Source organism: Eurosta solidaginis, chromosome 4 (assembly GCF_040869045.1).
Source record: "Eurosta solidaginis isolate ZX-2024a chromosome 4, ASM4086904v1, whole genome shotgun sequence".
NCBI classification, from domain to species: domain Eukaryota; kingdom Metazoa; phylum Arthropoda; class Insecta; order Diptera; family Tephritidae; genus Eurosta; species Eurosta solidaginis.
The window spans coordinates 25,599,560-25,702,765 of record NC_090322.1 but is presented as its reverse complement, the minus strand read 5'-3'; the positions used below and the strand labels follow the sequence as shown (position 1 = coordinate 25,702,765).

The following is a 103,206-nucleotide window of genomic DNA, read 5'->3' as shown; positions in this document are numbered from 1 at the left end:
TAATAATTTTGTAAATTATTGTCAACTACAAATCATTTCGGTAATGGAATATCACAAAAGTAGGATACTGTATTAACTGAGAAATTGGTTAATGGATCTACTAAACGTTAATGTTTAATGTCTATAAGAAGACCATATTTACAAAGAAAATCAGCGCCAATTATTGGCTTGGCTATATCCGCAATCAAAAATGTAAAGGGAAATTCACGTCTTAAACCCAAATTTACGTTTAAAAGCCTTTTCCTGTAAGTGGCAATTGTTGAGCCATTAGCTGCAGTGAGAATTATGTCTGAACGTTTCGTATGAGGAAATTTAGACACGGGTAATACAGAAATTTCTGCTCCACTATCAATTAAAAAATTTTGTTTGTTTTCTCTACTATCTGCAACAACGGAATAATTTAGTTTGTTGAATCTTTGTTTTTGTTATAAGAACAAGGTTGTTCACAATTTCTAGCATTATTTCCAAATTTGTAGTGAAATCTATACAACCAATTTGGATTATTACGCGAGTTAGAGCGATGCCTAAAAGAATTTCTAAAATTATTCCTAGAATTAGAACGCGACCTAAGTTTATTCCTATACACTTCTGTTTTAATTCCTGCTAACTCCAAAGAAAGTTTCTGAAAACTTTCACACATTAAAGAAGTGGTTTTAACTAGATTTTCAATAACAGAATTTTGAGCTTTTGTATCTGATATTGTATTTACTGAGAAAACTTCTTTTTTATTCATAACTTCAAAAATGTTATCCGCTAATTTTACTAATTCATTAATATTATTAGAACTTGAGCTAACCAAAATTGCATTTAAATTTTTGGGAAGTTTTCTCAACCAAATTCTCTTTAAAAAATTTTCACTAAAATTTGAACCGAATAACAAAATTAATGAGCGATAAAGGTCAGAGGGTTTGCGATCACCCATTTCTGAATCATTTAAAATTTTGTCTAGTTTTGAATTTTCACTAAGAGAATGTCTCTCTATCAAAACTCTTTAAAGTTCACTAAACTTGTTAGTAAGGGGAGGATTTTGAATAAAATCAAAAATTGTTAGTATTACTTCTTGTGGAAGTGCTGTTATGTGTTCGTATTTGGTATTCTCTTGTGTAATATTTTTGGTGCTAAATTGTGTTTCAGCATGTATAAACAATGCTTCTGGACAACTAGTCCAAAATTGTGGAAGTTTAACTGAAACTGTCGAAATTTCATTTAGATTTATGTTTTCATATGGATTTATTATTTGTTGTTGAGAAGTGTCATTTGGTAAATCTATTAAAGAGTCATTTAAATTGTTAGTAAATGTAGATGTTTGTGTATTGTGTTGTGGTGAATGAAACATGTTGAATTATACAAAAAGAGAGTTCACAAACAAAACGGTAAAATAAACTAGTATTTATGTTATGAATTTCGAAAAATAGATAATAATTTAAAGAGAGAGTTTACAATTAATTAGAAAAATATCTATATATTAGTATAAGTACGTACATAAAATGAAAACATATATGTATACAAAATAAATATAACTGTTCATCGAGTGTCGTTGCTAAAATACTTGCTGCGAATTATGTTTATGCAATGGCTTTTTGTTGCTCAATTAACGAAGTCAAATATGACAGTTGTATTATGGCAATGGCTTTGTTGAGGGGGTAGATGTATGTGCGTCCTTTAATCGCTCAAAATTCTTTTTCTAAAATTGTAATCGTCGTAATGGTAGTATAAAATGAAGAAAATATGCGAGATTGATCGATGTTTGTTTCAATATTCAGAACAATTTTGACCAATAAGCATGAATAAAATGAAGACGTTAATTATAGTTGAATAATAAATGAAGTCTTCTTGCAATAACATAGCTTTTAAATAACAACCAACAGCAAAAGTTGATCGATGCTATTCCACATTGATAATTCAACACAATACTATTCAAATAATTATGAACTTCATAACAAGGACGAAAAATTTAAACTGGTGACGAATTCCAAGACAATAAACACCGACTTGAGGACTTCCACAACAACAGCAGGAATGTAGTGTTTAGAATTGTTAATAATATTGATTTATATTGGTATTATAAATGTTGTTAAAATATGAATTTTTAATGCTGCTTATATTTTGCACAAAACTATTCAATATAAATTTTTAAAGTTTTTTCATTTGCCTGATTTTAGGCGCACTTATCAATTATATTAATTTTTTAAAACACTATTCCAGGTGTACAATCAAGATCGCCATATGTGGTTAAAGACAACCACATATAAAAGTTTAATTATAAACAATCTTTATTATTTAAAATAACGATTACAAAAACGCGAACATATTTTTATTTTCAAATTTCTTATCTCACTGAAAATTTTTGAAATATGTAAATCAAAAATGAAAATAAAATAATTGAATAAACTAATAAACTGAAATTACAAAGTATGTAAAGTTAAAAGTAAAACTTATAATATATATATTAAAACGAACCCTACAATAAACAGCTGGTTGATAGCAGTAATGAAGTGTAATTAATCAAAAATAAATTATATATATTTTATTTCCGTGAAAATACTGTGGTATGGAATTTTACCTTGGAGTCCAGTTAGAGAACTACAAGTGGGTAATTAAATTTTTTCAACTTAAGTAATAGCATTTTTTGCTTTATAAAAAATTCCCTCTTTTGCTGAGTACACTATGATTCTCGAGTTTAGCCATTGTTTCGAAAGAACTCTTGAGATTTTAGCAGTATGACTATAGTTATCAACATGAGCTCTAATGGTAGGTACTCAAGCCCAAATGCTTGTTGGGTATATTCGACACCATTTCGAACGAACGCAAACAACTGATAGGTTAACTAGAGTTTAACACTGCAGGATTGTCCGCTTAAGCTCAGCTTAAACTTCAGTTAAAGTTGACTAAAAAACTGCAAAATAAGTTTAAGCGTAGTTTAACTGACAAACTGAGTTGAACTTGTACTGCAAAACCGGGGCTTAGAAACCACTTCTTAGAATTGAGTGCAACTTTCACTTTTGCATCAGCCGAAGTCTAACATACAGTTTAGGATAAGTTTTAAACCCCTAGGAGCCTAGGGTCTTGAGACCCAATATATGAGCCCAGGTATCTTCTAAATGTGTTTATAAAATATTGGATGCCAAATGACAGCTTCTGATTCGGGCTTTAACAAAAAAGTAAATTTTCAGGATTTATGTTTGTATGTAGGTATCAAGCGAAAGGTACTACCAAAATATGTTTATTTTTTTTATTTTATTCTTTATGAAATATCAACCCTATATGTGGACCAAGGACAACTCTTAAATGAGAATTTAGGCATCGAGCGAAGGATCAGAGCAACGGCTTTTTATCGGGCTCTTTTTAGTGCAATATCCTACATACTGTGACGAATATTAGTAACACTAAGTGATACTCACATCACTAATCTGATACTAAGTAAATAAAGTCACAACAACAAAAGCAAGCTGCCACACTTGTATGTACGTAAACAAATTAATCATCATGTACACACATACATACAAGCAGCAGAGGCAAACGCATGTCATCATCAGCTATTACTTCGCTCACGTATACACACGCATATGGTTACACACTAAAAATACACGCGCGTATGGCTAGTGACCAGGTAGAGGATTCCAGAAGAAGAAACGTCTAGACATTTGGGCAGAGAGTATAAAAGCAGCAGAAGCTGAGTAGTCCGTAATCAGTTTGATTTAAGCACGCTATTGGTTGTGAAGTATAAGTCTTATTGTGATGTACTATCAAAGTAGTTTAATAAAGACCATTTAGCATTATTGAATATTGGAGTTATTTATTCAACCATTTAGCGATACGAACGTTAGTAGAAGGTGTGTTATGGTTACGCATTTTCTATGGGAGCAGCAAGGAAGGCAGTCGGCATGATCTTGTGGTGCACAGTGGCTAGTCATGTCGGCTGGGTTGGGTTCTTGCCAACCTTACTGTCCTGCGCCATAAACAGAAAAAAGTTCTTATCATGCCTATTCAAAAAACTCAGCTGTCAAATTCGAAAAAAAACTGACAGAAGCGCAGACCGTTAAACATTCAAAATTTAAATTCAAAAAAAAAATAACCGCAAATAAAAATTTACCGAACCGGACATGGCCGGTTACCAACACTGAAAATCAAAATAAACAAGTAAGGAAGGCTAAGTTCGGGTGTAACCGAACATTACAAGACAAAGTAAGGGAAAATCACCATGTTGTAAACAGAACCTAGGGTAACCCTGGAATGTGTTTGCATGACATGTGTATCAAATGGAAGGTATTAAAGAGTATTTTAAGAGGAAGTGGGCCATAGTTCTATAGATGGACGCCATTAAGGGATATCGCCATAAAGGTGGACCAGGCCTGACTCTAGAATTTGTTTGTACAATATGGGTATCAAATGAAATGTGTTAATAATAATTTTAAAAGGGAGTGGGCCTAAGTTCTATAGGTGGACGCCTTTTCGAGATATCACCATAAAGGTGGACCAGGGGTGACTCTAGAATTGGTTTGTACGATATGAGTATCAAGTGAAAGGTGTTAATGAGTATATTAAGAGGGCGTGGGCCTTAGTTCTATATGTGGACGCCTTTTCGAGATATCGCCATAAAGGTGCAGCAGAGGTGACTCTAGAATTTGTTTGTACTATATGGGTATCAAATGAAAGGTGTTAATGAGTATTTTAAAAGGGAGTGGGCCTTAGTTCTATAGGTGGACGCCTTTTCGGAATATCGTTATAAAAGTGGACCAGGGTTGACTCTAGAATGCGCTTGTACAATATGGGTATCAAACGAAAGGTGTAAATAAGTGTTTTAAAAGGGAGTGGGCCTTAGTTCTATGGCTGGACGCCTTTTCGGGATATCGCCATAAACGTGGACCAGGGGTGACTATAGAATTTATTTTGTACGATATGTGTATCAAATGAAAGGTATTAATGAGTATTTTAAAAGGGCGTGGGCCTAAGTTCTATAGATGGACGCCTTTTCGAGATATCGCCATAAAGATGGACCACGGGTGACTCTAGAATTGGTTTGTACGATATGAGTATCAAGTGAAAGGTGTTAATGAGTATCTTAAGAGGCGTGGGCCTTAGTTCTATATGTGAACGCCTTTTCGAGATATCGCCATAAAGGTGGACCAGAGGTGACTCTAGAATTCGTTTGTACTATATGGGTATCAAATGAAAGGTGTTAAAGAGTATTTTAAAAGGGATTGGGCCTTAGTTCTATAGGTGGACGCCTTTTCGGAATATCGTTATAAAAGTGGACCAGGGTTGACTCTAGAATGCGCTTGTATAATATGGGTATCAAACGAAAGGTGTTAATAAGTGTTTTAAAAGGGAGTGGGCCTTAGTTCTATGGGTGGACGCCTTTTCGGGATATGGCCATAAACGTGGACCAGGGGTGACTCTAGAATTTATTTTGTACGATATGTGTATCAAATGAAAGGTATTAATGAGTATTTTAAAAGGGCGTAGGCCTAAGTTTTACAGATGGACGCCTTTTCGAGATATCGCCATAAAGATGGACCAGAGGTGACTCTAGAATTTGTTTCTACTATATGGGTATCAAATGAAAGGTGTTAATGGGTATTTTAAAAGGGAGTGGGCCTTAGTTCTATAGGTGAACGCCTTTTCGGAATATCGTTATAAAAGTGGACAACGTTTGACTCTAGAATGCGCTTGTACAATATGGGTATCAAACGAAAGGTGTTAATGAGTATTTTAAAAGGGAGTAAGCCTTAGTTCTATGGGTGGACGCCTTTTCGGGATATCGCCATAAACGTGGACCAGGGGCGACTCTAGAATGCGTTTGTACAATATGGGTATCAAATGAAAGGTGTTAATGAGTATTTTAAAAGGGCGTAGGCCTTAGTTCTATAGGTGGATGCCTTTTCGAGATATCGCCATAGAGGTGGGCTAGGGGTGACTCTAGAATTTTTTTGTACAATATGGGTATCAAATGAAAGGTGTTAATGAGTATTTTAAAAGGGAGTGGGCCTTAGTTCTATATGTGGACGCCTTTTCGAGATATCGCCATAAACGTGGACCAGGGGTGACTCTAGAATGTGTTTGTACGATATGGGTATCAAATTAAAGGTATTAATGAGGGTTTTAAAAGGGAGTGGCCCTTAGTTGTATATGTGAAGGCGTTTTCGAGATATCGACCAAAATGTGGACCAGGGTGATCCAGACCGTCATCGGTCGGGTATCGCTAATTTATTTATATATGTAATACCACGAACAGTATTCCTTCCAAGATTCCAAGGGCTTTTGATTTCGCCCTGCAAAACTTTTTCATTTTCTTCTACTTAATATGGTAGGTGTCACACCCATTTTACCAAGTTTTTTTTCTAAAGTTATATTTTGCGTCAATATACCAATACAATTACCATGTTTCATCCCTTTTTTCATAGTTGGTATATAATTATGGCATTTTTTTCATTTTTCGTAATTTTCGATATCGAAAAAGTGGGCGTGGCCATAGTCGGATTTTGGGCCATTTTTTACACCAATACAAAGTGAATTCAGATAAGTATGTGAACTTAGTTTAGTAAAGATATATCGATTTTTGCTCAAGTTTTCGTGTTAACGGCCGGGCGGAAGGACAGACGGTCGACTGTATATAAAAACTGGGCGTGGCTTCAACCGATTTCGCCCTTTCTCACAGAAAACAGTTATCGTCCTAGAATCTAAGCCTCTACCAAATTTCACAAGGGTTGGTAATTTTTTGTTCGACTTATGGCATTAAAAGTATCCTAGACAAATTAAATGAAAAAGGGCGGAGCCACGCCCATTTTGAAATTTTCTTTTATTTTTGTATTTTGTTGCACCATATCATTACTGGAGTTGAATGTTGACATAATTTACTTATATATGGTAAAGATATTAACTTTTCTTTTAAAATTTGAATTAAAAAAATTTTTTTTTTAAAAGTGGGAGTGGTCGTTCTCCGATTTTGCTAATTTTTATTAAGCAGACATATAGTAATAAGAGTAACGTTCCTGCCAAATTTCATCATGATATCTTCAACGACTGCCAAATTACAGCTTGCAAAACTTCTAAATTACCTTCTTTTAAAAGTGGGCGGTGCCACGCCCATTGTCCAAAATTTTACTAGTTTTCTATTCTGCGTCATAATTTCAACTCACCTACCAAGTTTCATCGCTTAATCCGTATTTGGTAATGAATTATCGCACTTTTTCAATTTTTCGAAATTTTCGATATCGAAAAAGTGGGCGTGGTTATTGTCCGATATCGTTCATTTTAAATAGCGATCTGAGATGAGTGCCCAGGAACCTACATACTAAATTTCATCAACATACCTCAAAATTTACTCAAGTTATCGTGTTAACGGACAGACGGACGGACGGACGGACATGGCTCAATCGAATTTTTTTCGATACTGATGATTTTGATATATGGAAGTCTATATCTATCTCGATTCTTTTATACCTGTACAACCAACCGTTATCCAATCAAAGTTAATATACTCTGTGAGCTCTGCTCAACTGAGTATAAAAAAAAATGCTGAAAAGTAAGGGAAAGAAGAAAGTAAACAAAAAGGCCGAATATAACTTTGGGGCGCCGCGGGTGTTTTGCGACAACCGGTGCATAGCCCACCCTCAAAATCCATGGCCAACGACGCACCTAAAATTTCGGTGGCCCCTTATCTAAATTCCCTACGTGCCTGCTAAATCAACAAGACGGTCAGCATTCCCATTTTATATAACATTTATATAGTTAAAAAAAGGACTTTAAATGGAACAAAATTGCCAACTTACGCATAAGTTTTGGCGGTAATTGTGCTCGGGAACATTACATATACATATGTAATTAGGTGGTAGGCTAGCTAAATACTTATCGTCATTTTTTCTTATCGTCATTTTAGAAAAAAGTTTTTTTTTTTTTTTTGTTTTCACCAATGACATTATAAGTTAATGCTTTTTGATGTCGTGATTCTTTTTATACTCAGTTGAGCAGAGCTCAGAGAGTATATTAACTTTGATTGGATAACGGTTGGTTGTACAGGTATAAAGGAATCGAGATAGATATAGACTTCCATATATCAAAATCATCAGTATCGAAAAAAAATTCGATTGAGCCATGTCCGTCCGTCCGTTAACACGATAACTTGAGTAAATTTCGAGGTAGCTTGATGAAATTTGGTATGTAGGTTCCTGGGCACTCATCTCAGATCGCTATTTAAAATGAACGATATCGGACTATAACCACGCCCACTTTTTCGATATCAAAAATTTCGAGAAATGGAAAAAGTGCGATAATTCCTTACCAAGGATGGATAAACCGATGAAACTTGGTAGGTGAGTTGAGGTTATGACGCAGAATAGAAAACTAGTAAAATTTTGGACAATGGGCTTGGCACCGCCCACTTTTAAAAGAAGGTAATTTAGAAGTTTTGCAAGCTGTAATTTGGTAGTCGTTGAAGTCATCATGATGAAATTTGGCAGGAGCGTTACTCTTATTACTATATGTATGGTCACTAAAAATTAGCAAAATCGGAGAACGACCACGCCCACTTTTTAAAACAAAATTTTTTTTAAGTCAAATTTTAAAAGAAAAGTTAATATCTTTACAGTATATAAGTACATTATGTCAACATCCAACTCCGGTAATGATATGGTGCAACAAAATATAAAAATAAAAGAAATTTTCAAAATGGGCGTGGCTCCGCCCTTTTTCATTTAATTTGTCTAGCCTTCCTTGTGAAATTTGGTAGAGGCTTAGACTCGAGGACGATAACTGTTTTCTGTGAAAAAGGGCGAAATCGGTTGAAGCCACGCCCAGTTTTTATACACAGTCGACCGTCTGTCCTTCCGCTCGGCCGTTAACACGATAACTTGAGCAAAAATTGATATATCTTTACTAAACTTAGTTCACGTACTTATTTGAACTCACTTTATATTGGTGTAAAAAATGGCCGAAATCCGACTATGACCACGCCCACTTTTTCGATATCGAAAATTAATAAAAATGAAAAAAATGCCATAATAATATACCAAATACGAAAAAAGGGACGAAACATGGTAATTGGATTGGTCTATTGCGCAAAATATAACTTTAGAAAAAAACTTTGTAAAATGGGTGTGACACCTACCATATTAAGTAGAAGAAAATGAAAAAGTTTTGCAGGGCGAAATGAAAAGCCCTTGGAATCTTGGAAGGATAACTGTTCGTGGTATTACATATATAAATAAATTAGCGCTACCCGGCAGATGATGTTCTGGGTCACCCTGGTCCACATTTTGGTCGATATCTCGAAAACGCCTTCACATATACAACTACCACCACTCCCTTTTGAAACGCCCATTAATACCTTTAATTTGATACCCATATCGTACAAACACATTATAGAGTCACCCCTGGTCCACCTTTATGGCGATATCTCAAAAAGACGTCCACCTATGGAACTAAGGCCCAAACCCTTTTAAAATACTCATTATCACCTTTCGTTTGATACCCATATCGTACAAACAAATTCTAGAGTCCCCCCTGGTCCACCTTTATGGCGATATTTCGAAAAGGCGTCCACCTATAGAACTAAGGCCCACTCCCTTTTAAAATACTTATTAACACCTTTAATTTGATACCCATATCGCACAAACAAATTCTAGAGTCAGCCCTGGTCCACATTTATGGCGATATCTCGAAAAGGCGTCCACCCATAGCACTAAGGCCCACTCCGTTTTAAAATACTCATCAACACCTTTCGTTTGATACCCATATTGTAAAAACGCATTCTAGAGTCACCCTTGGCCCACGTTTATGGCGATATCTCGAAAAGGCGTCCACCTATAGAACTAAGGCCCACGCCCTTTTAAAATACTCATTAACACCTTTTATTTGATACCCATATCGTACAAACAAATTCTAAAGTCACCCCTGGTCCACCTTTATGGCGCTATCTCGAAAAGGCGTCCACCTATAGAACTAAGACCTACTCCCTTTTAAAATACTCATTAACACCTTTCATTTGATACCCATATCGTACAAAAAAATTCTAGAGTCACCCCGGGTCCACCTTTATGGCGATATCTCGAAAAGGCGTCCACCTATAGAACTAAGGCCCACTCCCTTTTAAAATACTCATTAACACTTTTCATTTGATATCCATATTGTACAAACGCATTCTAGAGTCACCCATGGTCCACCTTTATGGCGCTATCTCGAAAAGGCGTCCACCTATAGAACTATGGCCCACGCCCTTTTAAAATACTCATTAGCACCTTTTATTTGATACCCATATTTTACAAACGCATTCTAGAGTCACCCCTGGTCCACGTTTATGGCGATATCCTGAAAAGGCGTCCACCCATAGAACTAAGGCCCATTCCCTTTTAAAATACTTATTAACACATTTCGTTTGATACCCATATCGTACAAACAATTTCTAGAGTCACCCCTGGTCCACCTTTATGGCGATATCTCGAAATGGCGTCCACCTATAGAACTAAGGCCCACGCCCTTTTAAAATACTCATTAACACCTTTTATTTGATACCCATATCGTACAAACAAATTCTAGAGTCACCCCTGGTCCACCTTTATGGCGATATCTCGAAAAGGCGTCCACCTATAGAACTAAGACCTACTCCCTTTTAAAATCCTCATTAACACCTTTCATTTGATACCCATATCGTACAAACAAATTCTAGAGTCACCCCTGGTCCACCTTTATGGCGATATCTCGAAAAGGCGTCCACCCATAGAACTAAGGCCCACTCCCTTTTAAAATATTCATTAACACCTTTCGTTTGATACCCATATTGTACAAACGCATTCTAGAGTCACCCCTGGTCCACGTTTATGGCGATATCTCTAAAAGGCGTCCACCCATAGAACTAAGACCCACTCCCTTTTAAAATACTCATTAACACCTTTCTTTTGATACCCATATCGTACAAACAAATTCTAGAGTCACCCCTGGTCCACCTTTATGGCGATATCTCGAAAAGGCGTCCATCTATAGGACTTAGGCCCACCCCCTTTTAAAATACTCATTAACACCTTTCATTTGATACCCATATCGTACAAACAAATTCTATAGTCACCCCTGGTCCACCTTTATGGGGATATCTCGAAAAGGCGTCCTCCTATAGAACTTAGGCCCACTCCCTTTTAAAATACTCATTAACACTTTCATCTGATACCCATATCGCACAAACAAATTCTAGAGTCACCCCTGGTGCACCTTTATGGCGATATCTCGAAAAGGCGTCCACCTATAGAACTTAGGCCCACTCCCTTTTAAAATACTCATTAACACCTTTCATTTGATACCCATATCGTACAAACAAATTCGAGAGTCACCCCTGGTCCCCCTTTATGGCGGTATCTCGAAAAGGCGTCCACCTATAGAACTAAGGCCCCTTTTAAAATACTCATTAACACTTTCATCTGATACCCATATCGCACAAACAAATTCTAGAGTCACCCCTGGTGCACCTTTATGGCGATATGTCGAAAAGGCGTCCACCTATAGAACTAAGGCCCACGCCCTTTTAAAATACTCATTAACACCTTTTATTTGATACCCATATCGTATAAACAAATTCTAAAGTCACCCCTGGTCCACCTTTATGGCGCTATCTCGAAAAGGCGTCCACCTATAGAACTAAGACCTACTCCCTTTTAAAATCCTCATTAACACCTTTCATTTGATACCCATATCGTACAAACAAATTCTAGAGTCACCCCTGGTCCACCTTTATGGCGATATCTCGAAAAGGCGTCCACCTATAGAACTAAGGCCCACGCCCTTTTAAAATACTCATTAACACCTTTTATTTGATACCCATATCGTATAAACAAATTCTAAAGTCACCCCTGGTCCACCTTTATGGCGCTATCTCGAAAAGGCGTCCACCTATAGAACTAAGACCTACTCCCTTTTAAAATCCTCATTAACACCTTTCATTTGATACCCATATCGTACAAACAAATTCTAGAGTCAGCCCTGGTCCACCGTTATGGCGATATCCCTAAATGGCGTCCATCTATAGAACTATGGCCCACTCCCTCTTAAAATACTCTTTAATACCTTCCATTTGATACACATGTCATACAAACACATTCCAGGGTTACCCTAGGTTCATTTTACTACGAGGTGATTTTCCCTTATCCGTCCGTCCGTCCGTCCGTCCGTCCGTTAACACGATAACTTGAGTAAATTTCGAGGTAGCTTGATGAAATTTGGTATGTAGGTTCCTGGGCACTCATCTCAGATCGCTATTTAAAATGAACGATATCGGACTATAACCACGCCCACTTTTTCGATATCGAAAATTTCGAGAAATGGAGAAAGTGCGATAATTCATTACCAAGTACGGATAAACCGATGAAACTTGGTAGGAGAGTTGAGGTTATGACGCAAAATAGAAAACTTGTAAAATTTTGGATAATGGGCGTGGCACCGCCCACTTTTAACAGAAGGTAATTTAGAAGTTTTGCAAGCTGTAATTTGGTAGCCGTTGAAGTCATCATGATGAAATTTGACTCTTATTACTGTATGTATGGTCAATAAAAATTAGCAAAATCGGAGAACGACCACGCCCACTTTTTAAAAAAAAATTTTTTTTAAGTCAAATTTTAAAAGAAAAGATAATATCTTTACAGTATATAAGTACATTATGTCAACATTCAACTCCGGTAATGATATGGTGCAACAAAATATAAAAATAAAAGAAATTTTCAAAATGGGCGTGGCTCCGCCCTTTTTCATTTAATTTGCCTAGGATACTTTTAATGCCATATGTCGAACAAAACATTACCAATCCTTGTGAAATTTGGTAGAGGCTTAGACTCTAGGATGATAACTGTTTTCTGTGAAAAAGGGCGAAATCGGTTGAAGCCACGCCCAGTTTTTATACACAGTCGGCCGTCTGTCCTTCCGCTCGGTCGTTAACACGATAACTTGAGCAAAAATCGATATATCTTTACTAAACTCAGTTCACGTACTTATTTGAACTCGCTTTATATTGGTGTAAAAAATGGCCGAAATCCGACTATGACCACGCCCACTTTTTCGATATCGAAAATTTATAAAAATGAAAAAAATGCCATAATAATATACCAAATACGAAAAAAGGGACGAAACATGGTAATTGGATTGGTCTATTGACGCAAAATATAACTTTAGAAAAAAACTTTGTAAAATGGGTGTGACACCTACCATATTAAGTAGAAGAAAATGAAAAAGTTTTGCAGGGCGAAATGAAAAGCCCTTGGAATCTTGGAAGGATAACTGTTCGTGGTATTACATATATAAATAAATTAGCGCTACCCGACAGATGATGTCCTGGGTCACCCTGGTCCACATTTTGGTCGATATCTCGAAAACGCCTTCACATATACAACTACCACCACTCCCTTTCAAAACCCTCATCAATACCTTGAATTTGATACCCATATCGTACAAACACATTATAGAGTCACCCCTGGTCCACCTTTATGGCGATATCTCGAAAAGGCGTCCACCTATGGAACTAAGGCCCAAACCCTTTTAAAATACTCATTATCACCTTTCGTTTGATACCCATATCGTACAAACAAATTCTAGAGTCACCCCTGGTCCACCTTTATGGCGATATTTCGAAAAGGCGTCCACCTATAGAACTAAGGCCCACTCCCTTTTAAAATACTCATTAACACCTATCGTTTGATACCCATATCGTACAAAAAAATTCTAAAGTCACCCTTGGTCCACCTTTATGGCGATATTTCGAAAAGGCGTCCACCAATGGAACTAAGGCCCAAACCCTTTTAAAATACTCATTATCACCTTTCATTTGATACCCATATCGCACAAACAAATTCTAGAGTCAGCCCTGGTCCACATTTATGGTGATATCCCGAAAAGGCGTCCACCCATAGAACTAAGGCCCACTCCGTTTTAAAATACTCATCAACACCTTTCGTTTGATACCCATATTGTAAAAACGCATTCTAGAGTCACTCTTGGCCCACGTTTATGGCGATATCTCGAAAAGGCGTCCACCTATAGAACTAAGGCCCACTCCCTTTTAAAATACTCATTAACACCTTTCGTTTGATACCCATATCGTACAAAAAAATTCTGAAGTCACCCCTGGTCCACCTTTATGGCGATATCTCGAAAAGGCGTCCACCTATGGAACTAAGGCCCAAACCCTTTTAAAATAATCATTATCACCTTTCATTTGATACCCATATCGCACAAACAAATTCTAGAGTCAGCCCTGGTCCACATTTATGGCGATATCTCGAAAAGGCGTCCACCCATAGAACTAAGGCCCACTCCGTTTTAAAATACTCATCAACACCTTTCGTTTGATACCCATATTGTAAAAACACATTCTAGAGTCACCCTTGGCCCACGTTTATGGCGATATCTTGAAAAGGCGTCCACTTGTAGATTTAAGGCCCACTCCGTTTTAAAATACTTATTAACACCTTTCATTTGATACCCATATCGTACAAAAAAATTCTAGAGTCACCCCTGGTCCACCTTTATGGCAATATCTCGAAAAGGCGTCCACCTATAGAACTAAGGCCCACTCCCTTTTAAAATACTCATTAACACTTTTCATTTGATATTCATATTGTACAAACGCATTCTAGAGTCACCCCTGGTCTCCGTTTATGTTGATATCCCGAAAAGGTGGCCACGAATAGAACAAAGGCCCATTCCCTTTTAAAATACTTATTAACACATTTCGTTTGATACCCATATTGTACAAAAGCATTCTAGAGACACCCCTGGTCCACCTTTATGGCAATATCTCGAAAAGGCGTCCACCTATAGAACTATGGCCCACACCCTTTTAAAATACTCATTAACACCTCTCATTTGATACCCATATTGTACAAACGCATTCTAGAGTCACCCCTGGTCCACGTTTATGGCGATATCCCGAAAAGGCGTCCACCCATAGAACTAAGGCCCATTCCCTTTTAAAATACTTATTAACACCTTTCGTTTGATACCCATATTGTACAAAAGCATTCTAGAGTCAACCCTGGTCCACCTTTATAACGATATTCCGAAAAGGCGTCCACCTATAGAACTGAGGCCCACTCCCTTTTAAAATACTTATTAACACTTCTCGTTTGATACCCATATCGTACAAACAATTTTTAGAGTCACCCCTGGTCCACCTTTATGGCGATATCTCGAAAAGGCGTCCACCTATAGAACTAAGGCCCACGCCCTTTTAAAATACTCATTAACACCTTTTTTTTGATACCCATATCGTACAAACAAATTCTAAAGTCACCCCTGGTCCACCTTTATGGCGCTATCTCGAAAAGGCGTCCACCTATAGAACTAAGACCAACTCCCTTTTAAAATACTCATTAACACCTTTCATTTGATACCCATATCGTACAAACAAATTCTAGAGTCACCCCTGGTCCACCTTTATGGCGATATCTCGAAAAGGCGTCCACCCATAGAACTAAGGCCCACTACCTTTTAAAATATTCATTAACACCTTTCGTTTTATACCCATATTGTACAAACGCATTCTAGAGTCACCCCTGGTCCACGTTTATGGCGATATCTCTAAAAGGCGTCCACCCATAGAACTAAGACCCACTCCCTTTTAAAATACTCATTAACACCTTTCATTTGATACCCATATCGTACAAACAAATAGTACATATTATTTTATGTACGGGCATACTTATGAAACTTGTGTTGTGAAATATGAAAAACTAGGAGCGCTTTAAGAGAACACTATTTTTGTTGATACGTTGCAAACATGTTCCAGGCAAATAAGGTCCGGTTTTTCAGTTTCATCAATTGAATTTTACTGCTCATCATAGTTTAAGGGCTAATTAAACTTCTAAACCCTAACGCCACAGTTGTAACCATACCTATATCCATAACCATTTCCAATGTGATCGATTAATGGTGCATTAACCTAAAAATCGTGAAAATTTCATAAAAATGAAGAAAACGCAAAAACTTACAAAAAAATTCCACAAAAAATAAGTCTCTTAGTCATAGCGTATCGAAAACAATGAATAAAATCTACAAAAATTATTAAATTTACCAACTCAAATATTGTTAGGTTATGGATATGGCGAGAAACCAAAAACCAGTTGATTGGCTATGGTATGGTTATGGCGTTAGCGTTATGGTATGGCACCATTAATTGATTACATTGATTTGCATAAGGTAGGTTCGATCAGCTGTTTTATCTGGTAATGGTTTTATGGTTATAAGTCACCATTAGCTGGCCCTTTAAGTGGCCAAATTGAATTTTATATTTTTATTCGATGTTAAAAGTAAGGGAGTCTTGCACGGGCCCTGTGTATCCCCTTTTGCATTGGCGTTAGGTGGTACTTATATGCTGAAAAAAAAACAGTTTCTGTAATGGCTTTCGTTGTAAGGTATTTATTTTTCATCTGCTATTTCAAGGCGGGTGAAAATGTTACCCTCTTCTGACCGTTGAAAATACATTCTTACCGTTTCAGATAGCGTAAATGTTGACTTTTTTATTTACTTCACCTGGTGTTTCCATCAGCTCGCGATCATAAGGCCATAACCATTGTGGACAAACCAAGTGTGATATGTTATCCGTCTACTAATTTTTCGCGGCTTGGCAGCATTTTAACAGGATGTTCAATATGGCGGCAGACACGGCCGGCCATCTTCAGCGGGTGATAGAAAGATATACATGATGAGACCACGATAGTCACTTTAAAAATCAAGTGATCGGTTGTATTTGTAATTTTAACGTCTATATCTAAAATATCGCACTTGTCTTATCCACAATGACCATAACGTCCTATCAAAAGCAAAAACAAAACATTTGGTTCAAAATAATGCATTATTGCTTTAATATTATTTATTTATGTACATACACATGGCTTGGCGGTGTCATTGTTTAGTAGCACTTGCGTTAACTCACTCTGATTCAAATATTTATACAAATTCTTTTTTTTTTGGTAATTTTGAATTTGTGTATAGAAGACGTTTAGCAGCGGGTGCTCAGAGTACATTTTTAAGTAAACATAAAAACAGTTAAATATATATTTAAGCACATACCTATGTTAATATTTATTTATTATAAAAAATAAAAAACGTGAACAAAACATGTCATGACTATAGTTCACTATAGTTATTTATAATTTTATGTTGTCATGTGCATGTGTACAAAAACAATAACAAATTAACTTCAAACCATAATAAATAGCTAGTTGATTAGAAAAAGAGTGCTAGACAGCAATGATCCAAGCGCTGATAAAGGTGGTGTACAAAAAAAAACAATTGATTTGAAAAACATTTGTACTGTAACAGTATAAAGTATAATCCAAGGAATACTAAGGTTGCTGTTAAGCCACTACTCAAATGGTGTATTTGTTCTAACTCACCCTAAACACGCCATTTGAGTAGTGGCCTAATAGGATTCCTAAAAAGCGGATTAACGATGGGACCTTGTGAATAATACGAAAGTGCTTTTGCTGATCTCTAGCCTGTTTTTTGTATCCTTCCGTATGGATTTTTATGTTTGTATTAGAGGTTTACGCCGGTCATTTAATCGGTGGCGGCGGCGTAGGCTCTATTATATACCGGTGGCGGCGGCGTGTCCGGCACACCGACAAAGTGATCGGCGTAAACCTCTGAAATGAATGGCTGGACTTCAGAGTATCACATTGTCCACAACTAATGAATATGAAAACATACTGCTGATGTCAATGGTATGTTTGACGATCTGGAACAACATCATTAACTTGCGGATGAGTATCTGGGAGGCTTGTAAAGCGAAAATTTAAAAAAAATAATATTTGGAAAAGTTTTGTTTATATGTATTTAAGGAAATCGACGTTTCGGCCATTTCGGAAAGATCCGCGGTTTTTGCCTCTCGCGGATCGTTCAGAAAATTTTCTGGCAGGGAGAGGGAGAAATACTTAAAATGATAACACTTTTGTAGCGTAGTTTCACTGAAGGAGATGTTCTGGGCTAACTATAATACCCGTCGTCGGCACGATTTCTTTAAATCATTTTTGGCTCCTTCTTGGTTACGCACAAAGGCGACTTACGGTTGCTATTGATGGTCTATTAAAAGTCATGACTCTCGTGGCACAGGTTTAACGATTAGCATCAATGCTGGCTTATTGTTGATCGCACCAAAGGGCGCCTTCAATTTTTTCGGCTGCTTCTAAGAGCTACAATTCCCGACGTGCGAACAGTAGCAATCCCGACCACCAGTCGCTACCACGCATCCTGGCCCTTATACAATATGCCAGCACAGAAGCTATAGGAGTGCGACTTCGAACTCATACCTAGAAGCTCTAGGTGTAGCTCCGAAGACTTTCTGACGGATGTTTTTGTCGTGCTATGCTTCCGAGCTACACCAAAAAAACACCTCGAAACATTAGGAAGTAACTATTCTGCCAAGAATGCTGCCCTCGACATCATAAGCAGTCTAAGTGGAAATCATTGCGTAACTCATGGGTGAAAATCGTATAATAATAATAATAATAATAATAATAATAATAAACCCAACGGATTAATACCCTCCAAAGCCCGCCCAACCGACACGAGGGGCGCATCCGCATGACGCACGGATTTGTTTTTGTTTTTGCCGAGTTGTTGATAGGCGGAGGTTTGTTAAGCGTCGAGATCTAAAACTGCTCAGCTACAGAATAAAAATCATCAGCTGAGTATTATATACATAACAGTAGAAAATTATACATATAGTAAATTGTTAAATAAGTTAAGAATTTAGCATATAAAGATTTTTATTTTTTTTTTTTATTTTTATTTTGTTACGAGTTAAGATAGGATAGGACAGTTTTCCTTATAGTAAAAAGTGAATCCGTTATATCAAATGAATTCGAGTGAGAGTTAAAATCATAACACAAACACCGGAAAGGTTCATTTAATTCGAAGTTAGTTCTACACTGCCTCAAAAGAAGAGGTTTGTAATGTCTTGACGCTCGTGATGGGATATTGAAGTTTACTTCGTTCAAAAGAAAGGGGCTAGAAATTAGTCCATTCAGTAGTTTAGCCATAAATAATACTCCTAGCATTTATCTACGGCTAGCGAGAGTTGGAAGATTGATAAGCCTTAACCGACTAGTATAAGGTGGAAGATTATATGCAGAGTCCCAATGAAAATTCCTTAAAGAAAAAAGTAAAAATTGCTTCTGTATTGACTCAAGCCTATCTGCATGAACTTGATATCGCGGATTCCAGACTACTGATCCGTATTCTAGTATCGGCCTAACTAATGTGGTAAAAAGGGCTTTGGTTACATAAGGGTCACTAAATTCTTTAGACCATCTCTTCACGAATGATAGAACACCTCTAGCCTTATTGGCAGTAGTCATAATATGAAGGTTGAAACTAAGTTTAGCATCCATCGTAACTCCCAAGTCAACAAAATAATTTACTGATGCAAGACAAAAATTATCAATTACGTAAGAGGCTGCTGGCAAAGATCTCCGAGAGAAGCACATGAACTTACATTTATTGATGTTCAGCGGCATTGAATTCGCGTTGCACCAAGCAACTAAGCAGTTTAAATCCGCTTGAAGCAATGGACGTTCTTCAATAGACTCATAAGACCTAAAAAGTTTTACATCATCAGCATACATTAAAATTTTGGAATATTTTATTATGGTACAAATATCATTAATAAATAGCAAGAACAGAATTGGACCGAGATGACTGCCCTGTGGGACGCCAGAGGGAACATTAATGACCTCTGAAAGAGTATTTTTAAAAATTACTTGTTGCGTTCTACCGCAGAGATAAGAAGATATCCACTGAGTGAGACCTGGTTGGAAACCAAGTCGATCCAGCTTGTGGATAAGCAATGAATGGGAAACTTTGTCAAATGCTTTACTGAAATCAGTGTAAATAACATCGGTGTGAAGATTTTCTCTAAATCCATTAGAAACATGCGTTGTGAATTCAAGTAGGTTGGTAATGGTAGATTTGCCTCTACAGAATCCATGTTGAGAGTTTGCAATCAATGCAGAAATGGAAAATGTTAGCTGATTAGTAACAATGGCTTCAAACACCTTTGGGATGGCAGACAATTTTGCAATTCCTCGATAATTTTCTACACATGACCTACTGCCGTTTTGTGGAGGGGTATTAGAAAAGATTCCTTCCAAGCAAAAGGAAAAACTTCATGTTTTAGGGACATGTTGAATAAATCAGTTAGGGGCAGATAAATGTGTTCTGCACATCTTTTGAGAAAACATGTGGGAATTAGATCAGGACCGTATTTATAAGATTCCTTCAAAGAAGTTAAATATGTAAGAACCTCTTCTGGAGATATTGATGGAATATTAATTGCGTTAAGTGAGTCAAGTTCATACGGGTATTCACTAGACAAAGAAATTAATTCAGCGGAATAGTTAGATTTGAAAAATTGTGCAAATAAATTAGCAATAACTTGATCGTCGCTAGAGAAATCAGCACGGTATTTCATACCAGAAGGAAAGCCTTTAACCCTACGTTTAGAGTTCACGAAATTATAGAAAGCTTTCGGATTGCAAGTTATTTTCTTTTTCATGGCACAGAGATAGGTATTGTAACACTTTTTATTTAATTCAAAATATTTATGACGCAATATAGAGTACTTCAAGTAGTCGGAGTGTGACCCCGTCTTCTTGTACAGCTTGAAGGAACGCGTTTTTTTGTTTTTTAAAGATTTCAGTTCTTTGGTGTACCATATTTGGACTAGTTCAGTGAAAACACGTTTACGCTTAGGTACATGTCTGTCCAGAATAGCGTGAATGACGGCGTTGAAGTCAGAAACGTTTTTGTCAATATCTGCACCGTATTTGGGCCAAACTATTGTAGATAAAATTTGGTTGAGTTTATTAAAATTAGCCTTCGCGAATTCGAATCTAAAACTAGAGTCGGTTTCTGTGGTAGTGCAACTCCGAGAACTTTCTTCCAATTCGTAAACTATTTCCAGCGAAGGATGGTAAGGATCCTCAGGTACAGTAAGAGGTTCACCCCTCCTAAGAATGGATTTTGATGTATCATCAACAAATACCAGATCAAGTACCCTCCCGTACATGTTTGGAACTATATTTATCTGTCTTAGGCAAAGTTCAGTTATTTCTGCTAAAAAGTCGATGCTGGAGAATTTTGAAGAAACCGGTACAATACCATGGTCGGATGTGGTCCATGATACGTGCGGAAGATTAAAATCACCCAAGACAGTAACGAAATATGGTTCATATACACCGAGGGATCTGAAGATGGTGGGATATAGCAAATGGCAATATAGGTAAAACCTATTCCCAGCTGGGTTCTAATGCACTTAAATTCCGTAGCTTCAATAACAGGTAAATTTACCTCAGCGGAAGGTATAGAAGAATGTACCGCGAGCAAAACTCCACCTCCAACTCTGTTCAAGCGGTCATTTCTATATATTTGGTAATCATTGCAAAGAATCTCCGAATTAAAAATATGAGGCTTTAACCAAGTTTCAGTAAAAGCGATGATATTGTAATTACAGTTAAATGATCTCAAGTATAGATCAGTTAGTTTTGTGTTTAGGCCTCTTACATTTTGATAAAATATATTAAGGACAGGTTTAATATTTAGTTTTTTGCAGCATTATTGGTTTGAGGAACGGTAGCAAGATTACGAATATTAACGTTGCGTCTATGCTCGAATTCACGTACAAAGGCTCCGGGTGGCCAAAATGAATTACTCAAAATTGTTTCAAAATGTTGCGCTGATACGTCAATCCTAAATGACGAAATGTCTCTAGGATAATTAAAATTAAATTTACGAATAGACACATTTTCAGATTTAAGTTTACTTATGATGTACGACTTCAGGTCCTCTTCTGTAGTGTCTCTCTCGAATCTGGAGACGAAAATCGACTTTTTAATCGGGACAGTAATCAATCTACCAGCCGGCGGTTCAGATTCCGCAGAGGGGTTTTGGGGAACCTGGTTCCTTTTTGTGCAGGGTACAGTAGATACAGCTGAATGAGCATTCGATGTCGATGGTTGAACTGCTAAGGGACTCGGAGAGGACAGATTTATCAATTCAATAGTTGGGGGTGGAAGATCTGGAGGTGAACGAACTTTGGGATCAGCATCCGTAGTCGGAGCTGGAAGGGAAACATCGATAGACCTACGATTATTATCCGGAATGTTCACATTTGAATGTTTGAAAGACTTAAATAAGCTTTCATAATGCTTAAACTTCTCGGATAAAGCGGAAATCTCTTTGCCTATTTCAGAAAATCCATCTCGGGCCTGTTTGAAGACCTTGAAAAGGTCAATTTGGGTAGGCCTACATTTCAAACAAGCCCAACGTACTCCCTTATCGTTATCGTTAAGTGCGTCAACCACTCGTGCCGATAAACCGGCGCACTTCATATGAGCAAGCCGATCGCAAAGCCAGCATGCCACGAAGGGATGTGATTCACTTTTTACTAAGCAGGTAGGATATAAACACGACATTCTTAATAAATTTAAAGAGGATGAGGAAATAAATATATATATATAAATGCTACGGAAAAAACCAAGAATTAATAAAATAGGAAAAGTATGAATATTAATTGAACGATAGCACAACGGGTTATAAGAAAAAATACAACAGTTTGAAAGTAGCTTTTAGAAAGAGATATGCTGTATGAGCAGTTTGAGATGCACTGTAATAACACTGAACAAACCGCGCAAACAGCTGTGACACTGAGGAAAGAATGTGCACGCAAAAAATCAAAAATAAAAACAAAATTACACTATTAAAAACTGAAGCCTATCAACAGCAACAACACAATGCAAAAATACTCGGCAATTCAACTGCAAATAAATATGTATATATGTATGTATATGCAAAATTTATGAAAATTTTAATTTTCAATAGTAAAACTTTAAGTAAAAGCAATTGAATTTAAATTTAATTTCTTGATTCAGCATACACAAATTATAGCACTTCACCAACTATGTGAACAATAAAACTATATTTAGTAATATTAAAAACTATATTTATTGAAAACACAAGAGCACAGGTAAAACAATCAACTACACAGCTTGACGTTTGCTTTACCTTGGCGCATCTACATAATTTAAACTTGCAAGGACCGTGGATAAAAGTTTTAAAATGTAGACCAAAATTTGCATGCGTCTGTGCTCGATAAATGTACTTCAATAGTCTTCATTTCCGGCCTTATGATATAAGAGCTCATTATGGCTGACCGCCTTCAGTTTTCAGACTAGCTCGACTATCCCCTACGTTAGAGGGTAGCAGAACATCCATCTGTTTGACTGTCCTGAGAAAGCTTTTGCTTCACCACTTTGAGTGTTCTTGCGAAGGACAAATCCTCACGTATTCACATTTGTAACAGGAGCCGTAACGTGTAGGTGACATTTAAACGCGGTTGATAGGCTATAATAAATGTGATTCACTCCAAGGTACTAGTTGGGGATAGGGCCACCAACTTTAGGAAATGTCAAACCTGGAGGTTTGGGTGTCGAATGATGAAGTGTGAAAATCAAAATTAAGATTTCAGACGCTATTTTATAGTTAAGCAAATAAAGTGATTTTTCCAACCCTTCTCATACATGTTGAAGATATGTATATGCAACTTAAGTATGAGCTGAAAATCATTTCAAAGGAGAATTTAAACCACTGGAGCATACTAAAGGATTTTGCACCACTGATTTCCCTTATTCTTTCGGCCACTCAGGATATAAAATTGACTTGAGGACATTTTGTGTTCTATATTTTGGGACATATTATTTAAATTCATTGTTCTTTATTAATTTTTTGAAAAAATTATGCGAAGTGAGCTTTTAAATTTATTATATATAACTTTTCTTTAAGTGTTTTGTTTTATTAACTTGGTGAATTGGGTTATGCGAAATCCGGCATTGAAAGCGCCTGTTTTCTCAAATAACTTTTGAACGGTTAGAAAGTATTAAATTTCGAAATGGGATTTTTATAACCGGCAGTGATACGCATCCCTTGATACCCCTTTCGACCATATCGCACCAATTTTCGAGACGAACAATAAATGGTCTAGATAGTCTCAAAAGAGTAGAAAATATAGTAAGGCGCCGAACGCCACCGCCGCGTCGATTTTTTTGACATTCGGCGGCGGCGTGCGAAAAAGCACGCTAATCGGCTCGTATATCTCTAGTATGTATATGTTCAAATTTTTGAGATGTGTGAAGGTTGGTGCAATTTCCCACAATAGTACCTAGTTTATTGGTACTCTGTGTACAATATTTTAACAATTCAAATTAATTTATTTTTGCTTCCTTTATACTAGGTCCGTTTCATGTTTGTCGGCAAACTTATGCCTGTGAAGTTGGCATGCACAATCTCGCAAAACAAAAAAAAAACAAAAACTGGTCTAAGTACATTTCTGGACTTCCTGAAAAGGAGAACAAATTTTTTGCAAATTTACGCCCAATATTCACATTTTTGCAAAAGTCGAGTTTTTAAAAAAAAATTTCTAAATAAAAAAAATAGTTTTCTGAATAGCTCTTAAATATTTCTGGAGTTCCTGAAAAGGAGAAAAAAAGTTCTGCAAATTTACGCCCAATATTCACATTTTTCCCAAGGTCGAGTTTTTAAAAAAAAATTTCAAAATCAAAAAAAAAAAAATTGGTGTTCGACTTTTTGGCGTAAATTTGCAGAACTTTTTTCTCCTTTTCAAGAACTCCAGAACTTTTTAAAAGCTACTCAGAACACCATTTTTTTGATTTTGAAATTTTTTTTAAATCTTTGACTTTTGGAAAATTTTTAATTAATATTGGGCGTAATTTTGCAACCCTTTTTTTCTCCTTTTCAGGAACTCCAGAACTATTTGAAACCTACGCAGAACAGTTTTTGTTTTTTTTTTTTTTTTTTGCGAGATTGTGTATCCAACTACTCAGGCATCGCAAATTTCAGTACAAAGTTGGGGAATCATGCGGTCCCGTGGAGTTAGAGTCTAAAAAGATGGTAAATTTTTTGTTGTTGCACTACTAACTAGAGCTTACGATTTCTTCTCGAATACAAGCGAGATTTTCGAGACCCGAGAAATCGAGAACTAGACTTCTCGCGAGATTCTCGTGTCTCGAATGCTGTATGGACAGTATTTATCCACTTAGTTTTTTTACTTGTGGAATTTTTTTAAATTATATTGCTTTTCAATGACATTTAACTCAAAACATATTTAAATATGTATATATAGCTGGCTTTAGGTCCGATGTTTTATAATTGAAGAATTAAAAAATACCCTTTGATTCTTCTTTTAAATCGATATATTTCGATTGCTCAACGGCAATCATCTTCAGGATTGTATGTAGCAACTAACAAAAATAATAAAAATAACAATAAACAAATTTTCCATTTTACATTTCACATAAATACATACTTTTATTAACACGTCTGCTTTGTCCGACGTGGAGTATGGTACTGTTTTTTAGTGAGCAGGTGTTTGTAGATATGTGCGCTGTGATCTACGTCGCTCTTATAGTTCAGTCGTGTGTTAGTCGGAATATTAATTATGTGTAACATTTCTAGTGTGAAGCGTTTGTTATAGTGTTGTTCCTGTTGCAGTATTTTAGTCTCATCAAAGTTTGGTGTGTGGCCGCTGTCTGCACAGTGGGCCATGAGTGCTGTTTTTTGATTATTAACTTGATGGCAAAATTTAAAATCAGACTTATGCTGTGAAATTCTCGTTTTGAGTTTGGACTTTGTAGTACCTATATATATATTATTGCACGTTTCATCGTTATTGCCTTTACATGGTATCTTGTAAACTACATTATTTTTTTCCATTATTGGTATTTTCGATTTTGTTTTGTTAAATATGTTTTTTAAAGTGTTCGTAGGTTTATGCGCAATTTTTGTAGTTTCTTTATCATAGCAGTCAGATTTTGCTAAACGTTCTGATAGCCGCGGTACATAAGCCACCGACTTGAAAATAATGGGTTTATCGGGAGTTTTTGGTCTATTTAAATTTTTGGTTTTTCTTAATAAAGTTTTTATGGTTTTTTTCGGAAAATCATTGTTTCTTAGTAATGTGAAAATTTCTTTTTTAACTTCTTTGTGGTATACTTCATCTGAAGTCTGCAACATTTTCCGTATACAGCCCTTTGCTGTATTCATAATCATTGTTTTCGGATGTTTTGAATTAAAGTTTATAATTCGTCCTGATGCTGTAGGCTTTTGATACCACTTTAGTTTTAATTGATTTCCTCGTCTGTTTATTATGGAGTCCAGGTATGGTAATTCCTCGTCGTTCTCTAGTTCTATACTAAATTTTATATTTTTGTCAAAAGTGTTTAGTGTGTCAAGTGTGTTTTGTATTTCATTTTCTTTTATTATCGCGAATAGGTCGTCGACGTATTTGGTAAGTATTCTTGGTTTATGTCGCAACTTCAGCATAGTATCATCTAATAATTTTTCCATAACTATATCCGCTATTATTGGGGATGTGGGTGCACCCATCGGCATTCCTTTTAGTTGCGTATAGATAGTATCATTGAATTTGAAATATCTGCTCTCTTGAATGCAGAATTTAATTATTTCCATGAACAGCGTTTTTGGTATCTTTGTGTATTCTTTAATTGTATTCCATTTCTCTTGTATTATTTCAAGTGCCAATTGTATCGGGATGCTAGGGAAAAGCGAAACTACATCAAAGGAAATAAGCTTTTCATCTTCGTATATGTATGTATTGTTTACTCTTTCTTTAAACTCAATTGTGTTTTTAATATTGTACGTAGAACTCGCCGTTACGTTTTTTAAAATGTCTGCCATATATTTGGACAGTGTGTAAGAAGGTGACCCAATTGCTGAGCATATTGGCCTTAATGGAGTTCCTTCCTTATGAATCTTCGGGAGGCCGTAGATTCTGGGTGGCTGTGCGGTGGTTGTTATCATTCTTTTTCTCTCCATCTTTGTGATTATTTCCATGTTAAAAAGTTTTTCTACTAGTGCATTATTCTTGTTTTGTAAACGTGATGTTGGATCCTGTCTCTGAACTCTATATGTTGTTAGATCCATTAATATATCTTCCATTTTCTTATTATACTCTTCATTTTCCATTGCCACCGTTTTATTCCCTTTGTCGGATGTTAAAATTCTAATGTTTTTATTTTCATTCAGGAATTTCTTAGTTTGCTCCACTGTATCTAAAATTGCATTGTCTATTGTACAATGTTTGTTTGTTGTTGCATGATTTGATATTAACAAAGAGAGTTTTGTGCGAGCTTCCTCCTGTTGATCTTTGCTTTTTATGCTTTGTACCAAATCTTCGCCGTCTGCTATATATTTAAAGAGAGGGAAATTCTTGTTATCTACAGGTAGTCCGAACTTCGGCCCCTTTGCTAGCAATGCTTGAATATCTGGCGGGAATTCCAATTTGGTTTTGTTTACAAACCACTCTTTATACTTGGTGTTGTTGGTGAATACTTCATTTCGTTTCGCTCTAATTTTCTCATATTTCAGCTCCTGACGTTTCTTTAAAGTTGTTGTGGTTTTATTAGTGACATTACTCTCGCTATCCAGTAATTCTTTGAAATCTTTTTCACTCAATTGTATTTTTAATTTGTTGGTTAATTGTTCTCTTTGTTGATTTAATCGTTGCAATATGTAGTGTTTTTGTTTTATAAGTAAGCTTAAGACTTTTGTAAGGAAAAAGTGTGTATGTCTGTGTAACATTTTATCTATGTCCGAGTGCTTGTCCAAGTCAGATACAAATAAATTCTTACATCTAGTGGAGTTTTTTATAAAATTCGGAATAATTTTTGATTTCCTACATTTTAATAGAAACTTAATACTTGATTTTACTTTTCCCAATTTTTTAGATGTAAACTGCAGTTTGTTGATTGTTTCTTTGGCGTTTTTGTTGTTGTTTTTTATTGTAGCATATCCCATGTTTGGTTGTTTATGCCTGCGGCGTGCCTTCCGTCTATATAAATTATGAATTTTTTGGCTACAATAAAAAACAACAACAAAAACGCCAAAGAAACAATCAACAAACTGCAGTTTACATCTAAAAAATTGGGAAAAGTAAAATCAAGTATTAAGTTTCTATTAAAATGTAGGAAATCAAAAATTATTCCGAATTTTATAAAAAACTCCACTAGATGTAAGAATTTATTTGTATCTGACTTGGACAAGCACTCGGACATAGATAAAATGTTACACAGACATACACACTTTTTCCTTACAAAAGTCTTAAGCTTACTTATAAAACAAAAACACTACATATTGCAACGATTAAATCAACAAAGAGAACAATTAACCAACAAATTAAAAATACAATTGAGTGAAAAAGATATCAAAGAATTACTGGATAGCGAGAGTAATGTCACTAATAAAACCACAACAACTTTAAAGAAACGTCAGGAGCTGAAATATGAGAAAATTAGAGCGAAACGAAATGAAGTATTCACCAACAACACCAAGTATAAAGAGTGGTTTGTAAACAAAACCAAATTGGAATTCCCGCCAGATATTCAAGCATTGCTAGCAAAGGGGCCGAAGTTCGGACTACCTGTAGATAACAAGAATTTCCCTCTCTTTAAATATATAGCAGACGGCGAAGATTTGGTACAAAGCATAAAAAGCAAAGATCAACAGGAGGAAGCTCGCACAAAACTCTCTTTGTTAATATCAAATCATGCAACAACAAACAAACATTGTACAATAGACAATGCAATTTTAGATACAGTGGAGCAAACTAAGAAATTCCTGAATGAAAATAAAAACATTAGAATTTTAACATCCGACAAAGGGAATAAAACGGTGGCAATGGAAATTGAAGAGTATAATAAGAAAATGGAAGATATATTAATGGATCTAACAACATATAGAGTTCAGAGACAGGATCCAACATCACGTTTACAAAACAAGAATAATGCACTAGTAGAAAAACTTTTTAACATGGAAATAATCACAAAGATGGAGAGAAAAAGAATGATAACAACCACCGCACAGCCACCCAGAATCTACGGCCTCCCGAAGATTCATAAGGAAGGAACTCCATTAAGGCCAATATGCTCAGCAATTGGGTCACCTTCTTACACACTGTCCAAATATATGGCAGACATTTTAAAAAACGTAACGGCGAGTTCTACGTACAATATTAAAAACACAATTGAGTTTAAAGAAAGAGTAAACAATACATACATATACGAAGATGAAAAGCTTATTTCCTTTGATGTAGTTTCGCTTTTCCCTAGCATCCCGATACAATTGGCACTTGAAATAATACAAGAGAAATGGAATACAATTAAAGAATACACAAAGATACCAAAAACGCTGTTCATGGAAATAATTAAATTCTGCATTCAAGAGAGCAGATATTTCAAATTCAATGATACTATCTATACGCAACTAAAAGGAATGCCGATGGGTGCACCCACATCCCCAATAATAGCGGATATAGTTATGGAAAAATTATTAGATGATACTATGCTGAAGTTGCGACATAAACCAAGAATACTTACCAAATACGTCGACGACCTATTCGCGATAATAAAAGAAAATGAAATACAAAACACACTTGACACACTAAACACTTTTGACAAAAATATAAAATTTAGTATAGAACTAGAGAACGACGAGGAATTACCATACCTGGACTCCATAATAAACAGACGAGGAAATCAATTAAAACTAAAGTGGTATCAAAAGCCTACAGCATCAGGACGAATTATAAACTTTAATTCAAAACATCCGAAAACAATGATTATGAATACAGCAAAGGGCTATATACGGAAAATGTTGCAGACTTCAGATGAAGTATACCACAAAGAAGTTAAAAAAGAAATTTTCACATTACTAAGAAACAATGATTTTCCGAAAAAAACCATAAAAACTTTATTAAGAAAAACCAAAAATTTAAATAGACCAAAAACTCCCGATAAACCCATTATTTTCAAGTCGGTGGCTTATGTACCGCGGCTATCAGAACGTTTAGCAAAATCTGACTGCTATGATAAAGAAACTACAAAAATTGCGCATAAACCTACGAACACTTTAAAAAACATATTTAACAAAACAAAATCGAAAATACCAATAATGGAAAAAAATAATGTAGTTTACAAGATACCATGTAAAGGCAATAACGATGAAACGTGCAATAATATATATATAGGTACTACAAAGTCCAAACTCAAAACGAGAATTTCACAGCATAAGTCTGATTTTAAATTTTGCCATCAAGTTAATAATCAAAAAACAGCACTCATGGCCCACTGTGCAGACAGCGGCCACACACCAAACTTTGATGAGACTAAAATACTGCAACAGGAACAACACTATAACAAACGCTTCACACTAGAAATGTTACACATTATTAATATTCCGACTAACACACGACTGAACTATAAGAGCGACGTAGATCACAGCGCACATATCTACAAACACCTGCTCACTAAAAAACAGTACCATACTCCACGTCGGACAAAGCAGACGTGTTAATAAAAGTATGTATTTATGTGAAATGTAAAATGGAAAATTTGTTTATTGTTATTTTTATTATTTTTGTTAGTTGCTACATACAATCCTGAAGATGATTGCCGTTGAGCAATCGAAATATATCGATTTAAAAGAAGAATCAAAGGGTATTTTTTAATTCTTCAATTATAAAACATCGGACCTAAAGCCAGCTATATATACATATTTAAAAATAAAAGGTCGCCAAAAAATTCATAATTCAAAACATATTTATTATACATATAATTTTGTTCACAATATTTAATTTTTTTAACGAGACATCGCGTACACGGCTTCTCGCGAGATTCTCGAATCTCGTAATACTCGCGAGCTTCTCGACTTTCAATTCTCCCGAGATTCTCGCAATATTCGTAATAAAACGATCTGGGTGAAAAAAGAAATTCATTTAGCCATGTCCGTCCGTCCGTAAACACGATAACTTGAGTAAATTTTGAGGTATCTTAATGAAATTTGGTACGTAAGTTCGAAAAACCGAAAAAGTGCGATAATTCATTACCCAAGACGGATAAAGCGATGCAACTTGGTAGGTAGGTTGACCTTATGACGCAGAATAGAAAATTTGTAAAATTTTGGACAATTGGCGTGGCACCGCCCACTTTTAAAAGAAGGTAATTCAAAAGTTTTGCAAGCCGTAATTTGGCAGTCGTTGAAGATATCATGATGAAATTTGGCAGGAACGTTACTCCTATTACTATGTATGTGCTAAATAAAAATTAGCAAAATGGAATGACGAACATGGGACGATTCACCTCCAGGAATGATATGGTGCACCAAAACACAAAAATAAAAGCAAATTTCAAAATGGACGTGGCTCCTCCCATTTTCAGAATACTTTTACAAGCACATTATAAAGTCACCCCTGGTCCACCTTTATGGCGATATCTCGAAAAGGCGTCCACCTATAGAAATAAGGTCCTCTACCTTTTAAAATACTCATTAACACCTTTCACTTGATACCCATATCGTACAAACACATTCTAGAGTCACCCCTGGTCCACCTTTATGGCGATATCTCGAAAAGGCGTCCACCTATAGAACTACGGCCCACTCCCTTTTAAAATACTCTTTAATACCTTCCATTTGATACACATGTCATACAGACACATTCCAGGGTTACCCTAGGGTCATTTTTCTACATTTCCTTATTTTGTCTCCAAAGCTCTCAGCTGAGTATGTAATGTTCGGTTACACCCGAACTTAGCCTTCCGAACTTGTTTAGTTGTGGTTTTGTGGAAATTTTCGCTTGTGCTCCAGAAGAAAGCGTAAGCTCTATATAAAACAGCCAATGAATTAAATTGAATGTCGAGAAGCTCGCGAGTATTACGAGTATTTCGAGATTCGAGAATCTCGCGAGAAGGCGAGACTCGTACGCTCTACTACTAACATCACCGGTCTGGTTTTATTGCATATGCTCTGACATCCAGTGTACTTTATGTCAAATACGTTAAAGTAGAATTAACTTGTTTTATTGTATCATGCCTAGTAGTGTTTTTATAATGCATCTCATTGCTGGTTTAAAAAAATATCGATATTTCTCAGTTAAATTTTTTTTTTCAATTGTAAATAAATGTTTATACATGTGCCATATGTAAATTTGTTTAGCATGTTTGTTTCTTGTAATAAAAATGTATATAAAAGGTGTGTCAATCACTTTCTAAAAGCTCGAAGCATCCTAGCTGGCTCAAAATGTATATATTTTTTATGAGCATACATATAAACATATGCGAAATAGCAGAGTATGCCTTCAAATAAGAAGCGACAATCAACAGCTCCGCGTATTAAAGACAAAAGTGAGGGAGAGAAAAGTTCTCTTGCAATTCAAGGCCTTAAGGTTAATAAGCAGACATCTCGCTTCATAAGACTGAACTGTGACATCAAAATGAAGCGGATGGAGAGCATAGTTAATAAATAATTTTTGAATTCTTTCTAAACGATTAGCAGGTATAATATCGTCGAACACCAAAGACTACATATTGTAACGAATTTACTTGCAAATCCTCTTACTTGCCCTTTTGCTATGTTCGTATCGCTAAACTGTTGAATAAATAACTCCAATATTGAATAATGGAAAAATGGCCTTTATTAAAATACTTCACAATAACACTCAAACTGTGCAACGAATAGCTTAATAACCAAACTGATAGCTTAAATGAAACTGACTTTCAAAATAATACTGCTATTGCTCGCTATATATCGTCTTAGTCGTAACTGCTTGACAACTCAAATCAAACTGAATTACAGCGCCTCTACATCTGTCGCCTTTTATACTCTTTGGTTTCCTCGTTCGCATTTTTCTAGAATCTACTAGCATTGTCCATGAGCTCTCAAACTTCTCAGCCAAAACTAAAATTGCACAATTTTATACATCTTTTAGGCGCTTCCAGAATCTACTTGTCCAGTAGCTCTCAAACTTCTCAGATATATGCATGTGTTAGTGCATTGACTCTCCGCTGCTCGTATACGTACATGGTACATATATGTAGACGCAATTATTTATTCGTTTATGTAGATACATAATGATTGAATTTTTGATGTGAATGTTTGTAGTTTACAGTCCCTCGCGCACACATAGGCGTATAAGTAAATGCATCTGTGTGTGACATCTCTCGGCTGCCTTATATATGTGTATACATGATTTGATTATTGACGTAAATATCGCTTAGCATCGCCTTAGTGATGGTATAGCTTAGTGATGCTAATATCCGTGACACTGCCCTCCACCTAAGTCTGATCGTCCCGATCAGACAAATCTCTCGATCTAAACGCTGCTAATCTCTCCAAATGAGCCACTTTCATTTTGGTTCGTGGTTTGGTAGTGGTTTGTATGCGGTACACTACATCGTTGATCCGTTTTACAACTTTGTATGGGCATTCCCAGTTACACTGCAATTTCGGGGACAAACCTTTTTTTCGTTGTGGGTTGTATAGCAGCACCAAATCTCCTTCCTGAAACCCTTCCGAATTAATTGCTTTATCGTACCTCGCTTTCATCATGTCACTCATAATCTTTGCTCGTTGCCTTACCAGATCGCGTATCTCTCTCAGCTCTTCTTCCAAGACACCAGTGGATTTCTTGACATTCCTCTCCGCATCGGCATCTATCCCATACTTCAAATCAGCTTGGCAGTCGAAGGTCATTGCCAAAAATTACCTTTGCGGGAGTTTGGCCCGTTGTGTCATGTACTGCCGATCGGTAGGCCATCAAGAATAATGATATGTGTGTATCCCAGTCCTTATGGTACTTGTCTACTACTTTCCTTACATGCTCCTCCAATGTTCTATTGAAACGTTCCACCATACCATCGGACTGAGGATGCAATGCAGTTGTCCGTGTTTTTCGAATGCCCAACTTCTTGCACATTTCTTGGAACACAGCTGATTCAAAATTCCTGCCTTGGTCAGAATGTAACTCCATTGGTACACCATACCTTGCAACCCATTCGTTTTTAACCACTTCTGCTACTGTTTATGCTTCTTGGTTGGGGATTGGGTATACCTCTGGCCATTTACTGAAATAATCCATAACCACCAGTACGTATTTATTTCCGCGGTTGCTAGTAGGAAATGGACCTGCGACATCCATGGCGATCCTTTCAAATGGTGCACCTGAAATATACTGCTTCATCTGGCCATGACTTCGGGTTTTGGGCCCTTTCGCTCTGTTGCATACCTCGCAATTGGCAATTCACTCGGTGACCGAATGACGGCAACCAACCCAATAGAATCTCTGCTTAATTTTCTCGAGTGTCTTCGTGATTCCAAGATGACCTCCACTTGGACCATTGTGCAGCTCGCTGAGCACGTCAGGAATCCTCTTTCTGGGAACAACTATCAGTTTCTTCTTGCATTGACCATCCTCACTCTCCCATACTCGATGCAAGCAACCGGATATCAATTCTAAACTGTTCCACTGTGCCCAATATGACTTCGCAATGGGACTCTCTGCTGACATCTCCTCTCTGCTTGGTCTTTCGTTTCGTTCGAGCCCTTGCATAACATGCGACAGATCTGTATCTTCTAGCTGACACTTTCTTAATTGTTCCTTGTCCCATTCATCCGTACACGTTATAGTCATTAGCCGGACATCTATAATGTCTTCTTTAGCCTCGGCCTTTGAACAATGCTTGCATTCCAAACTACATGGCTTCCGTGACATTGCATCGGCATTTCCATGGATACTACCTTTTCGATGCTCAATGGAAAAGTCATAGCTTTGTAGTCGCTCGATCCACCGTGCCAATTGTCCTTCCGGATTACGGAACTGCAGAAGCCATTTCAACGCTGCGTGATCTGTCCTGACACGGAATCGCTGGCCGTAGAGGTATTTGTGAAAATGTTTAATGCACTCTACCAATGCCAACAGCTCTCTCCGCGTAACACAGTAGTTCCTCTCTGGTTTTCCAATCGAACGGCTGTAATATGCAACTACCTTCTCCTGTCCATCGACCAGTTGTGATAAAATGCCTCCTATAGCATATCCACTCGCATCTGTATCTAGAATAAATGTTGCTCCTGGAATCGGATATGCTAACATTGGGGCAGTGCACAAACGCTCCTTCAATGTTTGGAAAGCCACTTCTTGCTCCTTCTTCCATTCAAAAGCTTTATTTTTTCTTGTAAGCTCATGGAGGCTATGGGCTACGCTGGAAAAATTTGGTACAAATCGGCGGTAATATGTGCACAGCCCAAGGAAACTTCTTAATTCATGTGGTCTTGGCCAATCCTTTACAGCCTCTATCTTTTCGTTCGCAGTGCAGATGCCTTCTGTCGTTACCTTGTGACCCAAATAATTTACTTCCTTTTTAAACAGCGCACACTTTTTGGGACTTAACTTCAGACCAGCGCCAGCTATTCTTTGGAAAACTTCCTCCAAGTTCCTAAGATGTTCACCAAAATTCTTGCCCAATACGATGATGTCATCCAGGTACACCAAGCATGTTTTCCAATCTAGTCCTTTCAGTACCTGGTCCATGAGTCTCTCAAAAGTAGCTGGTGCATTAAAAAGTCCAAAAGGCATCACTGTAAATTGCCAAATACCATCACCGACACTGAAGGCTGTTTTCTCTTTATCTTCCTCCTTCACCTCCACTTGCCAGTACCCGCTTTTCAAGTCCAGCGTGGAAAACCATTTCTTACCAGATAGCGAGTCCAGAGTGTCGTCAATTCTTGGCAATGGGTAGCTATCCTTTTTCGTTACGTCGTTCAACTTCCGGTAGTCCAGGCAAAACCTCATTTTTCCATCCTTTTTTACAAGTACTACCGGTGAGCTCCATGGACTAGCTGATGGTTCGATGACGCCGCTGTCGCTCATTTCTTGAATGATTTGACTCACAACTTCCCGCTTCGCCAGTGGAACACTACGTGGAGCTTGACGGATCGGCCTCGCATCTCCAGTGTCAATTTGATGTTTCACAACGTTGGTGCGGCCTGGTTTAGAATCATCCTGGTCAAATATGTTCGCGTACTTTAAGAGCAGTTGTTTTGCCTTACTCTGATATGCTTCCTCTAGCCCATGCGTCCATGCCGTGATGTCATTTGAAAGATCAGTATTACTAGCTGAAACGTGTTCCTGGAGATGTTCACAGTTAATAACTACTTCAGCCTCTTGGCATCTTCCCAAAATAGCTCCTTTAGTCAGTTTGAGTGGTGACTTGAACTCATTGAGTACTCTTACCGGAATACGTCCATCTTGTTTTGTCATAGCCAGGGTTTTTCCTACAAGTATGTTTAGTGCTGATTTGTTTGCTGCTTCGACAACCCACAATTTGTTTGTCCCACAATCTCCATCAACCTTTGCCCAGATGACTGCTTCGGATTTTGGTATTTGCTGACTCTCTTCTACCAGCACTCGTTTACTGCTGTAGCCTCTCTCGTAGCCGAAATTAAGTGGTACATCCATGTTTTTATATCGCATCGTCTTGCTTTGAATGTCGATCTTGATGCCCTGGTCGATTAAGAAGTCCACTCCAATTATGATTTCATCAACAATTTCTGCCACTATAAAATTGTGTACTACCGTGCGTTCCCAATTGCGACTTCACATTCTACTTCTCCAATTACCTGTGTGTCCTCTCCCGTGGCTGTACGTAATCTTGCTCCAAGCAATGATCTTATCTTTTTGTTGACTAAATCCGCTCGAATGATGGAATGAGATGCATCCGTATCTACAGGCAGTAATCGTTCCTTTCCGTCCACATGTCCTCCAACAGTAAGATTGCTCGATCTTCTCCCAATCTGCGAGATAGAGATTATGGGGCATTCAATTGAGGGAGCCAGCTGTCGCCCCTTGCGGCTGACTCGCTTTAGTTTAACGATTGAGTGGACTTGGAGATTTGCTCATCTCCTTCAGCTCTGCGTTTACGGCCACCCACATTGTTGGAGCTATTGGGACCGCTGCTGCAATGTCGTGCAATATGACCTGGGTTGCCGCACTTGAAACATTTAATAAGTCCGGCAATTTTCTGCTGTGATCCCTTCAGTGCTTCCAAAATTGTGTCTACCCAATCTGGTCTTTCCACTTCCACACGATGAGCTTTGTATGCTGGTTTACTCAATAGTGAGGCCGTTTCCTGAGTCAATGCATGTGATTCCGTTTCAGCAAATGTGAGCTTTGGGTTTGCGTATGTAGCTCGCTTCGTTTCCACGTCCCGTATGCCATTTATAAAACTCTGGATTTTTACCCTCTCGGTGTATTCCACGGGTGCGTCCGCATTTGCGAGATGAGCCAACCTTTCAACATCCGAGGCAAACTCCTGCAAAGTCTCATTCGTTCTTTGGTGACGGTTTTGCAACTCAATTTGGAATATCTGTTTCCTATGCTCGCTTCCATAACGCCTCTTGACAGCGGCCATCAATGCTTCATAGTTGGTCCGCTCTCCTTCGGGAATCGTCTGTAGGATTTCGGCTGCTGGCCCTTTCAATGCCACGAACAAAGCTGCAACTTTATCTTCAGCATTCCAGTTGTTTGCTGCCGACGTCTTCTCAAATTGGAGCTTAAATACCTGGAATGGAACAGAACCATCAAACGTTGGGGATTTTACCTTCAGAAGTGATTGGACGGTTCAATTGTAATTCCTGAATCCGATCTTTCAAAGCATCCATCTCGGCCTCCACTTTATTTTGTCGTTCACTAACAGCCTCCAGCTGCGATGAGAATTTTGTTTCCTGTGCCTCCAGCTTTGTTGAGATACGCTCTTCTTGTGCTTCGAGCTGTAATGTTATGCGTGCCTCTTGTTCCTTTAATTGTTCTGCAATTTGTGACGCCATGTGTGTTTTCTGTTCATCCAACTGTGCTGACATATACGTTTTCTGTTCTTCTAGTTGAGATGCCAGTTGAGATGTTATATCTGTCTTTTGCGATTCCAGTTGAGAAGCCACTGTCGATGTTTGAGCAGATATTGCAGCCAAAATCATGTTCAAGTCTGTGCTCGTAACTGTCTGCGTAACTGTCTCTTCCATTTTTGTTGTTTCCTGGCCTTCAAGATGAAAGTCATACTCTTCCACGTCAATTCCTTCTACTTCCATTGCCTCTCGTAGCCGTGCCTGAAGTTCAAGTTTAACACCGCTTGTATTCAATCCACGGCTCTCCAACTCCTTCTTTAGTTGCTGGATCTTCAATTCACTAAACTTTGTCATGTCCTTGTTGTCCTCTGGAATTTATTCAACAATTCCTCTTCTGACACCAATTGTAACGAATTTACTTGCAAATCCTCTTATTTGCCCTTTTGCTATGTTCGTATCGCTAAACTGTTGAATAAATAACTCCCATATTGAATAATGGAAAAATGGCCTTTATTAAAATACTTCACAATAACACTCAAACTGTGCAACGAATAGCTTAATAACCAAACTGATAGCTTAAATGAAACTGACTTTCAAAATAATACTGCTATTGCTCGCTAGATATCGTCTTAGTCGTAACTGCTTGACAACTCAAATCAAACTGAATTACAGCGCCTCTACATCTGTCGCCTTTTATACTCTTTGGTTTCCTCGTTCGCATTTTTCTAGAATCTACTAGCATTGTCCATGAGCTCTCAAACTTCTCAGCCATAGCTAAAATTGCACAATTTTATACATCTTTTAGGCGCTTCCAGAATCTACTAGTCCAGTAGCTCTCAAACTTCTCAGATATATGCATGTGTTAGTGCATTGACTCTCCGCTGCTCGTATACATACATGGTACATATATGTAGACGCAATTATTTTTTCGTTTATGTAGATACATAATGATTGAATTTTTGATGTAAATGTTTGTAGTTTACAGTCCCTCGCGCACACATAGGCGTATAAGTAAATGCATCTGTGTGTGACATCTCTCGGCTGCCTTATATATGTGTATACATGATTTGATTATTGACGTAAATATCGCTTAGCATCGCCTTAGTGATGGTATAGCTTAGTGATGCTAATATCCGTGACAATATTATAGTTTTGAACGTACTAGAGGAGTGAAAAGTGATCTAGCAGCTTGTAGAATGTGTTTATTTCTGGATCGATACAGTCAGTGCACGGACTTTACCACTTTATTGGTAGATTTACCAACTTTTTTGCCCATTTTCATTTTCTACCACCAAAGCCCAAAAATCTACCAACATTTCAATATATTCGCATTGAATACAAATACTGCGATCATTAGGCAAACGTATTTAATTGCCGAGCACACCCAAATAACATTAACGCCCCGATTCTAGTGTGGTAACTAGTGATGGACGATATGGCGATTTTGAGCTATCAGCGAAAATAGATATGGCTATTTTTGAATATCGGCTATTTTTTATAGCTATAGCGATCGATTTATTTCAACAAGCGATTCCATACAGAAGAGCGATTTTGAGCTATCAGTGAATATAGGTATGGCTATTTTTTACAGCTATGGCTATTTTTTACAGCTATGGCGATCGCTTTAATTTATCTTTAATAAGCGAATCTGCAATTATTTGTATACTTGTATAAAAAAAATTAATGTTTAACTCTTTTTACCAGAGTAGATTGAATGTTATACATTAATTTATACTAAATTAAATTTTATTAGAATATATGAACCAAAATTGGAATAAAAAGAAAAAAGTATGTACCTTTAATTGTAAACTAATGTAATGTGAAATTCTAATTTTCTGAGATGTTATGATATATATTATTAACTGGCTGACGACAATATGTTCAGACTCGTATTACACTCAATGAGATGAAACTAGCTGAAATAAATGTATATGCATCTTTGTTTTATAATTTTGTTAATTGAAAATGCTTTGATTTTTAAATGTAAGATGAATCAACCCGAAATAAATCTGTATATGTAACACCATAAAAACATGATTTATTTACTATATTATACTACACCGATGTATTCAGAAATACTCCGTATGAATTTATTCTGAAAGTTGTATTTGGCTGCATAAATTTGTACAGTAAAGTGAATCAATTTTTAATTAAAAATACAGAGGAAAAATATAGCAAATTCTTCAAACTATTATAAAAATATTCTTTAGCAGAAAATTAGCCACCCACTGCAGTGCCCTAGAAATTAGCCGGAGAATTCAACCATATACAAACCATATGACAAATCTTGAATTGCATTCTCCCAAAAACCTTAAATTTTGAGTTAATCTGTTTACAATAAGACGAGTGATATATGTTTCTATAATTCTTTTATTTTACCATCAAAAACACAAATTTTATAAAACTGTTAACGGCTACTGCCTAGAAGTATGAACTTATGAATAACACAGGCAATCAATCTTAGGCCAAGTCTAAAGACCCATGTCTATTTGGCGTCACATAGTGTAATTAAAAACAAAAAAATTCAGTCATTCCATTTCTTTTATACATTTCATGAAATTAAAGTTTAAACTTATATTGCTTGTTTAATATTTTGACAAATATTAATTATTTTATTATAAATACTTAAATATAAAATCAAAATATAACGAATTTTATATTTTATGATTGGCGTTTAAAAAGATAAGGATTTTAGCCTTTTCATCATCTAAGCGCATTCTTCTCTCGCTTAAAATAAGGCCGGCTTGAGAAAAAAGTCTTTCACAGGGAACCGATGTTCCTAAACACCCCAACTTTTCGCGAGCTATAGGAGATAGATTGGGATACTTGTAATTGTTTTTCTGCCACCATAAAAAAGGATCAACTTTTCGTGCAATTACAGTTTCTTCTATATACCTCTGCACTTCGATAATTGCTTTTGAATGAGTTGTGCCTTGCGGTCTCTTTGATCTTTGCGTTGATTATTTTTGAGTTCGATCTTTCGCTTGTCTGTAAAAATTACCCAAACCACGTGGCTGCTTTTCTAGCCGACTTCACAATGTCGTCGTTCTAGTTGTTGCACAAGTTTGCTTTGTTCCGTTCGCTGTTTCGGAAAGTAAAGCACACAGATGAGCAATGATGAACGATATCTCCCTATCGATGATTGCATCGCTGCTATTAGTATTAGAATTCCATGCTGAAGGAAAATCGCCAATCGCTATAATCGCTATTGGCGATATTCTGCCAGAGGTGATTGTCATTCAAAAGAATCGAATGAAGGAAAATAGCCAATCACTGATATATTTGGATTGCAATAGCTATAGCTATTAGCGATTTGTCAATAGCGGCGATGCAATCACCAATAGCGAAATATTGAGCCATCACTAGTGGTAACAACATTCTTCACCATGGTAACGAAGCCATGTGGCAACTTTTACAACCTTTTGGTATTCTACCCGCGAAAGTAGCCGGATAATTTTTTACCCACAAAAGTAGGTGGTTACATCGAAATAACCACACAACAGCTGTTGCTTAGAAAACGGACAAACTGAAAAATTAAATAAGTAAAGATAATAGTAAACAAGTAAGAACGGGACTGTCTTCGGCTGTGCCGAAGACTTCATACCTTTCATGAATGGGGCTGAACAATAATTATATCCCGTTCGTAATCTCCGAATAATCGGATGTATAAGAAATATATAGTGAACAGATCTACATACCTTAACGATTTTTAAGATAAATATAAAATAAAAAACAGGTAGGTACTTTGTGTGAGGATGCAAAGTTTCAGGTTTTTTGTGGTCTGCGTGTAAAAACTATGACTACGAATCACGTATTTCAAAAACATATGACGAAAACGTAACTATTTGATGAAATTTGATGAATTTTGAAGATTCTAGCCGTAAAAAAGGGGTCAAAATGACAGTTTATATGAAGTATATAATATATACACGTAAGCAGTTGGTGAAATTTGAAGCTTCTAGCTGTTAAAATGGGGCCGAAATCGTAAAAAAAATATATATATACTATATATATATACTATATATACCATCATATATATATTATATATATCACCGATCTCTATGATTTTTTGACACAACAATACATACTATATACGTAAGCAATCGGTGAAATTTGAAGCTTATAACTGTTAAAATGGGGAAGAAATTGCGCAAAGTTTCTTATCTGAACAATCGGTTGTATGGGATATATACTATATATACCACCGGTATCTATGATTTTCTCAGACAACAATATATGCTATACACGTAAACATTTGGTGAAATTTGAACATATCTAAACGATTTTTAAGATAAATATAAAATAAACAAGTAAGAACGGGACTGTCTTCGGCTGTGCCGAAGACTTCATACCTTTCATGAATGGGGCTGAACAATAATTATATCCCGTTCGTAATCTCCGAATAATCGGATGTATAAGAAATATATAGTGAACAGATCTACATACCTTAACGATTTTTAAGATAAATATAAAATAAAAAACAGGTAGGTACTTTGTGTGAGGATGCAAAGTTTCAGGTTTTTTGTGGTCTGCGTGTAAAAACTATGACTACGAATCACGTATTTCAAAAACATATGACGAAAACGTAACTATTTGATGAAATTTGATGAATTTTGAAGATTCTAGCCGTAAAAAAGGGGTCAAAATGACAGTTTATATGAAGTATATAATATATACACGTAAGCAGTTGGTGAAATTTGAAGCTTCTAGCTGTTAAAATGGGGCCGAAATCGTAAAAAAAATATATATATACTATATATATATACTATATATACCATCATATATATATTATATATATCACCGATCTCTATGATTTTTTGACACAACAATACATACTATATACGTAAGCAATCGGTGAAATTTGAAGCTTATAACTGTTAAAATGGGGAAGAAATTGCGCAAAGTTTCTTATCTGAACAATCGGTTGTATGGGATATATACTATATATACCACCGGTATCTATGATTTTCTCAGACAACAATATATGCTATACACGTAAACATTTGGTGAAATTTGAACATATCTAAACGATTTTTAAGATAAATATAAAATAAACAAGTAAGAACGGGACTGTCTTCGGCTGTGCCGAAGACTTCATACCTTTCATGAATGGGGCTGAACAATAATTATATCCCGTTCGTAATCTCCGAATAATCGGATGTATAAGAAATATATAGTGAACAGATCTACATACCTTAACGATTTTTAAGATAAATATAAAATAAACAAGTAAGAACGGGACTGTCTTCGGCTGTGCCGAAGACTTCATACCTTTCATGAATGGGGCTGAACAATAATTATATCCCGTTCGTAATCTCCGAATAATCGGATGTATAAGAAATATATAGTGAACAGATCTACATACCTTAACGATTTTTAAGATAAATATAAAATAAACAAGTAAGAACGGGACTGTCTTCGGCTGTGCCGAAGACTTCATACCTTTCATGAATGGGGCTGAACAATAATTATATCCCGTTCGTAATCTCCGAATAATCGGATGTATAAGAAATATATAGTGAACAGATCTACATACCTTAACGATTTTTAAGATAAATATAAAATAAAAAACAGGTAGGTACTTTGTGTGAGGATGCAAAGTTTCAGGTTTTTTGTGGTCTGCGTGTAAAAACTATGACTACGAATCACGTATTTCAAAAACATATGACGAAAACGTAACTATTTGATGAAATTTGATGAATTTTGAAGATTCTAGCCGTAAAAAAGGGGTCAAAATGACAGTTTATATGAAGTATATAATATATACACGTAAGCAGTTGGTGAAATTTGAAGCTTCTAGCTGTTAAAATGGGGCCGAAATCGTAAAAAAAATATATATATACTATATATATATACTATATATACCATCATATATATATTATATATATCACCGATCTCTATGATTTTTTGACACAACAATACATACTATATACGTAAGCAATCGGTGAAATTTGAAGCTTATAACTGTTAAAATGGGGAAGAAATTGCGCAAAGTTTCTTATCTGAACAATCGGTTGTATGGGATATATACTATATATACCACCGGTATCTATGATTTTCTCAGACAACAATATATGCTATACACGTAAACATTTGGTGAAATTTGAACATATCTAAACGATTTTTAAGATAAATATAAAATAAACAAGTAAGAACGGGACTGTCTTCGGCTGTGCCGAAGACTTCATACCTTTCATGAATGGGGCTGAACAATAATTATATCCCGTTCGTAATCTCCGAATAATCGGATGTATAAGAAATATATAGTGAACAGATCTACATACCTTAACGATTTTTAAGATAAATATAAAATAAACAAGTAAGAACGGGACTGTCTTCGGCTGTGCCGAAGACTTCATACCTTTCATGAATGGGGCTGAACAATAATTATATCCCGTTCGTAATCTCCGAATAATCGGATGTATAAGAAATATATAGTGAACAGATCTACATACCTTAACGATTTTTAAGATAAATATAAAATAAAAAACAGGTAGGTACTTTGTGTGAGGATGCAAAGTTTCAGGTTTTTTGTGGTCTGCGTGTAAAAACTATGACTACGAATCACGTATTTCAAAAACATATGACGAAAACGTAACTATTTGATGAAATTTGATGAATTTTGAAGATTCTAGCCGTAAAAAAGGGGTCAAAATGACAGTTTATATGAAGTATATAATATATACACGTAAGCAGTTGGTGAAATTTGAAGCTTCTAGCTGTTAAAATGGGGCCGAAATCGTAAAAAAAATATATATATACTATATATATATACTATATATACCATCATATATATATTATATATATCACCGATCTCTATGATTTTTTGACACAACAATACATACTATATACGTAAGCAATCGGTGAAATTTGAAGCTTATAACTGTTAAAATGGGGAAGAAATTGCGCAAAGTTTCTTATCTGAACAATCGGTTGTATGGGATATATACTATATATACCACCGGTATCTATGATTTTCTCAGACAACAATATATGCTATACACGTAAACATTTGGTGAAATTTGAACATATCTAAACGATTTTTAAGATAAATATAAAATAAAAAATAGGTAGGTAATCTGTGTGAGGATGCAAAGCTTCACGTTTTTTGTGGTCTGCATGTAAAAACTAAGGCTACGAATCACGTATTTCAAAAATATATGACATAAACGTAACTATTTGATGAAATTTGATGAACCTTGAAGCTTCTAGCCGTAAAAAAGGGGTCAATATGACAGTTTATATGAAGTATATAATATATATACCACCGATCTCTATGATTTTTTCAGACAACAATATATGCTATATGCGTAAGCATTTTGTGAAATTTGAAGCTTCTAACTGTTAAAACGGGGCAGAAATTGCGCAAAGTTTCTTATCTGAACAATCGGTTGTATGAGATATATACTATGTATATCACCGATCTCAATGATTTTTTCAGACATCAATATATGCTATACACGTAAGCAGTTGGTGAAATTTGAAGCTTCTAGCTGTTAAAATGGGGTAGAAATTGCGAAAAGTTTCTTATCTGAACAATCGGTTGTATGAGATATATACTATATATAGAACCGATCTCTATGATTTTTTCAGACAACAATATATGCTATATACGTAAGCAATCAGTGAAATTTGAAGCTTATAGCTGTTAAAATGGGGTAGAAATTGCGAAAAGTTTCTTATCTGAACAATCGGTTGTATGAGATATATACTATATATACAACCGATCTCTATGATTTTTTCAGACAACAATATATGCTATATACGTAAGCAATCGGTGAAATTTGAAGCTTATAGCTGTTAAAATGGGGTAGAAATTGCGAAAAGTTTCTTATCTGAACAATCGGTTGTATGAGATATATACTATATATACAACCGATCTCTATGATTTTTTCAGACAACAATATATGCTATATAAGTAAATATTCGGTGAAATTTGAAGCTTCTAGCTGATAAAATGGGGTAAAATTTGCGAAAATATATATATATATACTATATATATATACTATATATACCACCATATATATACTATATATACCACCGATCTTTATGATTTTTTCAGACAACAATATATGCTATATACGTAAGCATTCGCTGAAATTTGAAGCCTCTAGCTCTTAAAATAGGGCAGTAATTACGAAAAGTTCCTTATCTGAACAATCGGTTGTGGGGGATATATACTATATATACGACCGATCTCATAAATTTTTTCAGGCAACAATATGTTCAATATACGAAAGTCTATGGTGAAGTTTGAAGCTTCAATCTGTTAAATTGGGTAAGATATTACAAAAATCCTCTTTTTCTGAAAAATCGGTTGTATGGAGGATATATGCTATAGTGGTCCGATCCGGTCGGTTCCGACAAATGTCTAATCGGACACCCAAATACACCTGCTCACCAAATTTTATCAAGATATCTCAAAAATTGAGGGACTAGTTTGCATACAAACAGACAGACGGACAGACGGACAGACGGACAGACGGACAGACGGACATGGCTAAAACAACTCAGCTCTTCAACCTGATTATTTCGGTATACTTAATGGTGGGTCTATCTATTTTCCTTTAAGGACTTACAATTTTCGGTTTCGTGACGAAATTAATATACCATTTCATTTTCATGAAAGGTATAAAAATAGGTAGGTAATCTGTGTGAGGATGCAAAGCTTCACGTTTTTTGTGGTCTGCATGTAAAAACTAAGGCTACGAATCACGTATTTCAAAAATATATGACATAAACGTAACTATTTGATGAAATTTGATGAATCTTGAAGCTTCTAGCCGTAAAAAAGGGGTCAATATGACAGTTTATATGAAGTATATAATATATATACCACCGATCTCTATGATTTTTTCAGACAACAATATATGCTATATACGTAAGCATTTTGTGAAATTTGAAGCTTCTAACTGTTAAAACGGGGCAGAAATTGCGCAAAGTTTCTTATCTGAACAATCGGTTGTATGAGATATATACTATGTATATCACCGATCTCAATGATTTTTTCAGACATCAATATATGCTATACACGTAAGCAGTTGGTGAAATTTGAAGCTTCTAGCTGTTAAAATGGGGTAGAAATTGCGAAAAGTTTCTTATCTGAACAATCGGTTGTATGAGATATATACTATATATAGAACCGATCTCTATGATTTTTTCAGACAACAATATATGCTATATACGTAAGCAATCAGTGAAATTTGAAGCTTATAGCTGTTAAAATGGGGTAGAAATTGCGAAAAGTTTCTTATCTGAACAATCGGTTGTATGAGATATATACTATATATACAACCGATCTCTATGATTTTTTCAGACAACAATATATGCTATATACGTAAGCAATCGGTGAAATTTGAAGCTTATAGCTGTTAAAATGGGGTAGAAATTGCGAAAAGTTTCTTATCTGAACAATCGGTTGTATGAGATATATACTATATATACAACCGATCTCTATGATTTTTTCAGACAACAATATATGCTATATAAGTAAATATTCGGTGAAATTTGAAGCTTCTAGCTGATAAAATGGGGTAAAATTTGCGAAAATATATATATATATACTATATATATATACTATATATACCACCATATATATACTATATATACCACCGATCTTTATGATTTTTTCAGACAACAATATATGCTATATACGTAAGCATTCGCTGAAATTTGAAGCCTCTAGCTCTTAAAATAGGGCAGTAATTACGAAAAGTTCCTTATCTGAACAATCGGTTGTGGGGGATATATACTATATATACGACCGATCTCATAAATTTTTTCAGGCAACAATATGTTCAATATACGAAAGTCTATGGTGAAGTTTGAAGCTTCAATCTGTTAAATTGGGTAAGATATTACAAAAATCCTCTTTTTCTGAAAAATCGGTTGTATGGAGGATATATGCTATAGTGGTCCGATCCGGTCGGTTCCGACAAATGTCTAATCGGACACCCAAATACACCTGCTCACCAAATTTTATCAAGATATCTCAAAAATTGAGGGACTAGTTTGCATACAAACAGACAGACGGACAGACGGACAGACGGACAGACGGACATGGCTAAAACAACTCAGCTCTTCAACCTGATTATTTCGGTATACTTAATGGTGGGTCTATCTATTTTCCTTTAAGGACTTACAATTTTCGGTTTCGTGACGAAATTAATATACCATTTCATTTTCATGAAAGGTATAAAAACAGGTAGGTACTTTGTGTGAGGATGCAAAGTTTCAGGTTTTTTGTGGTCTGCGTGTAAAAACTATGACTACGAATCACGTATTTCAAAAACATATGACGAAAACGTAACTATTTGATGAAATTTGATGAATTTTGAAGATTCTAGCCGTAAAAAAGGGGTCAAAATGACAGTTTATATGAAGTATATAATATATACACGTAAGCAGTTGGTGAAATTTGAAGCTTCTAGCTGTTAAAATGGGGCCGAAATCGTAAAAAAAATATATATATACTATATATATATACTATATATACCATCATATATATATTATATATATCACCGATCTCTATGATTTTTTGACACAACAATACATACTATATACGTAAGCAATCGGTGAAATTTGAAGCTTATAACTGTTAAAATGGGGAAGAAATTGCGCAAAGTTTCTTATCTGAACAATCGGTTGTATGGGATATATACTATATATACCACCGGTATCTATGATTTTCTCAGACAACAATATATGCTATACACGTAAATATTTGGTGAAATTTGAACATATCTAAACGATTTTTAAGATAAATATAAAATAAAAAATAGGTAGGTAATCTGTGTGAGGATGCAAAGCTTCACGTTTTTTGTGGTCTGCATGTAAAAACTAAGGCTACGAATCACGTATTTCAAAAATATATGACATAAACGTAACTATTTGATGAAATTTGATGAATCTTGAAGCTTCTAGCCGTAAAAAAGGGGTCAATATGACAGTTTATATGAAGTATATAATATATATACCACCGATCTCTATGATTTTTTCAGACAACAATATATGCTATATACGTAAGCATTTTGTGAAATTTGAAGCTTCTAACTGTTAAAACGGGGCAGAAATTGCGCAAAGTTTCTTATCTGAACAATCGGTTGTATGAGATATATACTATGTATATCACCGATCTCAATGATTTTTTCAGACATCAATATATGCTATACACGTAAGCAGTTGGTGAAATTTGAAGCTTCTAGCTGTTAAAATGGGGTAGAAATTGCGAAAAGTTTCTTATCTGAACAATCGGTTGTATGAGATATATACTATATATAGAACCGATCTCTATGATTTTTTCAGACAACAATATATGCTATATACGTAAGCAATCAGTGAAATTTGAAGCTTATAGCTGTTAAAATGGGGTAGAAATTGCGAAAAGTTTCTTATCTGAACAATCGGTTGTATGAGATATATACTATATATACAACCGATCTCTATGATTTTTTCAGACAACAATATATGCTATATACGTAAGCAATCGGTGAAATTTGAAGCTTATAGCTGTTAAAATGGGGTAGAAATTGCGAAAAGTTTCTTATCTGAACAATCGGTTGTATGAGATATATACTATATATACAACCGATCTCTATGATTTTTTCAGACAACAATATATGCTATATAAGTAAATATTCGGTGAAATTTGAAGCTTCTAGCTGATAAAATGGGGTAAAATTTGCGAAAATATATATATATATACTATATATATATACTATATATACCACCATATATATACTATATATACCACCGATCTTTATGATTTTTTCAGACAACAATATATGCTATATACGTAAGCATTCGCTGAAATTTGAAGCCTCTAGCTCTTAAAATAGGGCAGTAATTACGAAAAGTTCCTTATCTGAACAATCGGTTGTGGGGGATATATACTATATATACGACCGATCTCATAAATTTTTTCAGGCAACAATATGTTCAATATACGAAAGTCTATGGTGAAGTTTGAAGCTTCAATCTGTTAAATTGGGTAAGATATTACAAAAATCCTCTTTTTCTGAAAAATCGGTTGTATGGAGGATATGTGCTATAGTGGTCCGATCCGGTCGGTTCCGACAAATGTCTAATCGGACACCCAAATACACCTGCTCACCAAATTTTATCAAGATATCTCAAAAATTGAGGGACTAGTTTGCATACAAACAGACAGACGGACAGACGGACAGACGGACAGACGGACATGGCTAAAACAACTCAGCTCTTCAACCTGATTATTTCGGTATACTTAATGGTGGGTCTATCTATTTTCCTTTAAGGACTTACAATTTTCGGTTTCGTGACGAAATTAATATACCATTTCATTTTCATGAAAGGTATAAAAATAGGTAGGTAATCTGTGTGAGGATGCAAAGCTTCACGTTTTTTGTGGTCTGCATGTAAAAACTAAGGCAAAGAATCACGTATTTCAAAAATATATGACATAAACGTAACTATTTGATGAAATTTGATGAATCTTGAAGCTTCTAGCCGTAAAAAAGGGGTCAATATGACAGTTTATATGAAGTATATAATATATATACCACCGATCTCTATGATTTTTTCAGACAACAATATATGCTATATACGTAAGCATTTTGTGAAATTTGAAGCTTCTAACTGTTAAAACGGGGCAGAAATTGCGCAAAGTTTCTTATCTGAACAATCGGTTGTATGAGATATATACTATGTATATCACCGATCTCAATGATTTTTTCAGACATCAATATATGCTATACACGTAAGCAGTTGGTGAAATTTGAAGCTTCTAGCTGTTAAAATGGGGTAGAAATTGCGAAAAGTTTCTTATCTGAACAATCGGTTGTATGAGATATATACTATATATAGAACCGATCTCTATGATTTTTTCAGACAACAATATATGCTATATACGTAAGCAATCAGTGAAATTTGAAGCTTATAGCTGTTAAAATGGGGTAGAAATTGCGAAAAGTTTCTTATCTGAACAATCGGTTGTATGAGATATATACTATATATACAACCGATCTCTATGATTTTTTCAGACAACAATATATGCTATATACGTAAGCAATCGGTGAAATTTGAAGCTTATAGCTGTTAAAATGGGGTAGAAATTGCGAAAAGTTTCTTATCTGAACAATCGGTTGTATGAGATATATACTATATATACAACCGATCTCTATGATTTTTTCAGACAACAATATATGCTATATAAGTAAATATTCGGTGAAATTTGAAGCTTCTAGCTGATAAAATGGGGTAAAATTTGCGAAAATATATATATATATACTATATATATATACTATATATACCACCATATATATACTATATATACCACCGATCTTTATGATTTTTTCAGACAACAATATATGCTATATACGTAAGCATTCGCTGAAATTTGAAGCCTCTAGCTCTTAAAATATGGCAGTAATTACGAAAAGTTCCTTATCTGAACAATCGGTTGTGGGGGATATATACTATATATACGACCGATCTCATAAATTTTTTCAGGCAACAATATGTTCAATATACGAAAGTCTATGGTGAAGTTTGAAGCTTCAATCTGTTAAATTGGGTAAGATATTACAAAAATCCTCTTTTTCTGAAAAATCGGTTGTATGGAGGATATATGCTATAGTGGTCCGATCCGGTCGGTTCCGACAAATGTCTAATCGGACACCCAAATACACCTGCTCACCAAATTTTATCAAGATATCTCAAAAATTGAGGGACTAGTTTGCATACAAACAGACAGACGGACAGACGGACAGACGGACAGACGGACAGACGGACATGGCTAAAACAACTCAGCTCTTCAACCTGATTATTTCGGTATACTTAATGGTGGGTCTATCTATTTTCCTTTAAGGACTTACAATTTTCGGTTTCGTGACGAAATTAATATACCATTTCATTTTCATGAAAGGTATAAAAATAGGTAGGTAATCTGTGTGAGGATGCAAAGCTTCACGTTTTTTGTGGTCTGCATGTAAAAACTAAGGCTACGAATCACGTATTTCAAAAATATATGACATAAACGTAACTATTTGATGAAATTTGATGAATCTTGAAGCTTCTAGCCGTAAAAAAGGGGTCAATATGACAGTTTATATGAAGTATATAATATATATACCACCGATCTCTATGATTTTTTCAGACAACAATATATGCTATATACGTAAGCATTTTGTGAAATTTGAAGCTTCTAACTGTTAAAACGGGGCAGAAATTGCGCAAAGTTTCTTATCTGAACAATCGGTTGTATGAGATATATACTATGTATATCACCGATCTCAATGATTTTTTCAGACATCAATATATGCTATACACGTAAGCAGTTGGTGAAATTTGAAGCTTCTAGCTGTTAAAATGGGGTAGAAATTGCGAAAAGTTTCTTATCTGAACAATCGGTTGTATGAGATATATACTATATATAGAACCGATCTCTATGATTTTTTCAGACAACAATATATGCTATATACGTAAGCAATCAGTGAAATTTGAAGCTTATAGCTGTTAAAATGGGGTAGAAATTGCGAAAAGTTTCTTATCTGAACAATCGGTTGTATGAGATATATACTATATATACAACCGATCTCTATGATTTTTTCAGACAACAATATATGCTATATACGTAAGCAATCGGTGAAATTTGAAGCTTATAGCTGTTAAAATGGGGTAGAAATTGCGAAAAGTTTCTTATCTGAACAATCGGTTGTATGAGATATATACTATATATACAACCGATCTCTATGATTTTTTCAGACAACAATATATGCTATATAAGTAAATATTCGGTGAAATTTGAAGCTTCTAGCTGATAAAATGGGGTAAAATTTGCGAAAATATATATATATATACTATATATATATACTATATATACCACCATATATATACTATATATACCACCGATCTTTATGATTTTTTCAGACAACAATATATGCTATATACGTAAGCATTCGCTGAAATTTGAAGCCTCTAGCTCTTAAAATAGGGCAGTAATTACGAAAAGTTCCTTATCTGAACAATCGGTTGTGGGGGATATATACTATATATACGACCGATCTCATAAATTTTTTCAGGCAACAATATGTTCAATATACGAAAGTCTATGGTGAAGTTTGAAGCTTCAATCTGTTAAATTGGGTAAGATATTACAAAAATCCTCTTTTTCTGAAAAATCGGTTGTATGGAGGATATATGCTATAGTGGTCCGATCCGGTCGGTTCCGACAAATGTCTAATCGGACACCCAAATACACCTGCTCACCAAATTTTATCAAGATATCTCAAAAATTGAGGGACTAGTTTGCATACAAACAGACAGACGGACAGACGGACAGACGGACAGACGGACAGACGGACATGGCTAAAACAACTCAGCTCTTCAACCTGATTATTTCGGTATACTTAATGGTGGGTCTATCTATTTTCCTTTAAGGACTTACAATTTTCGGTTTCGTGACGAAATTAATATACCATTTCATTTTCATGAAAGGTATAAAAATAGGTAGGTAATCTGTGTGAGGATGCAAAGCTTCACGTTTTTTGTGGTCTGCATGTAAAAACTAAGGCTACGAATCACGTATTTCAAAAATATATGACATAAACGTAACTATTTGATGAAATTTGATGAATCTTGAAGCTTCTAGCCGTAAAAAAGGGGTCAATATGACAGTTTATATGAAGTATATAATATATATACCACCGATCTCTATGATTTTTTCAGACAACAATATATGCTATATACGTAAGCATTTTGTGAAATTTGAAGCTTCTAACTGTTAAAACGGGGCAGAAATTGCGCAAAGTTTCTTATCTGAACAATCGGTTGTATGAGATATATACTATGTATATCACCGATCTCAATGATTTTTTCAGACATCAATATATGCTATACACGTAAGCAGTTGGTGAAATTTGAAGCTTCTAGCTGTTAAAATGGGGTAGAAATTGCGAAAAGTTTCTTATCTGAACAATCGGTTGTATGAGATATATACTATATATAGAACCGATCTCTATGATTTTTTCAGACAACAATATATGCTATATACGTAAGCAATCAGTGAAATTTGAAGCTTATAGCTGTTAAAATGGGGTAGAAATTGCGAAAAGTTTCTTATCTGAACAATCGGTTGTATGAGATATATACTATATATACAACCGATCTCTATGATTTTTTCAGACAACAATATATGCTATATACGTAAGCAATCGGTGAAATTTGAAGCTTATAGCTGTTAAAATGGGGTAGAAATTGCGAAAAGTTTCTTATCTGAACAATCGGTTGTATGAGATATATACTATATATACAACCGATCTCTATGATTTTTTCAGACAACAATATATGCTATATAAGTAAATATTCGGTGAAATTTGAAGCTTCTAGCTGATAAAATGGGGTAAAATTTGCGAAAATATATATATATATACTATATATATATACTATATATACCACCATATATATACTATATATACCACCGATCTTTATGATTTTTTCAGACAACAATATATGCTATATACGTAAGCATTCGCTGAAATTTGAAGCCTCTAGCTCTTAAAATAGGGCAGTAATTACGAAAAGTTCCTTATCTGAACAATCGGTTGTGGGGGATATATACTATATATACGACCGATCTCATAAATTTTTTCAGGCAACAATATGTTCAATATACGAAAGTCTATGGTGAAGTTTGAAGCTTCAATCTGTTAAATTGGGTAAGATATTACAAAAATCCTCTTTTTCTGAAAAATCGGTTGTATGGAGGATATATGCTATAGTGGTCCGATCCGGTCGGTTCCGACAAATGTCTAATCGGACACCCAAATACACCTGCTCACCAAATTTTATCAAGATATCTCAAAAATTGAGGGACTAGTTTGCATACAAACAGACAGACGGACAGACGGACAGACGGACAGACGGACAGACGGACAGACGGACAGACGGACATGGCTAAAACAACTCAGCTCTTCAACCTGATTATTTCGGTATACTTAATGGTGGGTCTATCTATTTTCCTTTAAGGACTTACAATTTTCGGTTTCGTGACGAAATTAATATACCATTTCATTTTCATGAAAGGTATAAAAATAGGTAGGTAATCTGTGTGAGGATGCAAAGCTTCACGTTTTTTGTGGTCTGCATGTAAAAACTAAGGCTACGAATCACGTATTTCAAAAATATATGACATAAACGTAACTATTTGATGAAATTTGATGAATCTTGAAGCTTCTAGCCGTAAAAAAGGGGTCAATATGACAGTTTATATGAAGTATATAATATATATACCACCGATCTCTATGATTTTTTCAGACAACAATATATGCTATATACGTAAGCATTTTGTGAAATTTGAAGCTTCTAACTGTTAAAACGGGGCAGAAATTGCGCAAAGTTTCTTATCTGAACAATCGGTTGTATGAGATATATACTATGTATATCACCAATCTCAATGATTTTTTCAGACATCAATATATGCTATACACGTAAGCAGTTGGTGAAATTTGAAGCTTCTAGCTGTTAAAATGGGGTAGAAATTGCGAAAAGTTTCTTATCTGAACAATCGGTTGTATGAGATATATACTATATATAGAACCGATCTCTATGATTTTTTCAGACAACAATATATGCTATATACGTAAGCAATCAGTGAAATTTGAAGCTTATAGCTGTTAAAATGGGGTAGAAATTGCGAAAAGTTTCTTATCTGAACAATCGGTTGTATGAGATATATACTATATATACAACCGATCTCTATGATTTTTTCAGACAACAATATATGCTATATACGTAAGCAATCGGTGAAATTTGAAGCTTATAGCTGTTAAAATGGGGTAGAAATTGCGAAAAGTTTCTTATCTGAACAATCGGTTGTATGAGATATATACTATATATACAACCGATCTCTATGATTTTTTCAGACAACAATATATGCTATATAAGTAAATATTCGGTGAAATTTGAAGCTTCTAGCTGATAAAATGGGGTAAAATTTGCGAAAATATATATATATATACTATATATATATACTATATATACCACCATATATATACTATATATACCACCGATCTTTATGATTTTTTCAGACAACAATATATGCTATATACGTAAGCATTCGCTGAAATTTGAAGCCTCTAGCTCTTAAAATAGGGCAGTAATTACGAAAAGTTCCTTATCTGAACAATCGGTTGTGGGGGATATATACTATATATACGACCGATCTCATAAATTTTTTCAGGCAACAATATGTTCAATATACGAAAGTCTATGGTGAAGTTTGAAGCTTCAATCTGTTAAATTGGGTAAGATATTACAAAAATCCTCTTTCTGAAAAATCGGTTGTATGGAGGATATATGCTATAGTGGTCCGATCCGGTCGGTTCCGACAAATGTCTAATCGGACACCCAAATACACCTGCTCACCAAATTTTATCAAGATATCTCAAAAATTGAGGGACTAGTTTGCATACAAACAGACAGACGGACAGACGGACAGACGGACAGACGGACATGGCTAAAACAACTCAGCTCTTCAACCTGATTATTTCGGTATACTTAATGGTGGGTCTATCTATTTTCCTTTAAGGACTTACAATTTTCGGTTTCGTGACGAAATTAATATACCATTTCATTTTCATGAAAGGTATAAAAATAGGTAGGTAATCTGTGTGAGGATGCAAAGCTTCACGTTTTTTGTGGTCTGCATGTAAAAACTAAGGCTACGAATCACGTATTTCAAAAATATATGACATAAACGTAACTATTTGATGAAATTTGATGAATCTTGAAGCTTCTAGCCGTAAAAAAGGGGTCAATATGACAGTTTATATGAAGTATATAATATATATACCACCGATCTCTATGATTTTTTCAGACAACAATATATGCTATATACGTAAGCATTTTGTGAAATTTGAAGCTTCTAACTGTTAAAACGGGGCAGAAATTGCGCAAAGTTTCTTATCTGAACAATCGGTTGTATGAGATATATACTATGTATATCACCGATCTCAATGATTTTTTCAGACATCAATATATGCTATACACGTAAGCAGTTGGTGAAATTTGAAGCTTCTAGCTGTTAAAATGGGGTAGAAATTGCGAAAAGTTTCTTATCTGAACAATCGGTTGTATGAGATATATACTATATATAGAACCGATCTCTATGATTTTTTCAGACAACAATATATGCTATATACGTAAGCAATCAGTGAAATTTGAAGCTTATAGCTGTTAAAATGGGGTAGAAATTGCGAAAAGTTTCTTATCTGAACAATCGGTTGTATGAGATATATACTATATATACAACCGATCTCTATGATTTTTTCAGACAACAATATATGCTATATACGTAAGCAATCGGTGAAATTTGAAGCTTATAGCTGTTAAAATGGGGTAGAAATTGCGAAAAGTTTCTTATCTGAACAATCGGTTGTATGAGATATATACTATATATACAACCGATCTCTATGATTTTTTCAGACAACAATATATGCTATATAAGTAAATATTCGGTGAAATTTGAAGCTTCTAGCTGATAAAATGGGGTAAAATTTGCGAAAATATATATATATATACTATATATATATACTATATATACCACCATATATATACTATATATACCACCGATCTTTATGATTTTTTCAGACAACAATATATGCTATATACGTAAGCATTCGCTGAAATTTGAAGCCTCTAGCTCTTAAAATAGGGCAGTAATTACGAAAAGTTCCTTATCTGAACAATCGGTTGTGGGGGATATATACTATATATACGACCGATCTCATAAATTTTTTCAGGCAACAATATGTTCAATATACGAAAGTCTATGGTGAAGTTTGAAGCTTCAATCTGTTAAATTGGGTAAGATATTACAAAAATCCTCTTTTTCTGAAAAATCGGTTGTATGGAGGATATATGCTATAGTGGTCCGATCCGGTCGGTTCCGACAAATGTCTAATCGGACACCCAAATACACCTGCTCACCAAATTTTATCAAGATATCTCAAAAATTGAGGGACTAGTTTGCATACAAACAGACAGACGGACAGACGGACAGACGGACAGACGGACAGACGGACAGACGGACATGGCTAAAACAACTCAGCTCTTCAACCTGATTATTTCGGTATACTTAATGGTGGGTCTATCTATTTTCCTTTAAGGACTTACAATTTTCGGTTTCGTGACGAAATTAATATACCATTTCATTTTCATGAAAGGTATAAAAACAGGTAGGTACTTTGTGTGAGGATGCAAAGTTTCAGGTTTTTTGTGGTCTGCGTGTAAAAACTATGACTACGAATCACGTATTTCAAAAACATATGACGAAAACGTAACTATTTGATGAAATTTGATGAATTTTGAAGATTCTAGCCGTAAAAAAGGGGTCAAAATGACAGTTTATATGAAGTATATAATATATACACGTAAGCAGTTGGTGAAATTTGAAGCTTCTAGCTGTTAAAATGGGGCCGAAATCGTAAAAAAAATATATATATACTATATATATATACTATATATACCATCATATATATATTATATATATCACCGATCTCTATGATTTTTTGACACAACAATACATACTATATACGTAAGCAATCGGTGAAATTTGAAGCTTATAACTGTTAAAATGGGGAAGAAATTGCGCAAAGTTTCTTATCTGAACAATCGGTTGTATGGGATATATACTATATATACCACCGGTATCTATGATTTTCTCAGACAACAATATATGCTATACACGTAAACATTTGGTGAAATTTGAACATATCTAAACGATTTTTAAGATAAATATAAAATAAAAAATAGGTAGGTAATCTGTGTGAGGATGCAAAGCTTCACGTTTTTTGTGGTCTGCATGTAAAAACTAAGGCTACGAATCACGTATTTCAAAAATATATGACATAAACGTAACTATTTGATGAAATTTGATGAACCTTGAAGCTTCTAGCCGTAAAAAAGGGGTCAATATGACAGTTTATATGAAGTATATAATATATATACCACCGATCTCTATGATTTTTTCAGACAACAATATATGCTATATACGTAAGCATTTTGTGAAATTTGAAGCTTCTAACTGTTAAAACGGGGCAGAAATTGCGCAAAGTTTCTTATCTGAACAATCGGTTGTATGAGATATATACTATGTATATCACCGATCTCAATGATTTTTTCAGACATCAATATATGCTATACACGTAAGCAGTTGGTGAAATTTGAAGCTTCTAGCTGTTAAAATGGGGTAGAAATTGCGAAAAGTTTCTTATCTGAACAATCGGTTGTATGAGATATATACTATATATAGAACCGATCTCTATGATTTTTTCAGACAACAATATATGCTATATACGTAAGCAATCAGTGAAATTTGAAGCTTATAGCTGTTAAAATGGGGTAGAAATTGCGAAAAGTTTCTTATCTGAACAATCGGTTGTATGAGATATATACTATATATACAACCGATCTCTATGATTTTTTCAGACAACAATATATGCTATATACGTAAGCAATCGGTGAAATTTGAAGCTTATAGCTGTTAAAATGGGGTAGAAATTGCGAAAAGTTTCTTATCTGAACAATCGGTTGTATGAGATATATACTATATATACAACCGATCTCTATGATTTTTTCAGACAACAATATATGCTATATAAGTAAATATTCGGTGAAATTTGAAGCTTCTAGCTGATAAAATGGGGTAAAATTTGCGAAAATATATATATATATACTATATATATATACTATATATACCACCATATATATACTATATATACCACCGATCTTTATGATTTTTTCAGACAACAATATATGCTATATACGTAAGCATTCGCTGAAATTTGAAGCCTCTAGCTCTTAAAATAGGGCAGTAATTACGAAAAGTTCCTTATCTGAACAATCGGTTGTGGGGGATATATACTATATATACGACCGATCTCATAAATTTTTTCAGGCAACAATATGTTCAATATACGAAAGTCTATGGTGAAGTTTGAAGCTTCAATCTGTTAAATTGGGTAAGATATTACAAAAATCCTCTTTTTCTGAAAAATCGGTTGTATGGAGGATATATGCTATAGTGGTCCGATCCGGTCGGTTCCGACAAATGTCTAATCGGACACCCAAATACACCTGCTCACCAAATTTTATCAAGATATCTCAAAAATTGAGGGACTAGTTTGCATACAAACAGACAGACGGACAGACGGACAGACGGACAGACGGACAGACGGACATGGCTAAAACAACTCAGCTCTTCAACTTGATTATTTCGGTATACTTAATGGTGGGTCTATCTATTTTCCTTTAAGGACTTACAATTTTCGGTTTCGTGACGAAATTAATATACCATTTCATTTTCATGAAAGGTATAAAAATAGGTAGGTAATCTGTGTGAGGATGCAAAGCTTCACGTTTTTTGTGGTCTGCATGTAAAAACTAAGGCTACGAATCACGTATTTCAAAAATATATGACATAAACGTAACTATTTGATGAAATTTGATGAATCTTGAAGCTTCTAGCCGTAAAAAAGGGGTCAATATGACAGTTTATATGAAGTATATAATATATATACCACCGATCTCTATGATTTTTTCAGACAACAATATATGCTATATACGTAAGCATTTTGTGAAATTTGAAGCTTCTAACTGTTAAAACGGGGCAGAAATTGCGCAAAGTTTCTTATCTGAACAATCGGTTGTATGAGATATATACTATGTATATCACCGATCTCAATGATTTTTTCAGACATCAATATATGCTATACACGTAAGCAGTTGGTGAAATTTGAAGCTTCTAGCTGTTAAAATGGGGTAGAAATTGCGAAAAGTTTCTTATCTGAACAATCGGTTGTATGAGATATATACTATATATAGAACCGATCTCTATGATTTTTTCAGACAACAATATATGCTATATACGTAAGCAATCAGTGAAATTTGAAGCTTATAGCTGTTAAAATGGGGTAGAAATTGCGAAAAGTTTCTTATCTGAACAATCGGTTGTATGAGATATATACTATATATACAACCGATCTCTATGATTTTTTCAGACAACAATATATGCTATATACGTAAGCAATCGGTGAAATTTGAAGCTTATAGCTGTTAAAATGGGGTAGAAATTGCGAAAAGTTTCTTATCTGAACAATCGGTTGTATGAGATATATACTATATATACAACCGATCTCTATGATTTTTTCAGACAACAATATATGCTATATAAGTAAATATTCGGTGAAATTTGAAGCTTCTAGCTGATAAAATGGGGTAAAATTTGCGAAAATATATATATATATACTATATATATATACTATATATACCACCATATATATACTATATATACCACCGATCTTTATGATTTTTTCAGACAACAATATATGCTATATACGTAAGCATTCGCTGAAATTTGAAGCCTCTAGCTCTTAAAATAGGGCAGTAATTACGAAAAGTTCCTTATCTGAACAATCGGTTGTGGGGGATATATACTATATATACGACCGATCTCATAAATTTTTTCAGGCAACAATATGTTCAATATACGAAAGTCTATGGTGAAGTTTGAAGCTTCAATCTGTTAAATTGGGTAAGATATTACAAAAATCCTCTTTTTCTGAAAAATCGGTTGTATGGAGGATATATGCTATAGTGGTCCGATCCGGTCGGTTCCGACAAATGTCTAATCGGACACCCAAATACACCTGCTCACCAAATTTTATCAAGATATCTCAAAAATTGAGGGACTAGTTTGCATACAAACAGACAGACGGACAGACGGACAGACGGACAGACGGACAGACGGACAGACGGACATGGCTAAAACAACTCAGCTCTTCAACCTGATTATTTCGGTATACTTAATGGTGGGTCTATCTATTTTCTTTTAAGGACTTACAATTTTCGGTTTCGTGACGAAATTAATATACCATTTCATTTTCATGAAAGGTATAAAAACAGGTAGGTACTTTGTGTGAGGATGCAAAGTTTCAGGTTTTTTGTGGTCTGCGTGTAAAAACTATGACTACGAATCACGTATTTCAAAAACATATGACGAAAACGTAACTATTTGATGAAATTTGATGAATTTTGAAGATTCTAGCCGTAAAAAAGGGGTCAAAATGACAGTTTATATGAAGTATATAATATATACACGTAAGCAGTTGGTGAAATTTGAAGCTTCTAGCTGTTAAAATGGGGCCGAAATCGTAAAAAAAATATATATATACTATATATATATACTATATATACCATCATATATATATTATATATATCACCGATCTCTATGATTTTTTGACACAACAATACATACTATATACGTAAGCAATCGGTGAAATTTGAAGCTTATAACTGTTAAAATGGGGAAGAAATTGCGCAAAGTTTCTTATCTGAACAATCGGTTGTATGGGATATATACTATATATACCACCGGTATCTATGATTTTCTCAGACAACAATATATGCTATACACGTAAACATTTGGTGAAATTTGAACATATCTAAACGATTTTTAAGATAAATATAAAATAAACAAGTAAGAACGGGACTGTCTTCGGCTGTGCCGAAGACTTCATACCTTTCATGAATGGGGCTGAACAATAATTATATCCCGTTCGTAATCTCCGAATAATCGGATGTATAAGAAATATATAGTGAACAGATCTACATACCTTAACGATTTTTAAGATAAATATAAAATAAAAAACAGGTAGGTACTTTGTGTGAGGATGCAAAGTTTCAGGTTTTTTGTGGTCTGCGTGTAAAAACTATGACTACGAATCACGTATTTCAAAAACATATGACGAAAACGTAACTATTTGATGAAATTTGATGAATTTTGAAGATTCTAGCCGTAAAAAAGGGGTCAAAATGACAGTTTATATGAAGTATATAATATATACACGTAAGCAGTTGGTGAAATTTGAAGCTTCTAGCTGTTAAAATGGGGCCGAAATCGTAAAAAAAATATATATATACTATATATATATACTATATATACCATCATATATATATTATATATATCACCGATCTCTATGATTTTTTGACACAACAATACATACTATATACGTAAGCAATCGGTGAAATTTGAAGCTTATAACTGTTAAAATGGGGAAGAAATTGCGCAAAGTTTCTTATCTGAACAATCGGTTGTATGGGATATATACTATATATACCACCGGTATCTATGATTTTCTCAGACAACAATATATGCTATACACGTAAACATTTGGTGAAATTTGAACATATCTAAACGATTTTTAAGATAAATATAAAATAAACAAGTAAGAACGGGACTGTCTTCGGCTGTGCCGAAGACTTCATACCTTTCATGAATGGGGCTGAACAATAATTATATCCCGTTCGTAATCTCCGAATAATCGGATGTATAAGAAATATATAGTGAACAGATCTACATACCTTAACGATTTTTAAGATAAATATAAAATAAACAAGTAAGAACGGGACTGTCTTCGGCTGTGCCGAAGACTTCATACCTTTCATGAATGGGGCTGAACAATAATTATATCCCGTTCGTAATCTCCGAATAATCGGATGTATAAGAAATATATAGTGAACAGATCTACATACCTTAACGATTTTTAAGATAAATATAAAATAAAAAACAGGTAGGTACTTTGTGTGAGGATGCAAAGTTTCAGGTTTTTTGTGGTCTGCGTGTAAAAACTATGACTACGAATCACGTATTTCAAAAACATATGACGAAAACGTAACTATTTGATGAAATTTGATGAATTTTGAAGATTCTAGCCGTAAAAAAGGGGTCAAAATGACAGTTTATATGAAGTATATAATATATACACGTAAGCAGTTGGTGAAATTTGAAGCTTCTAGCTGTTAAAATGGGGCCGAAATCGTAAAAAAAATATATATATACTATATATATATACTATATATACCATCATATATATATTATATATATCACCGATCTCTATGATTTTTTGACACAACAATACATACTATATACGTAAGCAATCGGTGAAATTTGAAGCTTATAACTGTTAAAATGGGGAAGAAATTGCGCAAAGTTTCTTATCTGAACAATCGGTTGTATGGGATATATACTATATATACCACCGGTATCTATGATTTTCTCAGACAACAATATATGCTATACACGTAAACATTTGGTGAAATTTGAACATATCTAAACGATTTTTAAGATAAATATAAAATAAAAAATAGGTAGGTAATCTGTGTGAGGATGCAAAGCTTCACGTTTTTTGTGGTCTGCATGTAAAAACTAAGGCTACGAATCACGTATTTCAAAAATATATGACATAAACGTAACTATTTGATGAAATTTGATGAACCTTGAAGCTTCTAGCCGTAAAAAAGGGGTCAATATGACAGTTTATATGAAGTATATAATATATATACCACCGATCTCTATGATTTTTTCAGACAACAATATATGCTATATACGTAAGCATTTTGTGAAATTTGAAGCTTCTAACTGTTAAAACGGGGCAGAAATTGCGCAAAGTTTCTTATCTGAACAATCGGTTGTATGAGATATATACTATGTATATCACCGATCTCAATGATTTTTTCAGACATCAATATATGCTATACACGTAAGCAGTTGGTGAAATTTGAAGCTTCTAGCTGTTAAAATGGGGTAGAAATTGCGAAAAGTTTCTTATCTGAACAATCGGTTGTATGAGATATATACTATATATAGAACCGATCTCTATGATTTTTTCAGACAACAATATATGCTATATACGTAAGCAATCAGTGAAATTTGAAGCTTATAGCTGTTAAAATGGGGTAGAAATTGCGAAAAGTTTCTTATCTGAACAATCGGTTGTATGAGATATATACTATATATACAACCGATCTCTATGATTTTTTCAGACAACAATATATGCTATATACGTAAGCAATCGGTGAAATTTGAAGCTTATAGCTGTTAAAATGGGGTAGAAATTGCGAAAAGTTTCTTATCTGAACAATCGGTTGTATGAGATATATACTATATATACAACCGATCTCTATGATTTTTTCAGACAACAATATATGCTATATAAGTAAATATTCGGTGAAATTTGAAGCTTCTAGCTGATAAAATGGGGTAAAATTTGCGAAAATATATATATATATACTATATATATATACTATATATACCACCATATATATACTATATATACCACCGATCTTTATGATTTTTTCAGACAACAATATATGCTATATACGTAAGCATTCGCTGAAATTTGAAGCCTCTAGCTCTTAAAATAGGGCAGTAATTACGAAAAGTTCCTTATCTGAACAATCGGTTGTGGGGGATATATACTATATATACGACCGATCTCATAAATTTTTTCAGGCAACAATATGTTCAATATACGAAAGTCTATGGTGAAGTTTGAAGCTTCAATCTGTTAAATTGGGTAAGATATTACAAAAATCCTCTTTTTCTGAAAAATCGGTTGTATGGAGGATATATGCTATAGTGGTCCGATCCGGTCGGTTCCGACAAATGTCTAATCGGACACCCAAATACACCTGCTCACCAAATTTTATCAAGATATCTCAAAAATTGAGGGACTAGTTTGCATACAAACAGACAGACGGACAGACGGACAGACGGACAGACGGACATGGCTAAAACAACTCAGCTCTTCAACCTGATTATTTCGGTATACTTAATGGTGGGTCTATCTATTTTCCTTTAAGGACTTACAATTTTCGGTTTCGTGACGAAATTAATATACCATTTCATTTTCATGAAAGGTATAAAAATAGGTAGGTAATCTGTGTGAGGATGCAAAGCTTCACGTTTTTTGTGGTCTGCATGTAAAAACTAAGGCTACGAATCACGTATTTCAAAAATATATGACATAAACGTAACTATTTGATGAAATTTGATGAATCTTGAAGCTTCTAGCCGTAAAAAAGGGGTCAATATGACAGTTTATATGAAGTATATAATATATATACCACCGATCTCTATGATTTTTTCAGACAACAATATATGCTATATACGTAAGCATTTTGTGAAATTTGAAGCTTCTAACTGTTAAAACGGGGCAGAAATTGCGCAAAGTTTCTTATCTGAACAATCGGTTGTATGAGATATATACTATGTATATCACCGATCTCAATGATTTTTTCAGACATCAATATATGCTATACACGTAAGCAGTTGGTGAAATTTGAAGCTTCTAGCTGTTAAAATGGGGTAGAAATTGCGAAAAGTTTCTTATCTGAACAATCGGTTGTATGAGATATATACTATATATAGAACCGATCTCTATGATTTTTTCAGACAACAATATATGCTATATACGTAAGCAATCAGTGAAATTTGAAGCTTATAGCTGTTAAAATGGGGTAGAAATTGCGAAAAGTTTCTTATCTGAACAATCGGTTGTATGAGATATATACTATATATACAACCGATCTCTATGATTTTTTCAGACAACAATATATGCTATATACGTAAGCAATCGGTGAAATTTGAAGCTTATAGCTGTTAAAATGGGGTAGAAATTGCGAAAAGTTTCTTATCTGAACAATCGGTTGTATGAGATATATACTATATATACAACCGATCTCTATGATTTTTTCAGACAACAATATATGCTATATAAGTAAATATTCGGTGAAATTTGAAGCTTCTAGCTGATAAAATGGGGTAAAATTTGCGAAAATATATATATATATACTATATATATATACTATATATACCACCATATATATACTATATATACCACCGATCTTTATGATTTTTTCAGACAACAATATATGCTATATACGTAAGCATTCGCTGAAATTTGAAGCCTCTAGCTCTTAAAATAGGGCAGTAATTACGAAAAGTTCCTTATCTGAACAATCGGTTGTGGGGGATATATACTATATATACGACCGATCTCATAAATTTTTTCAGGCAACAATATGTTCAATATACGAAAGTCTATGGTGAAGTTTGAAGCTTCAATCTGTTAAATTGGGTAAGATATTACAAAAATCCTCTTTTTCTGAAAAATCGGTTGTATGGAGGATATATGCTATAGTGGTCCGATCCGGTCGGTTCCGACAAATGTCTAATCGGACACCCAAATACACCTGCTCACCAAATTTTATCAAGATATCTCAAAAATTGAGGGACTAGTTTGCATACAAACAGACAGACGGACAGACGGACAGACGGACAGACGGACAGACGGACATGGCTAAAACAACTCAGCTCTTCAACCTGATTATTTCGGTATACTTAATGGTGGGTCTATCTATTTTCCTTTAAGGACTTACAATTTTCGGTTTCGTGACGAAATTAATATACCATTTCATTTTCATGAAAGGTATAAAAACAGGTAGGTACTTTGTGTGAGGATGCAAAGTTTCAGGTTTTTTGTGGTCTGCGTGTAAAAACTATGACTACGAATCACGTATTTCAAAAACATATGACGAAAACGTAACTATTTGATGAAATTTGATGAATTTTGAAGATTCTAGCCGTAAAAAAGGGGTCAAAATGACAGTTTATATGAAGTATATAATATATACACGTAAGCAGTTGGTGAAATTTGAAGCTTCTAGCTGTTAAAATGGGGCCGAAATCGTAAAAAAAATATATATATACTATATATATATACTATATATACCATCATATATATATTATATATATCACCGATCTCTATGATTTTTTGACACAACAATACATACTATATACGTAAGCAATCGGTGAAATTTGAAGCTTATAACTGTTAAAATGGGGAAGAAATTGCGCAAAGTTTCTTATCTGAACAATCGGTTGTATGGGATATATACTATATATACCACCGGTATCTATGATTTTCTCAGACAACAATATATGCTATACACGTAAATATTTGGTGAAATTTGAACATATCTAAACGATTTTTAAGATAAATATAAAATAAAAAATAGGTAGGTAATCTGTGTGAGGATGCAAAGCTTCACGTTTTTTGTGGTCTGCATGTAAAAACTAAGGCTACGAATCACGTATTTCAAAAATATATGACATAAACGTAACTATTTGATGAAATTTGATGAATCTTGAAGCTTCTAGCCGTAAAAAAGGGGTCAATATGACAGTTTATATGAAGTATATAATATATATACCACCGATCTCTATGATTTTTTCAGACAACAATATATGCTATATACGTAAGCATTTTGTGAAATTTGAAGCTTCTAACTGTTAAAACGGGGCAGAAATTGCGCAAAGTTTCTTATCTGAACAATCGGTTGTATGAGATATATACTATGTATATCACCGATCTCAATGATTTTTTCAGACATCAATATATGCTATACACGTAAGCAGTTGGTGAAATTTGAAGCTTCTAGCTGTTAAAATGGGGTAGAAATTGCGAAAAGTTTCTTATCTGAACAATCGGTTGTATGAGATATATACTATATATAGAACCGATCTCTATGATTTTTTCAGACAACAATATATGCTATATACGTAAGCAATCAGTGAAATTTGAAGCTTATAGCTGTTAAAATGGGGTAGAAATTGCGAAAAGTTTCTTATCTGAACAATCGGTTGTATGAGATATATACTATATATACAACCGATCTCTATGATTTTTTCAGACAACAATATATGCTATATACGTAAGCAATCGGTGAAATTTGAAGCTTATAGCTGTTAAAATGGGGTAGAAATTGCGAAAAGTTTCTTATCTGAACAATCGGTTGTATGAGATATATACTATATATACAACCGATCTCTATGATTTTTTCAGACAACAATATATGCTATATAAGTAAATATTCGGTGAAATTTGAAGCTTCTAGCTGATAAAATGGGGTAAAATTTGCGAAAATATATATATATATACTATATATATATACTATATATACCACCATATATATACTATATATACCACCGATCTTTATGATTTTTTCAGACAACAATATATGCTATATACGTAAGCATTCGCTGAAATTTGAAGCCTCTAGCTCTTAAAATAGGGCAGTAATTACGAAAAGTTCCTTATCTGAACAATCGGTTGTGGGGGATATATACTATATATACGACCGATCTCATAAATTTTTTCAGGCAACAATATGTTCAATATACGAAAGTCTATGGTGAAGTTTGAAGCTTCAATCTGTTAAATTGGGTAAGATATTACAAAAATCCTCTTTTTCTGAAAAATCGGTTGTATGGAGGATATATGCTATAGTGGTCCGATCCGGTCGGTTCCGACAAATGTCTAATCGGACACCCAAATACACCTGCTCACCAAATTTTATCAAGATATCTCAAAAATTGAGGGACTAGTTTGCATACAAACAGACAGACGGACAGACGGACAGACGGACAGACGGACAGACGGACATGGCTAAAACAACTCAGCTCTTCAACCTGATTATTTCGGTATACTTAATGGTGGGTCTATCTATTTTCCTTTAAGGACTTACAATTTTCGGTTTCGTGACGAAATTAATATACCATTTCATTTTCATGAAAGGTAAAAAAAAAAAGGTAGGTAATCTGTGTGAGGATGCAAAGCTTCACGTTTTTTGTGGTCTGCATGTAAAAACTAAGGCTACGAATCACGTATTTCAAAAATATATGACATAAACGTAACTATTTGATGAAATTTGATGAATCTTGAAGCTTCTAGCCGTAAAAAAGGGGTCAATATGACAGTTTATATGAAGTATATAATATATATACCACCGATCTCTATGATTTTTTCAGACAACAATATATGCTATATACGTAAGCATTTTGTGAAATTTGAAGCTTCTAACTGTTAAAACGGGGCAGAAATTGCGCAAAGTTTCTTATCTGAACAATCGGTTGTATGAGATATATACTATGTATATCACCGATCTCAATGATTTTTTCAGACATCAATATATGCTATACACGTAAGCAGTTGGTGAAATTTGAAGCTTCTAGCTGTTAAAATGGGGTAGAAATTGCGAAAAGTTTCTTATCTGAACAATCGGTTGTATGAGATATATACTATATATAGAACCGATCTCTATGATTTTTTCAGACAACAATATATGCTATATACGTAAGCAATCAGTGAAATTTGAAGCTTATAGCTGTTAAAATGGGGTAGAAATTGCGAAAAGTTTCTTATCTGAACAATCGGTTGTATGAGATATATACTATATATACAACCGATCTCTATGATTTTTTCAGACAACAATATATGCTATATACGTAAGCAATCGGTGAAATTTGAAGCTTATAGCTGTTAAAATGGGGTAGAAATTGCGAAAAGTTTCTTATCTGAACAATCGGTTGTATGAGATATATACTATATATACAACCGATCTGTATGATTTTTTCAGACAACAATATATGCTATATAAGTAAATATTCGGTGAAATTTGAAGCTTCTAGCTGATAAAATGGGGTAAAATTTGCGAAAATATATATATATATACTATATATATATACTATATATACCACCATATATATACTATATATACCACCGATCTTTATGATTTTTTCAGACAACAATATATGCTATATACGTAAGCATTCGCTGAAATTTGAAGCCTCTAGCTCTTAAAATATGGCAGTAATTACGAAAAGTTCCTTATCTGAACAATCGGTTGTGGGGGATATATACTATATATACGACCGATCTCATAAATTTTTTCAGGCAACAATATGTTCAATATACGAAAGTCTATGGTGAAGTTTGAAGCTTCAATCTGTTAAATTGGGTAAGATATTACAAAAATCCTCTTTTTCTGAAAAATCGGTTGTATGGAGGATATATGCTATAGTGGTCCGATCCGGTCGGTTCCGACAAATGTCTAATCGGACACCCAAATACACCTGCTCACCAAATTTTATCAAGATATCTCAAAAATTGAGGGACTAGTTTGCATACAAACAGACAGACGGACAGACGGACAGACGGACAGACGGACATGGCTAAAACAACTCAGCTCTTCAACCTGATTATTTCGGTATACTTAATGGTGGGTCTATCTATTTTCCTTTAAGGACTTACAATTTTCGGTTTCGTGACGAAATTAATATACCATTTCATTTTCATGAAAGGTATAAAAATAGGTAGGTAATCTGTGTGAGGATGCAAAGCTTCACGTTTTTTGTGGTCTGCATGTAAAAACTAAGGCTACGAATCACGTATTTCAAAAATATATGACATAAACGTAACTATTTGATGAAATTTGATGAATCTTGAAGCTTCTAGCCGTAAAAAAGGGGTCAATATGACAGTTTATATGAAGTATATAATATATATACCACCGATCTCTATGATTTTTTCAGACAACAATATATGCTATATACGTAAGCATTTTGTGAAATTTGAAGCTTCTAACTGTTAAAACGGGGCAGAAATTGCGCAAAGTTTCTTATCTGAACAATCGGTTGTATGAGATATATACTATGTATATCACCGATCTCAATGATTTTTTCAGACATCAATATATGCTATACACGTAAGCAGTTGGTGAAATTTGAAGCTTCTAGCTGTTAAAATGGGGTAGAAATTGCGAAAAGTTTCTTATCTGAACAATCGGTTGTATGAGATATATACTATATATAGAACCGATCTCTATGATTTTTTCAGACAACAATATATGCTATATACGTAAGCAATCAGTGAAATTTGAAGCTTATAGCTGTTAAAATGGGGTAGAAATTGCGAAAAGTTTCTTATCTGAACAATCGGTTGTATGAGATATATACTATATATACAACCGATCTCTATGATTTTTTCAGACAACAATATATGCTATATACGTAAGCAATCGGTGAAATTTGAAGCTTATAGCTGTTAAAATGGGGTAGAAATTGCGAAAAGTTTCTTATCTGAACAATCGGTTGTATGAGATATATACTATATATACAACCGATCTCTATGATTTTTTCAGACAACAATATATGCTATATAAGTAAATATTCGGTGAAATTTGAAGCTTCTAGCTGATAAAATGGGGTAAAATTTGCGAAAATATATATATATATACTATATATATATACTATATATACCACCATATATATACTATATATACCACCGATCTTTATGATTTTTTCAGACAACAATATATGCTATATACGTAAGCATTCGCTGAAATTTGAAGCCTCTAGCTCTTAAAATAGGGCAGTAATTACGAAAAGTTCCTTATCTGAACAATCGGTTGTGGGGGATATATACTATATATACGACCGATCTCATAAATTTTTTCAGGCAACAATATGTTCAATATACGAAAGTCTATGGTGAAGTTTGAAGCTTCAATCTGTTAAATTGGGTAAGATATTACAAAAATCCTCTTTTTCTGAAAAATCGGTTGTATGGAGGATATATGCTATAGTGGTCCGATCCGGTCGGTTCCGACAAATGTCTAATCGGACACCCAAATACACCTGCTCACCAAATTTTATCAAGATATCTCAAAAATTGAGGGACTAGTTTGCATACAAACAGACAGACGGACAGACGGACAGACGGACAGACGGACATGGCTAAAACAACTCAGCTCTTCAACCTGATTATTTCGGTATACTTAATGGTGGGTCTATCTATTTTCCTTTAAGGACTTACAATTTTCGGTTTCGTGACGAAATTAATATACCATTTCATTTTCATGAAAGGTATAAAAATAGGTAGGTAATCTGTGTGAGGATGCAAAGCTTCACGTTTTTTGTGGTCTGCATGTAAAAACTAAGGCTACGAATCACGTATTTCAAAAATATATGACATAAACGTAACTATTTGATGAAATTTGATGAATCTTGAAGCTTCTAGCCGTAAAAAAGGGGTCAATATGACAGTTTATATGAAGTATATAATATATATACCACCGATCTCTATGATTTTTTCAGACAACAATATATGCTATATACGTAAGCATTTTGTGAAATTTGAAGCTTCTAACTGTTAAAACGGGGCAGAAATTGCGCAAAGTTTCTTATCTGAACAATCGGTTGTATGAGATATATACTATGTATATCACCGATCTCAATGATTTTTTCAGACATCAATATATGCTATACACGTAAGCAGTTGGTGAAATTTGAAGCTTCTAGCTGTTAAAATGGGGTAGAAATTGCGAAAAGTTTCTTATCTGAACAATCGGTTGTATGAGATATATACTATATATAGAACCGATCTCTATGATTTTTTCAGACAACAATATATGCTATATACGTAAGCAATCAGTGAAATTTGAAGCTTATAGCTGTTAAAATGGGGTAGAAATTGCGAAAAGTTTCTTATCTGAACAATCGGTTGTATGAGATATATACTATATATACAACCGATCTCTATGATTTTTTCAGACAACAATATATGCTATATACGTAAGCAATCGGTGAAATTTGAAGCTTATAGCTGTTAAAATGGGGTAGAAATTGCGAAAAGTTTCTTATCTGAACAATCGGTTGTATGAGATATATACTATATATACAACCGATCTCTATGATTTTTTCAGACAACAATATATGCTATATAAGTAAATATTCGGTGAAATTTGAAGCTTCTAGCTGATAAAATGGGGTAAAATTTGCGAAAATATATATATATATACTATATATATATACTATATATACCACCATATATATACTATATATACCACCGATCTTTATGATTTTTTCAGACAACAATATATGCTATATACGTAAGCATTCGCTGAAATTTGAAGCCTCTAGCTCTTAAAATAGGGCAGTAATTACGAAAAGTTCCTTATCTGAACAATCGGTTGTGGGGGATATATACTATATATACGACCGATCTCATAAATTTTTTCAGGCAACAATATGTTCAATATACGAAAGTCTATGGTGAAGTTTGAAGCTTCAATCTGTTAAATTGGGTAAGATATTACAAAAATCCTCTTTTTCTGAAAAATCGGTTGTATGGAGGATATATGCTATAGTGGTCCGATCCGGTCGGTTCCGACAAATGTCTAATCGGACACCCAAATACACCTGCTCACCAAATTTTATCAAGATATCTCAAAAATTGAGGGACTAGTTTGCATACAAACAGACAGACGGACAGACGGACAGACGGACAGACGGACAGACGGACAGACGGACATGGCTAAAACAACTCAGCTCTTCAACCTGATTATTTCGGTATACTTAATGGTGGGTCTATCTATTTTCCTTTAAGGACTTACAATTTTCGGTTTCGTGACGAAATTAATATACCATTTCATTTTCATGAAAGGTATAAAAATAGGTAGGTAATCTGTGTGAGGATGCAAAGCTTCACGTTTTTTGTGGTCTGCATGTAAAAACTAAGGCTACGAATCACGTATTTCAAAAATATATGACATAAACGTAACTATTTGATGAAATTTGATGAATCTTGAAGCTTCTAGCCGTAAAAAAGGGGTCAATATGACAGTTTATATGAAGTATATAATATATATACCACCGATCTCTATGATTTTTTCAGACAACAATATATGCTATATACGTAAGCATTTTGTGAAATTTGAAGCTTCTAACTGTTAAAACGGGGCAGAAATTGCGCAAAGTTTCTTATCTGAACAATCGGTTGTATGAGATATATACTATGTATATCACCGATCTCAATGATTTTTTCAGACATCAATATATGCTATACACGTAAGCAGTTGGTGAAATTTGAAGCTTCTAGCTGTTAAAATGGGGTAGAAATTGCGAAAAGTTTCTTATCTGAACAATCGGTTGTATGAGATATATACTATATATAGAACCGATCTCTATGATTTTTTCAGACAACAATATATGCTATATACGTAAGCAATCAGTGAAATTTGAAGCTTATAGCTGTTAAAATGGGGTAGAAATTGCGAAAAGTTTCTTATCTGAACAATCGGTTGTATGAGATATATACTATATATACAACCGATCTCTATGATTTTTTCAGACAACAATATATGCTATATACGTAAGCAATCGGTGAAATTTGAAGCTTATAGCTGTTAAAATGGGGTAGAAATTGCGAAAAGTTTCTTATCTGAACAATCGGTTGTATGAGATATATACTATATATACAACCGATCTCTATGATTTTTTCAGACAACAATATATGCTATATAAGTAAATATTCGGTGAAATTTGAAGCTTCTAGCTGATAAAATGGGGTAAAATTTGAGAAAATATATATATATATACTATATATATATACTATATATACCACCATATATATACTATATATACCACCGATCTTTATGATTTTTTCAGACAACAATATATGCTATATACGTAAGCATTCGCTGAAATTTGAAGCCTCTAGCTCTTAAAATAGGGCAGTAATTACGAAAAGTTCCTTATCTGAACAATCGGTTGTGGGGGATATATACTATATATACGACCGATCTCATAAATTTTTTCAGGCAACAATATGTTCAATATACGAAAGTCTATGGTGAAGTTTGAAGCTTCAATCTGTTAAATTGGGTAAGATATTACAAAAATCCTCTTTTTCTGAAAAATCGGTTGTATGGAGGATATATGCTATAGTGGTCCGATCCGGTCGGTTCCGACAAATGTCTAATCGGACACCCAAATACACCTGCTCACCAAATTTTATCAAGATATCTCAAAAATTGAGGGACTAGTTTGCATACAAACAGACAGACGGACAGACGGACAGACGGACAGACGGACAGACGGACAGACGGACATGGCTAAAACAACTCAGCTCTTCAACCTGATTATTTCGGTATACTTAATGGTGGGTCTATCTATTTTCCTTTAAGGACTTACAATTTTCGGTTTCGTGACGAAATTAATATACCATTTCATTTTCATGAAAGGTATAAAAATAGGTAGGTAATCTGTGTGAGGATGCAAAGCTTCACGTTTTTTGTGGTCTGCATGTAAAAACTAAGGCTACGAATCACGTATTTCAAAAATATATGACATAAACGTAACTATTTGATGAAATTTGATGAATCTTGAAGCTTCTAGCCGTAAAAAAGGGGTCAATATGACAGTTTATATGAAGTATATAATATATATACCACCGATCTCTATGATTTTTTCAGACAACAATATATGCTATATACGTAAGCATTTTGTGAAATTTGAAGCTTCTAACTGTTAAAACGGGGCAGAAATTGCGCAAAGTTTCTTATCTGAACAATCGGTTGTATGAGATATATACTATGTATATCACCGATCTCAATGATTTTTTCAGACATCAATATATGCTATACACGTAAGCAGTTGGTGAAATTTGAAGCTTCTAGCTGTTAAAATGGGGTAGAAATTGCGAAAAGTTTCTTATCTGAACAATCGGTTGTATGAGATATATACTATATATAGAACCGATCTCTATGATTTTTTCAGACAACAATATATGCTATATACGTAAGCAATCAGTGAAATTTGAAGCTTATAGCTGTTAAAATGGGGTAGAAATTGCGAAAAGTTTCTTATCTGAACAATCGGTTGTATGAGATATATACTATATATACAACCGATCTCTATGATTTTTTCAGACAACAATATATGCTATATACGTAAGCAATCGGTGAAATTTGAAGCTTATAGCTGTTAAAATGGGGTAGAAATTGCGAAAAGTTTCTTATCTGAACAATCGGTTGTATGAGATATATACTATATATACAACCGATCTCTATGATTTTTTCAGACAACAATATATGCTATATAAGTAAATATTCGGTGAAATTTGAAGCTTCTAACTGATAAAATGGGGTAAAATTTGCGAAAATATATATATATATACTATATATATATACTATATATACCACCATATATATACTATATATACCACCGATCTTTATGATTTTTTCAGACAACAATATATGCTATATACGTAAGCATTCGCTGAAATTTGAAGCCTCTAGCTCTTAAAATAGGGCAGTAATTACGAAAAGTTCCTTATCTGAACAATCGGTTCTGGGGATATATACTATATATACGACCGATCTCATAAATTTTTTCAGGCAACAATATGTTCAATATACGAAAGTCTATGGTGAAGTTTGAAGCTTCAATCTGTTAAATTGGGTAAGATATTACAAAAATCCTCTTTTTCTGAAAAATCGGTTGTATGGAGGATATATGCTATAGTGGTCCGATCCGGTCGGTTCCGACAAATGTCTAATCGGACACCCAAATACACCTGCTCACCAAATTTTATCAAGATATCTCAAAAATTGAGGGACTAGTTTGCATACAAACAGACAGACGGACAGACGGACAGACGGACAGACGGACAGACGGACAGACGGACATGGCTAAAACAACTCAGCTCTTCAACCTGATTATTTCGGTATACTTAATGGTGGGTCTATCTATTTTCCTTTAAGGACTTACAATTTTCGGTTTCGTGACGAAATTAATATACCATTTCATTTTCATGAAAGGTATAAAAATAGGTAGGTAATCTGTGTGAGGATGCAAAGCTTCACGTTTTTTGTGGTCTGCATGTAAAAACTAAGGCTACGAATCACGTATTTCAAAAATATATGACATAAACGTAACTATTTGATGAAATTTGATGAATCTTGAAGCTTCTAGCCGTAAAAAAGGGGTCAATATGACAGTTTATATGAAGTATATAATATATATACCACCGATCTCTATGATTTTTTCAGACAACAATATATGCTATATACGTAAGCATTTTGTGAAATTTGAAGCTTCTAACTGTTAAAACGGGGCAGAAATTGCGCAAAGTTTCTTATCTGAACAATCGGTTGTATGAGATATATACTATGTATATCACCGATCTCAATGATTTTTTCAGACATCAATATATGCTATACACGTAAGCAGTTGGTGAAATTTGAAGCTTCTAGCTGTTAAAATGGGGTAGAAATTGCGAAAAGTTTCTTATCTGAACAATCGGTTGTATGAGATATATACTATATATAGAACCGATCTCTATGATTTTTTCAGACAACAATATATGCTATATACGTAAGCAATCAGTGAAATTTGAAGCTTATAGCTGTTAAAATGGGGTAGAAATTGCGAAAAGTTTCTTATCTGAACAATCGGTTGTATGAGATATATACTATATATACAACCGATCTCTATGATTTTTTCAGACAACAATATATGCTATATACGTAAGCAATCGGTGAAATTTGAAGCTTATAGCTGTTAAAATGGGGTAGAAATTGCGAAAAGTTTCTTATCTGAACAATCGGTTGTATGAGATATATACTATATATACAACCGATCTCTATGATTTTTTCAGACAACAATATATGCTATATAAGTAAATATTCGGTGAAATTTGAAGCTTCTAGCTGATAAAATGGGGTAAAATTTGCGAAAATATATATATATATACTATATATATATACTATATATACCACCATATATATACTATATATACCACCGATCTTTATGATTTTTTCAGACAACAATATATGCTATATACGTAAGCATTCGCTGAAATTTGAAGCCTCTAGCTCTTAAAATAGGGCAGTAATTACGAAAAGTTCCTTATCTGATCAATCGGTTGTGGGGGATATATACTATATATACGACCGATCTCATAAATTTTTTCAGGCAACAATATGTTCAATATACGAAAGTCTATGGTGAAGTTTGAAGCTTCAATCTGTTAAATTGGGTAAGATATTACAAAAATCCTCTTTTTCTGAAAAATCGGTTGTATGGAGGATATATGCTATAGTGGTCCGATCCGGTCGGTTCCGACAAATGTCTAATCGGACACCCAAATACACCTGCTCAACAAATTTTATCAAGATATCTCAAAAATTGAGGGACTAGTTTGCATACAAACAGACAGACGGACAGACGGACAGACGGACATGGCTAAAACAACTCAGCTCTTCAACCTGATTATTTCGGTATACTTAATGGTGGGTCTATCTATTTTCCTTTAAGGACTTACAATTTTCGGTTTCGTGACGAAATTAATATACCATTTCATTTTCATGAAAGGTATAAAAATAGGTAGGTAATCTGTGTGAGGATGCAAAGCTTCACGTTTTTTGTGGTCTGCATGTAAAAACTAAGGCTACGAATCACGTATTTCAAAAATATATGACATAAACGTAACTATTTGATGAAATTTGATGAATCTTGAAGCTTCTAGCCGTAAAAAAGGGGTCAATATGACAGTTTATATGAAGTATATAATATATATACCACCGATCTCTATGATTTTTTCAGACAACAATATATGCTATATACGTAAGCATTTTGTGAAATTTGAAGCTTCTAACTGTTAAAACGGGGCAGAAATTGCGCAAAGTTTCTTATCTGAACAATCGGTTGTATGAGATATATACTATGTATATCACCGATCTCAATGATTTTTTCAGACATCAATATATGCTATACACGTAAGCAGTTGGTGAAATTTGAAGCTTCTAGCTGTTAAAATGGGGTAGAAATTGCGAAAAGTTTCTTATCTGAACAATCGGTTGTATGAGATATATACTATATATAGAACCGATCTCTATGATTTTTTCAGACAACAATATATGCTATATACGTAAGCAATCGGTGAAATTTGAAGCTTATAGCTGTTAAAATGGGGTAGAAATTGCGAAAAGTTTCTTATCTGAACAATCGGTTGTATGAGATATATACTATATATACAACCGATCTCTATGATTTTTTCAGACAACAATATATGCTATATACGTAAGCAATCGGTGAAATTTGAAGCTTATAGCTGTTAAAATGGGGTAGAAATTGCGAAAAGTTTCTTATCTGAACAATCGGTTGTATGAGATATATACTATATATACAACCGATCTCTATGATTTTTTCAGACAACAATATATGCTATATAAGTAAATATTCGGTGAAATTTGAAGCTTCTAGCTGATAAAATGGGGTAAAATTTGCGAAAATATATATATATATACTATATATATATACTATATATACCACCATATATATACTATATATACCACCGATCTTTATGATTTTTTCAGACAACAATATATGCTATATACGTAAGCATTCGCTGAAATTTGAAGCCTCTAGCTCTTAAAATAGGGCAGTAATTACGAAAAGTTCCTTATCTGAACAATCGGTTGTGGGGGATATATACTATATATACGACCGATCTCATAAATTTTTTCAGGCAACAATATGTTCAATATACGAAAGTCTATGGTGAAGTTTGAAGCTTCAATCTGTTAAATTGGGTAAGATATTACAAAAATCCTCTTTTTCTGAAAAATCGGTTGTATGGAGGATATATGCTATAGTGGTCCGATCCGGTCGGTTCCGACAAATGTCTAATCGGACACCCAAATACACCTGCTCACCAAATTTTATCAAGATATCTCAAAAATTGAGGGACTAGTTTGCATACAAACAGACAGACGGACAGACGGACAGACGGACAGGCGGACATGGCTAAAACAACTCAGCTCTTCAACCTGATTATTTCGGTATACTTAATGGTGGGTCTATCTATTTTCCTTTAAGGACTTACAATTTTCGGTTTCGTGACGAAATTAATATACCATTTCATTTTCATGAAAGGTATAAAAAGTGGTGCCGCTTGCTATACATATTTGTTTACATTATGTAATTTCACAGAATAAATTACAATATACCTATGTAGAAACTTATCATGCATAATATGCATATACATACACATCGTCGCGTTTATTCGTTAACCTCGTATCTACAAGTGATACATTTTCGGTAAAGCGCACACGGTTGCCACACCATGTTTTCATTTGGGACCAAAATTCATCGAAAAAAAGGACCAAATATTTGTTTTATTTTATTAGTATAAAATACAAAAGTTTAGGATGTTTCCATATAAAATTTTACTAAACATAGTGAAGACTTTACTTTAATTCAAGCTGAACAAACAAATATATGTGCATGCAACCAAAAATGGTACTACATTTTGACATAGGATAAGTATATGTCTTCCACCAACCAAACGTTGTGAACCTAGTTTTGGTCACAAAGCTCTTGGTTCTAGCATTATGTTGTTGATTGCAATGAAATACAATGTATAGTGCAGTTAGGTTTTAGTAAGAAACGGTTCAAAATTTGCGTACTGGTGTTGCCGAACTATGTATGTGGAAAACTCAGTAAATCAGAAATGAAACTAGGCGATTTTGTTAGTCTGTTTTTATAGATGCTTACTTTTTCCCTTAATGTTTACACTTCATATCAGAGCCTAGATTCAGTAGTTGTGAGTTTTTTTATATGGGGGCTAACGAAAAAGTGGCGAATTTTTGGGCAATATTGTAAATTTTTACCTGAGTGAAAAAGAGGGAAAAGTACCAATCAAGGCTACTGCCTAAAAAGGACTAAAATTGAAGAAAAGGGACCAGCGGACCAAATGGGGTTGGAAGGGACCATTTTTGGTCCAAATGGACTAAAGTGGCAACCGTGAAAGCGAAGAAAACTACCCTGCAAAAATTGTTGGATTACGTGTTCCATTTTCTTCATGTTGGAGTACTCTAACAATACTCCTTTGCAATGCGTTTGCGGACCACCATCAGCCATCATTGCTCGTTTTTAACGACCGTGATCACGACACGATGACGATCGAACAGAGTTGCCAAAAGTAAAATATTGCCTACAAATAACTGATAATAAAATTTTACTATGGCAACTCTGATAAAACGCAACTGCGCACTGGTTTTATGTATACATACTGTAGCATAGAGAAATATTAGTTTCTTTATTCACGCAAATGCTAAATTACATAAGAATATTCGTAGTAAAACATATAAAAGTTGTATTTCCCCTCTTCATTTACTTTCATTTTAAATTAAATTCACTCCGATAATTCTTTCCGACACTATTCCTCTTTAGTACTTTGGCATATGATCCTCTGTGGGTGCTCCATGGAGTACTACAATGAAAGTACTTTGGAAAGTACTCTCACGTATGTACTCTATGGAATACTCACAAACAAAGCGAGAGTGGGATCACCTACTCCTCTCCTAGGACATCGCAATGTTAATTGGAGCACATTTTTTGTATGAATACAGATTAGTTTTGGAATACTCCTATACTCCCAAAGGAGTATTCCTTACATTATTTATGGAGTACTTGCGTTTTTTAAAGGGTACCTTTCAAAGTTCTCCACAGACACTGGTGAATTTTTCGGTGATGACAGCGTTACCACTTGGGCCAGAATCGCGAATAAAACAACTGGTAACGATTTTCGGTTACATAATGTTCTGGGTACTATTTTACCGGTAACGCTAAGAATCGGGCCGTAAGAGGTGACACTAACCAAACTAACCAATTTTGAAAAATTTGTGCACAAATTCAAACAAGAAATAAATTTTAATAATTTGGGAAAAATTTAAACATTCAAAATTGCTTCAAATAAATGTTTTCATACATTTAAAGCAATAAGGGCAATCCCCGCTTAAAAAAAAACTCATACAAAAAGAAATAAATTTGTTTATGTAATAAATGAGCACGCAAATATTTTCCTGCGCTATTTTCATCAAGTTTTTTGTGAATAATTTTGAACGAAAAAAAAAAAGTTTTAAGTAAACGATAACATGCAGTGGCAGTATTTTTGGTACATTGGAAAATTATTGTTGTTATTATACGTCTCGGTAAATTTTCGCCAGTATTTCAAGCCCGAAATACTGGAAAAAAGCAAGTATCATATAGGCATAAGCTATGTATATACAAATTTACATGTATTTTTCTGTTTTGTTTACATGTTTTTTAAACGTGTTATTTCCTTGAAATGGGCTTTATTTATTATACAATAAGTTATGAATTGTTTTGTACAAATATAAACTGTAGCTATTGTTTTCTTCAAAAAACATCTACCAACTTCTACCACTATTTTCATTTTTCGTCTACCAACATTCTCTTTTTAAAAGTCCGCGCACTGGATACAGTATAGCAGATCCTACCTACCGGTTAACTTGCTGTACCCTACCGCACTATCTCCTAATCTCTATTGTATTAGATTACCTTAATTGTGGAGTCTTTCTACAGTTGCGCCTAGAATCAATTGACATACCTAGGCGCGTAAGTTCTTGAACTTTTATCAGATATGGTATCACTCGATTCGATCTAGTTGATTTGAAAGGATCCATTTGAAAGCGCATGGAATCGTAATTTTGTTCACGACATTCGTGATTCTAACTAATACGCTTATTTCATGTCTATAATACCGGTAATAGATTCTTATTAGTTAATCGTAAGTAACTATTAATAGCGAAAATGATCGACGTTAAATCTAATCAAAGCGATGTTGTAAATACCTTTGGGTTGGATTGATTGTTTTTTGCACTTGAGATGGGTACCGGATATCGGGATCGCGAGTTCTGTGGGGCTTATTTAAAACAAGGGAGATGGGCAATATTGGAATGGTCTTAGAAAAAAGTATTGCTCGATACAAACATTTCGGTTGTTATTGTAGCAATGCCCCATTCAACAGGTGCGACCAATCACAAATTGTCACCAATGTCCTCTAACTGGAGCCCAAAGAAAGTTGCTGTTTCAACAGGGGTGGACCAAAATGAGAGGGGTGTTAGAGGCGTTGGTTCCTCATTACAATTGAAGAGATGGTTGGTGTCATGTGGGGAAACATTGCAAGCGGGAAATACATTTTGTATGTCGGGCCTGATAGTGGATAGGCAAGAGTTTAACCTGTTAGAGTATCTAGATCGAAGTTGAACTAGAGTGATGCGCGTTTTCCTAGAGAGTGCGTTCCTCTTCTGTTCGTTCTTGGTATTTTTCTTTGATTACTGGATTTGAGAGGTGTAGCCTCATCAATGAGATGTCTGGTGGGATGCCCAGGTTTCTAGGTATTCAACAGAAACTGTTTGTCAAGCATATCATTTCTCTCCCTAATGGGGGGAGTAGTCTCGCCTCATTGGGTAGGTGGTGTTCTGGGGACATAAGCGGTTCTGAGGGCAGTATTTTGGCAGGCCTGTATTGTCTTCCAGAGAGAGGTGCCTTTTTATGTGTTCTTCCACAAGTGTTGTTCTGTTGGTACGGCAGTCACAAAATATATAATTTCGCTTACCTACACTTTTTAAGAGAGAAGCAACATACTGAAAACCTTCGGCTAACGCTACAATGGTCGGATATTTCTGGAGAATGATATGCTTCCGGTAGTGGCGACACAACAATGTAAAGGCACGATTCCCTGTTGCGTTTAGAGCTGCATTCGATGTTGTTCTGAGTATACTAGAAACATGAATAAATCTAGCACACTACGTATGAAGTTTAATTTCGTCGCCTCGGTCGCCATACTATGATGTCATAACGCAGAATAAGAAAATAAATACAAGGTTCGATTACCGCCGAAGAGGTTTAGACCGAGCTTCTCTGCTATTTTGCGTAGTGCTCCTTTTAATTATTTCTAATTAGCGAGACGGGACCTACACGTTTTACACCGACCCTGAGCGGCATCCGCAAGGCAGATGCATTTTCACTGAGAAGCTTTTTATGGCATAAATATACTCGGAATTGGTTGAACTGGCCGGTCCATGAGGACCTCACATAGACTAAATGAATTCGTAGTGTTACCAGAAGTTTATTTTAACGACCAACCAAACTGAAAAACCCTATCAAAAACGAGGACCTATGTTGTAAAATAACTCCGTCCTCTTGGCAAATACTAGAAGCTTTCTAGGAATTAAGCTACTTGCTGCTTCTAGATCTGACAGCTGTGTCAGATAATAGCTGGAGTCTTAGCCTGGCAAGCGCAGGACACGAGCACAAAACGTGATCGATCGTTTCCTCCTCCAACCCGCACTTCCTACATCTGCTATCACTGACCAAACCTAATTTAAAAGCATGTGACGCCAGAAGGCAGTGTCCAGTCAGAAAACCCGTCATGAGTTTGTTTCTAAATTTTTGATGTTGCTTTGCCCAGGATTTGAATCCAGGACTTGAACCCAGAATGCTCCGACTAAGTATCAACCTTATGACAATGATTCCCTTGCAAGTGTGAAAGGCTGGGTCTTTTCCATGTTATCTCTCCAGTTCAGCCTTTTTTGGCATACGTGTTTTGCATTTATGTATTAAAAGTTGAGAGACCACATCGATCCGATAACTGTTTTTGGTGTGGGTGGGATCGGGTTGACATAGTTAGTCCCGCGCCCATCCCTAGCACGCACTTAGATTTTGAAATTATAAGACAAAACACACGTAACTTTAAAACTTTTACTTGAAGGTAGCCAACAGTGGTGTTCACAGCAGGCTTTGATGCACAACGGAGGCTGACAATCGGCGTTAAGGGGAAAACAACACCTATTACTAGTTACATAAGAGTACAACAAGAAATTCGAGATGTTTTGGGAGCTACTGCTGGCAGCGTTACTTTTCATCTTAATTGATCACTATTACGCACGCATGCAAAATCGTGAACTTTATGCGCGTATACCAATTGTTTCAAAAATACCATTTATTGGGTGCTTTATAGTTTTGGCGCGATTTCAGCCCGATAGTAAGTATATACATACATACGTATTGTGATTTATATGCTGCGAATTGCACTAAATTCATCTCATTCTATGCTCTTAATAAAGATTTACATTTAAAGTTTCAAGAATTTGTAACGCGATTTGGTAAGAGTTTCTGTGCACCGGTGCTACGCAGCGGCCTTATGGTCGTAACAGCTGATCAACATTATGCCGAAGTACTACTTAGCAGCCAAAAACATTTGCAAAAGAATCAGCTCTATTGGCTATTGCGTGGCTGGTTGGGTGATGGCCTGCTGCTTAGCCATGGGCGTCAATGGCAAATGATGCGTAAAATTATTACACCCACATTTCATTTTAAGATACTCGAACAATTTGTGAACGTATTCGATCGGCAGAGTCGGATTTTGGTGCAGAAATTGAACGCATATGGGGATGGTGAAACTAGTGTGGATATATCTAAGTCTGTGGGACTTATGACACTTGATGTTATAGCTGGTGAGTGGATATATTTAGTTTGTATATACCCAGCTGCACAAACCGTTCAGCCAACGGTGACTTGTAACATAGCCTTTCATATCTGCTACCGATTAGAAAAAACGTTTTTTAGCTACCTCTATCCTTAAAATATTCGCTGAGAGATGTCGTAATGTTATTTAAGTTCTTTGGTTCGGGTTTTAAGTACGAGTTTAAGTTAACGAGAGCTTAAACCTGCTCTTTTGTCACCTTTAGCTGCGGTGAGCAGAAAATTTTTAAGCAAACGGCAGGTTTAGAGGTATTAACTTTAACCACATATTAAATTCGCACTAAAAAATTTTGCCTAAGCATTAAAAATGGCGTGGTTAAATGCTAAGAAAGTTAAACTGTAGTTTTAACTCGTAGAGAATAACGAGCCTTAATGTTTAAGCCAAATGTTGTTTAATTTTTTTCCTTTTCAAGCACAGAAACTGCGATGGGTGTTTGCGTGAATGCTCAAAATGATTCTAAATCGGATTTTGTGCAAGCGGTAAAGGAGTGAGTCTTACAGCAAATCAAAGTCATAAAATGCAGCTGATATTAACTACTTTCCACCATAGCGTTACAAACATTGTGGCCACGCACTTTATACGACCCGTTTTAGCATTTCCACGGTTCTTCAAACTTCTACAACCACAAATGTTTAAAAGACAAATGGAGGGCGTGGCAGTTATGCATGCTTTCACCGAAAAAAATATCGAAAAACGACGTAGGACGCTGCAGGCTGCCGGCAATACAAATATGGAAGCTCCAATGACGGATGTGGATGGTGAGTATTATTAATAACACTGGTCGACGGCCAAAATTTACCAGAGACGCCGTTATGAAATTCGTATGTAAAACTACCCCCTGATTTCGAAAATCGAGTTCATTTCTGATTCTATGCTACCGTTTTTGAGATATTTGCAATTTACCGTTATTCGAAAAAACCAAAAATATGGCTCCCTTTAAATACGTATATCTCACGAACGGGTCAAGCAATTGCAATTGCAAAATAAGTTTACAGAATCGGAAAGACGATAAAATTTGCTATAAATGCATCATACATTGTTTTTTGCTCAACCATATAGTTTTCGAGATATTAGCTCATCATTTCAGATTTTTGTTTTTTTTATGAAAAAATATGAAAAAATTACTTTTTGCGAGGGCAGCATTCAAAAACCACAACTTTTTTTCCAAATATTTTTTATTTACGTAAAGTTCTGTTTAATTAGAAAAAAGATAAGCTGTCATCGAAGAAAATTGATGCAAAACTACGTAAGTTATAAGCGATCAAATAAAAATACCCAGGTTGCGCAATTTCAACGTATACCTCAAAACGTATGTATGGTATAAAGAAGAGTGAAATATCTAGCTATGCTCTGTTTCTATTTAGTTAAAAGTTCAATTTATGAATGAAATTACCCATATTTTTAACTTTTTTTTTTAATTTATTTATGTTTGTACTATATTCTAACAATCTTTATCTTAATTTTATTTTACTATGTAGTCGAAATAATTGTGTTCGACTTTGACGCTTATTCAGTTTAGGATCGGTTTCTCTTATGAGAAACCAGCAGTATTCATCCATCATTGCGACGTCCCAGAATCCTTGATATCGATTTTCAATTAATTTCATTTGCTGATGAAACCTTTCGCCATGTTCGTCACTTTCGTCGCCAAGATTTGCCGGAAAAAAGCTCAAATGTGAGTGCAGAAAGTGAATTTTTAACGACATATTTACGCCTGGAAAGAAAATATTAGTTAGGTAAACAAGTTATAGAATTTTGGGAAATTAATTTTAATAAGCCTTTAATATTTACCCATTTTCGCATAATTATTGATTAAGTCGTTCACTATCTGCTCGTAGTTAGGGCTTTTGTGTCTACCGAGAAAAGAAGCAACGACGTTTTCAAAGGATTCCCTCGCTGCTGCCTCAACTGATGAGAGTAGTCCTTTGAATTGATTATTGTTGATCAACTTTTTTATTTGTGGTCCGACAAAAATACCTTCCTTTATCTTGGCTTGAGAAATATCTGGAAAAATTGTTTTCAAATAGTCGAATGCTTCGCCTTCTTTGTCCAAAGCCTTAACAAAGTTTTTAATGAGACCGAGCTTGATGTGTAAGGGTGGAAGTATGATTTTCTCTTTCTTGACAAGAGAGGTGTATTTGATGTTATCCACACCAACGGTAAACTCGATTCTTTCCGGCCAATCCTTTCTGACGTAGTGGTCCTTACGAGCTCGGCTAACCCACTTGCAGAGGAATCAGCAGTGCTTGGTGTAGCCACTTTGTAGACTGCATAGCATTGCAACGACTTTGAGATCAGAACATATTTTCCAATCATGCTCTTCATATTTGATAAATTTGAGTAGTTTTTGCATTTCCTCGTAGGTTTCCTTTGTATTTACTGCATGTGCTAGCGGGATAGAAGGCTTTTTGTTACCAATATGCAATAATACAGCCTTTAAACTCAGTTTATTGCTGTCTATGAACAATCGCCACTCTTTTGAATCATATGTTTGACCAAACTCTTTGAATAAACCAGGAATGTCGTTGCAGTAGCATATACTGTCTTTCTTGGTATAGTGTTTGGAAAATGGTTCGTGACGAGTTCTACAATATATCACCTTAACATCGGATGATAAAAATTTAAATTGTTGCATACGAGAAGTGTGGATCTCTGCCTTTTCCTTGGATAGTTCCAAATCTCTTATCCAATCATTAAGTTGTGCTTGTGATAGAACGTTTCTCTCTTTTCCCATGCGACATTCAGTACAACTTGATTCCCCGCACTCAGATGTTACTCTTGACAATGGAACTGGATCCGCAACTGCCGTTGAATGTAGTACTGGTAATGTCACTGTAGGTACGCTGGCATAGGTTACTCTTATTGATCTTCCAACGCCAAGTACTTTTGTTTGACAAATATAACACTCTATTGAATGGCAAGTAGGTTCTCTCCATATCATTGGTGTGTCAAATTTTATTTGTTGTCCGGATTCCGACTGAATCAATTCTACTCGACACGATGTACACAAAGTGTTCGGTGTCCATGGTTTTTCAGCATTTTTAGGCTCAATGCCAAATTACTTGGAGTATAAAGTTTTGATATGATCTGAGAACACTCGTCGTCGCCTTATGATAGTATATTGGCCACACATGAAACAGAACATATCTGGATCGTTTTTACACTCAAATTCTCGCGTCCTTTTACTCATTTTATTTTTTTTACTAAATCACGGTTTTGAAATTTGACTTATGAACTGAACTATCTCCGGCGAGCCTTGCAGATGTTATGAAGTTTCAAGGCGCATTAACTCATATTTATACTCGGAACAAGAATAAAATTTAATAAATCAAATCTGACCTAGACAGAAAGGTTCCTTTTTATACGAAGCCGGGAAAAGAAAATACTACCTGCTTTAGATGTAGGATTTAAAAATTTTCTGTGTCTTATAATTTTGAAAATCTACCTGCATAGTGACGGAAATACATGTTTATAACTACATGCCTACAGCAGCTTTTGAACCCAACCACTCTTCCTTTCGATGCAACCACTCTACCTACTATAAAACAATTCGAGTATTAAAAGTACTATTTGATTTATTTAAAGAAAAAGTATTATCATTGTTATGGTGTTATTCGTTTATCCGGATAATATCCCATTTGCACTTTATACCTTTAATATATGTATGTATACATACATTGAAGTTGCGCAACCTGGGTATTTTTATTTGATCGCTTATAACTTACGTAGTTTTGCATCGATTTTCTTCGATGATAGCTTATCTTTTTTCTAATTAAACAGAGCTTTACGTAAATAAAAAATATTTGGAAAAAAAGTTGTGGTTTTGGAATGCTGCCCTCGCAAAAAGTAATTTTTTTCATATTTTTTCATAAAAAAAACAAAAATCTGAAATGATAAGCTAATATCTCGAAAACTATATGGTTGAGCAAAAAACAATGTATGATGCATTTATAGCAAATTTTATCGTCTTTCCGATTCTGTAAACTTATTTGCAATTCACGTTCGTGAGATATACGTAATTAAAGGGAGCCATCTTTTTGATTTTTTCGAATAACGGTAAATTGCAAATATCTCAAAAACGGTACCATAGAATCAAAAATGAACTCAATTTTCGGAATCAAGGGGTGATTTTACATACGAATTTCATAACGGCGTTTCTGGTAAAGAAAAAAAGTTGAAATTCGTGGTCCAGTGTAATACGTTCAATCAAGGCTACACAGTAGATTTAAAGCTAACATCTAGGTTCTTGGGATTCGATCTTGATGGTTCATCTTATATATAAAATTCTCGTGTCACAGTGTTTATGGTTGAACTCCTTCGAAACAGTTCTACCGATTCTCATGAAATTTTTTGGAACTGGAACTAGGACTGCGTTTGGGAATAAGAGACGGAGAAGATAAAAAGAACTAGACAGAAGAAAAACGAGGGAAGTAGAAAGAGTATTATATACATGGGCTCATTTTTCAAACTTGCGAAATAATACGTTTAGCCAGAGATAGGTTAAAGACCTTTAAAAGCTACTAAACTTTCAAAGTTTTCAAGAATGGCTAAATAAAGATTTGGACGCTTTGGTCTTTCCGATAACATATTCAATCTCTCAGCGGCAGAAGAAAAGAAAAAAGTTGCTCTAACTGAGGTCGCTGTTCACTATGGTTTGGCAAACACTTCGAGTGTGTTTCTGGCCTGAAAAGCTTATCAGGTCATAGGTTCCGTACCGCAAATCTGTAGGGAAAATTAAAAAGTAACACGACGCAGTTTGCAAGGGAAGCTCCAGTGTCTATCTGACATTAGCTTACCCGTTCTAACTTTGTTCCTGAATAGGAATATAATATTTTAGTGATTAAACACTCGGTGCAGAGTTTAAATGCAACGGTGTGGGTTTATTGTAACCGGTTCTAGCATAGTACAGGTCTACAAGTAGGATATGTAGCAAGCCGCACATACACAGTCACGCTCACCTGATAAAATGCTTGTTCGTGTTCGTTTTTTGTGTGGATGCTATTTGGCAGTGTTGTACTTCTTAGGTCCAAGAGAATGTAGTAGCTACTAGCGAAAACTGTGTAAAATTTTTATTGTAAAATTACAAAGAAATATCCTTAGTTACTTTCAAATGAGCACTTAATTACATCTCTCTTTAAAATCCATTGTAACGAAGCTTTTCCTTGCCCCGGTGCTTCTTCAGTAACTGCTGGGGTATACTCGCCGGGTCCAAGGTTCGTTTACAATGAATTTGTATTTCGGGGCGCCTTGCAAATCGTTTTCATATAAATTCACTTTATTGGTAAATTCCCTAAACTATAATATAAAATGTATAAAATGTGTATCTATAATTCACTTAATTTCATTGCTTGCTTTATAATTCGTGATGGGCTAGCGGTCCCTCGTGTCCCGTTAGGAACGTTCTGTTAGGGCGCCGTACTGGTCGCCGTCTAGGTATGTGTGAATGTGTCTCGGTGACGCCTTGCGCCGGCGTGTTCCTATTATTGTTAGTGGCAGTGCTAAACCTGCTGCGGCCAGCGTCGTATGCCTGCGTATCTCTGCTGCGGCCAACGTCGTATGTACGCGTAGTTCTGCTGCTGCCAACGTCTTGCGTATTCGCGGCTCTGCCAGCGTCGTATTTATGGGTGGCTCTGCTGCCAACGTCGTGCGTATGCGTGACTCTGATGTGGCCAACGTCGTATATTTGCGTAGCTCTGCTGCGGCCAACGTCGTATGTAAGCGTGACTCTGCTGTGGCCAACGTCGTGTGTATGCGTAACTTTGCTGGCGTCGTGTGTATGCGTGACTCTGCCGCCGAGGCTTATGGCGATGGCGCGCGGGCTCGTGACGTTGTGGGCCTTCGCTTAGCGGGGAGCGAGCGTAGTTTAAGGCGTTGTAGAGCGGTCAAAACCTGGTTACCCACAATCTTCAATCCACGACTTTCTGCTATGAAACGCACTGGCTTGCAATGGTCAAAACCGATATGCCTTCCAGAGCGCTCCAATAGTAGCTCCGGTCGCAACCACAACCGCGTGCTGACTGACTCCTGTTTTCTCGTGTTGCCCTTTTTATAGCCAATGCTCTTGATGTTTCTAGCATAGTTCGTTGCGTTGCCATGGTTACGGTGTTGCTGTGGCGTGTTGCGGCAACTTGTTGCGCTAGTGATGTTTCTGACACTTGTTTGTGTCTCGGGTTGTCTGTAGTACTGCTCCTGTGTTATGGGGTGTTGGTTTTGTGTGGGCCAAATTAATGGATTATATTTGGTCCTCACACTCCCACCACCCCCCCCCCCCCCTTTGGCGATTTAAACCCCCGTGTCTGCTACTTGGATCGTTACCTTCCTTCTGTTCATCGTGATTTTGTACCTATCGGTTCGGAATTTCACCCGGGGGTTGCACCTCCCTTCGGCGATGTCGGTGAACAACTCTCGTACTTTGTTTGCCACCTCCGGGAATTGTTCTAGCGCTGGGTCCTCTGCATCCTCGGCGAGTATTATTGTTCGGCCGTATTCCGGTCCCTCCGCTGGGTTTGAACCAGGTTCTGCCTGCGGCGGCTTATGGCTGGGCTGGGCGCGCACTGTTTTGGCGTGTGTTTGTGCTACAGGATATGGCTGGTCGACGGTGGTGCTGGTATGTGGTCGTTTTCTGTTCGGTGCATGGCTGCGGCGGATCGTGGTTAAGATTTCTGCGCGTTTCCGGGCTGCCATCTCCTCCGTAAACGGCTGCTGTATGAGCCCAGGTCCCCCTTCTCGCCGTCCTGTATAGCGTAGGACTCTGTCGATGCTTTCCAGCACGTATATGCCACAGTCGTTGTCATTGCTCTGCTGCGGCACGGCTTACTGTAACTCCCGGGCCATGAAGTCCGAACTCCCGTATCTCTGCTGGTACTCCCACCGCAGGAACTTCAGCCACGCCCCAGTCACGTATGTGACCTTGCCCCTGACCCTGGAATCGGCTATCCATATGTAGCGCTCTTGCCAGCACTCCACATCAGCCACGTGGTGGGTAATTTCCCGATTCGCTAGCGCCAGTAAGTACCAATGGTTCGATACATTGTGGGGTGCCAGTATGATGCGCTTACCAAACAGGTCCGTATTCCTCAGCCATCGGTGTATGCGCCGATGGTTTTCATCCTCGTTATCCTTCTGGGTGAGTTGCCAAATTACGAATGGGTTTAATGTTGTACCCTGTTGCCCGTACATGATCTCCAGTTCCTTCGCCCACGCGTCGATGACCGTGTCGGTGAGCCAGCGGCTTCCCTCGAGGGAACGGAGATCGGTCGCGTAGAGTGCGATACCTCGTGGTCCCGGTGGGAAACTTATCTCCGGCCCTTCCTTCTCCTGCGCTAATTGCTCATCGTCCGATGATAGCTCGATCGTGTCGGCCTGTTTTATTGGGCTATGTGGCCGGTTGGCATTGCCCTTGCCAATTGTGGCGGCCTGGTCTACCCGTACCCTTCCCAGGATGTTGGTTGTCGTCGGTGGTCCGGTTGTTGGCATGTCGGCCTCGACCGACCGTACTGCTGCGAGTGTGGCGTTCGCAAACGAAGCAATTGCGCGTCTGGCTATGGATCCGGCGATAGCTGTGTTCGCCGTGACTATGCGTGCTGTCTGCGCGTACGAGACGGAAGCGCGTCGGGCGTTCGCTACGATGGTGGCTGCGTTTGCCGCAGCTATACGAACGGCGTATGCGGCTGCCTTGGGATCACTGCCGGCGTCCTGAGCGGTTGCGCGTGCTGCGGGGCGCATATCGTCGGCGGTGGCGTTCGTGGCGTCTGCGTGTGCCTGCATGCCGGCGGCGCTGGCGTAGGCAGCGATCGCTGCTCGGTCTTGTTCCGTAGTACGCGTGCTGTTGGCGTCGGTGTTCGCAGCATTTGGTGGTGTAATGGTGCATGCGACGTCAACGTACGTATTTGCACGAGTAGTTGCACGCATGTTGTTGACGTCGCCGCCCGTAGTTTTCAGTGGTGTTATGTTGCGTGCGAGGTCAGCGTACGAGTTTGCGTGTGTAGGTCCACGCGCGTTGCTGACGTGAGCGCCAGTAGCTCCTTCCAGCAGCACGACCCTAGGGCGTTTTGCTTCCTCCTCCTCGTAGCGCTGGCGCATACGCTTGGCGCTGTTGGATAATTTGGCGTTATAACCCTCCATTGTAGATTGTTGGTTTGTCAAGAAATTCGTAGCAAAAGAACGTGTTGTCACCTCGGTGGTTTGCGATAGAATGACCGGTGCTTGCTTATCCTCCCATCCTTGACATTAATTAATATATGTTTGTTTATTATTTCCTGGTTTCGTGGTCTCTCCGGTCTCCGATGAATGGTATGCCTTTAGTTCGGCAATGCTTGCCGTCTTCTCCTTCCCGCTATCGATTTTCCTTAGTTTGACAATTACTGGGGAGACATACCCCAGGATTTGGTAAGGGCCATCATACTTGGGTGCCAATTTCGCTGCAAATCCCTCCGCAGCCTTTGACAAGTGGTGCTCCTTGGCAAGGACCAACTCGCCGACTACGGGGGTCCATTTTCTCCGCCGTAGGTTGTAATGACGTGCTTGATCTACTGCTGCCCGCTCCATATTCTGCCTCACTATTCTGAAGGCCTCCTGCATTCTGTTGGACTTCTCCTCGGCCGTAGCGAGAGCTGCACCCGTCCCAACGTTGACTTCATCGAATAGGGCTCCTGGCAGTCGTGGCTCTCGTCCTTGCACGAGGAAAGTTGGGCTGTAGCCTGTAGAAGCGTTGACACTACTACTTATCGCTAGCCCAATTTCCGGGAGGAGGTCGTCCCATCGCTTATGTTTTGAGTTGGTGAGCTGCGCTATGATCCGTTTGATGGTTCTGTTTGCTCGTTCTGTTGGGTTTTCTTGGGGAGTATAGGGTGCGGTGTATTGTTGTCGTACGCCAACTTCCTTAAGGTAGCGCTGCCAGAGCGTGCTACAGAACTGTGCGCCGTTGTCGGATATGAGTACTTTGGGGACGCCAAACCTTGCGAGTATCCGTTCCCTGAAAGCTCGGCGAAGGCCGTCTGCGGTAGCACGCCTCATGGGGATCAATTCCACCCACTTGCTGAATCGGTCGAAAAATACCAGTAACATGGTGTTTCCGTGTGTAGACCGTGGTAGGGGTCCAACGAAGTCGACGCAGACCGTGGCAAATGGTTCCTGGGCTACCTGTGAGAGCATCTTTCCGGCTGGCTTTTGTTGTGTTTCCTTGTATTTCTGGCAGGATTCGCATTGACGTACATACCGGCTGATGTCACGGAACATACCGGGCCAATAATATCGGTTGGCGACTCGTGCTACTGTCCGGCGGATACCCATGTGTCCCGCGCTTGGTATGTCATGATTTTCCTGTAACACTCGCTGTCTGAGTGGTGTGGGCACACACAATTTCCATGGTACCGCCTCTTCGTCGTGTGACCGGCAGGGAATATGGCGGTATAAGTGTCCATCCTGTATCGTATAGTCGGCGTATTTCTCCGGGTTGGTGCGTACCTCGCTGATCCGCTTGTGCCACCACTTGCATTGTGGTTCCGTCGTCGTGGTAAATCGTAATGCTTCCAGCGGCTGTCGAGATAGAGCGTCCGCCACCAGGTTCAGCTTTCCCTTACGATACTCAATGTCGAAGGTGTGCTGCTGTAGTTCTAAGGCCCATCGCGCTATGCGGCCAGAAGGGCTCTCAATGGAATTTAGCCACCTTAGTGACATGTGGCCGATTATTACTTTAAATTTGTAGCCTTCCAAGTATGGCCTCATCTTACGGATTCCCCAAACGATGGCCAGACACTCCTTTTCGGTGGGTGAATAGTTGGCCTCTGCCTGGTTGAGCTTCCGGCTGGCGTAAGCGATCACTCGCTCGCCCTCTTCTAACTCCTGTGTCAGCACTGCCCCCAGGCCGTAGTTACTCGCGTCCGTCTGCAGGGTGAACGTTTTCGTGAAATCCGGGCATGCAAGTATGGGTGCTTCAGTGAGTTTCCGTTTGATGATGTCGAAGGCTTCTTGCTGCTCGGTTCCCCATCTCCAATGCTTGCCTTTCTTTAACAGGGCGGTGAGCGGCTGGCTTATAGTGGCGAAATCGGGCACGAAACGGCGGTACCCCGAGGCTATTCCTAGGTATTGGCGTACTTCTTTCGCGCTGGTCGGTGGCTTCAGTTCCTGAATAGCGGCAACCTTTTCTGGGTCCGTGTGGATCCCTTTATCGCTGACCACGTGGCCCAGGTACTTGAGTTCTGTCCTAAAGAAATCACACTTCTCTGGATTGATCCTGAGGTTGGCGCGCTGTAGTCGTAACATCACCTCTCTTAAATTTCGGATGTGTTCCTCTAAAGTTGTGCCTATGACGATAATATCATCCAGGTACGCAAAAGCATGGGGCTCCATTTCTGGCCCAATGACCTGGTCGAGCGCCCTCTGGAACGTTGCGGGTGCCCAGTGCAAACCAAAGGGCATGACACGCCACTGGAACAGGCCGCGTCCGGGTACCGTGAAAGCCGTGTAGGGACGACTGTTTGATTCCAGCGGTATTTGCCAGTAGCCGTTCTTCAGGTCGAGGCTACTTATATATTTCGCTTGTCGTAGTTTGTCCAAGATGTGCTGTATCCTTGGCATTGAGCTGCCGGTAGTCCACGCAAAGCCTCCACTTACCGTTCTTTTTCTTAGCTAACACGATCGGGGCGCTATGTGGGCTGCAGGATGGCTCGATGCATCCCTTCGCGAGGAGCTCGTCGATCTCGTTTTTAATTATGCTCTGCATCACTGGATTGCGCGGGAAATACCGTTCCTTGATGGGGCGGTCGTCAGTCAGGATGATCTTGTGTTCGGCTACCGTCGTCACTCCGCTCATGGCCTCGAACTTTTTGAGTTCTACTGCCAGAAATTCTCGTATGCGATCCGCCTCGCCTTCTATACCACTATGTTCATTGCTGGGTGTGTCGCCGTTAATTCCGTTCCTGACGTCGTACTTGCCGTTCCTCGCACTCGGTGGTGTTATACTCTGAATGGTCTCCGCCGTGGCTCCAGGAGGCGGTGTGTGCTGAGCAAGGGGTCTGGTTAGCACGAGGTGTCCTCCTCCACATGATATGGCTGCTCTTTGGCTCCCCAACGTATCTAGGCCAAGTATAATGTCGTCGATTGCCCCGGGCATCACATGTAGGACTGTGTGCAATGACGAATCTCCGAGGCGTACCTCTGTCCTTACGGCATCGAAAATCGTAGTGCTGACTCCGTTGGCCATTGTTATTTCGATGGCCACTCTTACCCTCTCCCCGCTTCCAGAACTCACCACGTGATTCGCGAGGGTGGCTGAAATGAAGCTCCTTGAGGCCCCTGTATCGATAACTGCCTCCGACGATACTGGTCCAATCTGAGCTGGGGCATATAGGCGACCGTGTTCCTGGTACATGACTACCGCTGATTCGGCGCTGGGTTCAGTGGGCTCACCGCGCCTTGTCCTTGGTGAAGCCCTCCGTCGTTTCCCTGACGTCGACGGCAGCATTCAATCGTGCGTATATCGTTTCGACCGCACTCCCAACAAAAAATTTTCCGTGGGTTACGACATCTCCTTGCATAGTGTCCTTCTTGGCCACACCTTCTACATACCCTGCTCGGATCGAAAACCCGAGTTTCTGGTGGTGAGTGGCGCTGTACCCTCGGTGGCTGCTGGTGGGATGATCGTTCCGACTGCGGTGATGAAGCTGTAGTTTTGTCACCAAAGACGTGTCTCGCTATTTCGCGACGTGATCCATCTGATGTCCGTCGGTAACCTTCGTGGATACCTTCATATTCCTCGACGAGAGAGATGAGTTCTCCTAGGGTGTTGAAATCTCTTCGGCGAATGTAGAGTAAATAATCGGGGTGGCTATTGCGGAAAATTCTTTCCAGGCGTTGCTCGTTGCTGTATCCGGCGTGTCTCATCAAGCTTTGTATCCCTAGGACATAATCTTTATATCTTTCGCGGGCGTGCTGCCTTCGTTGCCGTATTTCGTCCTCGAGACGCTCGAAGTACCTGGCTGGTAGAAAGAAGCTTAAAAAGTCGCGCTTGAAGGTCGTCCAGTTGCTCCAGTGTACGTTGTTATTGCGGTACCATTGAAGAGCGGTGCCACCTAGCAATTCGGGCATCGTTTTTGGGAGCAAGTCTACGTTTAGCGTATAGACATCGGCTAGTTCTTCCAGCCGTTCGACGAAAGCTAGAGGGTCCCGTCCACCTTCATATTTCACTGACCACTTTCTTACCTGGTCGATGATGGGTGCGAATATAACGGTCGGTGCCTGAGATGCACCGTTGGGTGGTACCGCTACTCCGGATGATGCGCACTGTTGTGGGGGTACTGTGTTCCTGGGAGGGAACGCAAACTGGTTGTGCTCAGCTGGTCTATCGGCGATATTCATGGCTCCGCCTCCGTTCGGCGGGATCGGTGTCTTAGACTAATTTTCCTCACTCGTGTTTGCTGTATTTTCCTTCCTATACGCGGCTTCTAAGGATAAAAATTTTGTGTGTATTTCCGAGTCAACATTTGCTTTTGAAGCCATGGCTGCTATGCGCTTTCTGATTTCTCGGGTGGTGCCTGTCTGCTCAATGCCCAGCTCCTGTGTAATGGATATCAGCTGCTCCTTTGAAATATTGTCTAGCCACGTGGTGTCAATCTGGTCGGCCATTTTTCTGTTAGGTTTCTAGTCAGGAATGTTCCTTCTGACGTTGTACGATTTGCAGGGTTCCTGCTCGGGCGCCAATTGTAACGAAGCTTTTCCTTGCCCCGGTGCTTCTTCAGTAACTGCTGGGGTATACTCGGCGTGTCCAAGGTTCGTTTACAATGAATTTGTATTTCGGGGCGCCTTGCAAATCGTTTTCATATAAATTCACTTTATTGGTAAATTCCCTAAACTATAATATAAAATGTATAAAATGTGTATCTATAATTCACTTAATTTCATTGCTTGCTTTATAATTCGTGATGGGCTAGCGGTCCTTCGTGTCCCGTTAGGAACGTTCTGTTAGGGCGCCGTACTGGTCGCCGTCTAGGTATGTGTGAATGTGTCTCGGTGACGCCTTGCGCCGGCGTGTTCCTATTATGGTTAGTGGCAGTGCTAAGCCTGCTGCGGCCAGCGTCGTATGCCTGCGTATCTCTGCTGCGGCCAACGTCGTATGTACGCGTAGTTCTGCTGCTGCCAACGTCTTGCGTATTCGTGGCTCTGCCAGCGTCGTATTTATGGGTGGCTCTGCTGCCAACGTCGTGCGTATTCGTGACTCTGCTGTGGCCAACGTCGTATATTTGCGTAGCTCTGCTGCGGCCAACGTCGTATGTAAGCGTGACTCTGCTGTGGCCAACGTCGTGTGTATGCGTAACTCTGCTGGCGTCGTGTGTATGCGTGACTCTGCCACCGAGGCTTATGGCGATGGCGCGCGGGCTCGTGACGTTGTGGGCCTTCGCTTAGCGGGGAGCGAGCGTAGTTTAAGGCGTTGTAGAGCAGTCAAAACCAGCTTACCCACAATCCTCAACCCACGGCTCGCTCCTATGACGGGAACTGTCTTGCGATGGTCAAAACCGATACGCCTTTCAGATGCCCTTCAATTGCTGCTCAGGTGACAGTCGCAACTTTGCGCCCCGTTAGGTGAGATCCGTTAGCCTCGGTACAGTCACGTTGTTGCGTTTCACCTCAACTCACTCCTACTGCGGTTGCCGACGTACTTCTGCCGCGGACGACGTTTGGCTGAGCGCGGGATAACGATGCTGTGGAGGGCGTTTGCTTGCGAGGGAGCAAGCGTGATCTAAAGCGTTGTAGAGCGGTCAAAACCTGCTTACCCACAATCTTCAGTCCACGACTTTCTCCTATGAAACGCACTGGCTTGCAATGGTCAAAACCGATATGCCTTCCAGAGCGCTCCAATAGTAGCTCCGGTCGCAACCACAACCGCGTGCTGACTGACTCCTGTCTTCTCGTGTTGCCCTTTTTATAGCCAATGCTCTTGATGTTGCTAGCATAGTTCGTTGCGTTGCCATGGTTACGGTGTTGCTGTGGCGTGTTGCGGCAACTTGTTGCGCTAGTGATGTTTCTGACACTTGTTTGTGTCCCGTGTTGTGTTGGCAATGTTGCTAATCGTGTTTTTATGATGTTTCAGAGACTTGTTTGTGTCTCGCGTTGTCTGTAGTACTGCTCCTGTGTTATGGGGTGGTGGTTTTGTGTGGGCCAAATTAATGGATTATATTTGGTCCTCACACCATATGTTTTGGACAATTTTAATTAACAAATTGTGATACTTTATTAACGGGGACGATTGCTAAAACACGACCAAAACCGTCGGGAAAGGTATTAATAGAATAGTAATAGATTAATAATCACTCCCAATAATTCGAATACTTTTTCGCCTTTGAACTATTGATACCAGGACAAAACGCCTCTTTTCATTTCTCTTTCCACATTTTTGGACGGGTTATTGCAGTCGACCTTGGTTTCAAACTGTTTTTCGCGGAAAACTTTTGAATGGGTAGAAAAACTTAGCACTCGTGTTTGTATTCTTAATACTGGAATAACTACGCGTCTTCAGATATCCCAATTCAAGACTTTTGTATAATTTTCTGTAGGACCCATATAGGTGCACTACATTTTCATACTAAACTCGTTCAAAAAATTTACCATCACAGCAACCCATATCTGATATTCCGCTCCTTTTTTTGTTTCCCTGCGTCGCTTCAAACGACAGCAACCCCGGTAATTTTGACACTTCGTTCAGTGTCAAAGGCATGTTCCACGCCGGTTCCACTGAGTTCCAAAATAGTTTGACACTGACCGAAGTGTCAAACTGCAATGTGCTAGAAAGAGAAAGGAATTGCTTCCTTCTCATACATATCATACTTGTAAACCTGTACTATGACCCTGAATAGGATGATAATAAAACCAACAGATATAATGGGCGTTAGCATACTAACTTCAGTGCAGTTTTCTTGGCAAACTCTTAAGCCCCCATTACTAATACTCAGCATAGACTTGACTTGACTTGGCGTAAACTTGGCAACTTAGCCACGATTATACTCCACTTGGCGCATACAATCTGGCATCATAACCAGCAGTGAAATTTATTTTTAAATAAATGTCAATTTGTATGACAAATTGTCAAAATGAAATGGAAACAAACAAATGGCATCTCAAAAGGTAAACGTCACTTAGAACTTACATAGAAAATCAAAATTCAACAGACTTGTAAGTCAAGTGTTGCTAAGTTTTGAGTAATCAGTAACATGTTCATTTAACAGAACTGTAATTGACAGTACTCAAGCCAAGTCAAGTCTATGCTAAGTATCAGTAATGGGGCCTTTAAGTAAGTTAAAAACTTACTCAATAGATTTCTGAGATGGAGTACAATTTCGCTTCTTTAGATCTTCTTTAGATATTTAGTGGTGACGGTTTGAATGAAGTTTTTTCCACTTAACTTTTCCATTTTTACTTATTTGCTATCACTTCCAACTATAGATATCGGCCTGAAACCACGTATGGCCCTGTTAGATGTACTTCTGCAGTCCACAAACAGCGATGGTCATCCACTCACTGATGCCGAAATACGTGATGAGGTTAATACATTTATGTTTGAGGGTCACGACACCACAACATCAGCCATCTCTTTCTGCCTCTGTCGCGCCATGCAGACTGTCAACGTAAACTTTTTGAGGAGATTCGCGACTATTTTGGTGACGATACAAGTCGAGCAATTGAATATTCCGACTTGCATGAGCTGACTTATTTGAATAACGTTATCAAGGAAACATTGCGACTTTATCCGCCTATACCAGTTGTTGGACGTTGGCTGAGGGAGGAGTTGGTTTTGTGTAAGTTTTTATAAATAGTTTACAATATATGAACTCAAATTTTACAGCTCTTGTAACTTTCAGTAGATGTCACCTTACCAGCTGGCTGCAATGTGCTCATATTACTTTGGCAAATATTACGCGATCCTGATGTTTATCCTGAACCAGAACGTTTTTGGCCTGAACGTCATTTGTTGCACAACGCACGTTCCAGCGCTTTTAGTCACATCCCATTTAGTGCTGGTCCCCGCAACTGTGTTGGACAACAGTTTGCCATATTCGAGTTGCGTACTGTTGTGGTGCAAATTTTAAGACATTTCGAGCTGCTACCAATGGATCTTGATGTACATCCGTCAATCAAAATTGTGTTGCGCTCAAAAACTGGCGTTAATGTTGAGCTCAAAACACGTATATATGCATAGGTGTCTGTTATGCTGACATATGTTAACATATGAGCAATAAAATTGTGATATTTAGAATGTTAAATTAAGTTCAGTTGAATGTGGTTTTAAATACAGTACCTGGGCGACCGAGCTTTGCTCGGAAATCTTTGAGTATGCCGCATACCATACTTTGTTCTACTTGTCATCATTAATCAAACTCTACTTTTTTTATATGTACATACATATATTATATATTTTTACTTATCAATATTTGATTTCCTTAAAAATAGATTTCAAAAACATATCAAACACTAACCGCAAAATGAACTGGAATGAAAAATTTGAAATGGGTAATTCCAGCCTATAGTATAAGGGATTCTTATGACAATTAGTGAAATCGAGAACTAAGTTATTTAGGTCGAGTATCTTCATGTGCCGAGTTATTAATTTCAAAAATTTGTTTAGTTATACACTATGAAATTCTCACAATTTTAATATTTTCCAAAAACTTGTAAATTTTACGAATGACAACTATCAGTTATGACAACTATCAGTTAGTTTAATTACTTCCCTAAGCGCCATCTGTTGGTAAGTAGTTAAATGGTTAGATGTCGTTTTTAAATTGAACATATGCCTCTAGTGTTCAATGGTAGCAAATTACCATGGTGAGATATCTTTTTGCTATGGTGAGAAATCTTTCTAATAATAATCTGTGAGAAATTGCAATTATTCATTTCATATTTGCCAAAAATATGCATTTAAATATATTTTGCTAGAATTTGCCACGGTCCCTTTATATTGCATTTCAATTTTATTAGCGAGTGTGAAATTAAGAAAATTATGTCGAGTCATGTGTAAGATTGTTTTACGAAGATTTTTAACTTTAATGTTCTCCTTTAAAGTTTTAATAGAATATGAGTAAGTAGAGTACTATTTCGTCTAACTGCCCCAACCCTAAATGGAAACCCTCAAAAATGTCCCTATTGTAATGCGGAGTGAAATACCTTTCGACTGATACCCATATCGGCATATCGCATGCAATTTTTTTTTTTTTATTTCGAATTGGCGGCAACCCTACTCAAAAATGTCACTATTGTAATGCGTAGTGAAATACCTTTCGTTTGATACCCATATCGAATAGGTGGCAACCCTAAATGGCAACCCTACCCAAAAATGTCCCTATTGTAATGCGGAGGAAAATACCTTTCATTTGATACCTATATCGGCATATATCATGCAATTTTTTTCAATTTCGAATAGGTGGCAGCCTTTTGAAACATTCTGAGTGGCAACACCTAGGTAGAAAGCCTTAGAAGGTGATACATTATCTCTGTGCCAAATTTCATTTAAATCGGTTGAGCCGTTCTCGGCATCGTTCGGCTATAAAAACATACAAATATAGAAATATATAAGAATTGCTCGTTTAAAGTTATAAGATAAGATATTGTAACGAATTTTGGGAAATTCCTGATT

The 103,206-nt window shown here is 36.4% G+C and overlaps 2 protein-coding genes and 1 long non-coding RNA gene across 3 annotated transcripts; 1 reads left to right on the top strand and 2 right to left on the bottom strand.

The window, feature by feature from the left end:
- Positions 1–1,079: 1,079 nt before the first annotated feature.
- On the top strand, positions 1,080–101,772 carry LOC137249382 (cytochrome P450 4ae1-like). The gene is given in 8 exon segments (XM_067780800.1): positions 1,080–1,373; positions 84,810–85,082; positions 85,165–85,554; positions 86,001–86,070; positions 86,133–86,341; positions 101,019–101,185; positions 101,188–101,371; positions 101,435–101,772. Coding segments are annotated over 7 exon segments (1,515 nt in total). The 5' UTR covers positions 1,080–1,373; positions 84,810–84,925.
- LOC137248440 (uncharacterized) lies at positions 22,919–27,858 on the bottom strand. Its single transcript, XM_067779376.1, has 2 exons — positions 25,505–27,858; positions 22,919–22,925 (listed from the first exon to the last, which is right to left on the bottom strand). Exons 1-2 carry the CDS (start codon positions 27,856–27,858, stop codon positions 22,919–22,921), a joined length of 2,361 nt encoding a protein of 786 aa, XP_067635477.1.
- LOC137247738 (uncharacterized) lies at positions 40,252–41,071 on the bottom strand. Its single transcript, XR_010951885.1, has 2 exons — positions 40,624–41,071; positions 40,252–40,531 (listed from the first exon to the last, which is right to left on the bottom strand). It is a non-coding gene; the product is annotated as an uncharacterized lncRNA (long non-coding RNA).
- Positions 101,773–103,206: the final 1,434 nt, after the last annotated feature.

Excerpts from the sequence above, each read along its gene's own strand:
- LOC137248440 (XM_067779376.1), bottom strand. The coding sequence starts at position 27,858 with ATGGGATATGCTACAATAAAAAACAACAACAAAAACGCCAAAGAAACA.